The sequence below is a fragment of the Neolamprologus brichardi genome, chromosome 10 (assembly GCF_056152115.1).
Source record: "Neolamprologus brichardi isolate AB-2024 chromosome 10, ASM5615211v1, whole genome shotgun sequence".
Taxonomy (NCBI): domain Eukaryota; kingdom Metazoa; phylum Chordata; class Actinopteri; order Cichliformes; family Cichlidae; genus Neolamprologus; species Neolamprologus brichardi.
Window position 1 is genome coordinate 18847460 of NC_142113.1, and position 144179 is coordinate 18991638.

The 144179-nt window shown below is 40.0% G+C and overlaps 7 protein-coding genes and 1 non-coding gene across 16 annotated transcripts; 5 read left to right on the plus strand and 3 right to left on the minus strand.

Annotated features, from left to right (window-relative positions):
- Window positions 1-9446: 9446 nt before the first annotated feature.
- On the minus strand, window positions 9447-29791 carry b3glctb (beta 3-glucosyltransferase b). Of its 7 annotated transcripts, none has more exons than XR_437237.2 (17): window positions 29635-29791; window positions 28651-28688; window positions 28531-28558; window positions 28125-28234; window positions 21859-21935; window positions 21639-21750; window positions 21393-21529; window positions 20834-20897; window positions 20042-20158; window positions 19258-19327; window positions 16346-16459; window positions 13512-13611; window positions 11967-12086; window positions 11167-11311; window positions 10131-10281; window positions 9738-9838; window positions 9447-9620 (listed from the first exon to the last, which is right to left on the minus strand). XR_437237.2 is itself a non-coding variant. In XM_087847351.1 (17 exons), the coding sequence occupies exons 2-16, from the start codon at window positions 28800-28802 to the stop codon at window positions 10147-10149; spliced, it is 1389 nt and encodes a 462-aa protein (XP_087703477.1). In that variant the 5' UTR covers window positions 28803-29012; window positions 29635-29791; the 3' UTR covers window positions 9447-9838; window positions 10131-10146. The 7 variants fall into 7 exon arrangements, 6 of the variants coding, with proteins under 6 accessions (XP_087703477.1, XP_087703478.1, XP_006800202.2 ...); XM_087847351.1 differs by adding an exon at window positions 28781-29012 and having other exon boundaries at window positions 9447-9838; XM_087847352.1 differs by lacking the exon at window positions 29635-29791 and adding exons at window positions 28781-29012; window positions 29262-29394 and having other exon boundaries at window positions 9447-9838.
- A 4904-nt stretch (window positions 29792-34695) lies between these two features.
- Window positions 34696-36334, plus strand: LOC102776038 (mesenteric estrogen-dependent adipogenesis protein-like). Its single transcript, XM_006800141.3, has 5 exons — window positions 34696-34948; window positions 35055-35191; window positions 35449-35564; window positions 35647-35811; window positions 35923-36334. Exons 1-5 carry the CDS (start codon window positions 34749-34751, stop codon window positions 35935-35937), a joined length of 633 nt encoding a protein of 210 aa, XP_006800204.2. The 5' UTR covers window positions 34696-34748; the 3' UTR covers window positions 35938-36334.
- Window positions 36335-41232: 4898 nt separating this feature from the next.
- On the plus strand, window positions 41233-42781 carry LOC102776321 (mesenteric estrogen-dependent adipogenesis protein-like). The gene is made up of 5 exons (XM_006800142.3): window positions 41233-41512; window positions 41619-41755; window positions 42015-42130; window positions 42211-42378; window positions 42484-42781. The coding sequence occupies exons 1-5, from the start codon at window positions 41313-41315 to the stop codon at window positions 42496-42498; spliced, it is 636 nt and encodes a 211-aa protein (XP_006800205.2). The 5' UTR covers window positions 41233-41312; the 3' UTR covers window positions 42499-42781.
- A 205-nt stretch (window positions 42782-42986) lies between these two features.
- alox5ap (arachidonate 5-lipoxygenase activating protein) lies at window positions 42987-48374 on the minus strand. Its single transcript, XM_006800143.3, has 6 exons — window positions 47205-48374; window positions 46345-46455; window positions 46186-46267; window positions 44852-44922; window positions 43228-43309; window positions 42987-43149 (listed from the first exon to the last, which is right to left on the minus strand). Exons 1-6 carry the CDS (start codon window positions 47245-47247, stop codon window positions 42987-42989), a joined length of 552 nt encoding a protein of 183 aa, XP_006800206.1. The 5' UTR covers window positions 47248-48374.
- On the plus strand, window positions 48146-48217 carry trnae-uuc (transfer RNA glutamic acid (anticodon UUC)). Its single transcript has one exon. It is a non-coding gene; the product is annotated as a tRNA-Glu (tRNA).
- A 257-nt stretch (window positions 48375-48631) lies between the features above and the next one.
- On the minus strand, window positions 48632-63157 carry uspl1 (ubiquitin specific peptidase like 1). 2 transcript variants are annotated; one of them, XM_035911671.2, is made up of 10 exons: window positions 63000-63157; window positions 61951-62022; window positions 59799-59958; window positions 59072-59194; window positions 58105-58987; window positions 57733-57843; window positions 53711-53840; window positions 53131-53256; window positions 51684-51844; window positions 48632-50572 (listed from the first exon to the last, which is right to left on the minus strand). In XM_035911671.2, exons 3-10 carry the CDS (start codon window positions 59925-59927, stop codon window positions 48807-48809), a joined length of 3429 nt encoding a protein of 1142 aa, XP_035767564.2. In that variant the 5' UTR covers window positions 59928-59958; window positions 61951-62022; window positions 63000-63157; the 3' UTR covers window positions 48632-48806. The 2 variants fall into 2 exon arrangements, with proteins under 2 accessions (XP_035767564.2, XP_006800208.2); XM_006800145.3 differs by having other exon boundaries at window positions 61951-62025.
- Window positions 63158-66710: 3553 nt separating this feature from the next.
- hmgb1a (high mobility group box 1a) lies at window positions 66711-70757 on the plus strand. The gene is made up of 5 exons (XM_006800144.2): window positions 66711-66844; window positions 69119-69279; window positions 69531-69679; window positions 69765-69939; window positions 70039-70757. The coding sequence occupies exons 2-5, from the start codon at window positions 69133-69135 to the stop codon at window positions 70186-70188; spliced, it is 621 nt and encodes a 206-aa protein (XP_006800207.1). The 5' UTR covers window positions 66711-66844; window positions 69119-69132; the 3' UTR covers window positions 70189-70757.
- A 23729-nt stretch (window positions 70758-94486) lies between these two features.
- Window positions 94487-130838, plus strand: ubl3a (ubiquitin-like 3a). 2 transcript variants are annotated; one of them, XM_006800146.3, is made up of 5 exons: window positions 94487-95256; window positions 121870-121978; window positions 124829-124915; window positions 127216-127293; window positions 129002-130838. In XM_006800146.3, exons 1-5 carry the CDS (start codon window positions 95230-95232, stop codon window positions 129052-129054), a joined length of 354 nt encoding a protein of 117 aa, XP_006800209.1. In that variant the 5' UTR covers window positions 94487-95229; the 3' UTR covers window positions 129055-130838. The 2 variants fall into 2 exon arrangements, with proteins under 2 accessions (XP_006800209.1, XP_035767621.1); XM_035911728.2 differs by lacking the exon at window positions 94487-95256 and adding an exon at window positions 104114-104559.
- The last annotated feature ends 13341 nt before the right edge of the window (window positions 130839-144179 follow it).

Below are 144179 nucleotides of genomic sequence, written 5' to 3' on the forward strand. Positions count from 1 at the left end.
CTTATTCTGCTAGACTGACTCATGAAGAAAAACGATGGAGAGGAGGAAATGAACAACTTCCCTGTGTAGAGATTTGACACTGCCGTGAATGATCCAGAGCTCAGTATTTATCATCTGTGCTTATTAGAAACAGTAGCTCAAGACATCAATAGCTTCTACCAGGATAACCCAATCCAATATGCAAACTATACAAATTGATCATGTAATTATGACAGGATGTATTATCAGTTAAAAAAAAAAATCTGTACTGAATTGAATTTAAAATATCAATTGAATTCCCTGCAGTGGATGTGTGTGTGTGTGGTTTTTTTTTGTTAAACTTTAAATCCTTCAGAAACACAAACATGTTTTCTCACCTCTTATGTAATATCCTTCTTTTCTTCTCATCTTTTCTTCTCTTACTGCTTTCATGGAGTAAAGGCACCAGGCCCCAAACCTTACTTAGTAAATTATTTGCTAGCTTATATAAAACAAACTGCTAAGGAGACAAATTGGTAAATATAGTCAAAATAAATATGGTCAATTATGCATGTTTTTTCTGTTAATTATTACATATCTGAAGATATGGAATTGGGTAAATGTTACTGAAATTAAATTGTTTTGTTTAAGAATTATACTTGTGAATGTACAAATATATCAGATTTTTACAAGACTTTTATTGTGAAATCACTCCTGACAACCCCACACTCCACCCTCCACCCCAAATACAGACATGGAGACACTAAAATCACACATTGTACACAATGTTTTAGGAATATGGTATAAAGGAACTGCAAAAAGGCAAAGAAGACATGCACCTACTGTTGATTTATAGCAGTAAACCCCTTTTTCAAACTATCTATCAACAATTCCAGTTGTCAGAATAATTGTACATATCAAATATGTTTGGCCTACCTTCCTTGTCTGTCTAATCCCTTCCTGTTTTGCATTGGTAACATAAGACTAATACTACTATGTCCACTCATCCCGACTTCACAGCAGCAGGGTGTGGACACAGATGTTGAGAGAGGGTAAAGCGCCAAGCTGATGTCAACGAGAAACGTGCTGATTTATTCTGACAGTAAGCATCAAGCAACAAAAGTACATGATGAGTTTGGGATTTTGCACAAATGCAGGTCAATGAAAAAATAGCTTAGCGTTGAAGAGCTTGAGTGGAAGCCCAATCTCAACCCACAGCTGGGGACATCTGGAACATCACTTCACTTCACTGTCTGACCTCAGTAATCTCTTTTGACTTAATGGGAGCAAATCCTAATAGACAGGTTTCGAACCCTTGTAGAAAAAGTTTATTACACACCAATTTTTTGGGGTCAATGACAGAAAATGAAAATATTAAATCCGCTCCAACAAAAAAGGCTGATAAAGTTGCAGCAATGCTATACGCTCGAAGTCTTTCTGTGAAGATTTAACATCGAGGCTCGAAAAAAATGTCAGCATGACCTTAAGTGACAAAAACAGTGTTTCTAATCAAGTCTTTAGTATGGTTCAGCCACAAAAGAGTAAAAACAGGATAGCAACCTACTTGTCATTAGGAAAAATTTGTGAGTTTTGCATTGCAGTGATTGCACTGAATGTTTTCGCAATCTGTGATCAGATTGCAAGCAGTTGCAGCAACCAACTGGTCGGTTTAGAAATCCACTTCAATTGCAAAGTAGCCTATGTTTGGGACGTGTCTCCAAACACTGATGACCTGACTCAGAGTGAGACAGATTGGAAATGGTTTACAAATAACTGCTGCCTAATTTATAAATGTAATCAATCTGAGTCAGTCTGTCACAGTGAGCCCAGCTCAACGTGGAATAGAGGAGTCAAATCAGCTGGCTGTATTCTGATTATAATCCACACTAGTGCCTTTACTATTTTGTAGTACCAATGTCACTATTGGCACTAGAATTTTAGTATTACTTGTTCAGATCTGTGAGGTTGTGGCTAGATTACTGCGAAAGTAGATATGTAGGTAGATGGCAACAGATATTTTGATGACTTATCACATTTAATCACTGTATTATTGGAAAAAGATTTCACGCGATTGCCAGCTTGACCCGATTCAAGCATAAACCAGTAGCAGACTGATAGGAGACTGGCTCAGTTTTATTGCATTACATCACCGTCTTGGAGCACCAAAGTTGCGCTGAAGACAGCAATTAACTGCAAGTTGTTGCACACCCGTTTCACGTCTTCAAAGCGACCCTTTCAAAGTCAACAAGACAGCGAGATGATTGTAAATATCTCGCTGTAAATCGTTTTGGTCATGCTGTGTTTCCCAGCCACTCTTGTGTGACTGTAGCATTAGTGTAACCATGTGAAAAGAGGCAATGCGCAGGGATGCCCTGTTCTGAAGCACATCAATAGGAAATTACTAAACAGTGACAACAACTTGCAAGAAAATAACCAAAAAGTTGGTACGCTTTGTAGAATGAAAATAAAAACAGAATGCAATGATTTTCAAAACTCGATAAACTCATAAATCTCATATCTCAAACTCAAATCTCATTAAAATGTTTAAACTGAGAAGATGTGCCACTGTGAGAAAAAAAATGGAAGCAAAGCTCCTCCAAAAAGTTTACGCCTCTGCAGCATACTCTCCTCTTTTAACTACAGTCTGTAGTCCCCCATGCCATCAGAGATGTTTTAGAACTGAGCGCTGACAACAAGCTGGATGGTCCCTCTCCTCTCCTTTCTCCATCTTTTCTAATTCCAATTTCAAATGGTCGAACCAGAGAACAGCTTTTTCCATTTTGCCTAAGCCCATTTGAAATTAACTCTGGCCCAGAGAAGAGGGGACGTTTGTGGATCATGTTCACATGTGGCATGATAGAGAGGGTGATTTCTGGGAGCCTTCCTGAGCCCACACACTGATTTCCATCACAGAATCATGTTTTTAATGCAGTACTAACTGAGGGCCTGAACATCACAGGCATCCAACACTGAGTTTTGGCCTTGTTCTTTTCAGGCAGAGATTTCTGCAGATTCTCTGAAACTTTCGATGATATTATCTTTTGCAGAGAATGAGATATTCAAAATCTTTGCAATGTTAAGCTGAGGAACATTATTTTGAAACTGTTCCACAATTTGCAGACACATGTTTTCTGCAGATTGGCGAACCTCTTCCCATTTTCACTTCTGAGAAACTCTGCCTCTCCAAATTGATCTTGTTATACCCAATCATGTTACTGACCCTTTGCAAATAAATGTAATTACAAACAAAACGTTTCTACAGCTGTTTCTTTTTTGTGCCACTTACTTTTCGGTATTTTTCCCAGCATCCCAACTTTTTTGAGACCAATTGCAGTTATCAAATTTAAAATAACTTAAAATGTTTCTTTTTCTCAGTTTAAACATTTGATGTGTTCTATCATCTACATTTTACACAGCACTCCAGCTTCATGAAATTGGGGTTTATATTGAATTAGTTTGTAATTCACTGGCGCAAAACACTCAAAATACACAAGCCAAACGACAGACAAAGCTAATTGCCATTAGCAAGGCAAATATTCCTCAGAGAGGACACCACCCCAAAAGAACACGTGTAACACAACAACGTAAAATAGCTCGCAGTGTCTGCAGATCTTAAAGCAAACACAAAATGGCAAAATCCACCAGCATTAAAAGCAAAGTTTGTCATAGAGACTTGATTAGCTTTTGAAAAGGATGAGAGATGACTGTCTGGCAGGCAAGCGCAGAGAGAAAATGAGTCTTTTAAGCCTTCTGAAAGCAGATGTTGGCAGAAGAAGCACAACATGAGCATGATAACAGTGTTACGGCTTCTAAATAAATCAGAAGCTGCATGGAAACATTTTGCAACCCTGGATAGGATAATGTGCAGAAACTGTTTTGTAAAAACTATGATGACAAACTTGTGCACCATTAGCTCCAACCTAATCAGCTTAAATAATCCCTGTAGATCAAACAGCAGAACAGCAACTGTGTTTACATGGATCTTTCTTAAATTCACTCAATACCATCTGTTTGTTTTCTGGACCGAGCCATTCCACCTGATATTCCTGGGAATCGGCTTTTTCGGGGGAAAAAATGCCTTATAAGATTTTAAATGTTCTGGTTTTGGGGTGCAATTTGTTGTGTAGAAATTTTAAGCAGAAGGATTCCAGATGTGTAGTTGAAGAAAATCATAGCATAGAGAATCCTATCTAGTGATGTAAGATTTCATGGTGATACAGCTCAATGTCCCCACTTTATTTATGATGACTTCATCATGACAGAAAGGAAGGGAAGCCAAATATTAAATGTTGGATGTGTGTGCATTGCGTTATGCTACACTACATTAAAGGCCTAAACTGGTTAATAAAAAACAGGATGCAGAAAATGACGTGCTTTGAAGTTCAGATGTCCCCCTTAATGCGTCCTAACAAATCCTAATCAAATTAAACTCACATCCATGAGTGGTGAGGTTCTCTCAGTGCAAACACCCACCTCTGTCCCACCATCAGGACATTTACCTGCATAGTTTTGATGATTCTATTTGGTGTTATTCAGCAAAGTTTAGATGTGGGACAGGCAGACTTTCTTTTCTTTTCTTTTTTTCTCTCTTTAGAGATTTTCTTTTATGCATACTCTGTAGTTTGTACATGAGTATTGTTCTTTATCTGGATGGAGTTAGCTTAAATTGCAAAGACAGAAATATCTGTCTATATATTTCAGGTCGAGTCCAAATGCATGTAAGATGGAGACGTTGTTTAACTCGAAAGATGTTATTATGAAGGGTAAACTTGCAAAGGTTTACACTTTAATTTCATCTACATTTGGACTTTGGGTAACTTTTTGATACACGTGTTTACTTCTTTTCCTTTCTTTTTTTCTTCTAAGGGTCTAATGAGAATAAATAAAGTAGAAGCTACTGGCACAAACATGAGCAGTGTTCATAGGCTTTCTTTTTTTCCCTCTCTGCTACTTTTCTCTCTATGATGCCAGGTAAGACTGATACCTACTCTTTTTGTTTGGGTCTGTTGGGATCCTCAGCTCATATTAGCAACTGTTTTACTTGGCACACTAAGTGCAAAAAACAATAAGTGCAAAAAATAGTTCAAAAACAGTGAAAAGTCATAGATGGCTGGGCTGCAGGCATGGCTTCAGGGAAGCTTCTGGTGATATCTGTAAGTAACTGAATTCAAACTTCATGGATAAAGCAAAACTTTATTATTGTTCAGTTTGGTTCAACACACTGTAGCCAGTCCTGTCGGTTTTGTCCCACATTATACAACTTTACATCAGGAAAGACTGAAACACTGCATTTAACCTTAAATTATATGGAAAGAAGAAACACACTGCCAATTCTGAAAAAGTTAGAATAGTGTGCAAAATGGAAAGAAAATCCACATAATTTTAGTCATATTAGAACATAGAAAACATATCAAATGTTTATACAGAATGATTTTACTATTTCATGAAAATATGAGCTCATTTTGAATTTGATTAAAGCAAATCATCTCAGAGAAGTTGGGACAGGGGCAACAAAAGGCTGGAAAAGTAAGTGGTGCTAAAAAAAAAAACAGCTGCTGGGGCATTTTGCAACTAATTAGGTTACCTGGCAACAACTCAGCAAGATAGTTGGGTATAAAACGGTTTCACCAACCTGGAAAAATTATGTCTATGAATTGTAGATTTGTCTTAAAATAATAAATTGTCTGAGTTCGAAGATGTTAGGAAGCCTTCTGTTTTTACATTTTTCACAGCATCCTAACTATATTGATATGGGATGTAAAATACCATAAATACAAGAGGGAGAGGGAAAGGGCTGTACTAAAGCTTTTTATATGATGTTTTTAATACAACATGCTGACATCTGACCTTTGACTTATGACACTGAAACATTGCACATTAACATTGTCTGTTGAGATTTTGAGATCTTGAAATTTTAAGATATATTCATGCAGCGTGTGATTTTGTGTCTTTATGGTGTCCATACCAGTGGCAGATCTAGAACATTTTAATAGGGGAGGGGGGCATATACCTCTTCAGTGAAATAGGTGACAATCCCCTTCATGTAATTGGAGTCAACAAAATATCCAGAAAAAACACTTTAAAACTATTTATTGTACCATTATATCTTCAAAGAAAACATAGCCAATTTTTAGGTATAATTTATACCTAAATGTGTCTGTTGTTGGTAGATGACGTTTGATATAGGGGGATCCTAAGATTATTATTAATTTTATATGGTAAGTTAATATTTAATTTGAAGGCTATAAAAGGCTTTTGGGTGTGTTTTAAGGACATAAAAGTTGGGGGGCAGCTAGAGGACAGCCTCTACAGCAAGGGGGCAGTTGCCCCCCTGTAGAACCCTTCATACGCTATATTACTCAATATGGTTTCTTGACCTTTGTCCAAGGGTCAACTTGGACAAAGGTCAAGGTTAACGCTAACACAGTTTCCTGGGGTCATAAAATTGACATGGGGAGTAACTGCCTCAGTGCTTCAGTTGGTAAATAATCTTAAAACAATGATAATCAGTGCTTGCTTAATGAAAGTAATTTACTGTTTACTGATGGAAATTCCAAAAAAAAAAAAAAATAGTGAAGCACTGGACTACTTCCCGCATGCTTTTCTTTTTGAGCTGCCGAGCAGGCCGTGTCTCATCTGCACCACTGAACGTACCCAGGGGTTTATGAAATCTACATCAGTGTCTGCATGTGTGAAAGTGCAACGGGAACACAATGATCCATTTGTGAAGTTTGCCACGTGACACCTAGAAGTCAAAGACAAACGTAATGACAGGAAATGAGCTGTGTGACATTGTCGCAGCCGAATCCGGATATTAACGCTGGAAATGGAACTTCTGTGAGTCAAGGAGAGCAGAGGACTCCGAAACAGTGTCTAAATCAACCAATTTTCCCCGGATGAATAATGTCAATGTGATGAATTCATTACTTCTGCAAGAATTCATGCTGAATGTGAGTGCCTACCATGATACACAGCCCCCACTGTGGCCATTCAATACCCCTGTTCCAAAAAATTACTGTCACAGTGACATGACGCCAAGCTGCCTCTCAGGGGATTTTGGCCTCAAGGATGTGATGAGCCAGGAAAAAATAAACGGCACACAGCCCCAGGCAGAGAAAATGATGAGTTTGCTGTAATATCATCCAGGAGCGGTGCCCCCAGCGTGATACTCAAATACTTATATATGGCGAGACAGACAAAAGAAAGAAGAATTTCAGACGAGATACGAATTCGACACCGAACAAAAGTCACAAAAAGCTAGCGTGTCAGTCGGATATTTTATTAGTGACTTACCAACAAGCTTTGAAGGAATTTTTCCATCAGGCTTCTGAATCCACGTCCACACTATGAATAATAGCTTTGTTTGGGCGACTGCATTATTTATTCATTCATTCATGTATTATTTACACCTTTAGTTTCATTATATGACCTTGTGAGGAATAATTACTTCGAATCTTAAAACCAAATCTAGTTTTCCAGCAAATCTTACCAGCGGAAAAAAGAACTGTTCAATTCTGCACTTATCATAATGCCAGGTTTGGACTCTGGATTGAGTTCAACATTTTATTTCTGTTTATTGTTATGTGTTGTTTTTCCTTCTTGTTGGTTAGGGTTATTTTGTTTTCCATGATTTTCCTCTCTGGTTTGGTTGTTTTATTGATAATTTGTCATCACAGCTGATGTTAATTCCCTGAGTTTCAGATTTCCTGCCCTCCTGTGTTTCCAGTGTCTGTGTTTCTCTGTTAGATGTTAGTTACTGTTTTATTTTGATAGTCTCTCCTTTTGTGAGTTTCACTTGTGTTTTCCGTTTTTTTCGCATCTCCGATTAGTCATGTGTTTTTAAATCCTCTCTCTGTTGTGTTCTTTGTCGTGTTGTATTGTTGGTACTCGGTTCTTCTCCTCTCGTGTGTCTTCATGTTTGGATTTTTTTACTAGATTTCAAAAATAAAGATCTGTTTATTTCACGAGTCTACATCTGGATCTGCCGCCACACATAATACAACAATTCTTAATGTCAGCAACTCAACAAAAAATAAAAAGGTTTTGTTAAATGTTCCTGAATATTTATTTCAACAATACCTAAAAACCTCAAAAGTTAATTTAAAGACATGGCAGATTTTCAGTTAACACACCAACATTTCCGCACAACGGATGAAACATTACATTTTTATTCATCTCGTCACCTCTGATGGCAACTCTTTAACTGACCCACATTCACATAGTGCTGCTGTTCACACATCAAAAATGTGCTTACTCCTTTTTTAGATTTATTCACATTTATTCAAAGAAAATAGACAAAAATATGCACACGTGGAATTTACTGTACAGATAAATAGTCTTCACAGTGTGCATTTCAGTCTTTCTGTATAGTGATTAATGACATATGAAATGGTAATTAGTGTACTTTATGAGACGTCTCAAATCATCTTTTTTCAGGTTTTTTTAAAATAAATAAATAATCTCATTTTACAACACAAAGTTAACAATTTTTCACAATCCAGGTAACAGCTAGTCTTTAACCAGGAAATAGGAAAAAATTATCATGTCTTTTTGTCATGACTTTTGTCTATGCTGACCAGAAAATACGTCAAAACTGGACAAATTCACACAAATCGCTGTCCAATTTTGTGTTATAGTCTGTGGGATTTGTGGCTTTAATTTTGCCCTTCTGGACAGGTTTTCAGCTGTTCTGTGTTTGATTCCAGTTTTTCTTTGCTTTATTATTCCAAGTATATTAGTTTGACTTCTTGGTCCTTAAGCAGAAAAAGCTGATGACTGCTGTCGTCAGGCATTCTTTGGCTTTGTTGAACTTCCTCTGTTGATACCCTTCTGTTTGTTACCTGGAGTTTTTAGATGCTGAGTGTGTTTTGGACTTTTGCTTGTGACCAGAGATGGGCAGTAACATATTAACGAGTAAAGTAAGTAAAGTAAAGTAACGAGTAAAGAGGTGACAATAGAGTTGAGAGTTACGGGACTTTGATTTTATTCATTTTTTGCTGTTTTACTTGCATCTATCTGAAAAAGCGAGTGTAAACACAAAACATTATTTTTATTTTATATGTTGGAATACGCAGAAAATAGGTTTAAATGTTAAACAAATTTCTTCAAGTCAAAGACTGTTGCATATAATTTCATTTTTGTCTGATGCAATGTGCATAAAGTCAAAAGATTAAAACTAATAAAAAAGTTTTAAAATCAGACTTTTTCATTTGATTACATTTTATATGATGAATTATGCAGAAAAAATAGAATTGGGCTGAAAGGTCTAGTGCTTTATTACGTTTTTTTAAAAAGTAACTAAGTAATAAAGTAACTCATTACTTTTGAAAATAAGTAATCAGTAAAGTAACAGGATTACATTCCTGGAGAAGTTTTTTTTAACTAATTACTATTTTCAAGTAACTTGACCAACACTGCTTGTGACCTATTAATATTTTGTTTGTTTACTTTGTCTGACTCTGGGTCCTAATTCTACAAAATATCACATGTTGGGCAAATTCCTCCTCACTTTACCATCATCACAAAGTCATCAAACTATTAGTCTGAAGTCCATTACACACAGAGTGCGTTGCAAATAAACAATGGAAAAATGTTCAGATCCAAACGTGTGGCGTAATGTATATAGCATGTCGAATACGTTGCGTTTTTGCTGAAAATTTGTCCTACAAAAAAAAAAAAATGTACAGTGAAAAACAGAAGTCAACATCAAGCAATGATGAGCCGACCCTTTTCTAAAGAAGAAAAGGAAGAGACTCAATTTGGTTAAATCCATGTCTTACAAGAAGGCAGCAGCAGGGAGAATTTCATGGTTTGATCCAGGAGTTGAAGTTGTATCACCACCACTTTCGTACATTTCGAGCTCTTGTTGGCAGAGTTGAAACTGTGGAGGCAGAGAAATAATATCAATAAGCTGAATGACCCAGAGCAGCGACTAGCTTTGTGTCTGAGGTAAAATAGTATTATTTTACTGCTTGTGTATTCAGGACCAGTGTGTGTACTGAGCTACGGAGCATTTGTCGCCAAATGCAGCGGTGGGATTCGTCAGATCTGTTTATTGGGATCTGAAAAGTCTACACACCAATGTCAAAACAAATGTGGCAAATTCCCCACATTATCTGGATGTTACAGCAACCTTAACAGTGGTTACTGATTGTTGTCTATGACATACTTACTGCATAAACACAGTTTCTACAGTTCATCTCGTGGTCGCGTTTCCTGCAGCCAGTATCTGTAGACAGCCACGGGATCTACATTCCAATGCTTGTGGAAGGAGATGGCGTGCTGCGTGGAGATCATTTCCTCGGAGTAGTCATCTGGTCGGGCCTGGAATATCAAGGACAAGCGGTTTGTCTGTCTGTGCATGTGCCCCGCACGCCTATCCACAGAACAAGGATATCTGTATTACCTCAAAGAGCCAGCAGTAAACACATAATCACAAGATAAACTATAATTAACAGGCAGAAAACACAAGAATAAAATTCAAAAAGCTCCACCAGGTTAATTACAAAGCTGCAAGCTTCTGGGACAAAATGATTAATGTCTCAATTATTTTTCTATGTGGCAAACAGATTGTTTCTCTCGGGTTGCGAGGTTCAGCACTCTGTTAGGAAAGCAGAACCACATGGCATTCTCTGTGTCTCTCTAAATTACCTTCATTTAAAAAAGGCAGACAGGAAGCGAGTATCACACAGAGCATCATCTGGTCCTAAGTAAAGGTTAATGTCGCCATTAACACTTCGGGCAATTTGGGCTCATTTAAGTGGCGTCTCTGTGCATTTAATCAAGGTGTGAGTCACTTTGCAAAAGCAAGAAAACAGAAATGGTTTGAAAGGCTCTTCTTCTATTCCCCTACCCACACGTCTTAAACTTTAGCACTTTGGATTTATTTTTACTAAACAGCCTCATATTAAATTGGTGCTACAGTAAATGAAAACATTACAATAGATTTTAAGTTCATAAGCAGCTGCTCTTAAAAGAACGATTCCTATTTAAGTCAAGCAAATATTTACTGTTTAATTAAAACTTCATGCTTTACATCTGTCACACATTTTCTGTGTTCAGCTGACCTGCTTAAACAGACCAAATTAATTTATGCATTGCTTGTTTCCCAGGAAGTTTTTACAACTCTCATAAAAATAATAAAAACAACATCATCAAGAGAGCTGTTCACCGTGACAAGAACACGTGCGTGTGTGCGTTGCTCTCTACCTGGTGGAAAAGTGGACTGTGTGTAATGGGAACACCGAGCATAGTGAAGCACCTGCCCAGCACCATGTCATCAGGAGCATCATCGCTGTAGCAACCACAACTACTGGAAAGCAGCCTGGACACCGCCGTCCTGCTGAGCACCATCCTTCACACACACACACACAGAGATTCCTGTAGCGCTCCCTCTGTTGTGTTCTTACTATGTAGGCATATTAGGTATGTATACATTAACCCCTCCAAAAACTATTTTTATTTTAGTCATCAGTTAAAGATTTTCAACAAGAACAAATGTGCAAAAAACATTTGACTGGATTACATAATGCACCGAAGAATGTGGTTATATTATTATCAGTATTTAATTCAAAGCTGACATGAAAACTGCAAGGAAAGCCAAAGGTTTTGGGACAAACCCCGTGTAAGAAGCATAGAGTTTGTATTGCAACATTTATTTTTGCTTTATTGCAACACTGGTAAATCCTCACACAGCCTAACAGCTTTAACTCCCCTTTGCTATGGTCTGGCTCTTTTAATGCAAATTGAGACCAAAGCCAACGGAGAAGTACAATGTAACAGAAAAAAAAATTACTGGTTCCAGCTAATATGGGCCTTGATGTCTGTATTGCCATGCCTTGCTTGTATCTGATTGTAGCTATGTAATAGCTAAGGTACAACTATTGCCTCTAATGTTAAATAAAGAAAAATCAGTAATGTTCAAATTTTTACACAAGGTTTTGCATGTTTTGGCTCAACAATCAGTAGCACCGACAACCCAAAAATATTATCTGACCCAACAGCCTCACCCTCCTCCTCCGGTGGTGTAGCTGTATCCCTTCTGGATCAAGCCATAGCCATATCGTTCCCCCAGGCTCACTGCTTCCTTTGGGTCATAGCAACGCAGCAACTGTCTCAACCGGGGTAAACTGTTGGTGGACCAAGAGACAGAAAGTTTGCATAGCATACATAGTACCTACATGCCTACAATAAAATATTAGTTATGTCCATGTCTCATCTCCAGTCCCCTTTTCCCTCTCTATGTTTTTACAGTGTCCGTGTTCCTCGTCAGTCCGTCACGTTAAGTCCACATCTACGTCTGTCGTGTGTTTCATGTCTACGTGTTCTATGTCGTCAGGCTCGCATTGCCATGTCTGCGTCCCGTTATGTTTCCTGTTTTATTTTGAAGAGGTCTGTCCCATGTTCATTGAGTTTAGTTTCCCTCTCCCTGTCGCGTCATTATGTTCATTCCAATTAGCTGTGTTCCACGTGTGTTTCCTTTCTCCTCGTCTGCCTCGTATGTATTTATGTAGTCTGCTGTCATGCATTCATTGTCAGGTCGTCTGTTGTTTCAAGCCATGTTTCCGGGTTTCATGTATTCATGTCCTGGTTTGTTCATGTCAGAGTTTTTCATGTTCTATTTTAGTTTACCCAGTTTAGGTTAATGTTTAGTTTTGCATCGGTTTGCCTTGCCCTTTGTCTGTACCTTTTCATCAGCCTTATAAAACAGCTCGCCTTTTGTTAAATCAAATTACGTTCCATGTTCCATTGTGTCTGCGTTTGGGTCCACTATTCAAAGGCCACACAGTCTGCTTCAGCCAGATTGTGACATTGTGGAAGTTAATCTTAGTAACAACAAGTAACAACATTATGATATAAGGATCAATTGAAAGGCAGCAACCCGAACAGAAATGTTTTCTATGCTACAGTCTACATATACACTATAAATAGAAAAAAGTACTGGGCCAGTTTTTTGCTCACGCCAGAGGATGTTTGGAGCCCTGCAGTTATTGAGTGTCGGAAACCACAGCGTTCGATGAGTCTGCACTGTAACTTTACGTGGTTTCTGCTACTTCACGGCTGAGCTGCTGTGGTTCCTGATTACTTGCATTTTGCAATAATAGTATTTACAGTTGATTGTGGATTACCTAAGAGATTACCTTTTTCAACTGTGGCATCCTATTTTAAGGCGTGACGCTCAAATCCAGTGTGCATGGCTACATGTTTGATTTTATACAACAGTGTAAATTATACTAAAAACAGTTGAATTGAAACATTAGAAATTGTGGCCATATGTTCAGGATAGGAGGATATACAAGATTAGCATTGGAGACTTTTTTGCAAACTTCACTACAATACTTCTTCTTTTTTTGCATTTCATATTAAATATGCAGATTAGAATAAAAAAGTATATTATAAACCTTTTTATAAACAACTTTCATGATTATAGTTACTGGCTGTAGCTTTTTATTTTATTCATAACATTGTATTGTGATATATCAATGTGTGGTTAAACTTAAAACTATTAATTTTTGTGTGTGTTAAATAAAGAGAATAAATATTTTCCAGCTTACCTGATGAGAGTATCATCATCAACGATGAGCAGCCAATCGGCTTTCGGCACAGCTTTGCTTAAAAACCGCCTCAAGATTGCAAACGTCTTCCCACAGTGTCCTTTAGGGGAATAAAATATACAGAAGAAAATGTGAAAAAGATTCAACATCACATTCAATAACAGCTCGAGCTGATTTATTTTGGTTGATAATCATGTCAAGGTCATGACCTTTGGGGGAGCTGTCCTCTCTTAATGCACTTGTTAATGTTGTGTTTCAATAAAATGGAAGAAAATGTTTACAAAATGATAAACAATGGGGAGAACAACACTTTACTAGAAGGGAAAAAGGAAGAATGAGCAAAAGCTCCTGCATGTGTGAAATGACAAAGTACAGCCAAGAAAAGGTTGTGGATATGAGATATGAGGAATAGATGGATGTGCAACTCCCTTCCATGTGAATGGACTTCAAGTAAAGCACAAAGGGGAATCTCAGACAAGAGTGATATCATTACAGAGATAAAACTGGCGTCTGTGCCTTTTTCACAGAAGCTCTGTTTAGTATTTTTTGCTCGAGCGCCTATTATGACAAAGATTAGGTGACATACACACTTCTTTTCACCGCTAACAGCCAGTTAACTGATTAAATCAGACTGTCTTTTGATTTGTCTGCTCATACACTGACTGTGGTGAACTTCAAATGTGTAAGGACAGGAAATATGGAGCTCGACACTTCAGTCCTCAGGAAAGGAGCTATTACATCCTGTGATTAGAAAGCTGTGCAGAGGTGAGCCAGGGACCAAGAGCTTTAAATTCTCCTTCATTAACTTTAACACTTGCAGCTTTTATGCCTGCAGCTCAGGGCAACATTGTGCTCCAGTATTCCCAAATGTGTTCCATGTTTCACTGAGCATGATCAGACGACACTTGCATAAATGCCGATACAAATCAGGCACAATGTTAGCCATATTTCTCAGCATACCAGCATCTCCTAAATAGTACGAAACATAAAGTGCATTTTTGGCTTATGACCAACTCTGCCTTTCTTATTGTCATGTAGCTAGTTTCATGATGACTTTATTAATGCATATTCTGGAGTGTCTACACAATCTGACTAGTCTTCCCAACAATTTTAAGCTACAAATGATCTTCATCTGACCTCTGACAGTGGACACATCTCTGCTTGTTCTGTTAGACCTCAGCGCAGCATTCAATACCAATGACCCCAATATGTGACCACAGAGATTAGAACACAACATAGATTCATAGCTATCTGAAAGATTCCAATTTGTTCATGTAAATGGGGAGTTTTCCTAAAACCCAAAAGCCACTATACACTATATTGCTATTATTTATTTACTTGTCTGCTGTCACATGCATATGAACTTGACATCCCATTCTTAATCCATAGGGTTTACTATGATGCCGGCCCACCCTTTGCAGATATAACAGCTTTAACACTTCTGGGAAGGCTTTTCACAAAGTTTAAAAGTTTGTTTATTGGACTTTAAGTGATGTACAGTTGTGTTCAAAATAATAGCAGTCCAATGTGACTAACCAGAGTTGTGGTAAATGGCCTGTATTAGCGCTTTACTAGTCCCTAAGGACTCCAAAGCGCTTTACATGTTAGTCATCCACCCATTCACACACTGGTGATGGCAAGCTACATTGTAGCCACAGCCACCCTGGGGCGCACTGACAGAGGCGAGGCTGCCGGACACTGGCGCCACCAGGCCCTTTGACCACCACCAGTAGGCAACGGGTGAAGCGTCTTGCCCAAGGACACAACGACCAAGACTGTCAGTTCGAGCCGAGCCACGATCTTTTTGGTAGAAATCGTATTATTACATGGCAAATAATCTACCAGTAGGTGTAGTAGAGTCAGAGAGACCAACAGACCCAACATTCATGATATGAATGCACCTGAGTCTGTTTTAAGAGAAGTGAAAGGGGCATGTTCAAAATAATAGCAGTGTGGAGTCCAATCAGTAAGGTCATTCATTATGTGAAGAAACAGGTGTCATTCACATAGAACTTATTTAAGCATGAAACCAGCACGTGTTGTACGTGCAATTCTCTCTGAAAACCTGAGAAAGATGGGTCGTGCCAGACATTGTTCAGAAGAACACCATGCTTTAATCAAAACGTTGATTGTAGAGGGGAAAACATATAAAGAAGTGCAGAAAATGATAGGCTGCTCAGCTAAAATGATCTCCAATGCTTTAAAATGCAAAGCCAAACCAGAGAGACGTGGAAGAAAACTGAAGACTACCATCTGAAAGGAATGAACAATAGCCAGGAGGGCAAAGACTCAGTCAATGATCAGCTCCAGGAAGATCAGAGAAGAGCAGGGCGATACGACCAAAAATATTTATCACGATAAACATTTGAAAATTTGCGATAACGATAGAACTGACGGCATAATTGACACTAGACAAAATACTTCACAACTCCACAACTTTATTAGTGCAAAAAAAACAACCCATAAATGTATTTTCACTTAAACAAGCAGCTGTTTTCTATGTGCATTAAGATTACATAAAAATTTAACAGTGCAAATGCAAATTCCTTGCTGACAGTTTAACCAAAAGGCATTTCCAGTGGAAATTGGCCGACATATCCTCAGCATAACCATGTATAATAGCCACAAAACCTAAAAAGAGGTTATACACACACAATACGGTGCATCACATGATTATTGGGGTTTCATTCTAATATTGCAGGCTCTTTACTTTACAATATAAACCTCCTTGAGGTGACTGTTGTGAATTGATGCTTTATGAATAAAATGTAATTGAATATTCTGATCTGTATCCAGCAGTTATCAGTAAAAATTGCTGCTGCTAATAAACTTACCCCTCTCAGTATTGGGCACTCCAAAACTGACTGTTGGTATGGAGGCATCAGTAACATCGCTATAATACTCTAAAAACCCAGCATCTTTCTCCCAGGTCGCCTTCACCACTGGTACTGTGGAAATGAATGGGGAAAGATAACCAAACCTGCAACAACATTAAGCCTTTACCATTGAGCTGTAGACACATACAAACAGATATACATACAGTAGCTATGACTAGTGAAGCACTGGTTGATGGCAGGCAAAGCTTCTATTTAATTAATAGACTATAATTTATAGTCTTTAGACACGACACAAAAAACCTACAAAGTAATAACTACAAATTAAAATATAGACTTAAAAGTGATCCATGGTAAGTGGGACTCATCTTACCTTAATTTATTCTGAAACACATCCACTAATTATTCACTTGTACAGAGCATCAGTGCTTTGGATAATTGCACAAATTATTACAAATACAAAAACTGTAATATACTAAAATATATTGTTATATCTGAGTTGCATTGTTATTATTCCTGTGTGTCTCAATCACTTGTTTTTAAAATGATCACAGTGGACAAAATGTTGTAAAAGTATAATTATTAAAGGCAATGAAGTACAGTCATTAAAAAAAAGTATTCCCTCTTTTAATGTTTTAAATCTCAGAACACGATGAAAAAAATAAATAAATAAATAAATAATTCGATATTTGCGTGGTCTCAAAATTAATAAAAGAGAACCTCAGATGAATAAGACATAAACACAAAAACTAAATGTGGCGTGGGTGTGGTCTCTGGCCAGCTGCAGAGGAGGGGTGACACAGTGAGCTCCCGGGGCGGCGCAGGGGCGGGGTCGACAGGTGTGCTGGGTTCCGACATTGATTGTGTGTCTTCTTATGTTGACAGTGACAGTCGGAGGGGAGCGGACGTGACAGCTGCAGAGAGCGGGAGTGGCTGCGAATAAACCCACGTCTCTAAATAAAACGTTGTGCTGTCAAAATAATCGCCCCAGCGTGTATTTATCGGGTCAAACGCTACACTAAACTAAAAGAGAAACTATGTACAAATCGTGATTCTATGACTCGCAGAACCACTTTTAGTAACTATAATTTAAATTTTGCTGTATGACTTTAAAAGATTCTGAGAATGTTGTGGGTGATTTTTGCTCCACTGTTCCCACTTATTTAATTTTCAGGCAGTAAAACTTTATTTGTTGGACACACCATCTGACTCTAGAGTGTTTGGGTATACAGAGAAGTTCACTGTCAGCTCAGTGGGCCTAATTTATAACCAGTGCATACACACAAACCTGTGCGTAAATGTGTGTAAACATTTCACACAAAAAGATCAGTGATTCATCAATTTATTGGTTACCTGAAACTGTTCGTACTTTACGAGCCACATATTACCACAGCGAGTGTATCGATATTCAGCCAGAGCGTCGCTCAGGTTTTTTTCCTCCTTCATTTACTTGTTTGTTTAAACCTGTCATAACTCCTGTTGATTCCTGCGCTTCCTTCTCCGACACTTTTATTTAAGTTTTGTCAGGAAACTTTCTCATGTTTCTTTTTTACATTAGTTTGGCAAACCAGTCTCTTTACTTACACTTCAGTCTCTATTGTCTCGATGCATGCTCAATTATCCAGGTGAGCAAATCCCAAAAGGCTGATTCGTAGTTGATGACGTAGCGTTTTCAGTGGGAGAAACGTTTCGTCACTCATCCAAGTGAGTTCTTCAGTCTCAGCTGACTGCAGGTATCCCCAACTTTATAAACAGTAAATTTGCACAATAACTGAATGAACGATGGGCTGTTATGTGAAAAGTGAAAGACCATCCCTGAATCGAGGAGGAGGCCTAAGGCTAAATCTGTCATTGCAGCCATGCCCCAACTCTTTGTGAATGGTACTCGTGGCCATTGATCAGTGGCTATTGACCAATGTTCATGACAATTTCCATATTAATGTTCAAGGAACTCCCAGCCCATTGTTCATTCAGTGGCTGAGTGACGAAACGTTTCTCCCACTGAAAATGCTACGTCCAGATGAACAGAATCAACCTTTTTGGGACTCAATCTCTATTACATAATGTAAGCATACGGTATGCAAATTGCGGGCGACAAACAGAAGCCTGCAGTTGCAGCCTTCAACACGTGTAGTGTGGTAAGAACAAAATTGGCCATTGCGCACATGTAATGAATCTGTTAGTGAATGTTCATGCAACCACGTTTCTTGTGAACAAGGTAAGAATAAGAACGATTCCATGCACATTAATGAATGAGGCCTACTGTTCTATAAGTCTTGTGGTTTGTTCAGATGCCACGTTGCAAACGTAAGTCATAGCACCATGTTCTTTTTAGAGAAAAGAGCAATTCTGCACAAGCCGTGCTTGTTAAATGTTAAAGTTAACAGCAGTACAATTATAAAAAGAGTGAACATGTTAACTGAAGCCATGTTATAGAGTCGCTCATACTTCAGTTAATCAAGTGCATTTGATTATCAGCACTTTACCCTTTTAATTTGATGGAAGCATTAAATAAATAAATGATAAATACATAAAGACACAGAGAGCAACATGCAGAACCTATAAAAGACCAGATGTTTTCTTTAGTTTCACTGATATGTAAATCCTTAAAATTGAAACACAATGTGCTTTTTTACATGACAATTTGCTGACAGGCACATTTACGCCAGAGGTATATTTAAGTATACTTTAAGGTACTTTCTATTATTTGAGATAGCTAGAGCTGTAGCTAGAAGATATATTTTAGATAACCAAATGTATTGAATGTTAAATAATTAATTTAGATTAACAAATTTTGAATTAGTATCGATGTGCTTACTGAAATGATGGATCTTGTTACCTACTTACACCTCAAGTAAGTAGGTAACAAGTAGGTACAAGTATTGTTAATTTGTCCGAAATTGTACACACACCTCGATCTGAGTGGAACTTTTGGCAAGTTTTCACAGCAACAAATACATCATTCTTTGACACTGGATGCCCCTAAAATAAGAGAGAAAGAGAAAAAGTGTCTGCCTTCATTGGGGAAAAAAAACAGTGTAGCCATCAATGGGTAAAAAATGTGTTTCATATCAGCAATACATGTAATGTCTACATAATATCGCATATGCTCAACTCGTCTTATGTTTCAGATGTATAAAAATCATGTAGCAGAGATTTATACTCGATCTGTTCAAATAGTTTTAAAGCATTCAATGCAGGTATCTGTGCACTTGATTTCCATTGAACCTTCAGATTAAATAAGCTCACTTTCTCACAGAACTTTTCTGTTTGCATTCCCGTACAGCAGACTTTGGCAGTGGCATAAAGGGCTGACTTCAGTCTAACTAGTATGGACAGTTCAGCTGTAATTTGTTGTGACTTAAAGTGATGGATTACTGCACACTGGAAAAATGTCTAACGCGTTTAGCCAGTTTTTCCTGTGCTAATATTCGACAATTTAAACTAAATAAGAGGAATATCTCAAGATTTCATTGAGTTTGGTGGGTAAAGTATTATTGCCAAGATGTTAGCGATAATAAAACACAGTCTTGCCGCATACGTGAGTCAAAAATAACTATTGTTGACTTAGAAAAAAGAAATCTACAGGTAGCTGTCATAACAGATTTGGTTTTACACCAAAGTTCACACAAAATGAGAAGAACTGAAATGCAAGTTATATCTAGAATAACTAGACAGAGTGAAGCTGTTACATACGCAGTCGGGCAGGTAGGTTGTAAACGCGGTAGCACAGCCGTCTCTCGGCTCTGTGCAAAACTCTGGAACTGCTGTCAGCTTTGGGCCATGTCCTTCCTCCCAAATAAACAAAGCAATCTAGAAAAACAGAACATGCATGAAGACAAATTCAAAGGTTAAAGTGTTTTGTCACTATATTCAAATTACCGGTAGTAATGGTAAACTTGACAAAAAAGTAAAAAGGCGCAAAAAAAATGTTAAATAAGGAAACAGTAAAGATAAATTCCAGTCTGGTCTCAGAAATTAACAACAGCTAATCCAGGTCCTTTAAACTTTAAACGTGTTTTTACTTCCATTACTTTCTCTGTCAGCATTGTTTGGTCTGACCTGGAAGACTGTGACATTGTGTTAACACACACCTGAATGCTCAGAGCAGCAAACTACCAAAACTTCTGCTTTTTTAAAGGTGCTCAAACTTGCTGATGATTATAGAATAAAGTGCATTTCAGCTGCACCTGGTTGCTACTTACCCTCTTAATTCCTATGGAAGCAGTAGGGGTGTACTTAAGTTTTTCACAGGACTGTAAATGCTAACTGCTCCAGTGATGTGTTAAAAAATAATGAACGATCTACCAAAGCTGCAGATCAAAAGCTATGGGGAGGAAATGCTGTTATAATGTACTTTAGCTCAGCTCGTAGACTGAAAGACACTGATTTCAATTTTCACAGAAGTTGTAAAAGCACAAAGTTGAACTGAACCAGTTTTTGTTTGGTTATAATTGATTTAAATGCTCCAAGAAAGTGACAAAGTACCTCATGCTTCAGGTCGATTGTAAAATCTGACTTAAGATTCTCCGACTGTATCCGCTCTGTGAGTCTGAAACACATGAAGGTTGAAGAAAGAAGGTAACAAAGCACAGCAGAAACGAGCAGGTTCCCATATTTTTTAATGAAATTAACAACAATGACTGAAAGTTACACAGTTATTAAGGGCCTGCAACAAATCCTAATATAAAATCTATAAGATGTATTTTACACTGTGAGTGAAGCAACAGGTAATGGTTAAGATTGCAGCTGACAACTTTTTTCTTAGTGGGATAAAAATAAGTGCTACATTAAAAGTCATTCTGGGAACATTTCTTTTTTAAAAGATTTATTTTTAGCAGAGCCTTTTCTTTCTCATCTTTTCTTTTTTGTTTTTGTTACTGTAAACTGTCTCCCTCACTCTTGTAGGTCCTTATTTTTATTGGCTGAATTTAGCTTAGTCTTTACAATTAACTGATGTCTTATTAGAAAGCTTATAAAGGTCTGCTAAATGTGTAAAAGAAGAGAGGGGAGCAACACGGGGACTCACTTTAATCTTTATGCTCACCTCTTGAGCAGCGGTGCACTGAGAGCCCAGCCTGCTGTGGTGTCAGGGTAACTGAAGGAACTGGGGTCCTCAGAGAAGGCATAGTGGTGAATGATGGAGGCCTCGTTGTCATGGAGACGCTTACCCAAAAACCACTCCTGTATTGCAAAAAGATTATGCATAGCAATCGAGTGGACAGTCACTACTGTTATTGAGGTGCTTGTGTATGTTTGTGTGTGTGTGTGTGTGTGTGTGTGTGTGTCTCACCTCTTGAGCTGGATATCTGTTGAGGACCTCCAGCAGAACAGACAGCGTCACTTTGGTTTCCTCCTCTATGAAGAACAACCAGGAAGCTGAATGTCCATATTTGACAAAGAGCCTGAGAAGATTGACAACTTAACAACGCCAAACCATCAAGGTTAAATAAACTGGCATGCAAGTTAATTTTAATAAGTTACTCATCTTCATTTGAGTGCTCAACACTCACCGAGGAAGTGCAGGGAGGATACTCCAGTCCCCTTCATACTGTGACAGCTCATGGAGAAGAACAACCACTGGAACTCCCTGCATGACACATAAGAGCTGAATCATCCTGCAGTCACATGAAAAACACAGAGCTGAACCCCTACAGAAGCATTTTAATGATTCATTTATGATGATTTCAGTTTCTCTGCATAAGCATCTGTTTGCCTGAGTATTTGTTATGTCCATACTATGTCCCATAGTTTACTAGTACGGATAGTACCAATACATCATATAACATGTTTCACATACATATGATGACCGTAGTCTTACAACAGACAAACACACAAAACACCAGAACTACAAAGGTGTTAATAAATGCAAATGTGGACTAAATTTCTATTTCAAACACCTACACTTTAATGAATGCAGATTTAAATCAATCAAGAACAATACGTTGAAGCCCATTGCTTTGTTATATTAGTTAGCATTTTTCTTCATCAGTACTGTATGTCAACTTCAAACTTATGTTACAGAATGGATATTTAAACTTTTTATTTATTTATTGGAAAAGTTCTAGTGACCTACCCTGCAGTTCTGTTGGAGTCGTTTTTGGATGTTTCTCTGATATATTTACCTTAAATGTTATTTTTTGAGTTTTTTTCCTGAGTTCAAGATTTGCTTTTGTTTTGTGTCTCATTTGTTTCTTACTTTGGCTCTTTTGTAATGTTTGTAAGATTCCTATTTTTCCTTTGTATATCCTCCAGCAGTCTGTTTGTATTCTACGTTCTTCTTCTCTGGTTGAGTCTTATCTTTGTCTTTTGTTATCCCTTTCTGTTTCCAGAGCTGTGTCCTTGTGTCGGTCTGGTCTCTGCATCCTGCGTCTGTATTTGTGTCAAGCTGGTGTTTCTGTTCCCACGTTCTGTTTCTTCTTCTTGTATCTTGTGCCTAATTCTACTTCCTCTGTCTTGTCATCTGTAATTAGTCCCAGCTGGGCTCTCACCTGTTCCCTCGCCTCTCGTTATCCTGTGTGTATCTTGCTAATTTAGAGTTTTTTGCATCTTGCGCACAGTTTTCACAAGCTCAGTAATAAAGCTGCCTTTTATTTTATCCCTCATTCCTGAGTCCTGCCTGCCAAAATGTTTCATGACATTAAAATGTAACTCAAATTCCACCATCTGGGAACACAGACATCTGAAATATGACAAGAGGCACAACTTGACCTGAACAGAGGTAACAGCAAGTTCCATTTATAGGTTTCGACAGGATTTGAGTGCAATAAAATGGCTTTCCAAAAGTGTTTGGGACATCCCAGTCACTTTATGGGATTTGCCAGTTTTATTCCATGCTTCAAAAGAGCCATAGTAGAGAATGTGGGGGAGCTACCATGTGATGTCAGTCAATTTCAACAACCAAAAGAAGCTGCTTCTTATTCAAATTCATAAACTGGTTCTGGTTTTGATTTTACTGAACTCCTAACATCTGTTGTAGCTTTGGTAGAGTGCCATCAAGACTACATTATGTAGTAAATCCTTAAGTATTTCATCTGCATCCATTTTTCAAATTAAAAAAAGTTAGTATGGTTTCAATTAAAATCAGACATATAATCAACACTTTATTTCTGATAATTAAAACAATTTCAGACAAAAAAAAAATGCTTTTTTCTCCCTAAATCACAGTTACGTCAAGTGTGCAAATTGATTTATGCAAGTAGAACGGCTGCTACAAAACATGACCTATGACCAAAATAAAATGCTTCACTCTGTTGTAAATTTATGTTCGACCACACGGATGTTCTTTGCCAGTATATTGAATAAAGCCATTATCTGATGTTCCATTTACAAAGCTTGGTTTGATGATTCCCCCTCTCCTTCATTTTGAACAATCACACGATGCTGGCTTCAGACTGAAAGAGCATATGACAGCGCTAACCACCTCCTCATTTCACTCTTGACTAAAACAGGACACAACACTTTTCCAAAACTGTTATAAAGGTCACTCAGACATGTTGCTCTACGTACAAGTGGGCTGTGTGTTTTAGTAAAGAACCTTCTCACTTGTAAGTTGAAGCGCTGTTTTCTGGTGAATTAAAACCTGAGATGCTATTGATGATATTTCAGTGACATTATGACCACCACCATTAATTACTGCAGAAAAAAAGCCTGCAAGAGAGTTAAACAACAAGCTGGCAGGACATCAGAGTCAGCATTTAAACCGTGCCGTCAGTGAAAATCAACATCAGCAGAAAAGTCACCTTAAACAAGGATTACGCAACAGCTTTAAGGTCTTTATGCTGCAATAAGCATCAAATCAAAAGCTTTCAGTTCCAATCACACCCTTCCAGCTTTTGTGAAGAAATGACATTATATCCATGAAAATTCATCAGATTAACAAGATTCCTACAAGCATGGTGCTGCACCCATATCCGTCAAACAGTCTCATTTCCAACTACTTTCACCGAAACCTTAGACGAAACATTATAGAGATGCACAAAGCTTGAAAAGCCTTTCTAAGGACCTGTGTGTTCTCCCACCTACGAAACAAAACTGTCTACAAAAGGCAGATGGTTTTTGTAGACAGCACATGGAGACAAAGAATAGGTAGAGCTAGTTTGGACCTGCGCAGCTGAGGGATAGCGCATATATACTGGACAAAGACATTAAAGATAGAGGTGCCAAGCAGTAGGAAAAGAGGAAGGCCAGAAAGAAGATTCATTGATGTAGTGAAGGAGGCCAGAGATAGAGACTTTATTAATGCCGCACTGAGGAAATTCACTTGTTAAAGCAGCACAAAGGCCAAATGTCTTACAGCCAATTTAGAATCACCAATCAACCTGGGAGGAAGCCAGAGTACCAGGAGCGAGGGAAAGGATAACATGTTTAAATGTTACATAGAATGGCTCCAGCCAATCACAGTGCTGGAACTCTTTAGTTGTTTTTGCCAAAAACTAAAAGTAAAGCATATTTTTCTGGGGTTTTTAAACATCGATTTAATTAGTAACTCACCAACATTCATCGCCCTTTTCTATTTTACGCCTTCACTACAGTTTTCGATCACCACCTGCTCTTTAAAAAAAGGGTGAAAGTGAAGATTTTACGATTTAGCTTTGGAAATCTTTTCACAGAGCCCCTGCTGCTTGAATTTTTTGCCATTTCCTGCAATCAGGCAGTTTTTCCTCCATTTAAACTGCAGGTAAAGAGAAAACATCAGACTCATTTTTCACAGTACCAATTCATCTCAAAGGAAGATAAACATCTACATCTACTGCACACCATCACATCCATAAACCTGTCATCTCATTTCACTGGTAACAAATTACTTTTAAGAGATACCCTGCAGGCAGGTACCATTAAACGCTTACTGCATGAAAACAGTGAGCCTGGCTTCCTTCAGAGGCTCTGTGGAAAGGAGGACATCTATTGGTGCCATCTTAATACCACAACAAAGCATAAATCAGTTTTAACATTTTTTGACACGTAATAAAAGCTAAAGTACTTAAAGGATTGCTGTCCTGTCCTGCTGGCACAGTAAAGTGCAATCATAAAACAGGCTTAAGAATCAGCCATAAAAATCCACCATAGAAACTAAAATAGCTCACTTATGGGCTTTAAACTAAGCAAGCGTGGAGGTGGCTTTATGTTTTTGTCCATTAACATCAGTGATGCTTATCAATACAAAAACAAACTGAGAAATAAATTGTATTCTAATTAGACAAAATTCACCCATCAAAGCTTTAAAATTATGGTGTAAAGAGTAAATGACTGCCTATGGCAGCAATAACCTCCAAATTGTGTTTCAATTATCTGCGGATTAGACCTGCACGATGCTCAGGAGGACTGTTGCGTTTTACAGAACTGCTTAAGCTCACCCATAATGGAGTCGATACATCAGCATCTGCAGTTGAATGAGGTCTGTGTGTGTTTAGGTTTACTTTGTTTGGAGTAATTGTCCACCCGAATCACCAAGGCCCAGAAACAGCAAAGCAGCCCTAAATGATGATGCTCTCTCTGCTGTACTACATCAACGTGACGGTGTTTTCATGCTGGTATGCTGGCGTCTCTTTATGCCATATGCGGTAATGTGTTTTTTCCACCTTGTTTGCCTTTTTTGTTAAAATACACTATTGCAATTTTTAATTAGAGGTTGACCTGGAGATTTTCAAGACAAGTTTATGTAAGAACCTGCCCCCAAATTTCAAAACAAGCATCTAACTAGGAGAAAACTCTTGTAATCTTTTAAACTGACTTGAGTAATAGTTCTCCAGCTTTTCTTTCTTTGGACATTGGCTGCTTTTTCACACATTTTCAATGCAGACCTTGTACCTGACCATTTTCACAGGAATGTTTGTTTCTTCTTGTCGAGTCATTCAATACTGCACACAAGCATAAAAAAGCACCTAAGTGAAGGGATGTAACAGTTTTGTGTCTATACGTAACAAACAACTTTTGACAATTTGATCCATCCACTGTTCACTGAAGCCTCTACAGAAATGGTCTGAGTGGAAGGGTGGCTGCCAAGAAGCCATTTTTAAAGAAAGGAAACAGGGAGAAAAGGCTGAGCCAAATTATGCAAACCTGACCTGAAAATCAGTGGCGACAGATCTGATGGGGTGATGAGTCCAAATTTTAAAATCACTTAATTAATTAATTCATTAGGTTAATGATTTAATGAATCACCAAACATCCAAAAAACAGCTTTCTATGTCCTTTAAGAAGCCTGGAGAACTATTCCTGTAGACTACTTAAAGAAATTACAAGAAAGCTTGGCTGAGACAGTTCAGGCTGGAGTTTTTTTTTAGCCTGTCTTGATGTCTGGCAGCTTTTGCAATCAGAATCAGGATCTAAATGAACTGTTGTGCCAAACATATTTGCTTTTCCAAGACGAGCTCTGGAGTCTTTAGGCCCCCTTTTGTTTGTGTTTGTCTTTTCTTTCTTTCTTTATTAATTTCTACTATTACTCACATGAGTGCATGTCTAATACAGCATTGCCAGAGTTGACAGGCACAAGAAAAAGAGCAAGAAAAAAAGGGAGGGGAAATAGATGAAATGAAAAGGACAAGAGGACAGAGCACAAGTGAAAAAGCATGATGGGCCTCCAAGTGCTGCACCTGTAAGAATAAACATACAAAAAAATAGCACCTGGATGGATGGATACACAAACTAACAATTTTGGTAATAATGGCCCCATCAGACAGAGAAAGACCCAGGAGACCCAGGCATCTGCTGCTCCCACAGAGTACTGAAGAGCCGAGACCACATCTCGATGACAACTGTGTGCACATAGCAGCAGAGGAAGGAAGTGGGCCCCAGTTGGAGCCCTTAGAGCCAAAGAGTATGGCCCCCAGAGACCCAGAGATGGCAGGCAGCCCATGCCACCAAAGACAAAAACAGGGCCTCAGATGCCTGAGAACTGCCCAACTCTCAGCAGAGCCCCCAACTGCACTGAAGAGGCCACCCTGGACCACAACCTCCAAAGGAGTGGGCCAACAAGTACACCAAAACATCAAGCCATGCACCCTGGAACCAAAAGTACTTACATCTCGGGGGAGGGGCAAGGCCACCCTCCTCAACCATGTCCCACAGGGGCCAAGGGTCACCCAGGCTGAGCCATACATAAACACACCTACACATATACACAGACACACACAGACCACTCACACACACACACAATGACACAAGGACACACAACCATCACTATCAACCCCCCTGTGAACAGATGTGACCCCGAACCAATCGGGCTGTGTTAAAGAATAAAAATGGTCGTATCAAATATTGACTTTCAAGCTCATTAGAATCATACAATCTCATCTCATCAATCTGATACCAGCTCAAGATGGCTGATGGTTGATGAGAGCTTTTGTAACGGGAGATAGCCTTTGTCTTCACTGCCCCTCTTAGACACTCATCCAAGAGGCTTCTTCTGTAGTTCTAAGACCTGCAGAAACCTCTTGGATGAGCAGTGACATCTTCACAAGCTTAAAGTCTTCTTTTTAATCTTCTAAGAGGTTCCAATCAAAGCGAGCACTCTGACCATCACACTGTCACGAGTAGAGCCTGCTTGTAGCGCCTCATTACTTCACCTTATGTTCGCAAATGACTTCAAATGGTTAACTTCCTTTATTCATTTTCAATGTAAATGAATTTGCATAAACAATTATAGCAGATTTTTATAACATAAGAAGAATGTTGATATTTTCTTATGGAGACTATACTCAGCGTGCCTTCTGTACAATACATGTATGAGCGTGTACAGGAAAATAGGAAGATTATAACAAAGCATGGCAGATGTTACCTGCCCAAGTCGGGCTGCCTGCTGCAGAATCTCCACTTTCCTTTGACCACTGCGACGGGCATGGTAGGAGTTCCTCTGGCTCTGGATCACTATCACTACGTCCTCCAGCTCTGTGAAAAGACATGCATGGAATATGTATCCTGATGACTGGTTAAGAAAACAAAGAGGAAGCACCAATCTGATCCTTTCATGTTCGAATTTAAACTCATCTACAATATTTCAAAGTAAGCTCTTAGCCCTCCTTAAATTAGATTTCATTATTGTAATGAGTTTCTCATTCCTCTGAAAATTTCAGGCCACACATAAAAAAAGAGTGATATGACAGACACATTATTATAAGATGCGCTATAGAACTTGTTTATTTCCCAAATAGTTGTACAAAATGTTAGATCGCCCTCTCACTCACCGACAGAGTGTTTCCTGCGCTCTGCTGCCTGTGGACAGTCAGAGAGATCGACAAAAACACATTGCTGAGACACGTGGCGAAGCATTAATTTACAACAAGAAACTAAAAAGCAGCACTTACATGATCAGACCCCATGTGTTTGTCTCTGGCAAAGACGTCTTGGTATGGAAAGAAAAGACAACTGAACAATTATTTGTGAGCAGACAAAAAATATCTTTTTTTGATTTTTCAGTTTAAATCAAACCAGTACCTACACTCAATGGCCACTTCATTAGGTGCACCTGTTTAACTGTTTATCCAGTCAGCAAGTCATGTCAGAGGTCAGAGGAGAATGGCAAGACTGCTTTGAGCTGATAGAAAGGTAACAGTAACTTACGTAACCTGTTACTATCGAGGTATGCACAAGAGCTTTTCTGAACACACAACCTTGAAGCAGATGGGCGGCAGCAGCAGAAGACCGCACCGAGTGACACTGTTGTCAGCTAAGAACAAGAAACACGGGCTCAGTAAAACTAGACAAGAGAAGATTAGAAAACTGTTGCCTAGTTTGACGGGTCTTGATTTTTACTATGACATTTGGATGGTAGTTGTATACAACTAAACTAAAACGACTTAATTTCTTAATTTTCTTAATCCTCTACCTGTCCTACACAGGGAAGACGATTTAATTTTTTTTAACAAAAGAGAACAATTATAAAGTGTAGAAATTATCAGCATGTTTTTTAAGACACCTTCAGCTTCATTTGCAGCCCCCCACGTTTCGGCAGACCTGTCAGCAACCACAGCGGATGATAACGATACCTGCTCATTAGTACCATTTCCTCTTTTGATTTTAAAAATAAAATCATGCGCTATATCTCTCACTTTCTTTGGAAAGAGAAAAACAGAACAAATGTCATTATGACTTTACGTTAAAATTTGACAAGGTTAAAAATGACCTTGGTTCATAATTTTTAATGCAGAGTTAAACAACGTTATATTTCACTAATTTCAAAGAACAACTGAAAGCCACTTCCGGCTGCTGACACAGTGTGTCCAGCTTTATGTGGCGGGTAAGCTAACTGCACCCCTGCCTCGGATCTGCAGACGTTTCACTTCACTTACCGAGACAGATGAGAAGCACAGCGACCAGTCTGCATCCGTAAAAAACATCACGGTGTGACATGACTCCTAGTGCTACTGGTTCAATCACCGTGTTTCCATGGCGAACTGGAGAAATCGGTTTGCTACATCTCTGTACCGGAAGCGTGAGCTTTCATGTAGTGGCAGTTAGTGCGGAGCTGTAGCGACCTCTAGCGGACAGCAAATGAGTAGTTTGGTTTTCGAAGTCCGGTATTGGATCGGTTTCTTACAGAAACGGGATATAAATCATATAAATAATTTTCTCTGGTCACAGTAAATAGGAATTCAACCTAAATTCTTGTACTATTCATGCCAATAAAGATATCTTCTAGATTCACGAAAAAAAAGGTATGCCCTCCTAAAATGTAGGGTTTACTTAAAAAAAAATCAGCAGGTTTTAAAATTAGGTAAATACACATTCAGATTAACAACAGCAGATGGTATATTACACTGTATTATTATTTTTATTATTACCATTATTATTATTATCATCATCCTAGGACATCACATTTTGGGGTATTTAGACCAAAATACTACATTTTGCTCTACAAGGGCCTGATATCCACTTACGAGGACGTTATACTGCTACTATCAAAATTTTAAATGAATATCCTCATTTGTGGCTCTTTTTTTTTTTTTAGAAACAAAAATCAGGTAAAAAAAAAATAAAAATCTGGTAATTCTTTGTTTTTACACTCATCGGGCCCCGGTATGCCCAAACATCAAATAGAAATTAAAAATGCATGCTGAGGAAGAGTTCAGGTCCTAGGAGGTTAATATTATTATTATTATTCACGTGGAAAATATTCAAGAAATTTGGCAGTCTTCTCAGGAGTGGACAACCCAGTCAGTTCCCCCCAAGGTGAATGAAAGGAAAGGAAACTGCGAGGAAACCACAATATACACCTCTGACTTCACAGGCCTCAGTTAGCATGTTAAATAATAAAGGTCATGACAGTACAGTTAAGAAAAGACTGAACAGGTATGGCTTGTTTGGAAGTGCTACCAGGAAAAAGTCTCTTATGTATCTCTAAAAAAAAGAACATGGCAGCACAGCTTAGATTTGCAAAGGTGCATCTGAACAATTCACAGGATCTCTGGAATAATGTTACACAAGCCAAAGAGGAGATGTGTGGCCAAAATAGACAGCATGTCGTTTGGAAAAAACAAACAAACACAGCATATCAGCACAAATCTCATACCAGCTGTGAGCACGGTGGTGGAGGGGTGATGATTTTGGCTTGTTTTGCAGCTGCGGTCGACAATGCACTCCTCTGTATACCAAAGAATCCTTGAGCTAAATGTGAGCCCGTCTGTCTGAGAGTGCAAGTTGGCTAAAACTGCTTCTTATGGCAGGACAATGATCCCAAACACAGCAGCAAATCTAAAACAGAATGACTGAGAAAGTGTACCGAATGAGTTTAGTTTTAATTTTAATTAATACCATTGCCATTATGGCTTCTCGTGTTTGTAAATAAGCAGATCGACCCTGTTTGGGGTTTTTTGTTTGTTTGTTTGTTTGTTTTTAGCATTAGCAAAGTTATTTTTATTACTCTGAGTCAGAGGAGCATAAAATAGGATAAGGTGCACAACAAATGCCTCTGCACTGAGTTTGCTGACATTATTTTGCAACCACCAACTGTCAAAAAAACATGCCAGCATTGATGGTAAAAAGTGATACGCTTCAAGGCATTTATGATGGGCAATTATGAACAGTTTCTGCACTGGGACTGTAAATCCTGCCCCATTTAATAATGCCAGTGTAGTTTTGCTCGAATTGAGTTTCTATGTCTCATCAACAGTAGATGAGCAAGACATATGAGCTGCATGATTAAATTATATAAAAGATTACACCACAATCTTTCTATTACTTGCTGTATGCCACAAAATTATGCACTCAAAATCAATAATTTAAAAAAAATGCTCATAGAGGAAGTCATACCTTCTGTTTTCAGAGCTCAGAGTTGTACCTGCTGCACATTGATATATTGATATTTCTGAGCTAATGTGAGAACCACCACATGTTATAAAATATAGTAAAAATTCATGTTTTATATTCACTCACCGACCATTTTGTTAAATACAGCACCACCACTGGCCTGAACTGTTAATGCAAGGTAGGATGGATCCATGATTTGATTTCTCGAGGCAGAAATTGAGACTAATCACTTGTTTTGGGTGATCCTGTGTGACTTTGCCTTTGTTTCCTATTCTTAGCTGGCAGGAGTGACACTGGTGTGGTCTTCTGCTGGTGTAGCTCACATCTTTTTCAAGGTTCCACATGTTGTGCATTCAGAGATGCTTATCTGCATACCTTGGTTGTAATGAGTGGTCATTTGAGTTACTGTTGCCTTCTTATGAGCTCACATGATTGGCTGATTAGATATCTGCCATTATAAGAATGAAGTATGAATAAATAAGACTGAAGATTCTCACACTTGTAATGGGCAATGCCTCTACCTGTGCTACACAGGGAAGACAAAGTTTAGCTGCACATAGATAATAAATAGATACAATCTAAAACAAAAGGAAGGTTCAGTGAGAATTACAACTGGAATCTAGGTCAAACCACTTTTATTTTCCAGAGTATGATAGGCTTGTTTAAAGTCTCGTCTGAGGACGTGTGGAGAAAACAGGCTGACAGTAGTTTTTCTGTGGAAGCACAATCAGACTGGTGGAGACATCCAGAACAAATGAGTCAACAGGCTCCTGACCACAAAGGCTAAAAGTGAACTGCTGAGCCACGAACATTAAAGTAGGCTGGTTCTGTTGTGAAACAGCACTTCAGAGTGCTCACATTGTTTTGCAGATGGAGTGAACTGTAAAAAAGAAAAAGAAAGAAATCCAAAATTGGAGAAAGCTTTAAAGAATCCAGGAACTGCAGGCCTAAGTATTGTTTATTCACAGGGATAGGCTGTATAATATGTCACATTGTTACTCACAGACAGCAATAAAGCATGAACTATGTCATGTGTGAGTGTGTTTGAAGTAAAGAAAAGTAATACTAAGCCCTTTTGTTCACAAAGTACACCACAGCACACATTAGGCCTGTTGATGAGAAAACATGGCAACGTGATCAGAAATTCCTGTAAGAGGAACAACAATGCTGCACAGTAATGGTGTTCGTGTGCAGCAAAGGCTTGTATGTGACTAGCGTCAAGTGTTTATAGCTTCTTTCTCAGTTCAATAGTCCACCTGAGGTTAATTTCAAACAGAACAAATGTTGTTTTACATGCCCTCGTGCATTTATAGAGGTCAACATAAGTAACAGCTCTGTGACATCCCTCATTCTCACCTGTATTTATTATGTACAGTATTGTGCAAAGGTTTTGGTCCACTGTCTCTTTATATTTTGCAAAGAAAATGGGAAAATAGCGCAGTGGTTTATTGAAACATGTGCCAGCATACATGGAAATAAGATACTATATGAACCAAAAACAGGCCTTGAAACACAATATTTTGTATAATCACCTTTATTCTTCAGCACAGGCTGAACTGTCTTAGCCAAGCTTTCTTGTAATTTCTTTAATTAGCCTTCAGGAATAGTTCTGCAGGTTTCTTAAAGTACATTCAAAACTCTACTACGAATGTTGGATGCCTTTTGTTGTGTTATCTGTCCAGATGATCCCACACTGCTTCAATAATGTTGAAGTCCGGGCTCTGGGGAGGCCAATCTATGACTGGCACTGTTAAATTGTGTTTCTCTATCCCGGTATGCTTTTACTGCATTGGCAGTGTCTTTGGGATCATTGTGATGGTGAAAAAATGACCTTGTTGCCATTCAGATGCTTCCCAGCTGGTACTACCTGGTAGATCAAAATCTGATGACACAGAGCAAAGGGCCCAGGTCAGCCCCAAACCATGACAGAACCTCCTCTGTGTTTTACAGATGATTGTAGAGTCTTACAGTTTACCTCTCTCCTGATCTTTTCAATACGTGTTGATGACGGTTTGATCCAAAAATGTTAAATGTCAAGTTTAATCACTTCATAAGACCTTTTGCCTCTGGTTTGCAGTCTAGTTCTTGCGTAATTTGGCACACCTTTCTCACTGTTTCAGTTCCTTAAGAATGGCTTTTTGACAGGACACTAAACTGAGATATGCCAAGTTTCCAGCTAATAGCTCTTTAGCAGTCACATTGTCAAACTATGTTATGTTTTGAATTTTTCATACATTCAACTCAATACATCGGGAATAGACACCTGAGACAAAGTGTCAAAAGATACCAGTTAAAAGTTGCCAATTTTTGTGCTTTAACAATCTCCTTATAACCATAAAGCCCAGAGAAGGACTGCTCAAGACGACTTTTAAAAAAATGACGTTAAGAAATAAAGAGTTAAAATAAAATAAATTAACGAACGTCTGGCTCCTTGGAAGCAAATTAAAAGCAAATGCTGAGCGGCTCCAGACTGTTGCACAGTACTTTAGATAGGAGGGTTAGATTTCTGTCACCGTCAGATGGTCACCGCCACCTTTTCTGGGAAGACGAGCTTATATCTAATGTCTGCTTGTGACTCACATTGTCAGAGGCTTAGTCTCTTTTATGGGTGTGAGCAGGTCAGCTGATAAAGTTTGGCTTTGAAATGATCTCATATCAAGCAAAATTAAAGAGAAGAGGCGTTCCTTCAAAATAATAGCATTTGTGGAAGAGGGAAGTTTCTGCTGTTTTCTTGTTCTTTATGTATTTATTTACATAAATGTAATGTGATTTAATATATAAATTAATTACATTTGCATAACATTACATTTTAATTTAATTTAGGTTTTAATATATTGACTTGTGTAAGCTCAAATTGATTATTACGACGATATAAATGAGGAAAAAGCGGTTCTTTCCTTTTGAAAAGGTAGCACAGTTTGAGGGTTTTAAAAAAAAAAAAAATTGCATTTCTTATTTCTCCATTTCATCAACTAACAGCTGCAGCTATGGATCACCATAAAAACGCGGTAACTAAAGGCTTTTATTCTGGCTCAAAGGGAGCGGAAATCATATCAGTTCATCTCTTCAAACTTGGCGGTCGGTGGGCGTTACTAAAGGCTCAGAAGTCCATCAACTAGACCACATAAACGTCGGTGAGAGAAGAAAACGTGACAGCATGCCGGTAAACAAGCAGTCGGGCAGCAGGATGAGAGTGACAGAAGTGGAGGAGTTTGTGAGAAATCCACCTCCAGGTTTCTCTGTGGAGACTCTCGGATCGGGTTACCGAGTCCGCTGCAACGAGGAGAAGAGCCTGGTGCTCATCGACGACTTCCAGTCCTGCGGGAAGAAGATCGTTTTCCACAACTCGCTGGGAAGGTGAGAACAGACAGAAATGCACACCCAAATGTATATTCATTTATTTATGCGTTCATATGCACAAGCAATGCATATGAAACTCTTTGTGTTTTGCTTTTGACCACAGAAAAGTGAAAATGCACAACTTGTGGGAATACAGCAGCATGAGGAAGAGTCTGCTGTCCAAGGAGATCTATCTGCTGATTTCAGCCTGCGAAGAACAATCCTCAGTGAGCAACAAAAAGGCAGCCAGAGAACTCAGCGGTAAGTGTTTCCCTACACACAAGCTGTCGTCTAACAGTAATTACACACAGTACAAAGAGCTGACAGTGGTGAAAACAACTCAGTATGTTACAGCTGTGGGCTGCTCGCTGGCACAGCTGACTCATGCAGGCCTCCAGATTTGGGTGGAGTTCACATTACAGTGAAAGCATGCTTCTTACACCATGTTTCTGCGCAAACTCTCTCCTTTTCTGACTTTTTTACTGCTTTCCTCATGAACTTTCCCAACTGCGTTTCAGTGGTGAAGCAGTATGTGGTGTGCATCGACGGCAACGAGCCGTTCACCAAGTGGCAGCTGGAGAGAGGCATGGATGGGACCATCTCTTCTGTTGCTGGAGAAAGCTACAGAGTGGATGTGAGCAGGACTTCATGGTGCTTCTGTTGCATGAGCCTCTTTTATTCAGAATCACTATATGTTACCTTTCCCTTCATTTCAGATTGACCTGACTGAAGAAATGGAGAGCTGGGCAGCAAAAAACCTCATATCTGACCTCATGAAGGTCAAGCCCGTGTGGAGAGACGCCTCCTTCACCCTCAAATATTATTCTGATGCTCTGTTTGACTTTCCACACTGGCTTGGCTTCAGCAAAAGAACATTTAAGGTGCATCTCAAATTGTTCTTATCAGATTTTAAACTAAATCCACGTTTTTGAGTCTCTTTAGATGCAGGTTTTTGTCTAACTTTGCTTTTCTTGCATCTGTTCTTATTACAGTTGAGAATGACATGAGCCAGCTGAGGATGAAGAACGATGCAACGATGCAGTTTAACTGTTCACTTTAACTGGAGCTTGTTTTTGCATCTTCAGTAAAATAGATGAATGGTTAAAATATCCTCCTGCCAGACCCACGGCTCTCCTACCTCTGGAGATTTTAGGATCTGAGTCCAGATTTTCTGTCTGTTCAGTGGGTGGAAGCTACTGACAAGGACTGAAAAAGACTTTCTGAATGTCATAAAGATTGTTTTAACACAATATGTGTTTAAAACTTCTTTTGTGTGCCTGTAAATATTAATTTTTTACATGATTTTTAACTACTGTATGTACTGTAAGAAGGGTTTAAAGTAGTCAAATCTGTGCTGCTGCAAAAAGAAATGCTCGTACTTTTACACTAAGAAAATATATTTGTTCATGACAATTGCTTGTTTGTTTTTCTTTAAAAAAGCAATAAATGCTTTAAAAACAAAGAATCTCGTATTTCAGTGCATAATGAAGAATTCACTTTGGGTCTGTATTTTATGGTTCGGGTCTATGAACAATGATATTCCAGGTAATGGTGTGCTTCTTGTGACAATGGGACCCAAACGAAATGTAGTTGTATTTTACATTTTCTTGGCAGAGAGTTGACGTAAACAGGAATGTGTTTGATGTGGTATTTTAATGTTGTAAGACTCAGACTTATTGCTTTGTCTCTAAAGCTCTCTCGCGACAGTCAGTTGCTTTTTCCACCGCAAAAGTTGCAGCTGCTAAAAATTAACATTTTGATCTCTAAAAACACAAAATTCTCTGCAGCGGGAAAGCATTTTCTAATCACCCCCTCTAATATCAGTACAAATTTAGATTGCATCTAGTGTGACCTGACTCCAACGCAATCGTAAGTGTTGCAGCTTTACATTAGTGAATTCTTCCGACATCCACCTGAACTTATTGTTCTGCCATGTTGGACCTGCGATATCAACATTATAGGAGGGGCTCAGGTTTTTGCTGAAGACTAAAAAAGTTGTACAACTAATTTCACCTAAAGCGTGATAAGGTACCAACAGGATGAGTGAGAGGTCCAGGTCAGAGGGGCTAAGTGAGGCCTAGGAGGCACCGATCAGCTACAGCAGCTTATGAAACAAAGCTACGCTTAAGGCTTCAATTGATCTCCACCCATAATTCCTGAATAGGGGAAAACTACCCTTAGAGATAAAACTCTTTGTATCAGGTTGTAAACATGTGCGATAAGGTTGTTTAGTTTAGTTGGGAAGCGTATCTGTAACCGGAAGGTCGCCGGTTCGGTCCTCGGGCTCTCTGTCCTGGTCGTTGTGTCCTTGGGCAAGACACTACACCCTACCGCCTACTGGTGTTGGCCAGAGGGGCCGATGGCGCGATATGGCAGCCTCGCTTCTGTCAGTCTGCCCCAGGGCAGCTGTGGCTACAACTGTAGCTGCCTCCACCAGTGTGTGAATGTGAGAGTGAATGAATAGTGGCATTGTAAAGCGCTTTGGGTGCCTTGAAAAGCGCTATATAAATCCAATCCATTATTAGTTCAATGCAATTTGAATTATGTCACTAAATCACAACAATAGTCGTTGATATATTGGTTTACATATTCTCTTGCATCGGGAAGTGAATCCAGTGTAAAGTATCTGCCAGATTAAAGATGTAGATCTAAACAATGTGGTGACCCCTGGTGAATAAAGGAGCAGCCAAAAATAGCCAATTGAGGCTTTTGAGATGGGAGCCTATGGGTATTGACTCCACTCCAGGAGCTACAGGTTTTTGCACTTCTTTGCTGGCTTTGCTTTTCAGCCACAGGTTGTAGTAACATATTTGTCTCGTTTATCGTTTTGAAATAACTTCTCTAACCTTTTTACATATGAATATAATTTGTGTCCACACACCTTTGGACATATAATGTAAGCACCACTAAATTCAGAAGCAGGTGTGATTTTGTTCTTCTCAGAAACATACTGTGATCTACAAGCAGAGAGCAAACGCTGCTCTTATCTGTTTGCCTTTATATCATAAATTAAATTCTCTGTGTGGGTGTGCAGGGTGTGCAATGTTTGCACTCTCCTTTACATTCATTTATGAGTCAGACATGACATTAATACTAAGTGTGATAAGCATCCATGCAAATGTGACCGGAACAAGCGTAAACACAAGCTGTTATTAGCACATTTTGAGGTCACCTGCGACGAGAGCCTAGGAAACAATCACAGATCATTTACAGACAGCAGAGCTGAAACGGCTGTGACAACAACAAAGCATGCAGATTTCTGAGTGCCTGAAACGTTTTAAGTGTTTGAGGAGCAAAGATGAGAAGGAAAGTCAGGAAATGCTGACAACACTCTCTTAATACATTGCAGTAAACAATAAAGCACGTTTGACAAAGTCGGTCTCGTGTAAAAAACACATACTTCACAAGATGCGTTATTTATGTTTTACTTATAGTTTCCTTCAGTACACTCATTTCTTTTTAAAAATAATAAAACAAAACCAAAAAGATAGCAGGGATATTATACCATCAGAGATGAGCATATCCCTGTATGGCTGACGCTGTACTTCAGAGAATTTCACAAACCTTTTTCTGTGTTTGCCTTTGCTACTCAGAGAGACACAGGAACCGTGGGAACAGAGCAGGAAATGGCATGCAGTAAAAGGATGGCCAAGGAGGAACGGTGACCGGCAGTAGTTGGAAAATGATTAATGACGGAAGTGTGTAAAAGTATGAATTTAGCTAAAGTAGTGCAAATGTTGTTCGCTTATCCCCAACAATACGTGCACTGTAGCCTGTGATATGTACTCAAACCAACTGGTCACCAGGTCACTTGATCCATAGCCTTTAAAAAGAGGTTATGAAGGGAGTAGCACCATTTAGGGTTCTTATCAGTGATTATTTAGATGCAGTTAGTTGCAATCATTTAACAAAATATACATTTCTTGCTTGTGAAACATGAGATCTGTTGGCTTTTCTGTCTACATGATAGAAAATGTTCGGGCAAATGAAATAAAGTGTAGATGACAGGCTGATTTTTCCCCCCTATTTTTTGTCTTTTCATTCAAGATTGAGCCATTATCCATCCATTCCCTCTATTTATCCTCATTAGGCTTGCAGGGGACGGGGCTGGAGCCTATCCCAGCTACCACAGGGCAATACTGGACAGGTGTGACTCTCATGTCTGCCTCTGTGACGCAGAAAGCAGGCATGAGCCATTAGGTGAGTTAGAAATATTAGAGGTAACTTTGTGTCTGCTGTAGCGTACCTGTGAAAACTCATGTAATGGATGATGTGTGAAACATCAGGTATTATTGTCATACTGTAACTATTCACTGTGTTCATTACAGATGAATTTGATAACTATACCTGCTGTCTCAGAGACTTCACATTTTCTGCATGATGATGGAGACTCCTTATTTCTTCTACCAGCACTGTATGTGCTGTATGTGTTTATTTTTTGCTTTTATGGAGAATTATAACATTTTTGTGTGTTTCTTGTCTCTGATCATATATTTTTACTTTGATTTTGGTGTTTCTTTTTCCATTTCCTCTTTTATTAGATTTCTTTTATAAGCCTCTGGCGTGTTAAAGTCTCTCCTACAGAACCACATTTGATCATTTAATGCACTGAACTAACTGAGCTCTCACTTTGCTGGGTAAATGTTTTGTTTACAGAATGCAATGGAAAACATAAAAAATAATGAAAACCTATTTCCAAACCACTGCTGTCAGATATTCTGCTTTTTTTAATGAACAGTTTAATACAAATAATCAGTTAACAGAAATAAAAAAAAAAAAAAAAGATGAACCAATTTCTGCTTCCTTTCAAACAGAGACAAAAAAATCACTTGCCAAAATTGCTTTAAACTCCTGAATTTATAAAGATCAAGTGAGTGCTCTGATCCACGGAAGATATTGTCCAGTCTGCCTCACACTGTCCCCCAGTAGGTGCATTTGACCCCAGCAGTGAGAGTCCGCTCAGAGTTCGCCTCCCCACCTTACCGGGTAAATCAAAATCGATATGCTGCTCCATTGGCAGCATAGCGGTGAGGTGGTTAGCACTGTGACTCTCTCAATGCATGTTAGTGTAACTAGTTATTTCTAAAGTGGCTCAAGTTTGAACAGAGACTGGAGCCTGTGCAGGAATGGCAAAACATGAGCGATATGTGATTTGTAAATGTGATCTGAAGTTAAATAAAGCAACAATATAACCACTTGCTCCTAGAGACAAACAAAGCTTGAGCACAGGGCCTGCAACGTGATAAGAAATTCCCATAAGTGGGGCAGGCTGTTGGAATGAAGCAGAAACACAGGTTGCAGGTTATTCATTAACCACCAATGTTTTAAAATGATCTGCGTTGTCATTGACTCTGTTTGTGCAGGCCTACTCGTGCATATATATGTAGGTCATTTGATAAAAGCTGATCCATCATATGCTCTACTCTACTAAATGGAAAGTAAACAAAAGTGAATTCAAAATAACAGCACCAAGGACTCATATTTTCTCAGTTAACCTGTATATGATGGCCAGACCACAATGAAACTCCCGTTTCTGACAGTGTACCGAAGTTTAACTACACACTGAATCCCCCAGATATCTTTTAATAATTTAAAAAGTACAACTTCAACACTAAGTTTCAGTTTTTCGACACGCTGAAAAAATGCTGCTGTAGTAAATGTAATAAATGTGTCCACATGACTGTCATTAAGTATAAATAATAGGTCTGTAAAATACAGGAGAGATTGCACACTGATCAGAATGTCCTGTAATAAAAATAATAATAATAATTTTTGTTACTGTGGGCCCACTATGAAAAAATCACACGCACCCACACACGCGCATTTTTAGTTTAGATAGTGAAAAACCAGAAATACATTTTCCAAAGCTTCAGTGGGCCAGATTCAATTCTAGCCCCAGTGCTCTATGTTTGACACTCCTTGCCTATAGGCTATGATTAATTGCTTGACCTATTTTACAAAACACAATTAGACCTCAAGCGCGACGTCTTCACCATGTTTTATTTCGCCAACAGTTCAAACCACGTTATTCCCTCTAAACGTTCACAGATAGACGTAGAATCATATTTAATTAATCGTGTACAGACACATTTCAGCTGCAATTATGCAAAATTTTCCTTCTTCTTCGGTCTTTCCTTCTGAGAAGCTGGAATCGGCCGCTGGCGTCTTTAAACAGGATGAGCTAAAAGGTTGAATCACCTGATCAAGCAGCTATGGATCACCCCCATAGCGCGGTAACTAAAGGCTTTTATTTTGGCTCAAAGGGAGTGGAAATCATATCAGTTCATCTCTTCAGACTTGGCGGTCGGTGGGCGTTACTAAAGGCTCAGAAGTCCATCAACTAGACCACATAAACGTCGGTGAGAGAAGAAAACGTGACAGCATGCCGGTAAACAAGCAGTCGGGCAGCAGGATGAGAGTGACAGAAGTGGAGGAGTTTGTGAGAAATCCACCGCCAGGTTTCTCTGTGGAGACTCTCGGATCGGGTTACCGAGTCCGCTGCAACGAGGAGAAGAGCCTGGTGCTCATCGACGACTTCCAGTCCTGCGGGAAGAAGATCGTTTTCCACAACTCGCTGGGAAGGTGAGAACAGACAGAAATGCACACCCAAATGTATATTCATTTATTTATGCGTTCATATGCACAAGCAATGCATATGAAACTCTTTCTGTTTTGCTTTTGACCACAGAAAAGTGAAAATGCACAACTTGTGGGAATACAGCAGCATGAGGAAGAGTCTGCTGTCCAAGGAGATCTATCTGCTGATTTTAGCCTGCGAAGAACAATCCTCAGTGAGCAACAAAAAGGCAGCCAGAGAACTCAGCGGTAAGTGTTTCCCTACACACAAGCTGTCGTCTAACAGTAATTACACACAGTACAAAGAGCTGACAGTGGTGAAAACAACTCAGTATGTTACAGCTGTGGGCTGCTCGCTGGCACAGCTGACTCATGCAGGCCTCCAGATTTGGGTGGAGTTCACATTACAGTGAAAGCATGCTTCTTACACCATGTTTTTGCGCAAACTCTCTCCTTTTCTGACTTTTTTTACTGCTTTCCTCATGAATTTCTCCCAACTGCGTTTCAGTGGTGAAGCAGTATGTGGTGTGCATCGACGGCAACGAGCCGTTCACCAAGTGGCAGCTGGAGAGAGGCATGGATGGGACCATCTCTTCTGTTGCTGGAGAAAGCTACAGAGTGGATGTGAGCAGGACTTCATGGTGCTTCTGTTGCATGCTTCTGTTATTCAGAATCACTATATGTTACCTTTCCCTTCATTTCAGATTGACCTGACTGAAGAAATGGAGAGCTGGGCAGCAAAAAACCTCATATCTGACGACCTCATGAAGGTCAAGCCCGTGTGGAGAGACGCCTCCTTCACCCTCAAATATTATTCTGATGCTCTGTTTGACTTTCCACACTGGCTTGGCTTCAGCAAGAGAACATTTAAGGTGCATCTCTAATTGTTCTTATCAGATCTTAAACTAAATCCATGTTTTTGAGTCTCTTTAGGTTTTTTTCTAACTTTGCTTTTCTTGCATCTGTTCTTATTACAGTTGAGAATGACATGAGCCAGCTGAGGATGAAGAACGATGCAAACTTGAGTTTAACTGTTCACTTTAACTGGAGCTTGTTTTTGCATCTTCAGTAAAATAGATGAATGGTTAAAATATTATCCTGCCAGACCCACGGCTCTCCTACCTCTGGAGATTTTAGGATCTGAGTCCAGATTTTCTGTCTGTTCAGTGGGTGGAAGCTACTGACAAGGACTGAAAAAGACTTTCTGAATGTCATAAAGATTGTTTTGTGTGTGTAAATATTTGTTTTTACATGATTTTTAATTGTTGTACTGTTTGAGGGGTTTTATAGTGATCAAATTTGTGCTGCTGCACAATAAAATGTTTACAGATTTTGTAATGTCAAATCAATATTTGTTTGTGAGAATTATTTTATTATTTTTCCAAAAAATGCAATGAATCTTTTAAACAGTGTTTTTTAATGCAACAGAAATCCAGGAGCTAAATTATTCATGTGGAAAGGTTACATGACACAAACTCATTTAAGGGATAAGCAGAAGAGCAGTTGCAGCGTTAGTGATGGTTTCCACATATTCCTTATAGTCACTGCCGTAGAAGCGCACCAGCAGGTAGTTGCCAATGCCAATGACACACATCAGGGAAAGGAAGGTGATGACCCGTTTTCCAAACAGGTAACCTGGGGTGCTGCACAGATGTGAAAAATTAATGCGATACTGCTTCTAAACACATAGAATACATGCTACTGGGTCTGTAGGAATTTACCTTTGAGAGGTTTGTCCCAAGTATCCAACAAAGTACTTCTGCCTGACGACGAGATAGATGATCCCAGCGAAAGCAGCGGGAGCTTCAAACAGAGGACAGAAAAAGATTCTGTATCTGGTTTCATAATACGCTGTGGCTCTTATATGGTTTAGGTCTTTTTCCACTTAGTCTATCTTAACTCTGTGGCACAAACAGTAATATTTCAGCTAATAATGTGCTTCATTCTTGTGACATCTGCACCGAAACAGAGCCTAGGCCTCATAAGAGCTCATGAGAGCTCATAAGTACAAAACACCCTGACCAACTCACACTGCACGCACTGTTTTTGAGGAAAAATCCAGTTATCCAATCCTATACTATTGAATGTTGTAACTGTTATGTAAAGTTTATTACATAAGTGTTTATATACCGTTGTGGTCAGAAGTCGAATATAATCATGTATTCACGATTTGCGATCCGCAATAACTCGCTAACGGAGATTTCCCGTGTTAATGCGGTTATGGCGTTAACGTCATTTTAACACGATTAATGCTGACAGCACTAATGATAAGGTATTTTAGGTAAGGTCAGGTAATACAGAGAAACAGGCTAACAAGTAAAGAGAAAAGTTTAGTGGTCAGACAAGAGATAAAATAAGCTATTTGCTCGCAATGGCAAAAGATCAAACATGGTGGTGGTAGCATCACGCTCTGAGGGTGTTTTGCCTCCAGCCGTACTGGTATATTTCACAAAGTGGATGGAATAATGAAAAAGAAGGATTACATCCAAATTCTTGAACATCATCTCGAAACTGATTTCGATGTGTGTTTGCTATCAGGCTAACATTGAACAGGCTAACATCCCAAAGCCCTGACCTCAACCCTATACGCTAAGCCAGGACGGTGCCAGGACATCGGCCAATTTAAATGCAATCTGCCAATCCTTCCAACAAGACTTGTCAAATATCCAACCAGAGTTATTCCAGAAGGTTCTTGATGGCTACCAAAAGCATCTGGTTGAGGTCCAAATTACTAAGGGACATTTAGCTAAATTTTAGTGGGGTATATATTGGAGCTTGTATCTAAACTTTTGATCATGTGTGGATTACAAAGAATCCAAAATAAATTCAAACAAATCACTACACACAGAAAAAAGAACAGTTGAAAGAAATCATTAAAAGCCCCAAATTAGCATGACATTCATTCCCATAATGAGTTGATGTAAACTCTGGACCACAACTCTGGCTTGAAGCACAGGTTGGTATTTTAAGCTCCCAGTCTGCTGACATGGGAATATATGGAGACTAACTTGCTGTTGGATCCAGCCTCAAGTAGGCACTAGAGGAACTGCATTTTATGTCAGCACTTGTGCTTGTGTTTTATTTTATTTTATTGATTTGGCCTAAAGCTTGTCCTTAAATTGTAGCAACATGATCCACACTCTTGTGGCTACAGAAGGTTAATGTCAGTAAAGTAATGTGCAGATCTGACTTTCTACCTTTGAAAAACAGCAGCGTTTCAGGCATATTGGCTTGTGTTGTGTTGTATTGTACAAGGAGAGAACAAACACTTTTCTAAATGTTTGCTTTTGTTTCCTGTGTGGGTGTGCACTGTTTACAGCCTCCTTTACATTCATGAATGATTACCTTGACTGAGACACAGACCAGCACACCACATTACTGCCAAGAAAGTGGGGTAAGCATCCATGCAGTTGCGACTAGAGAAGAAGTTTAAACAAAAGCTGTTATTAGCACATTTCAAGGCAAGTGTGAAGAAACTATGAAGCAATGGCAGATTAGTTAAAGGCAGAAGAACTGGAACGCCTGAGTCACAAAATCTAGCATTTTGTGAGTTTTTTGTTGTAATTGTTGTGGAAGACACTTTGAAATGATAGTTTCCAAATTACCAAGTACTTCACAAAGGTTGAAGCATAGTTTATTAAAAACAACAATTTGCTTTACTATTCTTCTGCTTCTTTGTGAAGGAATGAATTAGCATGTTGAAGATCAATTAAACAAACTTCTTGACATGTCATTGCAACTGTATAGATCAGGGGTGGGCAATCTCAGTCCACGAGGGCCGGTGTCCCTGCAGGTTTTAGATGTGTCCTCGAACCAACACAGCTGATTTAAATGGTAAATGGTAAATGGCCTGTATTTATATATAGCGCTTTACTAGTCCCTAAGGACCCCAAAGCGCTTTACATATCCAGTCATCTACGCACCCATTCACACACTGGTGATGGTAAGCTACAATGTAACCACAGCCACCCTGGGGCGCACTGACAGAGGCGAGGCTGCCGGACACTGGCGCCACCGGGCCCTCTGACCACCACCAGTAGGTAACAGGTGAAGTGTCTTGCCCAAGGACACAATGACCGAGACTGTCCAAGCCGGGGCTCGAACCGGCAACCTTCCAATTAGTTCTCCAGAGGCCTGGTAACGAACTAATCATGTGATTCAGGTGTGTTGACCTAAGGTGAGATCTAAAACCTGCAGGGACACCGGCCATTGTGGACTGAGATTGCCCACCCCTGGTATAGATGGAACAGATATATGAGAGGTTGGCCTTAAATCAGGGGTGTCAAACTCCAGGCCTCGAGGGCCGGTGTCCTGCAGGTTTTAGATCTCACCCTGGGTCAACACACCTGAATCAAGTGATCAGTTCATTACCAGGCCTCTGGAGAACTTCAGGACATATTGAGGAGGTAATTTAGCCATTTAAATCAGCTGTGTTGGATCAAGGAAGCATCACATCCTTGTTATTTCACCATCATGTATTCAAATAAGGTCAGCGCCAGCCAGCTCTTTCCCCAACCGGGGTGGGTTCAAGCAAATGAGGACTGCCTCTGGATAGAGTTAACATTTGGTGGATTATGAGGCCGAATGGAAAGCCTATTAGGAAACAAATGTGATATTGTTTCAGTTCGCTGGTATTGATGTTGCAATAGAGAACTAATTGTTGAAGAAAGAGCACTCACTTGGCACAAGACACTCGCTCAAAAGCTGATGTGCGGGTATTATGGTTCTTGCATTCCCTCTCCACCTTCTGTGCGAAAAAAGCTTAAAAACAGAGAGTCAAGATTAAGCATTTGTGATGTGAGCGGTACATTTTCAGTCACTGGGTTAGAGTTTCTCACCATTCTGAAGCACGCTGAGAAGAGTGACGATGACCAGGAGGTAGATATTTTCCACCACTTTGTTGGAGTCCATGATTATCCTGTGAGCTTTAGGAGCAGGTGTTTGCTGGGCTGAAAGAGACAAAGATTGTCTTTCACATCCAAACAGGCGTATTTAAAGTCAGTAGCAAATCATAAACCTGATCTCTCTCTTTGTGACATCATGTTGTCCCATCCCACCTCCATCCCACATACACACTTGTTTGTGGCTTCCCCTTTATGTAAATGATGCTCTGGTTTAATACAGAGGGCTGCAAACAACTTTGCTGCTACTTCCTCTGTGTGCTTGTGTAAGACCGGATTGCATGTAAAGGCCTGGCTTGATGTTTTGCAAAATTATTTGCATCACTATTACGGTATGTGTCACCTCTCATTACTCCCAGTAATTATATACATGAGTAGTGTTATGAACAGACACTTGAAGTATTTCTGGCAATAAATAATCAAGACCATGCATGGAGAATGTGTCAACATATACAACACAGTGCAAAAGGTTTGATTTAACCCTCATTTCTTTATATTTTGCCTCAAAAGAAACAGACTTTCTATATACATTTGTTGTTATTTATATTATTTTAAAATAGTATATTTTGGTACTTTGTCATTTGTTCCAGTTTCTTTAGTTAAATGTATGAAACATGTCAAAGATAACACAGTTTGGCATACATAACATTTTATTTTTGTACAAAGAAGGTGATTCCCAAGGAGCTGTTAGTTGAAAACTTAGCATTTTACAGCACAGTGTGCAAGTAGAGGACAAAAGATTTACAACAGGTGAACAGTATGTGAAACTTTGTCAAAAAAAAAGAAGAAAAATCCACCTGACACAGCACCGAGAGATGCATTTAGCCCTTCATGATCCATTCACGACCCATTGTCTTCAATGAAGTTTCATCCGAAATGGTTTCAGTGGAAGGGAGGCTGTCAAGACATGGCAATAACAACACACAAGAACTTTGAATGTCCTTCAGGAAGACTCTGAGTTATTCCTGAAGGCGACTTTACGAAAGTTTGTCGAAAAGAGTTCAGGATGTGTTGAAGAATAAAGTTTGTTGGAATTGTACAAACTCTTTTTTGCCTTATATATAGTAATTCCGAGTATGTTTGCAGATGTTTCAATTAATTGCTGACCTATTTTCTAGTTTCCTAGAAAAACGTAAATTACAGCATACTGTATAACACATGCATTTAAAAAGAAGGTACCACCCCCCCGAAACAATGTAATCATTTTTTATTCTACAAGAGTAAAAGTAGAGTAAAAATAGAGCTGGCTTATTCTTATTCTGATTTGACCCACTTACAGTCAAATAGCACCTGCGTGCGCCTTTCAAAGGAAATGCAACGTCCTCGCTGATTTTTTTAAAATCTCTTTTCAAAACTTTATATTGAATGACTTTGATGCACTCTCGTATAGACTAAATCCAAATAAAGACGTCCTCCGCCCTACAAAACCCAAACCCGAAGATATCCAGAGACTAATGTCGTTCTTAATTTAAAAAAATGTTTTTGCACACCTCTTCCTAACACCTACAGTGTAACACCGAACATGTTTATAATGCCTTTGGTTTACAAACACCAGTGAAGATGAACTGGACTAAGGAGCTAGCTTAAAACGTGCTGTACTGTGTCAGCTTTCGGGGAACGAATCGCTAACGTTAAAGTTATTTTAGGAACGTCATGGCGTCAGGAACAAAACACATCTCCTGATTCGTTTGCTATCCATTTATGTCATATACATATGATGATGACTTTTGGCCGCAAATCCCATATGGTCTAGCGGTTAGGATTCCTGGTTTTCACCCAGGCGGCCCGGGTTCGACTCCCGGTATGGGAACGCCCTTTTCCCTGGAGTTCATTCTTTTTACATGTCGTCACCTTAGCAGACTCAGGGTGCTTTATATAAAAACTTCACCCTACAAAACGATGGGATCCACAGGAGCCCATTTTACATTTAATACTAAAGTTTTAAGTAACTAAAGTTGAAAAATCTGAACATAAATATTTTATTTCTCAAACAGGAACCTAGTTGGAGGTTATAGTTATGTCCTGCCCCTTCCTTTTCATAATAACTGACATTTTGACAAGTACAAGAATCATATAAAGAATTTATTATTTACACTAAAAGACAGTTATAACTAAGTAATACATCAACACAAACAGAAACACAAAATTTAATTGGCTTCAAATGGCCAGTTCCTTAATTCAAAGTGACAAAATTGAAAAGAAACCCCCCCCCCCAAAAAAAAAAAAAAAAAAAAAAAAATCTGTTATTTAACATGCCTCCAACATGACTGACACACCTACAAACCTTCATTAACAGAAACATAAATACACATTGAGGAGTTCGTCCTTCATTAATCTGAACTAAAAAAAATACAAGGTATAGCTGTTAAAGAACTCCACATAATGGTAAACATCACAGCTTAAATGAAAAGGTCAAGTGCGCTGAGTGCCTCGGTTTCCATGTCGGTCGGGGTATGACTCACAGCCTGAGAGAGGAACTCGTCAAGGAAGTTTACGTCATGTTGCCCGTTTGTTCCGCCATTCATCTCTGATGGTCTCCCAGCAGCCTCGACCACACGCTCGGCTCCGTCAGGTCCATTGGCGAACATCTCGAAGAAGCCCGTGCTGTCTGGTGAAAGGTTGCTGGCTGTTGTTGCCGGCGAGAGCAAGTCCGACAGGAAGTCGTCACTGGTGGCTCCATCGTAGGTGCTTGAGGTGACGGTGCTGGGAGAGTCCAAGTCAGTGCTGTCCGGTCGGAGCTGTTTATCCAACATCTTATTGATTCTAGCAAGCTGCTTCTTCCTTGATTTGAGTTGCTTAAGCAGTTTGTATCTGAGGGCTTCTGTGCTGCCGAGGCCTACAGGAACCTCTGAGGAATGGCTGCCATGTCTCTTTAGAGAGGCTTTAAGGAATGCCTTTGCTCCAGGAGTAATTAGGGACATACTAGACATCACTGTAGGGGTGGCAAGGTGGTTAGAAGTGACTGGTTGTGACTGCACAGTAGGTGATAGGAGGGGTCTCTGGTTGTTTAAGCTCTTAGCACGAAATGCCCCGTACATGTCTGCAGCTTTCACTGGCAGATCTTCGCTGTCCTCTGTCCGGAGTTGTGGTTTTGGGTAGAGCGCCATTGGAAGATGCGGTCTCTTCACAGGGTTGGGGGTAGAGTGAACAGGAGGAGGAGGAGGAGGGGGCTTTAATTGTGTGTCTGAGGCAGGGGCAAACTTAGCAGTGGACTTCTGAACTTGGTTTAGTGGATGTTTGCTAAGCAGGAAGGACCAGCGAGCATTCTGATCTAGTACTGATGCTGATGTGAGATCGCTCTCATTGGCAGAGAGGGGTGGGTTATCAGTAGAAGACATGAGGGAACCCTGTTGTGTAATTTCAGTAGATGGACTCTTATCCTCAGTATCAGGGACCACAGGCTGTTCACAGTTTACTCCACAGGGCTCTGAAGATGTCGATGGTGAAGTATGCAAAGCTGCTTTTGATGAAGCTACCTTTTTACCTTTTGCTCTGCTAACGGTTTTCCCCCTGCTGATTCCTTTCCCTCGTCCTCTCCTGGCACCGGGCACAAATGTCGGATCGCTGGACGAGCCGTCCCCTGAGTCGGGATCACTTGAGGTGGAGGGAAGGTCAACACTGGGACAGTGATGCAGTTCATTACCTTCGGCAGCAGAAGAGCTGTCTGGTGTGGAGTCAAGCGTTTTATTCTTACCAGCGGTGTTCAGATCTAGAGTTTTGTGGTTGTTGTTTAAAGACTGCATTTCTACATCGGGTTTTACTTCAACCAGTGTGAGCGTAATGATTTCACTGTGGGTTAGGCCCTCAAAAGTGTCGAGCAAAGTGGTGGCACCTATGGAAGTATCAAAGCCTGCCGTGACTGTTGTGTCCATGATGCTGCTGGTGTCTTCAGTGAGAGCGCAGATGATGTCGGTGTCGTTATGAGGAATAAGAAGAGACTGATCTGGACTGTGAACCAACACCCCATCCGCTACCGAACCTTCATTTAAACTGTTGTTTCTCTCATTGTCAGAGAGGGCAGATGTGGAGGAGGAAGAACAGATGTGAAGCTCTTTGTCGTCTTCCACCTCCCAGAAGACGATATGCATCTCATTAGCAGGGACCTGAAGCTTCTGGTGGGTCTTACAGTCAGGGTATTTTAAATCATCATATTCCAGCCACGAGCCTGCAAATTTAATAAAAAAAAAGAAAAAGAAAAAGAAAGCACAACAAATGGTTACAGCAAAATGCTGCAGGTTCAACTTTGTCGTCTATGTCAAGGGTTTGTTTTATGTGACCAATGAATAAGAAAAACTGAAATAACATTTCACAACAAAATAAATAATGCAGAATTCCAGTCTCTTCCAAGAACAACTCTGCGCAACACAGTCTGCCATATGTCTAATCTATTCAAAGCATACTGCAGACTAGTTAATTATCTAACTTGTGAAAGAAATAGCTACACATCACAATAACATTACATTTGCAAAATCGGTAAGCTAGATACAAAATAAAATCTAATTATTCAGTATAATTATTCAATAAATCTAATTATTAAATGACAGTGAAATAGACAGTAAATAGGGTTCTTCTCTTGCATGAACTGTCCAGCAGAATGTGCTGTTGGCAAACTATGGCAGAGTCAAATCAGACTCAACCATTAAGTGATTCAACCACAAAGAAAAGCACTTAAATGTAACTTCCAGTTTAATAAAAAACAAAAAACCTAATTTGACCTCATTTATTTGTGTAAAAATACTGCACTAACAACTTCAAAATATCTACTTAATCAAATTCAACTTGTATAAGGAAAAAATGCATTACAAAGATGACATATCAAATGTTTAAAGTGAGAATTGCTTTGTTTTGAAATGCTTATTTATGATTTTATAAAAAAAAAAATTATGCATCAAAGAGTTGGGACAGGGGCAACAAAAGCCTGAAAAGGTTGCGTAACAATAAAGAAACCATTTATCCCACAGAAACTGCTTCAGACACAAAGAGAGATGATGTTGAGCACTCTTAGAAGAAGACTACAAGTCTGTACACAGCATCTACTGAACATCTAAAATCAAGCGAGAATGGGAAAAACAACTGTCGTTAAAAGGAGAGCTGATGCAACATAGTGGTAAACATTCCCCGTCCTACCGTTTTTGAAATGCTTCTGATTCATTTGAAATTGGCATATTTTTAAATAAATAAATATATATTTCTCAGTTTCAACATTCGATACTCTCTTATTTGCACAACATTAAATAACTCTGTCGTCTGTTCACATTTCACACACAAATACGTACCATCAGCGCTGCAAGTCCAGGTGACAAAGTGCTTCAGGTAACTCTTGTACTGTATGACAGTGGTGACGGAGTAGTTTTTGCCCTTGAAGTTGAAGGTGTACGTACTGACATCGTTGTTAGGGAGCCCCTCCACAAAGTGCAGTGCAAACACTGGAGGCAGACTATAAAACACACAGCAAGGCAAAAAAAAGGAAAAAGTGGTTATAGGTATAAAAAAGTGAAAATCCAGACAGACTTTAACAATGTATTTGTTTTGTTTTTAAAAAAAAAATCATATTTATTTTAACCACTCCGTGCATTAGTTTTGCAAAGAAAAACATACCCTGCAATAACTCAAGTCTGAGCTGCACTCTCTTTATTACTCTCACAGTATATTCATAAGGATACCACTGCTACAGTTTTTTGCCAAATTGTATTTCCATTTATATTTAAGCAGAAAAAAAATCTGCATAACATATACACTCACTGGACAATTAACTGCTCGTTAAAGGAAATATCCAATCAGCCAATCACATGACAAAAAGTCACTGCATTTAAGACCATGATATCAGGTGGTGCAGATGCTGGTACGAACTGAGCATCTGCTGAAGTTCAAAGTAAGCATTAGAATGAGGAAGAAAGCAGACTTAAGTGACTTTCAACTGGCATAACTGTCAGCGTCAGACAGGTTGGTCTGTTTTTCAAAACCTGCTCATTTACTCTCCATGTTTCAGAGAGAATGGTCTGAAAGAGAGAAAATATCCAGCGAGCAGCAGTTTTCTGGGTTAAAATGTCTTTTTGATGGCAGGGGTCACAGAGGAATAGCCAGACTGCTTTAAGCTTATAGTAGGGCAACTGTAGCTCAAATAACTACTTGTTAGAAGCAAGGTATGAAGAAAAAGAACTCTGAATGAAGAGCAGTTTGAACCTTGATGCCTAATAAGACTTCACTGGGTCATGCTCCTGTCAGCTAAGCAAAACAAACGGGTCCTACAATTCACACGAGCTTAACAAAATTGAGTAACAGATGATTGGATAAACTGATGAGTTTTAATATCTTCAGTAAAATTCAGACTGAAGGGTCAGAATTTGGTGTAAAAAACATGGCAGCACAGATCTACAATCTGTGGTGTGTCAACAGTTCAGACTGATGATGGGGTAATGGTGTGGGGATTTATGCTAGCAAGGTAGTTAATAAGGTGTCCAGTGAGTTTATTGGTAAAAGTGATGATTAGATTTATTGATCTTTTACTTCTATTAATGTGTTCATTAAGTAGTTATTAATCCCTTCCATGACTGGATACAGTAATTTCCACCAACCTCTGTGGTTTGAAGACACTGGACTAAAACAATTCAACAAGACGCTAATTTATGTTCATAAACCCAAAATCCAAAAAAACAACAACCAAAAAAACAAACAAACAAACAAAAAAACAACCCACAACACTTTGATTCTCTTGATTCCTACCTTTCCAGCACCATAGTCCTCATCTCATTCTTCTTACAACACACATTGCAGGTGCCTAAGTGTGCTGCTTTTAGTGGGTGCCAATCAGGTAAAATATTTGTTAAAGTAGGAAGAGTCTTCATATCCCTGAAAAATTACAGCATAAAATGTATTTAGGATTCAGACACAAAACAATACAGTGATGATGAGAAGTGCAACTAACTAGTTAAAAAAAAAAAAAAACATGCCACTACCAAGTTTTTTTGTAATGTATTGCTGGCATCACATTTATTTGAGATGCTGATTTTCATCAGCTAAGCTTTCAACTCTTATGTATCTGATAACATTTCTGGCAGAAATGCAGCTGAGGAATTTGTACAAATTTGCCTTCAATTACTTAATATTTCATATTTTCCCTTTGCCCTCTTGAGAGACGCCCAAAGCAGAGTAGGGCCTCTTCCAATTCGTATAATAAACAATGCATCTGCTCCCAGCAGTATAGTTATTCTGTGCTGTGCTTACACTAAAGATCAAGTTTTATGGAATAAAGTGTAATGCAGTATTTTGTACACCTCAGCTGGTTAAAAATAAATGAACCTACCTTTTTCTCACAGGTGTTTTACATTTGCTGCACTTCATCTCCCAGTAAAAAGTTGCCTGGAAAAGACACTCGACCCAAGAATCCATCACAAGCAGCAGTGGCATAGCAAATACCGGAGTTTCCCTCTGACCTGAAAAGTAAAAACATGTCAGAGTTCGAACACTGTTACACGCTCAGATGCATGCTCCTATTCCAGTTGATTTTTAAAAACATAATCTTTGGATGGGGATTAAGATAAACTTTAGATATCACATCAGGATAGCCATCGCCTGCTTGGCTTTCATCTTCATTATTCCCATCCATCCCTTTGCACTTACATCATGCATTTTCCAGATTTTATATATTGTAATAATTTGGCTCCAACAAGCTGAGCAAAATCCAAGGTTTGCCTGCCCAGACCCGTGTCTTTCTGATACCATCAGGTGATAATGACGGTTTTGAAGGGTTTAAGATTAAGTCTACACAAAAGAGTGACTGGTACTCAATACCGCATTGTGGTATGTGGTATTTTCTTGTGAAACGCCAAATATATAAAAGAATTTTACACATAACAAAGTAAAAATAAAAAACATTTTAAATTTTAAGGTAAGTATTTTATTTTTTGAAGTTCTCAGATGGGGCGTTTCAAATACTGTGTAAACTACTGTACGTGTTTACATTTTACAGAAAGAACTTGCCAGAACAGGACCAACTGCTTCTTTAAATACTTCTTTTGTCACTGATCTGCTGGAAAAAACTGTAGCACTAAGCTATGTTGAAAATTAATATTCAAGAACAGAGGGTTTGAGGGGCCCCACGAGCCTTGTGCGGTTGAGTTTGCATTCGCTCAGACATCTCTTCCTTGCTCACAGTAGCGTGGCAAGATTTGCATATCGTTTCTGACCTAACACTGGTTTACTATAACTGCTGGTGGATTCAGAAATGCAGTCCAGAAAACATTTGACTTTTTTATTAATACTTTAAAATAAACAAGTTAAGATTATATCAGTTGTCAATGTTAGGAATCTTGGTCTTCTTTACCCTGCATGTGGTCCAACTAAACCTTCTGAATTAGGGGAGTATGTGGGAAGAAATTACTTGGCAAATGTACAGGAAAAGCTATGGCAAATATGGCTAGCAAAAAACCCTTAAAAAGCCAAGGAAAAAGTGTTTATCAACTGCTCCCCCCCCTTTTTTCCCCAAAGATCTTTAGAGATTTCCCCCCCCCCCCGTTTTTTTTCTTTAAACATATATATTTGAGCAATTCTATCATCTCCTAATGCAAATGTTTAGTCTTTGTCAGCTAAAATGTGCTGCAACAAGCTAAATCCTGGACAAACAAGAACCAGACATGCAGAACTGGGCAGCAAGACCTGTCTGGTATATGACCTATTAAGACATGAATGGCTGAAGACTAAAGGCTGAGTCACACTAAGGACTTTACTTGTTGCAGCAAAGAGGCTGAAAAATGCTTTAATGATCAGCATTTTCTTAAATAATAATGTAAAGGCAACATTTCCTGGACACGTTGGTAGTTGGAGCCCTTCTCCATTACCTAATGCATGCTTTGAGCTCAATGTATATATTTAAAACTACACTTAAAGAAAACACCCCTGGTCATAAAATACATGTATTTATAAACAAACATGCAGCTTTTCTTCTGCCAGTTCATGTTCAGTGTCATGTCTGTCAGCAAGATCATGAAACCTTGTGGAGAGGTGGAGAAGGGAAAAAATAAAATAAAATCAAAAAACAGCAACCCTCCCCCCCCCAACAATGGCAGATGATGTTTATATGCTATAAATGGGTAATTTTAGCCTGTTGCTAGGTGGTTGCTAGGCAAAATAACAACATCATTTTATCTGATATAGATAAGAACCTTCAGGGACCCAAGATCCAGCTGTCCTTCAAGTTTGGCTGGAAACTTGAAGCAAATTATTAAGGAAATAATTTGGCGCTGAGAAATCACATTTAATGCAATAATTCTAAACTAATAACTATTACAACAACAATAAAAGCATATTGCAAAATCTGACAATAAATAAATAAACACATTCCAATAATACTGTATTGTGGGTGAAGTACTGCAATAATAACATATGGTAGGATGTCCAGTGATTCCCACCTCTAGTAAAAAGACCTTTCAGATGCTACAAGTTGTTTTGAACGGCCGATGTAAGGGTATTGCTTCAGAGTATCTAAACAAGACACTAATGAGCTGTAACTTAGGTCTGAGGCATGCGACAGGACATGTAATTTTGATTTAAGAGGTTTACTTTATATTATTATAATTAATAATAATAATATTATTATTATTAAAATAGTGTCACACGGTATAAAAACTACACCCACCGATACCTAATGAAGCTCCCTGTCTGACTCCACTGTACGCTGTCACTCATTATTATAAAGACAGCAACATTAACAATCAAATGCACATGCACTTATCTTTATACATTACGCTTTTCTTATGCAAAAATTAGAAACTAACTTTGTAGTCTGCGCAAAATTTAAACTAAATCTTCTTAAGACTGTGGCTCTTACAGGCCCTCTTCCCAAATGGTGATATGAACCTTTTAAGTTTACCCAAAATACACTCTTATCTGTTCACAAAAACAAACACACACACAAAAAGATAAACATTGAGGATAACACTGACTGTTTCGCTTACTCTACATAACAGACATTAAATTGGGCCAGTGAAGCAATGATATGTTGACCTTGATATTTGTGCTCAAAATTGATCACAGATTGTGCTGAACAAAATATTTTGGCTTTAGATTGTGACGCTTGGACTGGGCATAAAATAGATTACGTTTTAATTATAGATTACGTTTGAATGCGTTTATCAGCCCAGGAACAATGTAAATTATAAATGCTAAATATCAAGCAACACCTGTGCATTTTAAAATTCTGCAAATAGCACAGTTTTCATATTATGAAGGCACATTTTTGCATGCATTCACTGAAAACAAATGCAGATTTTTATGGAATGACCTTCTCACCAGGCTGCTCAATTATGACAAAAACTATTACAATGACTATTTTGGTCAATATTAAGAACACAAGTCTGACATCAGAGACAAGACACATTTACTGAACTTTTTCTTGGCTGAACTGAACAAAATATAATACACAGTGGCAGAGGGTGGTCTTATTAAGGAAAGAGAAAAATCTGTCATCACTTCCACTTATCCAATTCAGGGGCAGGAAGCACATCCCAGCTGCCATAAGGTGTGAGACAGGGTACATACTGGACAGGTTGCCAGTCTGTCGAAGGATTAACAGACATTCATACTCACTTTCACACCTATGGTGTAATTTAGAATCACCAATTAACCAAATCCAACTAATCCAACTAAATGCATATCATTGGACTGTGGGAGAAAGCCGGAGAGAAGCCACACGGAAACAGGGAGAACTCTGCACAGAAATGCTTGGCCAGTTGGTAGATTCAGTCCCAGGACCTTCTTGTTGTAAGGCAACAGCACTAACCAGGAAAATGTGGCATTGTTAATGAATGTTGGATTTTATAACACCAGACAAAAAGAAGCAGTGAAAGTGAAACAAATACAATAATTGCTTTATCTCTATTATCTTGTTTACATAATCTCTAAATGTCAAACTCATAAATGAAAAGAAAATCTGGTTAGTTGCCCCACCCTACTTCCTGTATTGTTTGGGCAAACGTGACCCCTCCAGCACTAGTTGCCTTATAATTAAGGCTTTGAGTGGTTTTAGTGTGACTGAGCTGATAATGTGTGTGGATTAAACCAGTAGCAGTAATACACAGAAACAGGACAACATTCCTTAGAGACAGAAATTCCTCATGGGGATCTCAGCACAGCTACACCTTTATTTTCAATGTTCTCATTGAACATAGACATGCTGATAAATGCTTCAACAGGAGAACACCACTCTGCTTACGCTTTTAAATAGCATTCCCTGAAAAACTTGTCTCTTAAAGACATGACTTAAGACTGCCTGAAAACACTTACCAACCTGTCATGAAGCTTCATTAAGTGTAAAACTCTTGAGCTTACCGAGTTTGCAGTGCAGTTTGGGTTGCAGTAGTCTGAAGACTGACATTCTTAGACTCTGAAGGTCTGCAGTGGCCTTTTGCAGCACATGACTTGGAACCCGCACAATGCCATCTAGTCAGAAAAAATTTCCACAGAAGCAAAACAAATACAACAAATGCTGGGTTTCCACAAGTCTATTCATGGAGGTCTATGGGGCTAAAGTCACAGCCACTTTCTGTAAAGAACGTTGTTTTCCTTAGACAACAGCTATAACTACTAATGCATCTTATTAGCCTGCTTGTTCACTGTAACAATCAACAGATGAAAACAGACATTAACGAATAAAAGTTAGACATCACACTCGTGCATAGATTGAAATTCACTTCAACTTACCACTGCCAGTCTGTTGGTGGACTTGAATGGCCGCACATATGTCTTCATATCCTTTTAGGAGCTGCCACAGAGATGACTGCTGAGGTTCGTCTTTAGGTTTACACCTTTGCAAACTCTTACAGTTGAACAGAGCAGCAAGCAGCGAGTCCAGCCAACACAGGTTGTCACTGTTCCTCCAGAGAAGCTGATCTGGAATAGGTACAAGATCTTCTGACTCCTTTAATGGTGAACCAGACAGATCCTCACTCTCTGACTTAACGCCCTCTGTATTCTTACAGATTTCAGTCCGTGATATTTCTGTACACATTGTCTGCTCACTTTGAGAACTCTGTGAAATATCGATTTCATTTAAATGAATGTCCTGTTCAAAGCCGTTTTGGATCCCAGGAAGACTCCTCTCGTGGTTTAACTCAATCCCTGATATACCATGGGCACTGCAATGAGAACTGAGCACAGCCTCATTTTCATCAGTAGTCAAAGAAAGTTGCAGGGAGCTTTCAGCTGAGAGCATAGAGGAGGCAAGACCATCTGCATAAGCAGCACAGTCTGGATCATTTTCATTCACAGATTCCCTATTTGTCACTTCTGCAACTCGATAATCCCCGTGGTATCCATTCAGCTTTTCCTCATCTGTCGTGGGTTCTGCATATTGGTCATTTCTGACAGCATTTACAGCACCATCCTCTGCTGGGCTAACAGGTTTGGCAGTTACACCTTGTGGCTCGCCAAGTTCACTTGATCGAAGACGTTTGAATGAAGGTTTAATCAACTCTTCCTTTTCCTGTGTGGAGGCATTTTTTCTTTTGTTCCCAACAACTGGCTCCACGGCATCCAAGCTAGCCAAAACATCCTCCAAGGAGCGGCTGACCAGTGGGAAAAGGCACTGTGAGAGAATGGATACAAAGAGGTTACCAAAGATGACGGCAAAACAAATACATGAAACTGTGACTTGAGTGGTTGGACTTACCTGTGGGTTTGTGCAGACAGTGATCGAATCCTGGAGGCTGATTCGGTACGAGCGTAAAGCATAGCTCAGCCCCTTCGATGTACACCAAGGGCAATAGTCCAGTGAAGCAGCTCTTCCCTGCACCTGGGGAACAACATGGTGTATGTTAAAGCCCCAGACATCTACCAAGTTCACAGGTGAACTGAAGACAACAGCTTAAAAGAAAACACAAATCTAGAAAAAGATCTAACTGATGACATTCATTAACATTTTAGACTGCATATATTTTCAACTGATTACTTTTTTTTTTTTTTTTAAATCAACCATTTCTTTTATCTGTCAGTAGCCTTACTTTTATATATTTACACATTATGTACACATGAATCGAAACTTGAAATACTTTACTTGATTTACCTTACAAGACCGATCAAGATTTATGTTTTAAATGCTTGTAGTGAGGAGCAGTTCAAGTGAGCCAGGACAGGGGGAGTCAAGTACTTGAAAGCAGATGCATACTTGTAATAAAATTATAAGTAGTACACAGTTTCCCATGTCACAGTATGACAGATTTGCCAATTTCAAGCCTGTCAAGACAAGTAACGTACCAACTTTCGCCTTTTACAACCAAAGATTTCCGTTTTTGTTTGTTTTTTGAATTTGCTTTGGTACTGTCCAGTCACAGTCCAGTTTCAAATACAATTCAGCTTTGCGCAAGTGACAATGAGAGGAGAACAAGAGCTCTACTGACTTTTCCCAAATACCCCGCCAGTGGTGAGGCCAAAGCCTCCAAACCAGTGTCTTCACCAGTTATTGGCAAACAGCTGCTGCGGCTATTCGGGTCCATGGCTGTACGGTGCCATCCACAATATATAACCATGTCACCACAAACTCTCTCACCTCCGAGCACGCTAAGGAAGAAAAAGAAAACAGGTATGTTATGAAGTTATCAAGGTACAGGTTGCTTTGAAAGTGGTTTTGTTCCTTTTAATAAATTTGGTTGTGTTGCAAAAAAAAGAAAGAAAAAAAGATCACTTTATATCTCATAGGCTTGAAACAGTGATGGTAATGCATAACATTAGAGGTACATTAATCTGTGTTTAATCAGGAATTTGCTCCTCATCAGTACAATACTATGCTATTTATTTATTCTTACAGTGGGGCAAAAAAGTATTTAGTCAGCCACCGATTGTGCAAGTTCCCCCACTTAAAATGATGACAGAGGTCAGTAATTTGCACCAGAGGTACACTTCAACTGTGAGAGACAGAATGTGAAAAAAAAATCCATGAATTCACATGGTAGGATTTGTAAAGAATTTATTCGTAAATCAGGGTGGAAAATAAGTATTTGGTCACCTCAAACAAGGAAAATCCCTGGCTCTCACAGACCTGTAACGTCTTCTGTAAGAAGCTTTTCTGTCCCCCACTCGTTACCTGTATGAATGGCACCTGTTTGACCTCATCATCTGTATAAAAGACACCTGTCCACAGCCTCAACCAGTCAGACTCCAAACTCCGCCATGGCCAAGACCAAAGAGCTTTCGAAGGACACCAGGAAAAGAATTGTAGACCTGCACCAGACTGGGAAGAGTGAATCTACAATAGGCAAGCAGCTTGGTGTGAAAAAATCAACTGTGGGAGCAATCATCAGAAAATGGAAGACATACAAGACCACTGATAATCTCCCTCGATCTGGGGCTCCACGCAAGATCTCATCCCGTGGGGTCAAAATGATCATGAGAACGGTGAGCAAAGATCCCAGAACCACACGGGGGGACCTGGTGAATGACCTGCAGAGAGCTGGGACCAAAGTAACAAAGGTCACCATCAGTAACACACTACAACGGCAGGGAATCAAATCCCGCAGTGCCAGACGTGTTCCGCTGCTGAAGCCAGTGCATATCCAGGCCCATCTGAAGTTTGCCAGAGAGCACATGGATGATACAGCAGAGGATTGGGAGAATGTCATGTGGTCAGATGAAACCAAAGTAGACCTTTTTGGTATAAACTCAACTCGTCGTGTTTGGAGGAAGAAGAATACTGAGTTGCATCCCAAGAACACCATACCTACTGTGAAGCATGGGGGTGGAAACATCATGCTATGGGGCTGTTTTTCTGCCAAGGGGACAGGACGACTGATCCGTGTTAAGGACAGAATGAATGGGGCCAAGTATCGTGAGATTTTGAGCCAAAACCTCCTTCCATCAGTGAGAACTTTGAAGATGAAACGAGGCTGGGTCTTCCAACATGACAATGATCCAAAACACACCGCCCGGGCAACAAAGGAGTGGCTCCGTAAGAAGCATTTGAAAGTCCTGGAGTGGCCTAGCCAGTCTCCAGACCTCAACCCCATAGAAAATCTGTGGCGGGAGTTGAAAGTCCGTGTTGCTCGGCGACAGCCCCAAAACATCACTGCTCTTGAGAAGATCTGCATGGAGGAATGGGCCAAAATACCAGCTACTGTGTGTGCAAACCTGGTAAAGACCTATAGTAAACATTTGACCTCTGTTATTGCCAACAAAGGTTATGTTACAAAGTATTGAGTTGTATTTTTGTTATTGACCAAATACTTATTTTCCACCCTGATTTACGAATAAATTCTTTACAAATCCTACCATGTGAATTCATGGATTTTTTTTTTTTTTTTTTTTCACATTCTGTCTCTCACAGTTGAAGTGTACCTCTGGTGCAAATTACTGACCTCTGTCATCATTTTAAGTGGGGGAACTTGCACAATCGGTGGTTGACTAAATACTTTTTTGCCCCACTGTATGCAGGGAAATAGCGTACTCATAAAAAATATAGTTCAGCTATTTTACGTTATTTCAACCATATTTAAACATTTAGCTGAAACAAAATGATTTGACAAAGGATAAACATCAACTATTGCCATCTGTATTTACCAATAGGACGATGGCAGTCAACAAGGATGATATTAGCAGATAACGATGTTCAGGCACGATACTGCAGCATCCCTACTAAAGGAATAAATGTACACAATAAATACATTAAAACACCCCCAAAAAAGAAAAATCTTGCAAATGCTCAAAGGTGACTCTTTAATGTTTTCGCTGGTGTAATGTTTACGCTTAATCTTTGTCAATCTACAGCCAGCCTGAAGGCAGAACAATAGACTCTCAGCACAGATGATGATCACTGAGTGGAATTTAAATATATTCAGAACTTATCTTTCAAACAGATTAGAAAGCTGCCCTTCTTTCCTATAAGTTCTTACAGATGGTTTGGATACATTTTTAAATATATACTTCACATTTAATTGACCAAAACAACAGTGTATAGAGATTGATCTTCTCTGAAATTTATAAAAGAACCCCCACAAGGTTCTAACTACAATAAAGGACTCTACTTTTCCCGGCATGACTGTAGCATGCTTGTGTTTACCGCTAAAGTCAATCTATTAGTTTCCAAATTAGTTAAATTTATTTATTATGAGCGTCTCATTCATTTTTCTAGAACATTCACAGGGTACAGTATATAAAGTATACACTTTAATTGGCAAGGCTTTACCCATATTGCCCACATGTTTTCTCCGCATTTTTCTCCAAAGGTATTTAGATCAATAACAGTACACGACACAAACCAGGAACCAATTGGTTTCCCAGCAAAACTAGCTTTGATAGCTATTTAACACTAACATAAGCAAGCAAGCCAAAAAAAAAAAAAAAGAAACCTCATTTAAAAAACACTTCTATAATAAAATGCTTAGTTAACATTACCCTGTTAATGCTGTAAGGATATAGTGATTTCATTTGGGAAATTAAAAAAAATACGTTAAAATCAGTTCCGTTAACCAGTCTGCATGCCCTGACTGAACTATCAGACAGCTTGAACCTGGAAGCTAGCATGCTAAACGCTTAGCCTAAGGCCGGGCAACCGCTTAACTCGCGGGTAAAAATGATTCTTAGTAAAAAAATAAATAAATCATACGTACCCAAACAAATGTTAAATTATATTTGCTGTTACACTGAAGTCGGTGCACATTAAGCTGTAGTTTTTAAGTCCCGCCGGTGTAATGGGTACATGTGCATCTTTCTATCGATTCGTGTCACAAACGTTTTCCCAACCGCCGGTTTGTGCAGCGGCCTTTGTCTTCCCCCCCTCTATTACTGATGGTTCCGCCGGCCGCCACTCGGCTGTTCAAGTGAACTGCAATAACGTGGGCTGAAGTTATATTGACACAATACTATCACCAACACTGCGCGACTAAGGATACTAATAATATTTTATTCATGTATATTATTTTTGTAGGATGAGATAGGGGATGTCTATTGCACAGTTTATTAATTTATTTATTGTTATTACTGTTCATTGTAATTATTATTATTATCACAGTAATCAATACAATGATAACAGTGATATCTTCTCTTTCTTTTCTATTATTATGTTACTATTATTTATATATTTGTTTTCAATTGTTACCCCCTAAAATACTGAAATACTTACTGAGCAAGTAACCAGGCCTCAGTAGCCAGGGACGCCCAGGATAGGATAAAGACACACCGAGAGCCCCGTTTGCTCACCTCCAAAAAAAGTTGCCTAGCTATTATCAAGGAAGAATGTGTGCTGTTGTTTTAGTTGTTCTTAAACAGCAGTTTTGTTATTTTTATTATTTTATTCGGTCATTCCCCTTCACTCTATCTGAACACACACACAAAGTGAGTTTTTCTTGTCTGAATTAACCATAACCAACAGAACTGAATATTTTAGGCAGATATTTTAACAAACTTGTTAAAAATCTGCTGATTTGAAAAAGCAGCCTTTATTTACCCCTCTTTTTTCACGTAGCATATTTTGTAAATGAATGATAAGGGCGACTATTTCTCTGGTGATTTGTTGTTTTGCCAGCCCACTGTATGCTTAATTTTGCTGATTGGGTGGGGGTGGGATGGATTTTACATATGTCCCCCATTTCAGTTCATAATACCAGCCCTTGCAGGCTCCTGTACCCCCCCATACACACACACGCCCAACCCACCCACACACACATATGCACACACACCTCCCTCCACCCAATCCCGCCTCTTGCATGGCATGTGCCCCCCCCCCCCCCCCCCTTAAGCCCCTCCTGTATCTGCTGCTCTCCTGTCCTCTATTTTCCTCTTGATGACAAAATGAATTTGCATATTTTTCCCAGGGAGCGTTCATTAGAATGCATAAACCGGCCGCCTCCTAGCCTCACGAGCAGGCTATAGCTTTCCGCCGTGGCATCTCCTGATGCAAAATGAGACACAGACAGGCAGCATCACTGGCAGACATGTGGCCTGAGTCTGGGTTGTGATTGGCATTTGGAATCACTTCACCCTTCCCGTTCTTAATTCAAGGATAAGAATAAACTCTGTCAGCCATTTTTCTTTGTTTCTATGTTAGCTGCTAAGAAGAAGAGCCGTTTATTTATTCTCTTTAAACATATAAAGAAACAATTCATTCATTTTTAAACATGCGCAATTAAAGGAATATTTACTGTAGGGATGTGGTTATATTTGAAATCATGAGAGACTGTGGGCACTTTCTTTATTTAAGCACCCCACCCCCCTTCACCAGCCACATGCAAACACACAGACAAACCTTTCAAGTCAAATTACATTACTGGCTTGAATCCACTCAGTGCAAAACAAGTCGTTTTAGGAAGGGCCTCTGTCACAGACTAAAATCACACTCCTGGAATGTCTTTTCTACTCTGTGGAGGCTCTTTTTGCCTTTATTTCCATATAACTTTCCATATAACTCTGTCTAATGGTGGCGCTAGAGCTGAGGTCCCAAAGTGGCAAAATGTGCATTTTATAGACTGATGATCTGAATCTATACAGCTCATTCTTCTGCACAGTTATTCTGTGCTGGTAGTGTAATGGGTAATTATTTATAACTCTAAGTTACACACTGTTATACTGAATATAATGCAGTATAACTGCATATTATGCTGTATTATCAAGGATAATAGCAATTTTCATGTCTGTATATGTTATAAGGTAGGCCATGCTAAACAGGCACACTCAATAAATTAATCTACTCCCTATCTGATGGTAGTGGTAGAGCAACGCCACTTGGCACTAAAGCTCATTAGGTTACCCCATGCGCACTGCGTTCAGAATCTAATATTTCCCAGTCTGTTAATCAGACATACAAGAAAATGTATTTGTGTCACCTCTTGGCTGTACTAATCAGACACATTATTCAGCTGCATAAGAGTAATACAAAGAAAATGTGTAACAGATGCATATTGTACAGGGAAAAGTGACAAAATCCTTTAAAACCTCATATACAATAAGTTATATGCTATATTTTGTAAGACAATCGGTAATAAATGATAAATTAGGAATGTACTGTTAGTACAATATTGGATAATCTTGAACAAAACAGCTTGCAAAATTAATATAGAAAATATATATACACTGTACATGCATATGCACTATATGTACTATACCTGCTGTGTAGAGTGGGTTAGATTGAAAAGCACTCATTAATAGACAAATCAAACAGACTCCTGGGTTTGTTTGTTTCCCCCCATTTTGGATGTATTGGAATTTGAGTCTATGACAATTGTATTATGTTTATTATAACAACGTGCCAGGTGTTGGGAGTAAGAAGCCCTCTGCCCACTCGGCTCATCATACAGACCTGTTGGACTATATCTAAAATTCCAAGTAAAAACTCACTATCTTTTAGGGCAAAAATAAATAAATAATTGAATGAATAAAGTCAGTCAAAATGCTCATTTACTGCCTTTGCTTTAAACTTAGCAGCCGCCCTTTGATCTTCATAAGTCTTAATTAACAATGAGCACATGACCATTTCCTAATCAGGTAATGTATATGAGACCTCAAAATATTAGGATAAAAAACATACTGTGTAGAAAAACATTAACTGACAGATCTGCATATTAATTTCCCATTAAATATATTTACCATAATTTATTATCTCCAGCTCCATTTTATCCTACTATTAATATTGGGTCTTAAGCAAACATAGTCAAAAGCACAGAATGAGTGCTTAAAAAACTAATAATTATCGATACTTGTCAGAGAGAATAAGAAAACACGGTTTAGTAGTGTCAATGCAGGGACTTTCTGTCGATTATGGGCATAAATGACAATTATGGTTAATACACTGATCACAAGGGAGGCCATTCATTGAATTCCTATGGTTTTCATTCATACTAAGAGCTAAATCTTTTTTTCTAAATTTCATATCTGGACGTAACTATCACGCGTGGGACGGGTAATCGCTCTTTATGGCCTTTACACGGGAATTTGCAATGTCCTCCCTATACATTTTTAAAGACATAATTTGCAAATAAGCTCACGTGTATTGTGCAGAATGCACAATGGAGCCTGTTGATAAGGAGACGTACAACCCATCCAACACAATCTGACAACATTTTACGGCCGCCTCGTTCGCTGGCTACAAGCGCTCCTCGATGTCTCATTCATTTAGCTTGCCTACTGTACACTGAGCTCAACGTAGTGAATTCAATACTATGGCAAACACACTACACTACTACCAGCTCCAGCATGCTCGGACAGAAATGTTTTTGTATCCACGCGCCTCACAAAACTTCGGTGACGTTTCACAAAAGACAACCAATGGAACCTCGTCTTCTATTAGGACAATGAAAAGCCTTCGACCAATCGCAGGGACGCCAGACTGGGCGCTGTCCAATGGCGTGCGAGCCCCGCCGAGAGTAATGTTAGAGAGCTGAAGACTGAAGACACTGCGTATCGCCTGTGCTCCCTCATACACAGCCATTGCAGACCATTGAGATCCAGCGATAGTCACTGGGTAAGTATCACACACACGAACATTTTAAGTGTCCGTAAGGATGAAAATGACGGTAACATTCAAAAATATCTTACTTATATGTCTGCCACGGTTACACGCGAAACCTTTTACTGTTTGCAAATAATTTTATTGCGGGGAACCCTTAAAAAAACAACAAAATTGCCGGCGCTAAGCAGGTATCGTTACATTACTCTGCCTGGGAGTGAGGACCAGACGCTCAGTAAAAAAGAAGAATTGAAAATTAACCTTGACGAAATTCGACGCAAAGCGTCGATTTCGTTAAATAAGAATAATTTTGTATAATACAATCGTGTCGTTTTCGCAAAATGGAGTCGAATCAAATGGTAGTTATCGCGAAAAAAATCAGGAATGTCTAGCGGACAACACGGTTAGCGACAATGGTAGAAGACTCACCGTTAGCTAGCCATTGGCATTGCAGTGCATTGCAAAGCTGAACGGCTGTCATGCGAAGACCGGAGGAGCGTGCGGAGTCTGGAGACGAGCATCAAAATTTATAAAAACCTAAGAAAAAGAGAGAGCATCTCAAAATATACCCGTGCAAATGTTTGTTTGCCACACTTCACCCGAGAAGACAGCGAAAAAAAATACCTCACGATCTGCGCTTTACTGTAATGGCTGACTGTATTCGCATAGGAAACAAGGCAGCGAGGCAAATGGGAAGCCAGTGACAGAGGCGCAGTTCAGTTCAACTTTTTCTAACCGTGTTTTCTCGAGAAACAAACTCGTAACTATGAGATGTGACGACGGCAAAAGAAAATTCAATCTTTCGTGATTCGAACGAGACCAAGGGGAGATTTTTCCGATGCTCGGAAAAGGTTTAAATCGGGGCTTGAAATGAAGTGGTGGCCGCGGTCGCTCTGCCCTCTATTGCGTGCAGTGCAATGGCTGAGCGTTGACACAAAGAGAAGGAGCCATATTCTCCATGTTAGTGGATGAAGACGAGCGGCCATTAGGAGCTCATAGAAACCAAGTCAGTAGCACAGCCCGCTCATAGACACAGTACAGACCCAATGTATTACTATACAAGGCGGCTAGTGCAATAGGAATCAATCGGGGAAATATTTAGTCAAGATCGCCGGCTTTCTAGACATATTTGTCGCGTAGCAAAGCGAACTGGGAGGCGGGAGGAGACATTTGAGGGGGACTTTCTTTCATGAAGAAGGCATTCTCACAAAATGGAAGAAGAAATATTGCTGTCGTTGTTGACCTCCTTTTCCTCAACGAGAGCCTTTGCGCCATTACTACTTCGCTCGACGCAGCTTACTTGGGACTTACAGTAGCATTTAATAGGAAAATGTAAAGGGGAGGGGGAGAAAAATAACAGTTTTTTAAACATTTTTCGAAAGCTTTTCACATTATTTCCCGAATAAGAGACAAAGAAGAGTTACGAGAGATGATTGTTTATGTCACGGAAGCGCAGTTTGGAGTGTTTTATTTGCAATAAATACGTGTTTGTCTCCAATTTGTGTCTCTTTGTGTCAAAGTTATTTCTTTCGATTAAAAACACGAACACGAGTAAAACGAAGGGTTTTCAGGTGATTTATTACTGCTGCGGGTTAGGTTTGAGGATATTTATGTTGCAAAAGAAAAAAAAAGACGGGGGACAAGGAAAATATTGTTTGTTTGTTTTTAACGCCCAATCCACTCATATAGCACCGCGGATGGTTCAGGTTTATACCATGCAGTTGAACTTTTGCAGTTCGGTGTTTGAGAGCTATTCCGGGACATTTATCGCTGCAAACCAAACGCACATTAATGATCGCTGCTGGCTGCGATGATGGGATTTCCTTCTTTAATACGCAGCGGTGTTTAGTCATTTGGTAAAACACCATAATGAGGAGCTGACCGCGGATTTTATGTTAAGACCACTGTAATAAATAAATAAATGGTATCAATATCAATAAAACATTTTTTTTTTCTTTTTTTTTTTTTTTTTTACATCAGCTCCGTCCGTCTTGGGCGGTGTTATTTCACAGGACTGCCTTAAGTGATATTAACTTAGTGCAGTTTGACAGCGGGGAGGGCGGGTGACTTATATAGTGCGTGCGGTCAGTAGAGAGACATGATTGTGTGGGTTGGACAAACATTGTAGGTCACTTTTATTTATGATTTTCTTATTATAGATAATATAGTTAATAATTTAAATGACACATAGCATTATTTATTACATTTTAATATTATATTGCAACTGAATACTGCATCATTAAATAGTTGATGTACTTTATTTTATTATTATTTTTTAATTGTTTTTAGATACTGTCACCAGGATGGGGAAGGATCCAACCAAGCCGAGGGGGAAGATGTCCTCCTATGCATATTTTGTGCAGACCTGTCGGGAGGAGCACAAGAAGAAACACCCCGAGGCTTCGGTTAACTTTGCCGAGTTTTCCAAGAAGTGCTCCGAGCGATGGAAGGTAGTAGAGTTTAGCTTGAGGTTTTGTTTTGGGTTGTCCTTTTTTTTTTTTTTTTTTTTTTTGAAAGTGAAATTTGTAGTCCTGCTGAGGGGTCAAGGATATATGACAAGCAGGATGTTGTTGGTTACACCTCTTGACTTTAGCTGAAAAGGTGCAGGTGTTGTGTAATGAGTTAACACAAAACAAGAAATAAATAAGCTTGGGTACGCCTCAGAAGGTGCAGTCGGTGAGATGCCTGTTTTTGCTCTCAGACAATGTCGGCCAAGGAGAAGGGCAAATTTGAGGACATGGCCAGGCAGGACAAGGCGCGATATGAAAGGGAGATGATGAACTACGTTCCGGCGAGGGGGGGAAAGAAGAAGAAGAAGTACAAGGACCCTAATGCCCCCAAGAGACCTCCGTAAGTACTGCAAAACCACATTTGAGGATTTGTGAGATGTATGGCGAGTGAGTTGTGTAAATAAATGTTTTTCTGTCCCCCCCAGATCTGCCTTCTTCATCTTCTGCTCAGAGTTCCGCCCTAAGGTGAAAGGCGAGAGCCCCGGCCTGTCAATCGGGGATGTTGCCAAGAGGCTGGGCGAGATGTGGAACAGCACTGCAGCCGAGGACAAGCAGCCCTTCGAGAAGAAGGCGGCCAAACTGAAGGAGAAGTATGAGAAGGTAAGAGTAAAATATGAACGCCGACTGAGCTCTTCGGTGACAGCTGTCTGTTTTTGTGTCTCGACACTGGTTCACCGCGTTTTCGCTCTTCCCTTGCAGGACATCGCGGCGTATCGCGCAAAGGGCAAACCAGGCAGCGGTGCGCCAGCGAAAGCCCCGGCCAAGGCAGAGAAGAAAGACGATGATGATGATGACGACGACGAAGATGAGGAAGAGGAAGAGGATGATGACGATGAGGATGATGATTAGTAGGTGGCAGGTGAAATAAAGTGGTCATTTTCTTGTTTATAAAGCATTTAACCCCCTTGTACACACTTCACTTACTGAAAGAAAATTCATTAGTATCCAAGGGGTAAAAAATAAAAAAAAAATAAATAAAACGACAAAAAAGGCTGTGTATATCAGTTGTTTTTATGCTGTACAGTTTTTTTTTCTCCTTTTTGTATAGTTAACACTACACAAGTATCGTGTCTGTATCTTTCTGCCAGTCTTATTTTTTTTTCCCCAGTGGTAGTTACTAGACCACTATCCTACCTGGTACAGTGTAAAGGGGTGGGCTTTACAGTATTTACCTTAGCTAGAGGTGCACAGCACATAAAAATGTTCTGAGTTAGATCTGAGTGTTTCTTCTTCGCCTCCTTTTTTTTCCTCCTTCACCTGTGTGTTTTTATTTTAAATTACATGTTATCAAAATTGACGTATCACAGTTGTTTTACTGATCTTTATGTACCACTGTAATAGCAAAATAAGACAAAAAACCTTGTTTATTGTTGAAAATTAAATTGCTTCTGATGTCAATAAACATTTTTTTTAATAAATTGGTTTTGTATTGTGTACAGGTTGTGTGTTTAAAAAAACAAACAAACAACAAAACGTGTGTAAGATTTAAGCTGGTAGAGCAGGAGTAAGATGAGTTGGATTAAATGGCAGCTCTATGTGGGGGAAAAAGAATCAATATGAGCAATTAAAACAAATTATTTAAATTTAATTAATTTAATTTAATTAAAACTAACACCATAACAGATCATTCTCTTTCTAGACCTGAGGATCAATAGTTATCTTTCTGGAAGGTGAGACGTATATTAACTCGCACTGCTGCCTCGGTTAAGTTAAAGTGACTCCACATTATGAGACCTGGACGCAATTAAAGAGAGCGGGAAAGCGTCTAATGACTCAGGCCTTGATAAGCTGTTCCTATGAAGTATGACTCATCACCACAACTGTTTGTATCCTGTGTTTTTAAGTCTACTGTGGCCGCGTGCAAAAAAGCTGCTAGGCTCCTTGCCACACTAGGAGGTCCACTGAAAGTTGTAGCTTTACTGCTTTCTCTTCATGCCAACATGCATCACTGACTCTTCCTGTTTTATTTAGATCCAGCTGCTTCATCTCCTGTACTCTCTTGGTCTCATCTAGGGTATAAAAAAAGAGGGGCATTTATATAAGAAGGATTATGTGCTTTGAAAAACCCAGTGACATAAGAATATGGCTGGTGCAGTCGAACCTAAAAGCCACACTTGAGCTGTGCATCGAGGCCTCGGCAGCACTCCCTTTCCCCGTGGGAGAGTGCTCATTGACGAAGAAGGGGCTTACCAACTCCCAGTCTGAGAGTATACACAAGTCTGCACAGAGCAGGAGCAGGGCTGTGGTGTAAATTACTAGGATATGTCTTCCACTGGGCTATATCAGTCCTCAGTCTATGCACTAAGGTCAGCCTTGGCCTACTGTATGAGCTTTGGTATGAAGTGGGCCAGAAGACAGGCAGCAGCTGACCTCTGCACTGCTTTGATAAAGCCCAGTCACCTCTCTACTCTGAAACCTAGAGATGACTGCCTTAATTCTGAATCCAGCTGCTAAAAAAATAAAAAAATCTTTCCTGTTTTGTTTTTATTTCCCATTGTTCCTCAAAACTGCACAAAGCTGACTCGAGGCAAACCCGCTTACCAAATATTTGACAGCTGCACACTCCTCGCGCTGCTGGGTATTTCCCCGCTGTCTCTGTGCTCACTGTGCCACTATGGTCTGCTCTCAGTGTACAGCAGACTGTGGGAAGCGGTTAAAACGGTGAATGTTTACACTCAACATCCACTGAACGGGCCAACTGGAGCGGATTGTGTGGTGGTGAGTGGCAGGAAGAAGGAAACTATGCAGAAACAGTTGCAGTTGCACTCAGCTGTTGATCAGTTTCTGTGTGGGCCTTTTTTTCGTTTCTTTCTTTTCTGTTTTTTCCAGGCCTGAAGTGCGCATACAGTACTGCAGGCTTTAGCCACACAGCGCCACTGCTGGATCTTAAAAGCCCGCTAATCCCAGCCACCTGGTGTTCTCTGGGCACGCTCTGGGCTCCATCAGCGGGCTCCGGGCGACACCTAGTGGTCACGTTGTGCGCTTGCATCCAAACTGGTGATGAAATCTCATAGTTTAAGATATAGTTTAAACCAGTCAATAAATACTTAACTTTGGGGTAAACATTAAAAGTCCTTGGGTTACATATTGATTTAAAGCTGAAAGCCGCTGGTTCAATGTTAATGTGGACTTTATTATCGGATATGAACTTAAAGCCTTAGCTGGAAGAAATCTAAAACAGCTCACGCCTTCCTTATGTCCTATAATGAGCTTGATCGTGACAGATTATGCAGCTGGGTTGGCATCCATCCATCCATTCGCTTCCGCTTATCCTTTTTCAGGGTCGCAGTAGGGCTGGAGCCTGACCCAGGTGTCTTAGGGCGAAAAGCGGGGTACACCCTGGACAGGTCGCCAGTCAGTCACAGGGCTAACACACAGAGACAAACAACCATTCGCACTCACATTCACTCCTAATGCTCAATTTAGACTGATTAACTAACCTATCCCCACTAAGTGCATGTGGGAGGAAGCCGAAGTCTCGGAGACAACCCACGCAAACATGGGGAGAACATGCAAACTCCACACAAAGACCCCAGCCTGATACAGTGGCTTGCAAAAGTATTCAGCCCCCTTGAACTTTTCCACATTTTGTCACATTACAGCCACAAACATGAATCAATTTTATTGGAATTCCACGTGAAAGACCAATACAAAGTGGTGTACACGTGAGAAGTGGAACGAAACTCATACATGATTCCAAACATTTTCTCACAAATAAATAACTGAAAAGTTGGGTGTGCGTAATTATTCAGCCCCCTGAGTCAATACTTTGTAAAACCACCTTTGCTGCAATTACAGCTGCCAGTCTTTTAGGGTATGTCTCTACCAGCTTTGCACATCTACAGACTGAAATCCTTGCCCATTCTTCTTTGCAAAACAGCTCCAGCTCAGTCAGATCAGATGGACAGCATTTGTGAACAGCAGTTTTCAGATCTTGCCACAGATTCTCGATTGGATTTAGATCTGGACTTTGACTGGGCCATTCTAACACATTGATATGTTTTGTTTTGAACCATTCCATTGTTGCCCTGGCTTTATGTTTAGGGACGTTGAACGCATACCCAACTTTTCAGTTATTTATTTGTAAAAAATGTTTGAAATCATGTATGATTTTCGTTTCACTTCTCAAGTGTACACCACTTTGTATTGGTCTTTCACGTGGAATTCCAATAAAATTGATTCATGTTTGTGGCTGTAATGTGACAAAATTCAAGGGGGGCAAATACTTTTGCAAGCCACTGTAGTGTGAGTGTAGGCAGGGTGTATGAGTGACAAGAGGAGTGTCAAGATGAGTGACAGGAGGATAGCAGCAAGTGTGGTGGTGATTTTAAGTCCATTCATGGACTGGCCTCCCCAGAGTCCGTACCTCAACATTATTGAAGCAGTGTGGGGTCATCAAGATGAAAACGAGACAAAAGGCAGCTGCCATCCAACAATAACCAACAAGAAAAGCTTTGAATGTCCTTCAAGGAGCCTGGAGAACTATTCCTAAAGATTACTTAAAGACATTACAAGAAAGCTTGCCAAAGAGAGTTTTAGGCTATGGTGAAGAACAAAGGTGGTCGTACCAAATCATGACATTCAAGCTTCCTAGAATTCCTGTTGTTCCTTTGTGTACTGCATTAGCATGTATGTTTGCACATTATATAGTTTATATATTGGTACTTTGCCACAGTACAGTACAGATATACTATCACATGAAAAGGCCTGCAGCTGGCTGCCTGGTCACTCCAATTTGAAGATGCACAGAAGAGCATTGGGGATTTTTACAGAGTGACACCAGAAATATTGCTCATCACTGTTTTGGGAGGGGAATAGTTTAGTTTACCTAGAGCAGTGCATAATTGCCAATACTTTTAATTCCACAAGTTAGTAGCACTGTGGCTGGATTCTTCACAGTCATCATTTTTGTCCACAGTGAGTTTACATTTTAGGTTTCAGTCCCAGAGCCATATCATATACTGATTATCAGCAAGCCCCTGACTGCCAGGATCTACTGAACACCAATATTAAAGCCACATACACCTGCTAATCTCTCTGCCTGTTGCATTTTCTTGTTGTCGTCATGGGGGCGAGTATAAATCTACCGTATATAGGAAGTCTAGGCATAGACAAGCTGCTTCAATAGTAATTGCAATGTAAGATAAGCTTAATTTCTGTTTCTCTTCCATCTCAGGAGAAGATAACCCGAAAATAATGTGATTACGGATTTTATTTTTTCTCTGTAATTACAAGTGAAGTAAAGTCATAACTGGCACATTCCCTTCAAAACGACTTCACCTGTTCCCAGCTTTGTGTCATGCATTATGATTGTCGTAACCTCTGAGTTTGTTATTTTGTGTTGTTTTCAACCCCATTTCTGTGCTTCTTTGTCAAGTTTGAATATGTTACTCTGGGTTCCCGTTTTATTTTGACAGCTGGTTATCGTCTGTGTTTCATGTCTAGTTTGAATTCCTTTGCCTCATTGTCGGGATTGTTGTCAGCTGTGCTATGCTACGCGGGTGTTTCCATTCCCCTGATTATCCCTCACAGTATGTGTGTGTATTGCTGTCTTTCCTTTGGCACAACATTTGTTATACTCTCAGTGTAACAGATTTATGTCCTTCTGTGTATTCTGTTAAATGTGTGTTTTGTGTTTCCTTCCTCAGCTTGTCCTCGTTTGGATCCTCAATCCTGTATTTTGTGGCAGTATTATAAAAACTGAAGCATAGCCATCATTCGTCACTGCAGATGAAGCTGTTGGATTTCAAAGCTGTTTATTTTCCAGTCTGTATGTGTGAACCGCCTTTCCTTTTCACTTATTGAACCTATCCTATAAATAAAAGTATTTATTACTACCATTACTTATTTTGCATTGCTTCTGTTTTGATCCCTCGTGTGTGTATTTAGAAGACTTTGATTGCCTCATTTCAGACCTTTACATCCAAATCAGACTTCAATCAGACATCAACCAGGCTTCCAGCGATGAGGAATGTTGCAACAAAAATCACAAAAGCATCACTTTTAAGTAGGAAGTAGCAGCCATCCGCTGATGTGAGATCTGGTCCTAATAACGGTTTTTCCTCGACAGTAACACTGTTCTCTGCAGTCACTCTGCACAGCCAGAAACCTGAAGTTTACTTATGGAGCTCTGCAGAAGATTAGCACAACAGTTTCAAAAACTGCTTCTTCCTCTGGGTAAAAGAAGAGACCACCTAAATATTATGATCAGGCTACTTTTTCTTGCTTTCTTAAAAAAATCATTTTTCTTTTTCCATTACTGGGACGGTCTCATAACACTGTGTACTTTTTATCACAGAATACCATGGTTGATAGATTAGATGCTGTGTTGTAAGAGCAAATTAAAACAGTGAATTTGTGTGTTATTAGAATTATTAATATTATCAATGTGTAAAGTTCAGAATGTAACTGAGGGGAAACTTTGTAGAAGGACATTGCCGTGGTAGGATTCAGCACGCATGCATTCATTGATGTTTCCTTAGAAACCAGCTGTACTTATTAGTTTAGTTTGCGTGTTATGTACACACACACACACACCGGTTGCTTTATTAGGTACGCTTTGCAAGTATCAGGTTGAACCATTTTTGCCTTCAGAACTACCTTAATTCCTTCATATCCAAAAGCTGCTCTGGTCTGGTGACTGTAGAGGTCGTTTGTCTACAGTGAACTCATTGTCATGTTCATGAAACCAGCTTGAGATCATTCGAAATTTGTGACATGGTTTGTTTTTGTGTGTTGACTTTAAATGATGCTCATTGTGGTACTCAGTTTCCTAATCTTTGCTGACAGGAGTGTAGTCTTCTGCTGCTATAGCACTGCTTTAAGGTGACGTTCTTCTGCATAACTCGGTTGTAACAAGTGGTTATTTGAGTTACTTCTTATTCAACTCAAAATAGTCTGGCTGTTCTCCTCTGATCGCTGACAAAAACAAGACATTTTTCACTCAGATAACTGCTGGACCATTCTCTGGGGGAAAATCCCTGTAGATCTGCAGTTTGTGAAATACTCACCACCCTGTCTGGCACTAATAACCATACCAAATTCCCTGTCACCTTTTTCCCATTCTAATGCTTGGTTTGAACTTCAGCAGGCTGTCTTGACCATGTCTACATGCTTATATGAGTTGCTGTGCAAAAGGATTAAAAGGATGGCTAAGATGCATCTCCAAAATATGACAGAACCTCCACCTTGTTTTGTAGAAACTGTAGAAACTCACTCTTGCACCTCTCTCCTGACCTCCTCCATATTTCAGATTTGGATTCATCAATCAATCAGACTCGTTGTTCTTGTGCCATTTTGAATACCTAAGCCTTTTCTTTTGATTTCTTTTTCTTATGAATGGCTTCTTGGCAGCCACCCTTCAACTGAACATTCTTGATGAGGCTCCAGTGAACAGTAGATGGATCATCTGAAGAGCCAGATGCATCTCTCAGGTCCTGTGTCAGATGTTTTCTTGACTTTTTTTTAACTATTCCATAAAGAGCAGATTTTTAATAGATATTTTCTGGCCTGTCATTTATTCTTGTGTACTCCACTTGTCCAGTTTTGTCAGATTTCTAAGGACACACTGGACACCGTGTACTTAATCTGCGTGCTGGAGTGGCTGTAGCTCAGGAGGTAGGGCAAGTCATCTATTAACCCATGAAGGTTGATGGTTTGATCCCTGGCTGGAAACTATCCTTGGTCAAGATATTGACTCTAAGTTGCTCTCTGATGCACCAGAGAATGAATGTGTGTGAATGTTAGATAAAAAAAACACAGAAATATATATATATATATAGAGAGAGAAAAAAGTGCTTGTATAAATGAGTGAATGAGCCAAGTTGTATAAAATGCTTTGAGTACTCAGAGTAGAAAAATGCTATATAAAAACGAGTCCATGTACCATGCTGATTTATAGAGTCTTCAGTAAATGGCTTGTTTGGAATCACCTTGTTGGCACGAAAATGCTATTTTATGTCTGTCAAATTGTTTCTTTGCTAAGTTTACTGTTATGTGTGATTAATGTTTAGAATTAGGTGCCTTTTTATGCTTGAATGAGTCATAGGTCAGTGTTAAGTGACTTAACAAATAAACAAAATAAAAGTAAACAAAAAAGCCCATTCTTCTGAAAATAGTCAGGCACACTGGACTGAAAAGTGAGTGAGAAAGCAGCGAATGTCCAAACACCTTCAGAAGGCCTGGAGAACTATTGCTCAAGAGCATGTTAAAACATTTCAAGTGTGGCTCCTTGAAAGCAAAATATAAGCAAAGGAGGGCTGAAGACATTTGGATATTGTGGTATATTCCAGTATATCTGTAGTGATCTATTTAAAAGGAACTAACTTTGATTCTGTCACGATCTTCTCACTCAAACAGTGTCTAGTTATAAACTCTATCTCCACTTGGTGGAGCTATTGCAAAGGTGTGTAATTGTTGAATTTCCTTTCGTCCCAGCCTTCCTGTTTTCTGTATGAATAACACATCAGAAGAATAAAAGATCTCAGTGTAAATTCTCACTCTATGGTTTTCTTTTTAGTCTTCTTTCCCCTCTGAATCCTTTGTCACTGTAGGCTACAGCGCTGCCAGTTTCACATCTATCCCATGAAATCACTTGCGATACATCCCTGCACTGCCTCCACAAAGTGAGAAAACCAAAGTTATGATCAAAGCATTCCCCAGACACGTTTTTGCTCTATAGTTTTTTCCCCCTGAAATGATCCGATAGCACAATGGCAGGAAATTACAACTGGGCGATGATGTGGCGGTTACAGCAAGCATTAGAGGCACACAAACATCTAAACAAAGAAACTAACGTTTGGTAGCAAATGTTTTAATTTTAGAACCCTATTGAAAAAAAACCCAAAACATTATTCTCATCTGATTTTTCCCCCTTTTTTTGAGAAAGAGTTTCCAGAAAAATAAAAGATCAGCCATTAATTTTGTGTTAAATGTTTTATTTTCTTTATTTCTATAGTTCAGACTGAGATAAAACTGCTTAAAATGTGTGTCATTCCACTGAACCCCAAAGAAAAGAACTATGTGAGTATGTGAAGGCTTTTCACAGTGGGAGAAGAATCTATCAGTACTGCTCTAAAACACACATGTATGTGTGTATGAAATTGTCTTTGTGACAGCAGTTACATGTGTGTTGGCATGTCCTTTTGTTTTTAAGCGTGGAAAGTGTTGCCAACGATCAAGTAGGCGGTGACACAAATGTTGAGTTCTTGTGAAACAGAATTTGTCATCCTGCACTCGTGGTTGTATCGAGTGAATCATCTCATATGTCTTTTCTCCCTGTGTGTGTGTGCGCCCAAGTCTTTTGTGTGGAACAATATTGGCATTTTGGCCGTGAGAACACGAGTGAAGAAATGCATTTCTTTGTGTTTATGTGAACAATGTGCACAAGCAATGTTTACCTGTAGCCAGTGCACAGGAGAAGATGGAAGAGGTGAAATACAGAGAAAACAGAATTTATAAACAGTTTTGTAATGAAAACACAATTTTTCCCACTGATTTCCTTTAAAGTCCTGTTGAAGACGTAACACCTCCAGGAACTCCAAAATCTGATGGAGGTGTTACGTCATGTAGATTTCCGAAAACTGATCCAACACGCCACAGTCATTATGGGAAAAATTATGAACTCATGGCATGAGCAACAGTTACAGATTAAAATTTGTGGTTTTCAGTGAGATGTCTTAACAACATTTGAATTGTTTATCATCTATCAGGTTATGGTGTAGAGCAGGAATGTCAAATATACAGACCGGGGCCTCGAATCGTTCCGCCAAAGACTTCAATCTGGCCCACTAGACTGCTTTGTAAAATGTGGAGAGCAAAGATTTTTGACTTTTAACTGTATTGTCATATGTTTTACAGCTTTTCCTGAAAACCTCCCCTGTGGCCAATCATACTAAAGTGGAGAAATTAAGTAACAGATAAACGGTTAAATGACAGAAAGTTGATGTTTTTCACTACGATAGAAATTAAAATTTAAAAAGCGAGCTTCAGTAACTGTTGAAAACTTAAATAGAGTCCAATAACAAAGAGAACCAGATAAAACCGGAGGACTCGGTGTCACGGTTTGCCAGGGCAAGCCGTGGGGAATGTTGGAGAAAGGACCCAAACGCTGGACTTAGTGCAATGAACAGTGCATTTATTTACAGTGGGGGTAAATATACACCACACAATAAGTCTCCCGAGTGCTCCCTCAACTCCTGTGTCGTGCCTTCTCCCAAGTGCTGGTATTCCGTGCTCCCTGCTCCTGTGCCTACGCACACCCCGTGCGTCCTGCAGTCCCGTGTTCCGCTCTCCTGAGGAAAAACCAACAGACGCAGCCGTTAAGGCACCACTACAGCAGGCATACACTTAACAGTCCTTGAGACACTGACATGGAGTCTAACTCAACGATCCTGCGTCGGAGGAAGCTCCATCGCTCTGTTAAGTAGCTCCCCCGACGAGCCTGATCAGAAGCAGGTGTGTGGGAACCTAGGCGTGACCAGCAGCTGGCAGGGCCACACCCATCAGGCCTGCAGGTGGCTGTCCTTCATCCTCCAGCCACACCCGCAGACACACACGTACACACACCAGCATGGAACACAAGAGCACAGTGCAGCAAACATACACCCAATAATAATAACAATAATAATAATAATAAAGGTTCACACCGTTCACGGACCCCGAGTCCCCGGAACCGGGTCCGTGACACTCGGAGCATAAATATTGCAAGGAACCACATTCAGCAACATACGCAGGTGCTTTGACAAAGACAAGCTGGGCTATTTATACACTGAGAACTGATTGGGTAGTAATCGATGGGACACGTTTGAAAATCAACACAAACAAGGAGGAAGTAAAACTAATGCAAACCATGAAAGAAAAATAAGTCTTTATTCACACGAGCATGAGTATTTTTCAAAAGCGGGATTTTCCACATTCATAAAAAGGTCCCATATGCAAAGCAATGTTTTTAAAAATATCTCTGTCCACATGAAAACGCCAAAAAATTATGTCAAGAGCATCCTAAAAATAGCAACTGCAGATATAACCCCGCTGACCAATCACAAGTGTCGTTGTAACAACAACAAACAGTGACATGGAGCACAGTCTGATGTCAAAATAGGGGTTAAAGGTGCACACCTTTGATGTTCCAAGACACAATCGTTGATATCCTTGTCCAAATGTAAACACTGACAATGAGTTTCTGCTACCCTTCTGTCACAAACAGTGTTGGGGAGTAACGGAATTGACTATGTGCACGTTAGCATATGCTACTTCCGGTGCGGAAACTCCTGTGGGGAGCTTTGTTTCCGGTGTCCTATTCGCGCCCTGTTTAAGGTCCAAAACAAGTTGAGCAAATAAATAAATAAAGCAGCGATTTACATTTCTATAGATGTCTCGGGCATTTACCCAATATATCTGTAAATGATGTTCATCGACTTGTCGATATTTTTCCCCTGCGCCTCAGGGCAAAAGAGAAAATGGATTCAAATGTTATATTTCTCAGCTGTCCCTCGTTTATCGCGGGTGTTATGTTCTAAAAATAACCAGCGATAGGTGAAATCAAGTAGCCAATTTAATTTTTTGACGGTGCAAAACATTTTGTCGACATACAGTACTGCACTTCAGAGTCACACTGCTAGCGATCAATGCAGCGATTCTGTACTGTACAGGAGAGACATCACGGAGGAGATCGTCTGCAGCGATCAGGACAGGACGTAAAAAAAAAGCATGCAAACTTGCACTAAAAAATCTGCGAAACAGCGAGGTGAAAGGTGAACCGCGCTATAGCGAGGGACCGCTGTAATTTTGAAGGTAAGTCACAACATACCCTTCGTAAATACTAATGTATAGAAACCCTTACCAGCAATCGTTCATTTTTTGTGTGGCTTTTTTCACGGTTTGTTAACATGCTGTGTACGTATGTACTTGACTAGCTGATATCGACATAACGGGAAACATCTGGTTTGACTATTCTTCACCTGTAGTTTGAATGCTGAACATTTGCTTATTTAAATCATAATAATTGTCACTATACAGAGATGTGCTTCTGAATGTGGACGATGTGTCTTCTGCATGCAGTGATGCAGTTCTGCTTGTGTTGAGTGATGTAAACTACTGATCGATTTAAACTCTTTAAACGTCAAAATTGATCATTAGATTTTTATGACACAACAGTGGTGAGTGTTCCCACCTTCTCCTCTTTGTAACTTAACGCGATCTTTCCGTTTTTGAGTTTTGGACATAAATTTTGGAGTATATCTTCGCACTAGCGATTGACTGCAAAGTAAAGCTACCGGAAATGTACAACCCCACATCCGGTCTCAAACCAGGAAGTTAGCATTTTCTCGTGCACAGGGTCCATACATGTACCGCCGTTACGTATTTAAAATACAAAATATGAGTAACTGTATTCCGTTACAGTTACCGTTTAAAAAGGTGGTATTTAGAATACAGTTACTTTGTTGAAATAAATGGATTACACAGCGGTACTTCCCTGTTTCATATTATCGCAGGTCAGGACTGTTTGGGTTTTGTTTGACAGCTACGTTCTGTTGTTCCAGGCGGCAGCTTTATGGTTGCCATGGTTACAGGGTGACGCTCTCTCTCTGCGTGTTTCCTGGGTGAGAGAGCGCCTGTTGTTGTTGTGCTAAGCTAATAGGCAGAATGCTACAGGTATAGCTCTAAAGAATGTAGCATCATAGGCAGTGTAGTCCGTGCTGCAGGGAGAATGGACTGCTGTACACGTTATGTGTCTGTGAGCGAGGGAGGGAGAAAAAGGAAAAGTACGAGCTGTCATCGAGCAAAAACGGGAGCTGGAAGCATGTAAATATAATAATAACCACTGCAGCCAAGAAGAGTGCCTGACGAGCCCAGTTGTAAGTAAGCTATTAAGACTCGACTGTACACCGTGTTCGTGTTTTCCTCCAAAAACAATAAGTTCTGTTGGAGCAGCCTTTCAACGCCTCTCTCTGTCTCTGCTAGCAAAGTTGACCCAGACAACAAAGTAAAGCTAGTTTTCAGCTACGAGCCCGACACAGAACCCACCGTATTAGCCAGAGGTCCCTTTACTACGGTTCGGAGCCGCGGACCTTCAGTAACAGTAATAAATCACAGCAAAAGTACATTCATGTAGTTGTAAACAGCATGATAATATATTAAGTAATCCAAAGTATTCAGAATACGTTACTCTCATTGAGTAACGTAACGGAATACGTTACAGAATACATTTTGGGGCATGTATTCTGTATTCTGTAATGGAATACATTTTAAAAGTAACCTTCCCAACACTGGTCACAAATGACCCATCACTCATCTCCACCTGCTCCATCCCCCCTGGACTCTCTTCTTTAGCTCTCTTGTGCTGTCTTTCTTTGAATTGTTGGTATTTAAACTCATCCACCTTACACCTGTTTCCCTCTCGTTTGCAAAGACAGTGCAGCTCCTACACATCACCCTGTGTTAAACAGTCTGATTCAAAACTTCACTGCCCTCTCCCCTAGATATCTCCATACCAGGTATGCCACCTGGCCTTTCCACTCTTCAGTCTCTTCATAGCTGCCCTCACTTCCTCCTTATTAATCCTCTGCACTTCCTGATTTGCCAACTGTCCTCCATCTGTCTTCAGTGATGGAAGAAAACCACACACACAGACACGCGTGCAAGGCAGCCAGCAGAAGTTAAACCTGTATCACCTGTATCACTAGTCAAGGTGCTGCATTTCCTCTTTAATTACGTGCAGGCATTGTTTCCACAATAACATTTAGAGAGTTAAACATTAAACACCCCTGTCCTGCTGTACTGTAAACCTCTATGGATTCCTTTGGTTAGACTTTGAACAACAAGTAAAACCCGTTAAAAAAAAAAACACTGAGTACTTATCAAGCATGAAGTGATGACGTTTGTAATGAGACACTGTGGTGAGTGTCCAAATCATGGATTTTGTGATGATGCATTTGTGCAAAGATTCATAAGATAACTTTAAAGGCCTCAGTGTCTATGTAACATCCGCCTATCCTCTCTTGCTGAAGACCTAGTGACCTGGGAGCAGAGATTGAGAAGTAGGACGCTATCAGAAACCCAATAAGTGTGCTTTTTCAAAGCGTTTGCCAGCGGTTTACAGCGTCGAAATCTCTTAAATGAAGGTCTTCACTGTAGAATTGGGATGCAGATTTAGTGCATTCATTAACAGAATGGTTATCAGCTTAAATCATCACACTGATTAAATTTTAGAACTTGATTGGATGTTAGGGAAAAGCCAAGATGATTACAGTGCACTCATATTAAGGACGGAGCAATGATGCAATTTCACTACAGGCCTGAATAATGAAATTTGTCTATCACAATATACATAGTATTAAATCAAAGAGATGCTGGCTTTTCTTTGCTTGGCATGTGGTGTTGTTTATTCAACTAATTAAAAGCTGCTTTATTCTTCTTTGTTTAATCACGGGGAAATGATAATATGCAATATTATTCCATTTAATACCGAACTAAATAACTCAGTTACTTTTAGACATTGTTGCCAAATCAGCCTCGTGTTTTGTTGTGTGCCTTTATCGCTTTATGTCAATAAAAGTAAGCTGATGGAAACCAAAGCAGGAAGTTGCCTCTCTCCATGAAGAAACTGTCTTACTGAATGGGATTTATTGCGGACAGTAATACGCTGACCAGGCATCACCTGCCTAATATTGTGTTGGTCCCTGTCAATAGAAAATTGTATTTGTTTAGTCAGCATAAGCTTTTAATGATATAAGTTTATTTGTGATAGAATGCTGCATGATGATCTTTTCCTTGCTTAGAACTGATTGTTCTTTTCATTGCTCAGAACTGATTGTTCTTTTCATTGCTCAGAACTGATTGTTCTTTATGAAAACGTGTTCTGATATTTGTATCTGAATCTTCCCACAAGCGATAGTAAGAAGTTGAACAAGCAGTTCTGACCTTACACACACACACAATCACATATCCACATGCTTATGTCACTGAACGAATGTTTTCATTTCTCTTGTATAAATAAAGAAAGCAGGACGGTGACAGACCACAAGTCCGTGAGTGTCTCTTACGTGTACGAGCGCTCTGTCACTTGTCCTCGCGAGTAAAGACAACTGCAGTGTTTGTGTTTTCTAACTCAAGTGTCTCAGCTGAAGAATTGTGGGGTGATTTTAAGAAATCCCCTCACAGTCCCCTTTTTGCTACTAAAACAGCCCTGACCCGCAGAAGCATTGACTCCAATAGCCCCCCGAAGCTGTGCTGTTGTTTCTGGTACCAAGCTGTTAACAAGAGATCCTTTAAGTCCTGTAAGTTGTGAGGTGGGGGCTCCAAAGACTTGTTTGTCCAGCACATCCCACCAATGCTAGATTGGATTTAGATCTGGGGAATTTGGAGGCCAAGTCAATATTCAAACTCATTTGAGTGTGTGCTCCTCAAACCATTCCCAGCAGAACATTACCCAAAGCATCACACTGCCTCCATGTGATTCCTGGTGCCAGGTGTTCACCAGGTAACCAATGCACACCCACCCAACCATCACGTTATGCAGAAGAAAAAAAAAAACGTGATTCATCAGACCAGGCCACCTTCTTTCATTGCTCATGTGCCCATAGTTGGTGCTTTCAGTGGTGCACAGGGGTCAGCATGGGCACCCTGACTGCTCCCTAACAACAAACTGTCATACACTGTGTAGTCTGGCAGCCTTTTATCAGAACCAGTGTTACTTTCTTTTGTCAATTACAGTAGCTCGTCTATTGAATTGGACCCCACGGTCCAGACTTTGCTCAAAGTGTGTATCAGTGAGCCTTGGCCTCCCATGACCATGTCGCTGTTTCATCACTTTTCCTTCCTTAGATGACTTTTGGTAGATATTGAGCACTGCAGACTGGAAACACCCCATAAGAGCTGCAGTTTTGGAGATGCTCTGATCTGGCCATCTAGCAATTACACTTTGGCTCTTGTCAAACTCGCTCAAATCCGTACGCTTGCCTATTTTTATTGCTTCTAGCACATCAACTTGAGGATAAAGTGTTCACTTGCTCCCTAATATATCCTGCCCGCTAACAGGTGCTATGATGAAGAGATAATCAGTGTTATTCACTCCACCTGTCAGTGGTCATAACGTTCTGCCTGATCGTTGTAGATATAGTGTTGTACTTACGGTAGCTGCTGTTTCATGGTCTATAAGACACACTATTGAGAAAACTTGGCCAGAAAGAAAGCGTTAAAAATAAATGTGGCACACGGCTTGTCGTCTTGATGTTGTCCGTAGTATTTCAGCGTGTGAAATACTGAATGGAGCCAGAAGGTTTCAGAACTACTGTAGCCCCCTCCCTCCTGTATCCTCAAACAAACCCATCAGATTATGTTCTTGGCGAGTCAGGCTGTCTTTGTCTGTTTGTTTTTTCCTTCTTCTTCTTTTAAGCTCTGCAAACACTCAGCGTTGATTAATCTGTTATCCTGTCTCTGTCAAAAAATAAACCCTGCATCAGCACAGCACTCCCACCAGCTGACTCACAGAGCAAATAAACAAGTGAACACCTGAAAAACAGCGGCTACTTGCAGACTGAGCTCAGTAAAAATAACACATAATCCTATTATTTGCTTGTTGTTACATGTGTTTGTTGGATGAAGACTGAATAAAGCAGATGACATGATCCCTTTTTTTGTGTGACATAAGCTACTTTTCTGTTATGTGACCAAAGAATCCTCCCTGGACTTGTCTTCCAGCTGCTTTTGTTCTCTGTGGAGGGCCACAGCTCATCTGATCGCTGCTGTTTTGTTCCGTAGCAATTTTATCGCACAGTGGCCATAACGTTATTCAAGTGATACTGATAACAGCACCTCACCTTTCTACTTTAGTCACCGTGAGAGAGAGCAGAGTGAAACGTGGAAAAACTGGAGAGGGTGGAGGTTTAGGTGGAGGCTGGTACTGCCTGTGGTTTGCTCTAAAAGCGGTGCGGCCACACCTTGGTGAAACATTGCTGTGCCGGTGTTTCATGATCCCAGAGGGGACTGACCCACGGGGACTCATGCCAATGTTAGACATTAAAGTGTGTGTGTTTCTGCATATCTATCTATCTATCTATATATATCTATATCTATATCTATCTCTCTCTTTCTCTCTCTCGCTCTCTCTCTCTCTCTCTATATATATATATAACCCCGTGAGGCTGCACTGTTTATTGTGACGAAAACACTCATTGTAAATAGGATGAATGCATAAACTGGTCAGACGGTGGTGTCAGAAGAGAGATTTTGTAACATACTTAAGCAGTTTGCAAATGACGTGAATTTGTGAACGTTTTTTTGTGCAACAATTTGTGACATTTGTCCTCAGAGTTGAAATTTTGGGTGTCACATTTGGGGAAAATTGAGACATCAGATGATCACAAAAATCATCATAACGATAACTAAAACTTTTGGTTGTGATGCACATATGACGTAGATTTAACTCGTCAGTATAAATCTCCTCTATCATGAATGTTTAATCTACGTGGTGTTGCATATACTCCCCAGAAAGCTGATTCTGTTCATTTGACGTAGCGTTTTCAGTCTCAGCTGACGGTATGTTTGTCCACCCTTATAAACAGTACAGTTGCACAACGGCAGAAACTTGCACTATTTCCTAATATTGAACAAGCTCAGTTTCATGATTGTTAACATTCAGACTCTAATGATTGTTGATCAATGGCTACTCTTCATTTTAGTGGTAGCATTGTAAGTTGGTGAAAGATGTACCTTTAGGCTCTTTCTTCGGGTCAGCATTGGCTATTTCATTTCCACATAAATGGCCTCCCTTGACTCCCCCCTCAAACAAGTGTACATCCTCAGAAAGAGTGTCCCATGGCCTCAGGTGTAACTAGACTGTGAAATCCTGTCCTGACCAGACGGCTTTTCTGTGTTGAGCCAATCGCTTAGCCAGGTTGTTTGGTTTTCCCAATGGCACCATTGTGGCATTTAACTGTGTACACTATATCAGTGTCAATGTCAACAGCAAGTTTTACCGGTGTTTACCGGTGACAGTTGCGCCACAGTTTATAAAGCTTTTTAATATTGAATGCAAAATGTGTCCTTATGTCTTCTTTTCTCTTGGTCCTGAGCTTTGACATTTTGTCAATGAGAAACAAAGAGCATGACAGCTAGTTGTATTGTTGTATTGGAAGATCACGTGTGTGCATCTAATGTTACTACATAAGGTTTCTTCTGATTGGATGACTTCCAAATTTGTCCTGCTTTTCAAACTTTTTAGAATTTTAATTTGTTCTGATTAGAGCTCGTGTATTATATTTTCATCATATATTCACAGTTTTTGTCCTCGTGCATTAGTTTTTATTTAGTTATCGTCATGTTTTTTTGTCAGAAAACAAATATTCAGAAAACTATATTCTGCAGTTTTGGTTGGCCAATCTTTGGCGTAGCATGTTTTGGGGTTTTAGAGCCACACAGGTGCAATGTTTTGATAAAATATGTCTCAGCTGTTCCTATACGCCTGACACCTAAGGTACCATCAGTGTATTTTTTGTTTGTCAGTGGCTGTCGTTTTTCTTCCCTGGATTGCCTGGATCATGTTTTAAGGGTTTTGCAGGTTTGGCGAATACCGCGCTGGGGTAACCATGCTGGCAGTTTGCGTAACAACGATGATGAAACTGAGCTCATGGCTCATTGTTAGGCAGTGGGGCTAGTTTCGGTCTTTATGCAACTGTTTATAAGGCTGGGAAACATGCAGTCAGTTTAGACTAAACAAGATACTTGGATAAATGATGAAAAGTTTCCCCACTAAAAACACAACAGAACCAACCTTCCTTACCCTGGATTATCGAGCATGTACCATGACAACATACAGCAGCATCAGAGGACATCACATTCTTGCTCACCTATTCACAGGATTTCACCACAGCAGGTAGCTGTGGCAGTTTTACATCCGGTGCTCTTCCTCTTACAACCTCTAGGGTATCTGTGCCTCCGCCTGAACTCAAACCTGTTAGGCAAACATGCTACTGGCTCTTATTTAACACTGCCTTGTTTTAATTGTCCTAGCCGAAACCTTACTCCGATCCTACTCAGACCAAGGCTGAACTCAGGTCTAATTCAAATCTTCCAGGACACACGTCTTCAGGTGAGATACTAAAGTCCAGGTGAAACCAAATGTGTGAATGTGTTTGTTGCCAGTCAAGCACTGTGTGAATGTGGCTTCTAGGGTAAAGTGCATTGCGTGATCAGGTTGCATGAAAAACACTGTATGTGGAAATACCTGTCCATTCTTTTCCCAAAGGATGGCAGATTTACGTCCTCATAGCGTGAGTAATGCAAAACACATCCAACATCAAGGACATTTTTTTTTGCTTGATGAGTAAACCTGTTACGCCTAATTCCGGCAGGCAGTGCCTGACATGCCTACTTTCATGCAGCACTACAGACTTACTGTGTTGAACAAGCTGAACAGGCAGTGAAGAAAGGGAAGAGCACAAAGCCAGCCGATGGACTGAACAGTGCCTCTCTGGGACGTTTCTTACAAGCACAGAGAATAAATGCTAAATAACTCACATTCACAGGTAAACAGAGAGTGTGGAAATAAGGCTCCACACTCCCTGCAGCAGGTGCACGTCGATACAAAATACAAGTGCCGAGTGTTTATTTTACTCCCCTTCTGTGGTAGACAGATGGCAAAAATGTGCGGTGATGACAAATGCTTTCATAGCCATGGAGGGGGGAGGTTTTAACTGTGACAAGCATGTACCGCTTAACTCCAGAGAAACCACCGACTGCACTCGACAGCGATTCAAAACAAACAGATAAATGAAGTAACTTGAAATCACAGACACGACTAGATTTAGCCTTCAGCAAAGGTCTGTCAGGGGGATGTCAGGCCAGATGCCTGTGCAGATTTAACACTAAGTGTGTTAGACAGGTGGACAGATTAGAGGTGTACCCACCTCTGCTTGATCCGCACAACAATAGTTTGCTGTAAATAAGCTCAGGCTTAGGGTGTCTCCTGGTAAGTCTGAGCCTAATCCAACTCAGGTTTAGACTACGGCTTTTGAGGGGGACCTGATCCTGCATAATAATGGCAGCTCTTTTGGGATTGGTGATATTTGTAGCAGAGTTGTCAGTCTGGGAAAAGATTCACTGGAGATTTTCACACACACAAAAAAAACAACAACAAAAATGACAGGGGGATTATTTAAAATGAAAGAACTTGTTGAATTCAGTGGCTTTTTGTTCTTATAAAACACTCCTTGTACTGGCTGGTTGTTGGTTTTGCTCATTATTTGGATAAACACATGTTTTTTGGAAAAAAAAAACGCAATTATTTAGGTTGTTGATCTCTCTCAGTGAGGGACTGATGAGCATGAAAGCATATTAGCAGGAAGGAGATGTTACTCCGTGTCCGTGGTAGGGAAATAATTGCTCATACCTCCATTGGGAGAGACAAACTGGATTGTCCTCTCAGTCTGAGGGCGTGAAGCGTCACACTGTGTGTTGTGTTGCGTTGGTAGCTTCCAGAGGAAAAAACAAAACAACCCCCCCCAATCTTTGAGCCACAGTCTAAGCTCAAAGTCTACTTCAGGATCTAAGAATAGCTGATGACACACGGCGCATGTTAATATTCTGAGGGAAACATGGAGAGGCAGAGGGCACTGGTAGAGGACTATCCCAGCGCTGCTAGGCTGACAGTTAGTGCTTATATATGGAGCAGTGTTAACCGCTGAGTGCTGCCCTTCAAAGCTGAAATGCGACAACTGTTTTGTAGCGTCACTGGAAGTGGAAAGAGATCTTCTCTGAAAGTGGACACACTGTGCTGCTTAATCTCTAATCAAGCCCTTTGACCTATGAAGCAACCAAGGATTTGTTTCCTTGTCGTGGCCAAGCATTGTAGTTCCATAAATGTGTCGTTGTATGTGTGTGGCCTGAGTGAGACAGCAGAACAGTCTAGAGCCCAGGCAGAGGCTTACAGAGGTGTACTGTCTTTAAACTGAATGTAACATTTCTATTTGATCAGCAGACTTTGAATAGAGGAAGTAAAGGACTGCAGAGGTGACCGGGCAGTTTATATTACACAGACCTGCACTGTCAAACAAGCAAAGACAAGTGCTGAGCAGGGAAACACATGCTGCACAGGCACACTGAGACTCTGAACGCTCACCAATGCTTGGATTTATTTATGGTAAATGGTAAATGGCCTGCTCGCCTAGCGCTTTACTAGTCCCTAAGGACTCCAAAGCGCTTTACACGTCCAGTCATCCACCCATTCACACACTGGCGCAGTGACGAGGCGAGGCTGCCGGACACTGGCACCACCTCTGACCACCACCAGCCCAAGGACACCGAGACTGTCCAAGCTGGGGCTCGAACCGGCAACCTTCCGATTACAAGGCGAACTCCCAACTCTTGAGCCACGATCGTCCGTGGCCAGATATGAGACATTTCGGTTGGAGCACATCTGCAGAAGACCGCGGAAAGTCTGTCTTGCATCCAGGCTTGGATACAGAAGGCATAGATCAAATACCATGTGACATTAGGCTTATGTACAGCTTTAATATAATGCAAATAACCTCAACCTTTAACCACAATGCAACAATAATAAAATGTCACCCCATGAAAGTCCTACATACAGTGATATAATAGCATAATCAGTGAACTGATAACTTGTGCAGAATTCACCTGCTTGCTGCTACTACTGCACATTCACCTAATGTATATACTATATATATAATGTTCTTCCTCTACCCCCCCCCCCCCCCCCCCCCCCATTTTTTTTGCACATGTCGAGGAGGGTGTCAGGTTACGTTTCACTGTGTGTTATACTTGTATAACTATGCATGTGACAAATAAAGAACCTTGAACCTTGAACTTGGCTGCACGCAAGCCAAGTATGTGGACCTTTTACAACCAGATGTTTCTTTTATGGATCATAATGGAAAATATCTGCATTTCAGCTTCACTTAATAAGCTTACTACTACCAGGATGGACAACTTTCCCTTCAGGTCACTCTTAATTCTTTGTGGCATAGAATCAAGAAGGTGCTGGACACATCCCTCAGAGATCTTTGTCCATAGTGACATGATAGCATCTAAGAGTTGCAGTAGATAAGTCAGCTGCACATCCATGATGTGCATCTCCCGTACATCCCAAAGGTGCTCGACTGGATTGAGATCTGGTGTCTTGGGAGGCCATTTGAGTACACTGAACTCATTGTCATGTTCAAGAAACCAGTTTGAGATTATTTGAGCTTTGTGACATGGCATGTTAGAACAATACTAGGCTGTGGTGTTTCAGTGATATTCTGCTGGTGCTAAGAAGCCCTAAGTGTGCCAAGAAAATATAAAGCAGGCAACATTCTTCCAATCTTCTGTTGTGAAATTATTGTGACAGTTTCCTTTTCAGAGTTGACACAAGTGGCACTCGGTGTGGTCTTCTGCTGGTATAGGCCATCCACTTCAAGGTTCAACATGTTGTCCTTTCATAAATGCTTGTCTTTGATGTAACAAGTGTTTTCTTTTGCGTTACTGTTGGCTTCCTATCAGCTGAAGTCAGTCTGGCCATTCTCCTCTGATCTCTGGCATCAACAAAGCATTTTCACCCAGAGGTGCTGCTCACTGGATATTTTGGCTTTTCTGGCCTGTCTCTGGAAACCCTAGAGATGGTTGTGTGGGAATATCTGATTCTGAACTCTGAAATACTCAGACCAGCATTTGTGGCACCGACAATCACGCCACATTCACAGTCACCTTTCTTCCCCGTTCTCATGCTCAGTTTAAACTTCAGCAGGCTGTCCTGACCAAATCATGATGAGTTGCTGCCATATGATTGGCTGATTAGATACTTGTGTCAGGTATACCTAACGTGTACTTAATAAGATGGCTGTGAGTGTACGTGTGCCATGTATCTAACATATATTCAACATTAAAATGACACAGCAATTAGAAGCAATCGTCTTGAGTTTGCAATCAGTTCTTCTAACATTTTATCATTTTATATAGTGGATAATTATCAAGCAGGTAGAAAATAATTAAGAGATGACTTGGTCATGGCAGTACTATTCAATCGATGCCCTCCTTTGCTTGGCGAAAATCACACACTGACCGTAATTTGGAAAACAAAGCCAACAAAACCACTTCCACACTTTACTACGCTTGTACAGGCATGCCGATGGTTGTGTGTGTGTGTGTGTGTGAGTGTGCGTAACTCACTTGCCCTCTTCACTCTCCCTTTATAGTGGGGAGATTAGGTAGTTAATCCAGTAGATCTCTGAGAAAAAGCCTCTCCTGATGCCACAATGGATTTCATTCACTCCACCAGAGAGATGACAGACCTGCTGCCGATGCATATCTCGACCCCTGATGGAAACAAGGCCACACAAGTGCACACACACATGCACACGCACCCACACAAGGCAGAGCACTCCATGAAGGACAGGATATTATATTACATGTATTAGATGTATGCTATAAATAACCTGACAGCTATATTGAATTCATATTATAAAGCTGTCATGTTTTTTCACTTCTTAATCAGATTACTTGTTAAGTAGTCCATTTATTGTATACAATACTAACGATGTTAAATGTAAAATATACAGTACTGTTTTATTGCTGCTCTTTACTCTTCCCTGTGTACTGAATGTCTGATTTATTGATTAAGGAGGATTACAGGAGGATCCTTGTTGCCTTGTCTCATTGTCTAAGTCACAGCTCACTAATGGAAGTGATGTCACACAGTCCTGTTTGCAAGTGCAGCTGTACAACTTTGAGTCCCCTACCTTTAACCTTTCCAGAGGGACGAAGAAGGGTATCAATCAACACGATATATTAATTTCATTTAGTCACAAATGATTAAGAAAGGCTTTATTAACTGAGATTTTGTAAATAAAGACAAAAGAAGAATAAGATTACAGCAATCTGTGCAAGACTGGATATGCCCTATTAGATTTCCACCTTTGTCCCTCCTGTGTGTTCTCTGCCCTTCTTGCTGCTGTGGAAGTGTGATTGGTTATTCTTCCACCAAACTGCACTGCGCTGTCTTCCAATCCACAGTCCAACTACTTTTATTAAATATGTTCAACACTCCCTTTCCTGATCCACCCTCCAAATCTGGCTACTGACGCCATGTTAAATAAAAAAAAAAACGGCGCCGACATCCGGATATAAGCTAATTCTTACTTCAAAATAAAACAAAAATGAACCCTGAGACATTGGTTGAAAATTTCTGAAGAATTTGTGGTTTTCATAATATATATATATTTTATTGCCAATCAGTTCAACCAAAATGTTAACCCTGTAGCAGCCCACTCTTCCATTATTATTGCTCTATTATTTATAGATAGGTAATAGAGCAATAATAATAATAATAATAATAATAATAATAATAATAATAATAATAATAATAATAATAAGGTCTGGGTTCAAATCCACCAGTCCGTGAGGAGGTTGCACATGCATGGGGAAAACTGTTTTTTCCCACAGTCCAAAGACATGCATGGGTCAGGTAAATTGGCCACAGGTGAGTGTGACTGTGTCTTTGCGTTGGCCCAGCAATAGACTGGTCAAAGAAATCAGATAAATAGAATAACTACGAATGATAACATGAGGCCACTTGTGCCCTACAAGTAAGATAATTTTTCATTTGGGATTTTCAGGTCACGGTGCACTGCCACAGCTCATTAAGGATAATGAAATATTTGATGAATGTTTAATAGGCTATTGTATAGATGTTCTTCAATAAAATAGCTGTGCAGCTTACATGAGTAGTTTTCTGGAGTAATCAGACAAATTACCAGTGAACAACTAAAACAATAGTATAATACTATACTACTATAATACTATAATAATAGAAAATAGGATTAGTAGTGATGGATAGATAGATACTTTTATTTTTTTTTATTATTGTTCATGAATTAATATGTTTTATATTTATTAATATTATTACTTACTTTAGTGGGAGGAGACAACCGCATAATGTTTCAGAATTATAATTTAAGTGGGAAGTTCTATGATATAAAAAAAAATGAAATGATAGCTAGATAAATAGATAGATAAACAGATAGAAACCCCAGCATGCTAGACTAATGTCATGATTTGTACATTTTTTTCCCCAATTTTTTCAAAGAAAAACTTTCACACAAAAAGCCTTTAAGCGGTTACATTCTTTTATTTCGAAAAGCCACACCGGAAGTTCTGAATCGTTGGCTAGCTTTACTCTGACTCGAGGCAGCGGAATGACAGCTGAACGGGTCCTAAAGGTGCAGCAGTGCAGTCTGAAACGCTAACAGCGGTCATTCCCCGTGGTATAAAGAGCAGGACCGGCTCATATCACCGTTTCGCCTTTTCACGCCGACCGGCGGACGTGCCCGAGTTTATCAGAGGACGGCAGCCGTTAACCTTGCGGATGTTTTTTTGTTCTTTTTCCACCCCGAGAGAACAAGGTCCGCGTCCGGATGTGCCAGCACTATTGGTTTTTTCGCATGTCGTAGGCACCTCTGTTTTTTCTGAATCGGGATATTGTTGATGTTTGAGGGTCAAAGGAGGCCCTCGGGTCGACAGTTTGCCCCTCTAATCTTAAATATATTTCCCCAAATCAGTGATTTGTGAGGGAGAGAAATTAACGAAATGATTGTGCAATAGAGAGGAAGAGGCATTTTCACACGTCTCGGCTACCTCAGTGTTGTGACTGTGGGAAAAAAAAAAGAAAGACAGACAGAGATAGAAAGAGCGAGTCGCCGGGAAAAAAAAATTATTTCCTGCTTTTAAAACACCACAAGGACGCGTTTGTCAGAGCTGCGGGGAGCTTTTTTACAAGTGCGAGAAAAAGGAAGAAAAAAAAAGAGAAGGAATATTGGCATCTGCCCTGCGAGGGAGAGTTGTGAGTGTGTGTGTATGTGCGTTTGAACACCTCCGAGTACCGGGAGAAGCTTCACGATGACGGGCAGCACCCCAGCGGACATGGTAAGAGAAATGCCTGTCAGCTCCTCCGCTGTTTTAACATTCACACCCATTCATTTCCTCAGGCTTTGGACTTGAAAGCAGACGCGTCTGAGTGTGTCCTGCCCACGACCGCTACTTCTGCTTTTATTAATTCAGCTGTATGTGTGACCCTTTATGGCTGATCAAATTTTGGTCTCCAGAGGTTCCCTGGAAATAAAATGTGGAAGTTTAACTTTTTTTTTTTCTTCTTGCTGACTGTTTAAAGGTAAATGTTGTAAAAAGTTTTAGGCTGCCATTGACTAAGTGTGAAGCTCCATTAGCAAGCTCTGGAAGCTTTATACTCCATTTACAATCTATCATCAAGTGTACCTTCATTTTTATGCATCATATTATCTTGTTGTGGTGAGGCAGTTGCATTCAGAGAGAACTTAAAAAGTTAGGAAATGTGAAGAAAGAAGTTGATTGTGGACGTTAACAGGCAGTTTTGATCATGACATAAAGCTTAACATTACCTGGGTCCAGCTTTTGGAAGAAATCAGAACCTCAGACCTGAATTGAACATATTTAGATTGCAAACCGCTGGACCGATCATTTGCTCCACTTGAGCTCCGGTCGGAACCCTTTCGTAAATCCTGAGGCTAAAGAAAAGTTGAGTTAATTGCACATGCATTACTCAAGAAAGTTACAAGGGTTTAGAAATTCATCTTCATGCTGCAGAGGGAGCCATGGAAGACAATGGCATCCTGGAAACGTTAGATGAAGTTTAAAAAGATCAGTACATTTTAAAACACACACAAACACATGAAAAAAGAAGGCAGTGCATGCACAAACATTTGTAAAACATGAGCAGAAACTGCAATAACCAGCAGCACGATCCTGTGGGAACACATACTTTTAATTATGTTGCTGTGATTTATTCTATTGCGATTACTCTGCATTTCCCAGTTTGATGATACTTCCTGCTCAGATCTGTTCCTCATGCCTTTATCAGATTGGAGCCTTGTACCATTGCAGAAAGCCTGAAAGCACCCTGGAGTTTATAAAATCAGCATCATACAGCGACATGTCACACCTACTGATGTAGACCTTAAAACAAAGGCAGTAAAAAGTGGTCATCAGCAGGCAACTCTTTCAGTCACTATGACATCTTAACTTGTTTTACACTAGCTTACTGGCTGTCATGTGTATTATGAGCTCTCCTCATAAGGATTTACGTCAGCTTCCTGTCTCCCCACTGTCACAAATTAAAAGCATCACAAAGTGCATTTAGCTGGGTTTGGGTCTTTGACGTAGTGCTTCCCTTCCCGTGGGCATGACAGTTTTATGGCTGTTATCTTTGCTGCCAGCGTGTGGTGGCACTAAGAATACTTACAGGTCTATGTATAGAAAGGATAAACCGTGTAATATGGCCCCTCCGGGAGATCAGCTATCCCAGCTGTGGCCCTGCTCCGGCCTGTCCAAGTTCAGCTGATCCCCTTAGCTGCAGGTCCATAATGTTGTCGGGATATTTGGATAATGCTATGAGGAAGTAAATGAGACGTCCACTGTGTATATGTGTGTTAGAGCATCTCAAAGTGTAGCTCATGGCGAGGGATTCTCACAGATTACAGACATAATTATGAGCCGGATCTTTCATCTTTTGACCTGTAAAGTACTGGAAGCTGAATACTAAAATATTATGTCACCTTGGCTGTGGGTGTGGATATTATTATTTAAATTTTTTTATGGTAGCACAAGAGCATCGTTCAGCCAGTGAACTTTGGTTTTGAGCCACAAGCCTCCTGCTAAATTGTCTTCAAGCAACTCAGTGAATCCCTGCCAGCTGGTTTATGGCTCTGCCTGATTTGTTCTCTGAGAATTTCCCCCGTTGGGGAAGTATCACATTATTATTACATCATTTATCGGCAGTGCCGGCCATAAAGTTCATTTCTTAAGAGGTAGAGTAATAATATTCTTTTCACTTCTCCAAAGTAGTAATCCTTTCCCCCTTTTTTAAATCGTTTTTTTTATGCCTGCTCCAGGCTTACGCTATTAAAATGCCTGCAGAAGAAACATAAAGGTCAGATTCGCCACATGAGTAAGACACTTCAGGTTTTCTAATCTTCCCTTTTGTGGTGTGGCTCAGTCGATACATCAAACTGGCCCCTTGTGTTCCCCACGGAAATTTGGGGGGAAAATCTCAGCTCTCAGCACTTAGCTGATCCTGTGTGGCTGAAATCAGCAGCAGATGCACATTCTCCCCAAGCCCCCCCCCCCCCCCCCACCTCCCCCCCCCCCCCCCCCCCCCCCCCCACCTCAATGTTCACTCAGCCTGAGGAAGAAGCAAGTGTATACACACAGCCTCATAAAGGCTGTATAGAGTGGGAGTGAGAGTAGGAGGAGAGGAGATTGCTGGTGCCAAACACTGTGGGTGAATGAATCTGACAGAAAGAATAGGAGAAGCAATAGTCATGCCTCTCGAGAATGGAGGATGGAATTTTTTTTCCCCATCTTCGAATGGGAGAAGAAGAAGAAGAAGAGGAGGAGGAGCAGGAGCAGGAGGAGGGGAGGATGGGTAGATAGAAAGACTGCGAATCATGGGAAGAGGGGCAAATTACCTCTCTCCGGGCAGATCTTAGAAGTGCTGACAGGGTTGAAATAGTCCCCATGGCAACAGGGAGACGCTTGGATCTGAGTCTGGGTGTGTGTCTGCGTGAAAGTATGTAGAAGGATAGGTCTTTGTGCACTGCAGGTATGTGTTGTGGCAACAAGACGAGACGAGAGACGGAGAGAGTAGCGGGAAGAGGAGAAGATAGCAGCGCCCTTTTTCAGATAAGCTCAGCTGAATGAATACGCCACAGACGAGACTGAAAGGCCCACAGAGCAGAGAGTGAATTTCAGACATCGCTGCTTTCGATATGTCCCAGCTTAACAGGCAAGACAGGGAGCTTCAGCTTACATAGACTTGTAACAGACCATGAAACAGCAGCATTTGTATGCTAATGCTTGTTTTAAACCATTAACAACAGCAAGTTTTGGTTTAACCTGTTTGCAGACCTCTTAATCATATCGACACATCTCAGATTTTTGTCAGTGATACAGAGGAGTTTTGGTGACTGCGTCAGTGAAGGGTGCTTCCACAAGTCAGCGAATTAGCCGTTTAGCTAGCTGCTATTTTAAAGCAAAAATGCAGCTTTTTGAAATCCTCCGCTTGGTCCTTAAGAACTTGCGGACATTTTCCAGCTATTTTATCAAATAAGCAGTCATTTAGGAATTAGCTGTTTGATTGACACAAAAAGAAATAGTTTGTATCCAGTTTTGTATCAACTGCTCCTGCAAATTTCAAATGAATTTAACTGTTTGGTCCTTCTTCCCGGTTGGATGAGGTTACTACTACAGGAACACATGCGATCCTGCTATGAGATGATATGAAGAAATAAAGACTGTGATCACACATACTCACTCACACACAACGAGTGTAGTATTCAGACACCCCGTCATTTGTGGACTGGCGAGAACATGTTAATTTATGTTGGAGGAGGTGATCGCAGCTCTGACTCAAAACAAACCAGGTGGTACAGTACAGTTCTAACTCTCGGGAGTTGGACTGAGGTGGCAGTAGGCTAAGCAGCATTTTCCGGTTCCTCTTGAGTCTTCCCCTGGGTTTCCTCCCGGCTGGGCATTCCCAGAAAGCATTCTGAGGAAGCCACCCACCCGGGAGGGATTCTTATTAAATGCCAAACCACCCAAATTGGCTTGTTTTGGCGTGGAGGACCTAGCTTCATTACAACTTGATCATTGAAACAAACAAAAAAAACCAACAACATCAGTCTGAGCTCCTAGTCAATAATTACTGTTATTAAGTCAATGAAGTCTTCTGTCTTTTGCCTGGAAATGCTGCTGATGTGGTTTGATGGAGACATTGAAGTTGGTACAGCAGTGTGTGGATGTCATTGAGCAAATCTCAACTTAAAGCAGACTTTTTTTTCACTTATTGTTAATTTTTTTCTTTGTTCTGTCTATTGACTTATGATGACTTGATTAATTGATTCATGGCTAAATCCTTATTGTTGATCCAGTTGTTTTAATTGCGCCACTGTGACTATGTTTAAAGCAAAAGAAATGCTGTATAGCAGATTTGTTTAGTGGTATTAGGACTGGATAAATCTACTCTGTGTGTGGTTTCGAAAACAGCGCAGTGACTTGTTTGGGTACACACACACGCACGCACGCACACACACAAAAGAAGTCAAAGGTCAGGGTCAGAGGCCACTGTGTGTCAGTGGCAGATGAGGAATGAAAGAAACAATGGGTGGGGAATCCTTGCTGCAGAAAACAACGCTACCGGTTCTGATGTTCTGATTCCAGCTAGAGCTTAGCTCAGCACGTATGCCACAGTGACAGATCTGCAGTCGTTGTCAGCTTCAGGCTGGAGATGCTAACAAGGCTTTGATTGACACTTTCAGAGGGAGCGAGAACATGACTGAAGCCTGACAGCGCCAGTTGGAGAAAGCATGTCGTTGGATATGTGTGTGCTACCAATGCCATGTACTGCCGGTCTTGAGTCACAGATCAGGATTACGTCATCTAGCCCCCGTGTAGCAGTTGACATATTGACTCTAGCATTGTCACATGCAGGCCTCGCAGAGCCATGGAAAGTTCTAATGGTAGTTCTGAAGGTGCAGGAGCTGTGTGCCTGATTCCTATTAATTTCAAGCCAGTCAGGAGATTCGAATAGATACAGCATCTAAAATATATATAAATATTTTAACAAAGATAAATGAGCCAAATACATTTAGTCGATATTTTGATTGATGGGATTGGAAAAGAAAAACAGTTGTCAAGTTTTTTGATGATCTGTTTGTGGACTGTGTTGCTGTATTTATAGTTAATTTGTGAGGGGATGCTTTGTCGCTGCAAAATGGACTGTATCGCTCTTCAAAGCTGTATTTACAGTTAATGATATTAGAAAAGCTCTTGTCAATGTATATCGCCAGCAGTCCTCTGTATAGAGGTAATTTAATTGCATTGATGCATGTCCACAACACCAACAGGAAGTCCAACTGAGAAGCTGTCATCTATCGATTGGTTATGTAACTGTTTTTTGCTTACGTTTGCCTGCATGTTCTTCATTGTGGTATGTGTCTGGGCATGTGCATCCTGTGAGTGTGCTGCAAATATGTAGTGCTACGTACTTGTTAGTACTCCCTGATCTCTTTCTCCCAGCTTGTCTGCTTCCTTTGACGTGTTGTTCTATTTTTTTTTTTTGGGGGGGGGGGGGGGGGGGGGCTGTTGACGCCGGACGTTATCTTATGGGTGGAATGATAAAGGTGACAAGCTTTGGTTAGCAAGCTGCATTGATAAACTGTAACTGTCCAGTGCAGATATGCACATATCAGCTAATTAGTGCTAAGGGACAGACTAATAAATACTGAATATCAGTCACCAAAATGAAAGCATAAACGTATAGGCTGGTCTGTAGTAGAAATAAGGAAGAAAATTAGACAGATAATACTTTAAAAATGCTCCAACAGCACAGCACACACACAGAGTGAACAGGTTCAGTTTAGTTGCTGGAAGGATGTGGATGAAGCCTAGCAGACGCTAATCCGGTGCCATTGTTGGGATACCTGTCAAAACAATTTAGCCATGCCCCGAATTTATCCAGGGAGTTGACTTGTCCATAAACTGTCCATAAAGGTTCAAACTGTGTTTTGTACCAGGCCATAACCATGCTTTCTAATGCTGTTAAGTTATTCATTTTGGGGATTGGTTGTCTTTTGGAGCCAGCCTCAAGTGACACCTAGAGGACCTGCAGTTTTTGTCACTTCCATGTTGGCTTTATTTTGTTGGACATTGCCCACCCATCCTTTATAATCAGTTATTCTCTCTGTGGCAAAATAATTGACAAACTGAACATAAAAAAGGACTGGCCTTTGGAAAGAATGCAGACTTTTCTGACCTGGAAGCTGGGGGCCATCTTTTATTTACAGTTGATGAGTAACCTGCTTTTTTGTTTCTTTTTTCTTGGCTGCTCCGAACCAAAGTAAAACATTATGGTTGAAGAATGAGTAACATATGGAGCAGCTGTGGAGGAATAAAAAAAAACCTCCACTTATAAAAAAGCAATCTCATTGATATTTAAGTTCCCCAAAGCAAAAACAATAAACATCAACTACGATGATCAATTTGTTTTCTGCAGAATTTAGGTTTCCCTTCAGCCTCTGTGCTGTTTTTTCCTATTTTTGAATTCAGGATTGGCACAGATTTTATTAAAAGAGGGAATAGTTGTTTAAGTCACCCCAAGGAATTACAAGGAAAAAGCCAGATTGGGCTTGTGGTGGGATAAGGACTTATTACGTTAGAAAACCCTCCCCTTTTCAGCAGTTGGTGTTGGCAGGTATGGCTTTGCACAGCTTCATCATTTTGGGGGCGAGTGGGGGCTGGTAATTCAAGATGAAACTGGTCTTATCGTCTGATTCTGATCCTCTTAATAGTCTTAATAGTAGACAGGCAGCTGTTGCATGCAGTTACTAACTAACACTGAAACTAAAACACAACATTTTTAAATGATAAAAGCTAAAGTGAATTTAAACGGCTATGACTACACTCAATTGAAAATACAAAACTGTATAAAATTCAGGTTGTAGCTGTAAATGTTTGTGTCCTTGGAGCAATAATAGTGATGTGACAACTGTGATTTCTTGGCATTGAGCTCTTCCAAAACAGAAATGTTCTTAGTAGTAGATGCTGGACACAAAACACCTCAGGACAAAAGTAAACCGAGGACACTCATAGGCTTTTGTGCCAAATGGTTCAGTCCAAGCATGACTTAAATGAGGGGGTATGAACGTAAGTCGTACACAAGTGCTCGCACACTCAACAAATGAATCCCCGTGTGCTTGCAGCTGCTTTTGATGTCAATGTGCATGTTTATTTTTTAACAAATGTGTGCATGTGCATATTTGCATGAAGGAAGCAGCGAACGCACAACCTGTTCTTGTTGTTAAATGTGACGTATTTGCTGTTGGTGTTGCCGGTGGAGTAACACCCACGCCAGCTCACTTTTGCTCCAGATCCCAGGACAAACTGGACTGGCTTCAAAAAGCCGCTGTTTGCATGTAATGATGCTGCTACTGTGCTGCTGGCACTGCATCATTTAATGCCTTATGTCACTGGCTAGCCATACAAAAAGACACTGTGAGTCTATAATCATGCAAATGTCATCAATACATTCAATTATGTTTCCTGTAAATTGTAAATCCCCCAACTTGACGTAGCTGAAGGCCCATCCCACGATGGCGCAAATATAACTCTGGCAGAAAAACACCCAAATGCACAATCCCACCACTGTTCTTCATCTGTTTTAAATCGCCATAAACCCAGAAATATAATCAAAGACAGGACCACAATGTATTTTAAGTTAACGTCTAAGAAAACAGCAGCTTAACTGTAAAAGAGAGATAAGGAGAAGCTGAGCTGCCACCTAATACTAAAGGAATTAAATTCATGCTTCAGCCGGCTGAATTAAGAAGATGAAAAGAGGAAGAGAAACACGAGTTGAGAAAGGGCCACAGAGTTAGACGGGAAAAGGAAGATGAGCAGTCTAACAAAAGCTCATTATAATGTCCTTTACATAGAAAGTCTTGTTTTCCAAAAGGAGACCGAGTGAAAACCTTTTGTTCATTTATATCGTTTTCTCAACCACCCGAGGCAGTTGTGCAAAGGGGGCATGATAGCGTCATTAAATATTCTACTCATTGTCATTTTTTCCCCAACCGGCAATGTGAACTAATGTGAATCATTAATGCAAACTGGACGCTTTTGTATTTTTCCATCCCCCCCCCCTGCTGATGAAAATTCTGCACAAACATGTTCATTCTAAATGAGTAATGCATTTATTTCAGGTTTACACCAGGCATTAACTACATTTGCAGACTTTTGGGTCCTCTTATAATGTCATGCTTTATATTTAATGTCATTCAAACGACATTACACAATGAGGACTTTACTTAAAACTGTGACACTGTTGTTTTTTCGGTGTATAATTTAAGTAAATCTAAAAAAAAGGCTTATAAATGCAGAAAAATACCTTGTGTTTCTTTAGAAGTATTATGTTGAGTATAAAGAGGGAGCGTGTGTGCTGGTTGTGTGTAGGAGAAAAGGGGGATGGGGTGGGGGTGTTTAACTAGCTCAATAAAAGCGGTCTTTCAGCTGCGCTGGAAACAATTTCCAGCTGAGGGGACATTTATATTAAAGCTTCGCTGTGCCAGGACAGGCTCTATGTATATGTGTGTGTCTGCGCTGTTCATGTTATGGAACAACACAATGACTGGATCAGAGACTGCCATGCTCTGCCTCTTTATCAGTAATAACAGGTTACTAATAAACTCGTTAATCTGCTGTTTATCTTACCCTATACTCCCATGCATGTTATCGTATGGTAATTCTATGGAGAACATTGTATTGATCTTCCTTCTATTTGAGCCAGCGAAGGTCTCGGTCTGTGCACTTGTCGTGTCGCTGTGCTGCCCTGATTGATGCTGCAAATTTCATTGCACTGGCTCTGCTTTGCGTGATGACAATAAATTGAATTGAATAGAACCGGGCATGAATCAAATAGCCCTCTTTCTCATACATTTCTGGACAGGCTGCCGTTTCTACATCGGTGCTTAAATCTGTCCTGATATTCAGACACCCTGTGCCAGAGCACTCAGACAGACAGCACGTACCGAGAGAATTAGAGGGTCAGTGTTGAAACTCTTTGGGCCCCAAACAGGGGGAGGTGTGAGCCATGGAGCAGTCATCCAAAGGTTAAGCCTCATTGACTGGATGTTCCAAAAGGATCCGCTGACCTCAGGTCATCAAACACATGTCTTTTAAACCAGACTTGTACTCCGTAGTATTGTCAGTCATAGATTTTCCTCTCTGTGTTTTCAAAATGTAAAAAGTCTGACACAGCTTCTTGTTCTTTTTAAAAAAAAAAATCAACCCAGCCTAGTGTCATTCAGAAGCAGCTTGGGGAGGGCAGTTTGGCCACATGATGATTATGACGATGAAGATGATTTTATGTGGTATGACCAAGATCCAAGATATGAGTCACGATTCACCCAACAGATTTAGGTCTCATGATTAGCTGTGAGTTTAGATGTGGACTTTAGCATCATCATCTTTTACTGCAGCTGTAGTGGCTGTTTGGCAGTCACCTAGTTCACGGTGTCGTGGAGGTGCTGGTTAGAGTGGTCCTCCAGGTTGTAGGGTATCCCCTGGAGAGCAGACCCATCCCATCACCAGCTTCTGAAAAACACAGAGATCTGGCACAACAGTGACATGGTCAGCCTGCTGGTAGGTAGAGAACAGGGTTGGATAGTTACATATAGCACAGTTAATGATAAGGTAATGGCTTTCTCTGAAAAGGAGATGATATCATGTTTATTGCCTGCATTCATTAGATGATGAGCACCTTGCCATGCTTTGACTTGTCTTAATTGTATCATAGCTAGAAGAGGCAACAGCTGATAATTGTTTCTGTAAGCGTTTCTGCTGCTGTGATTGTTTGATAATTGATTCAGTTATTAAACAGTCACTTTGTTATGTTATTTGAAAATGCTAAGCTCAGAAGAGTTTCAGAACATGATATTTGTGTGATTATAAACACAGGAGAGAAAAAATTGAGCGGCTGAAGCTAGAAGAAAATATTTGGCCAGAATCGAATCCAACTTTATTTCCGTTTTGCCACTTTGAGAACGGTCACACCAGCATTCCGTTTTTTTTTGCCTCAGACGCTGAAAATCCCCTCCGTGCAACTTCAGTTTGCTGTGTGAGTCCTCGCACCGAGCCTACTAAGAAACTCCTGTGTGTTTGTGTACGGGATGTGTTCTTAATACTGAAGTAATGTCAAGCTTATGCCGAACAGGATGTAACAGAAAATTGGCAGGGCGTGTTTTTGGCTCGTTTTGGGTTGTCATGATGTCAAATTAAAGAGTAACATAATCAGAGTCTTTCTCTTTCCTTTCTGGTTTTAATATATTCACATAGACACAGGTGGTGGAAATGGGCAATGAGGAATCCAGAGGCAGAGGTCATAGAGTTAAAAAGGGAGAGAGTGTGTGTGTGTGTGTGTGTGTGTGTGTGTGCGTGCATGCATGCTGGTTGATATGGGGAATAGAGAGAGGGTATGTTTGGCCTTTATGGTGTCTTGCACAAATTTGTCATTGCGTGTTAGATGCTATGGAGCACTCGATGAAGATCTCTAATGATCCTGGCAGGGGTTTTGTGTGTGCACACTTGTGTGTGTTTGTGTGTGTGTGTGTGTGTTCTTATCTAAACTAGCTAGCAGCAATGAAGCATTAGACCTTGAACTGACGTGACTGAAGGCTTTTGAACTGTTTTTCTCAGTTTCTGGTAATAAGGAACAACCGTTTATGTCGGGGGGAAATGGCAGAACTTTGACTTACATAGAAGACATCAGATATCAACCATGATTTAGGCTAATTGCACATCTCTGAGAAGTGGCTCCCGTGTGCCAGATATACAGTTACAGAACCAGTCAGTGGGCCCTAAATTAGTGTTTGAGGCTAGTGGCATTTGGAAGCTCAGATGCTTGTGTGTGTCTGTATATATAAAGCTGGCACATTTCAGCTAAGTTTAGCTGACTTTCATTTAGCACAGACTCCTCAGTCAGCTGATGTTGGTACAGTGGAGTTTAAAGCTCAGACGAACCATTAAGGCTGAGAGGCACAGTAATCCTGTTTAATTTTTAATCTAAAGGTCACAGCATTGTATAAAAAGCACCCTTGTTTGCGAAAGCGTGCTGTGCTTCGCTCTGAAATGGTTAACCAAACTTCTGCATCTTCAGCCACTTCTGTCATCTCAGGTGGTTATGTGTGACGCAGATTCCTTTATTGTGACACGTGTGTGCCATCATCTCAATTCTGCTTACATTACAGAAGCAGCACAACATCCCTTAACCTCACTCGGGCGTCTGTATCGTATTGGAACAATATGAAACCTCATGAATCCCCTCCCCCCTCTGTCGCTATCCTGTGTCTTCCTGTTGTTGCTTGTGTAACTGCTTGCCTCCACTGTCTCCCCACAGAGGCTTCCTTTTTCCTGTTGTGTACAAACGAGCATAATCGGAGGCTAAAAGCCTTAACCAGAACAATGAAAAAATAAATAAACAATGATGAAAACTGCCGGTGCATGTCTTATATTCTGTAGACACAAAGACGCGCAAAATTTATGTTTGTTTCGATCAGATAACTAATACATTTTTTATTATCACTTAATTGAAGTTGTAGGAGATTTCTGTTGAGGTTTTTGGAAGTTTGGAATGTTTAGGCTATTGTGTGGGTGATGCAAGTAAATGCATCATGTTAATGGGCGGGAAGGGGGGGGGGACTTTTAGTCTTTATTATGACAGGGCATTTGAGAGTGGCGAGGAAAGCTGGGAGTCAGAGCCAGGGAAGAGACGCCTCTGCAATAGCCTTATGGCCTCTGGGCCCCCCTTCTCAACCCGGTGAGCTAGTGTAACATCCGCTGCAGTGTTATCTAACACAACAACACCACGGCCCTTCTCAAGAAATGAAACAAGACATAAATGTAGATATTTCCCCAAACAGCAAATGAGCATCATGGAGATAACATTCATCGCAGAGCCATTGATTTGTTGTAAGGCCATTTCATTAGATTGCATTATGTTATACAGGATTGTATGGTATGGAGAAATCTCTTATGTGCCTACTCTTGCAATCCTCTGTCTGTTGTCTCGCTTTATGAGGCTTAGTGCTAGTTGCATTGTTAATATTGTGATTGCCTAATAGTCTGTTTTTAATTGCAAACAGCCGGATGACCTAAAGTTAAATTTTGCTTTAGGCTCATTTTAATAATTCTTTGGTTTCTTACTGCATAATCTTGTGTCAGAATTTAATAACTTGCTTTAAATCTCATTCTCAAATAGGCTCAGATAATGTACTGTGTGTGTGCGTGTGTGTGTGTCATAGCCCTGGTTTCTGTCCAGTACCATCTGGTGAATTCCTGCACAGAGGGCATTTTAGCTTGCCAGCTATGTGTGTGCCTCCCTCTCTTCCCCTCCAACACACAGACCCACACACATACACAGACATACACACAGACACATCCACACAGACAGTTTCTCCTCTGCACACACTCGGCATCACGTGAGTCGTGACTACAGGGCAGTGCTTGTTTCTGAAGGAGAAAAGAAAATGCAGTGTCGTGGATATAACTGCTGTCTCCGGGCCGTTTCTACTCTCGACTCTGTTGTCCCCCCCTCACATGTTACATCAGTTGGTCTTTAACACTCCCGCTAAGCTTTTACTTCATAAACATGCACTTTTAATTTCAAGACAAGACTGATTTGCATTAATCTGCTGCCTGCAAATACCGCCAAAAAGATTTTTGCAAGGAGGAATGCCAATAAATCTGTTGATGGCCATTTCCTTTTATTTTGTTCACTTAATCCTCCAAATTTTCACACTCTAGAAGCGATTAACAGGGGAGGGATTGCCCTCTTTTCTTAATTAATTGCTGGCTATGAATCTGAAAATGCATGTGATCAATTAATTATAGAGGCACTGATGTAGTACAGGGGAAAGCTTGTTCTTTGGGGGCGGGGGCAACCTGAAAGTTACAAATTGACTACCTGGAGTGCTGGACTGCACACCTCTTGGGAGATAGGGGGGCTGACACAGTAGGGAGGATGAAGAGGAGACAGGGGAAGGCAGAGGTCACATCAGAGCATGCAGCTCTCTTGGGAGGCAGGGAGGTGGGGAGGGGAAGAGCAGCATGGGGATGCTTTACATGTCTCCAGGGTTTTTTACATAGCAATAGGCAGGGGAAAGCACACGGGAGGAAGTCACATTGGTGAGACACTGTGTGATGGAAGCAAAGGACAAAGAGAGGAGGAGGCGTGAGCAGGCTGAGCAAATGGTAGGACGAACGAGGTAAAGCACAGGATGTCCCTACTTTAGTGCCATCACCAGCAATCATCAAGTCTGTGTGTGTGTGTGTGTGTGTGTGTGTGTGTGTGTGTGTGTGTGTGTGTGTGTGTGTGTGTGTGTGTCTGGTCACTTTACCAGCATCACGCCTGCATGTGGCATGCTGACCTTTTGGCTTTGTGTCTGATGATGGCTGCCTAAGCAGACAAAATATAGAAAATTAGAGTGAAAGAAAGACAAAATCCAAACAGAATCCAGTGCTGATTCAAAACAAGACAACCATGTATACACACGCATTATAGTATACATGTAAAAGATAATGTAAGTCATATATGTCCCTAGAGTCTGTTGTTCCAGGCAGTTTCAATACCTGTAGCTTTCAGTTACACTGAATGCAAAAAAAGGGAAACACACACACACACAAATGTTGGTTTTGTTCTTTAAGCACACCTTGAGAGTTGTTGACTGATAACAAAACCCTGAAAAACCTTAATGGGAGCCAAAACAAGGAGACAACACCCAGTGTTTTCCGTGCTGTTTTCCGTGCTATGGTGTCAGTGTTTCCTAATGTACTTAAATTGTGACCATTTACTCATTACCTGCACCAGTTTAGGTTACAGTAGAGCACAAAAGGCAAATAGTAACCCACACACAGCTCATATCTGAGACCTCTCTTAAAGTTTTAGTTTAACACTATACTTAAAACATAGCTTCAACCTTTTATTTTTTGACTGCGATGTAAACAAGAGTCGTTAGCTTAGTCGACAGTTACCGTCAGTTACGACGTGACATAGCTGCACTGACAAACAAACAAATAAGGGTCTAGGTGGGCTGCGCTGTAGTTTAATGTGACTGTGTAGTTGTGATATTGCATAATCACTTCTGCAGCAATGTGTTGCTTGTCTTGAATTCTGTGCATTTCAATGTGAACTGAGTGTGATACTATAACACTGTGACCTGCTGGGGAATAAAAAAGACAGAAATCTCAGTTTCCAATAAAATTTACAGTTAATAGAGGCTAGATAAGTTACTTTCTTGCTCACTAAGCCATTTATTATATTATTTTTATTACTGCTGTTTTGTTTTTTGTAATTCTGTACCTTAAAATCTTTATACTGCTGTTCATGGTGTTTATTACAAACACTAACCTTGAATTTTTTTTTCTGTCAGCATTATTTGGTGAAGAAGTTGATAGTTTTTGTCGTTGTTGTTGCTTTTTTTGAGCCTCTTCAGCAAAGTTTTCCAAGAAAAAGACAATAAGGCAGTACACTGTAACTTTTAGAGGAATACACTTGACATTCAGAGGATAGGAAACTGTGCGTATACCTGTTAAGAGGGTTATGGTTGTGGTTTCTTTGGGTAAGATAAGACTGAAGTTAGAGGTGTTTAGTTGTTCCAAAAGCCCACATTTCAAGAAAGAAATAAGTTGTGCAAATTGAATGCAGTTCATGTAGGGGAGAAAAAAGATGCATGTTTTTATAGATACAGGTTTCCTAGAAATGCATTCCTTTATACAAGGAGAGTAACAGAGACAGTATTTAAAAAAAAAACCAATAAGAGCAAGATTTATGAAGAGAGGTTTCTGAGGTTTCGTGATGAAGTATGCATCGCACCTACCGTATAGCCTTTTTCCGGAGGAAAGTTATAAATAGCTCTCAGTTTCTTTTTGCTTTCATGCAGAAGCACTTCAGAAACAGGTGATGTGTATTAACCCAACAGGCAGGAGCGAGTCGTACACGTGGGCAAACAAATGTCTTGGTGAACTCTTTATCAGTTCTGGACGCATCATTTTCAACTTCTTTCTCAGCCACGCAAATCATAATTTCATCACAGCTTTGCGCAACCAGTGATATATATTTTTTAATCACTTTATCAAACGTTGTACCTCGTAATCTCTTTTTTTTCTGTCACACTTTGCCTCGAATTTACCCGCAAAGTGAGAAATGGATAGTCGAGAGGTTCACAGGTGGATCAGAGAAGAATTGATTGAAGTGTACAAGAGCAATTTGACATCTCTGCCCACATTTTTAAAACCGGAGCGTCACCAGCTCCCACAGCAGTCATTTTGAATGTGCACACAAATATTTGTATGTTCATGTGTGTGCATATGCTTTGGATACATGAAAGTCCTTTTATCTCATTGTTCACCATCATGCTTCCTCTTCTTACTGCCTCTATTTGACCTTTGTTGATCCTGCTTTGGGCCTCTCTGTCTTTCCTGTGACACTGTCTCATTTCCTCAGTACTATAAGCGTCAGGGGTTCCTATGTATGCTGTGGCTTCAGACTTGTCATTGTCATCACTGCATCGGACCTGCATAATGGTAATGTTATGGGATACAGGACTCTGCAAACCTCTTTTTCTCTGTTGTAGCTTTAAAATTTCTTCCAGTTGACAACTTGTTTGTGTTTTTTGTCTTTTTTTCCTACAAGTATTTAGTGGAGTTTTGTTTTCCCTGTTGAGATGATGACAGTGAAGCCTCTCCTGGATGAAGGGTGAGGATAGGGCTGTTACAGAGCCCTAAACTGTTACAGATGCTTACAGACACTGGGAAGTTACACTGAAAGTACTGTTCGGATATTTCTGTGAAACCGTCATCGTTTTTCTCTTATTAATGTTTCTGCGTACCGCCCTTCACAGTCTCCTCCGTTCTTCTGTTTATTAAATGCGTAAAAATTTTCCACGCAGTTTTCTAACCCCGAGGTGTGTTGTGCACTTTTAATTAAAACACTTTTATTATTGTTTTTAAAAAAATTGACATGGTGTATTTCATTGTGGAAAGAGCATGAAGTGACCTTTGACCTGCATATAACAGCCATCCTGTACCCTCAGCCTCTCTACAGTAGAAACCATGTTGTCTTTATAATCAGTTGATACAGCTGGTTATGAAGTAGTTTTCTTTTAATCTTTTTACCAAAAGTAAACTATAAACAGGAAAATTTTGAACCCTGGCTGATAAATCGGGTGCATGGTCCTGTCTGTCAGCTCTTACACCATCACCATAACATTTTCTGACTCTTATATCATTGTTGGATAAAGATCTCTTTGACCTCTCTGCTTCACATTCAGCATACAGTATCCTGTTAGAGTGTGGGCTATCTGCAGGTAACTCACTGCCTTTCGGTTATAGCTTCGTGCACATTTGTCATGCTAATTCATTTGTTCCCGATGTGTTGAACAGCCATTTTTAAAGTGTGAAGTCCTTAACAGTCACAAGGGAAGCAGGAGAAAGCCGCAAGAAGTAAACCTTTGTGTGACAGCTCCGAACACATAGAGAAAACATAGAAGGAATGTGTGAACAAAGGCACCTACCTGGTGCCTATAAGAGAGAGAGGAATGTAGCGTGTGTGTGTGTGTGTGTGTGCGTGTGTGTGTGTTTGTTTGTGTGTGTGTGTGTCAAGCAAAGCAGGTTTTCAGAGAAGAAGGCTGGGAGGAGTATGATGACAGCATGAAAAGAAGGCCCTGCCTGTTTCTGGAGAGAAGAGAAGCAGCTGATGGATTAAAGGTTTATCTGTATATAGAGGAGAAGGATGAAGAGAGAGGACAGACAGCAGAGAGCTGTCAGGTACAGCACAGGAAACGGCTGATCTTGCTTGTGACAGGAAGGAGAGGGAGAGAGGAAAAAAAGAAAGAGGAGCAGAGCAGATTCTGGCTATGATGAGGATGTCGTCATATCAAAGGATGGGTCTTTTTGAATGACACTACAAAGGGACAAGGGCTTGGAGAGAGATGCGAGGCATGATGGGGCAACTGTGTAATCAGACATGTGACTGGTAGTAGTGGGAGCTGCCGAAAAAGCGAGTTTTCGTCTGTCTTGGATCGGATTACCCTTGGATTCAAAACCTGGAGGTGTAGTGAAGCTCCATAGATGCAAATCCAAACCACAAGGTCAGCGCTAAAGTCAGGGAAGAAAGGCCTTCAGTGTTTTACAATGATCATAGAATAACCTTTATGAATTTTTAGCCTTTGCAGATGATCTCTAAGCGGAGGGTGTCTTAGTTTGCCCAATCAAACTGCTGTAGAAAGTTTGAGGATGCTGCGAAGGAAAGAAAGCACACTATTACAATGCTATTAGTACTGTAATGCAGCCATTAGCTGCCTATACTACAGGAAGTTAGGAAGCAGCCTAAGAAAGGGCATCTGAGAAAGGTCTGTGGTGCTTTTAAAATCGCTCTTACAGTAGATACTCTATTTAATGATTAATGTCCCCTAATAGAGTCCAACAGGAAATAGGGCGGTGTTTTATGGTCACTGAACAAGCTTCTGCCTATATTGAGGCAGGGAGATATATGATTTTCTAAACACTTAATTATCAGCTTGTTATCATGTAGGGCTGCTCGATTATGGCAAAAATGATAATCACGATTATTTTCACTGAAATTGAGATCTCGATTATTTGACGATATTTATTTAACAATAACAATGTATTGAATAATGACTTTAAAGATTGTCAAAAAATAATATAAAACAGTGTGCAAATACTGATAACAGTGCAAATGTTTGCAATATAAACAATAAATGAAAAATGTAAACATCTATGTTTAGTGAACTTTGCAGTGTTGCTCTGTGGTGCAGCTACGACACTGTAGCAAAGTTTACACACTATGTCTACTTGATCCACGTCTGACTCCACGAACCCATAATATTTCCACACCACTGAAGTTTTTTTTTTTACCTCTCTTTTCAACCAATGGCAGTCACTCTCCTCTCCAAATAACTTCTGCTTAGCTTTCCGAGCTTCCCTCGGGTCCTCTTAATCAGCGGTCCCCTACCCCCGGGCCTCGGACCGGTACCGATCCGTGAGTCGTTTGGTACCGGGCCACGAGAGTTGAGGCTCAGGTGTGAAATGTATAGTTTTCTGGGTTTTTATCGGTTTTCAGCGTTATTTTGTTATCGTTTTTATCATTTACTCGGTTTTCCTTGGTCTTTTCACGTGTGTTATGAATAAATTTAATTTTTTTCGGTACCGGTACTAGTTTTGTTGTATTTATCCGCGACACCTTAAAGGCCGGTCCATGAAAAGATTGTCGGGCATAAACCGGTCCGTGGCGCAAAAAAGGTTGGGGACTGCTGCTCTTAATTGTTGTGACACTTGTTCGAAATGCAGAGAGGTGCGCTCGATTTGCCACACGGAGCAGCGCGAGAGTAAAGCACGAGGGAGGGGCTAATAATCGTCTCAGTCATTTTTAATGATCGTTGAAAGAGCAGATCGTAATCGAGATTAAAATTCGATTAATTGAGCAGCCCTATTATCATGTTCATTTATGTTAAGATTTGAGAACATATATGATGCTTTTTAAAAATGGCATAGCTGTTCATGGCTCCGGATGTCCTAAAATACTTTCCTTAAGGGAACTCTTCACATTTAGTACATGGATTCATAAAGTAACTCTTTAGACTTTGACTGTTAAAGGTCAAGGTCTTTGTGAGACCTCACTTCAATCTCATTCTTTTAAACACAATGTATCAAAAATACCTGAAGGGTATTTCTGTGCATCTGGCACACAGTTTGAGTCAAGGATGAAGAGATTCGATTGTGTTGTTCAGAGGTGAAGGATAATAAAATTTCTTGTCCATATGTTTGGATTTTATATGTTAATTATGGAAAGATGGGGGCAGCACTGGAAGGTCCTGGGTTTGAATCCAGTCAAATGGGGTTCTTCTGTGGGGAGTTTCCATGTTCTCCAGGTGTCTGTGTGGGCATACTCCCACAGTCCAAAACATGCACAGGGTTAAGTTACCTGGTAATTTTAAATTGTCCATAAGTGAAGCGTATGAGTATGAATGGTTGTCTGTCTCCCTCTGCTAGTCCTGTGATAAGCTGGTGTCTTGTCACTGGGTTAGACTCCAGCCCTTCCCACATTGTCTTGAGGAAAACAAAATGGGTGGGATTATGACAAGATAGCTCCCTTTTCATACCCAAGACACCATAATTTTCAGTGGAAACACCTCTTTTATTACATTCAACAACGTAACTCGGAAACTGAGTTTATTTTTGAAACAAGCAAGGTTGGGTACTGATTGGTCCACAATAATCTTTGGTGTACACCTTGAAATTGTGTTGAAAGTACAGATCAGGATTGGGGGTCACATGAGAAACCAGGGCTGTTGTGGAACCGTTCTTTTTTATTTTCCCACATTAAATTTGTTCAAAAACACAGAAGACACAAAGCAAAACAAGAACAAGTCAAATGATTTTTTAAATATATTTTTAATATATTTTGCATCTATATCAGAAATCAGAAGTGTGGCTGACGGGACTTTACAGCACAGCTGCACAGCTAACAAAATCTACGACCCATAGTTCCTATAGTGAGATGAGGAACAGCTACATTAAACTGTCAAATGTAACACAGAGTTAAACTGCATCTTGACTGGTCTGTGGAGGCATATAACAGGGGAGGGGAAATGCTAGTTGCTGTTTGAAAAACTGTGAGGATAAGAGTCTCTGAAAGGATAAATAACAGCTGGTCACAAGTCCCCTGTTCATCAAAAGATGAATTTATTTCACAGGAGCAGTGCTAAACATGTGTTCTTGCAAAATGTAGCTAAAGGAGCAATCAGGACACAAAAGGAAAAAATAACCGAAATGATTCTATTCTAACTAATAACAGCAAAATAAAAGTCAGCACCGTCAGGGTCATTATGTAAAAATAAACACCCGTTGCCCTGTTGTTTCCTTCCTGTGGTTGTGCTACAGTGGAAAAAAATAAAAACAAAGTGAGGTCTGAAAATTCCATTTAAAACAGGAAATGCAAGCAAGGCTGAACACTGTCAAGGTTTCTTTCTCTGTTCTTGCTGCATTCAGTATTCAAGACCACAAATATGCAAATTACCTAAACAAATGTGAGAAAGGAAACAGAGCAAGCTTTAAGAACCATAAAGCATGAGCTTCGAGTACACTAAAAGGGCGAAAGGTTTAGGACACTGATCTTAAACTCTGAATTCAGGTAGGTAGCACCTGTCCATGCAGCGTGCCTTTGCAAACATTTGTGAAAGAATGGGTCGTTCTAAAGCGCTCCCTGGTATTGTGATACTGTAACAGGATGCAGCTGCTGCAGCATGTCGGTTTGTGAAATTTCTTCTGTCCTAGATATTCAGATATTCGATCAGCTGTAAGTGGTGTTATTGCAAAGAGGAAGCCACAACAACTCAGCTTCAAAGTGGCAGACCACAAAAAGTTACAAGATCGCTTAGCATCTGTAAAAGTCACTGATGCGCTCCTGACTAACTGCAGAGCCCCAAACCTCCTCTGGCATTAACATCAGGACAGAAATTGTGCACCAGGAGCGTCTATTGGTATGGATATGGGCCGAGCAGCTCCTGTAGGTGTAGTGTCCATATACTTTTGTCAATACAACGTGAGAAAAGAAACAGAGCAAGCTTCAAGAACCATAGAGAACCAACTCTCCTATGTATTAAATTGGTACAAACTTGACTGCGTTTTGTAGCTTGCGTGCATCCTGGTCAGTATTTTTGTCGTTCGGACACAGAAGACGAGCACCACAAAACTAAGTGCATGTGCCACATTTAACTTCCAGCTTCGAGTCTGCAAGGACTTCAGTCAGATGGTGTTTTTATTATTCTGCACACTGATTACATGATCACAGAGAGGAGCTCACATATATCCAGAAAAACAGAACAAAATAGCACAGATGACTAACTAGGCCCCTGTTTACCACAAGTGTTGACATAGCAGCCATCATAGCATGGCTGTAGGCACAATCAGCAGTGTTGGAATAAATTTTGACCAGCCAGACTGCTTTGCTGGAGCTTTCTTGTTGCAAGAGCAAAGATGACAATTTCTCTTAACATTAAAAGTTTGGAGGAAGATTAGGTTTCCTCTCAGTCTGGCAACTGCTTGAAAGATTCTCACTCGGCCCCTTTCTGCCAGTTTGTTTGCATCTTGTTGGCATGATGTAAACATGTAACAATAATGACTTTTTCTTGGCTTAATTTATTTTCAAAGTTTATATATTTGTCAAATTATCTTTATTTAACCTTAGCACCACTGTCTTTCGTCTGGCCTCTCTCTGTTTCATGGAAACAATACCTATCTAGTGTTTGTTGGAAAGCCATGTCAAAACAAAGCATGACACACCAGCAATTGTAGATATGTGGTCTATAAAGATAGCAAAGTTAATAATAAACATTTCAACTGGGTAAAGGTCCTTCTGCTCTATCTTTTCCTACAGTGAACATGCTGATATCCAAATTTATCATCTGCACAGTCATGTCTGTATGAATATGCATGAGTGTTGCACTGTTTCTTAAAAATGTTTCTTAAAAATTATGTTAATCCATATTTCTTCTCTGTCCCTGAGCTTAATTATTTCACTTTTTCACTTAAACACATCATCATTGCTTTGCCAGGGAAACATTTTGTTAAAATGCAGTGTATTTAAACAACAATGGAGAGCTCAGAGCTTCATCAAGGCTGATTCTCTGATCAGGCGCGCTCGTGTATATGAAAAATAGAAGAAAAGCAGTCAGTTAGTCAATTAAATATCCAGTCACGATTACGCCACAGTTTTTATTGTTTTTATCGCATCACTAGCAAAGAAGTTCATTGACACTGGTTAATGCAAAACACAAAAGACGCCCACATCTCCTGCTGTTTCACATATTATTTTTATTTTTAATAAAGTCACATTTGTTTATTGCAATTTGTCCATCTCCCTTAGTGGGGAGAAGTCATTGTATGTCACCCATTCATTAAAAGATAAAGAAGTAAAGTTGGCCTGGCTATTGGTGCACCTAACAAGCTGGTTCACCAATCTGTTGCCTGGCACACCCTTTCAGCATAATTTCAAGGATCCTGCTTGAAACTGCTAAACTTCAGTTTGCAATGTTTCAGGTCTGAAAAGAAAGATTAGAGGTAGCACATTTTAGGGAGGAAAGAAAGATAAGCTTGCAAAAGCTAACATTTAATGTGATTAGAGCATTGCCCCCCCCGAATGCTGCTAGACACACACATGCTCACAGAGACTCAAAGATTACAAATCTTTGCCTTGGGCTTTGCTTTTTTGTATCACACGTTTATAAGTCAGCCACTGTTACGTAACGACTGCATTTGTGTGTATGTGCGAACGTAAGAGAGGGAACTCGTGCAAGCGATAAAATACCTCTGTGTAGAATATTGAATTATGTCAAACTCAAAATGAGGCTCTCTGACAAATCGAAAGAGTTTGCTTTCCCATGCGCTCGCTTACAGTTTGCACATGGGCGCAGATGAAGCTCGCGGCTTTTAATACACGCATTTAACCAGCACTTCCAATATGCACAGTGATTTTCTAAAAGCGCTATCCCTTTTCAGCGTGTTTTTAATTAAAGAAAATAAAGGCCCCCGCGCATAATTTATACGCTAATGGAGACTAACATTGTGGTTCTTTTTTGTGTCTTTGGAAAATTACTGAGAGCTTGCAAAGCTGTTTCTTTTTCACACTCTTTTTAAGTCATTTTAAAAAATGCAACAAATGTGTGACAGGTTACCAGAACATGGCCTTTTCTGTAGCATTTAATATTTACAGCCAGAGAGCAGTGGCAGAAAGAAAAGCGACCTGTCCGCAATTGTCTGTAAAATCACTGACGTAGAATTCATTAGTATTTAAAGTGCTGTGCAGCTACATTTCTCAGGTTTACAGCCGAATTTTCTCCAGATTTAACGGGCAAGTCAAAGCGAGCTGGCTGCTAGATCCAGCTGCCTCGCTTTAAACAGACCACAGCCGGGTTAATCACCCATGTCCTCTCTTAAATTCATTCATGCAGTTATGAATCCGCTCTGACAGCAGCAGCTAACCTTATTGCGCAGACTACATATAAAGCTGCTCTAATATATTCCCACAGGATGGCTTCCCACTCTGTAATTTGTTGACTGCTGCAGAGGGTCTAAAGAGCAGCAATACTCTTTAATGCACTTGTAAACATACACACAGACACATGCGTGCATATGCACACACAACAGTGCCTTGAGAAAGAGTTGAGAGCGGCGCTCAGGGAGGAATAATTATAGATGGCATTGAGTTTCCTGCTCTCCTCCGTGTGCAAACGGTGTTTAGCTAAGAGGGCTTGCTTGCTCACATGTTTACGGCATGGCATTTGTTGGCAGCCGGGTCACATTAGTGTTAGACTTTGTGAATGTCTGGTCTGCAGTGGAGCAGAGAGGCTCGACAGGCAAAAAGCTGTGTCACCAATTTTCCACATAAGTAACCTGTTTCTTTATTGTGTTATTTTCAGAAGCAGCCAGGAATAGGAGCAAGGATGCTTCCGCATTCTGTTACCGGAGCTTGCACACTTTCGCGTCTCCAACGCGAGTACGTGAAAGTGTTTGCAAGCTCTGCAAACACTTGCTAAGTGACTTCTTCTTCTTCTTCTTCTTCTCGCAGCTCTACAAGCTCTGCAAGCTAGTGAAATGTTCACAGTGCTAATTTCTGGCATTTCAGAGTGCGTCTGGCAGTGGGTTAGGATGTAGTATTTGTATGCATGAGTAACTAGCAGTCTGCCTGGAGATATGTGTTTGTACTGTGATTACGCATGAATTGTTTTCCTCCCCTTACCTGGAGCAATTGTATTTGTTAGAGAGAATAGACTGTAATTGAATATACTTCCCTGAGCTGGCTGTGCAACCTCATTACCTTGCCCTTTTACGGAAGAGAGAAAGGCGCAGTGAGCCTCTGGGAAAAGGGGGCAGTGAAGGGAAAAATGGCAAGGGAGAGCTGAGATCTCGACTCAGGTGAAATCAGAATTAGAACAGAGAGGGAAACGGGGAGAAATTCATCTGTAGCAGCATAGCTCAATGTAAGGTCTTACACCACCATGAGCCACCAGAACACAAGGACTGTTACTTTTCATTGCCCTGTCCCTGAAGTGCACACGAGTCTTTTGTAAAGATTTTTTCTTCTAATTTTATGCTCTGATGTTCCAGGTGGCTTGCACATTGTTCACAAGTCCTGCAGGAATTTCAGTTCTGTGGAAATCTGGCGGCTGCACTGGCCATAGCATGAGATTTGCATAATTTTGATACGCAAACCATTTCAAACATTCTCAGTTGGAGTGGAAACATCTGCATCTGTCATGCATTTATTTTTTCTAATAATTTGCATTTTCCAGGAAGTACACTGAGAGAACGAGACTTGGAAGAATAGAGAAAGCAAAGAAAAAGAGACAGAGACGAGAGGCAAAGGCAGAAATTCACCCTTGTGCTGACATATATAAGACGAAAGGCTTAGTTTGCCTTGTTTAACCCAGCCTAGCTCAATTCTTCTTGTTATTCCGGCCTTGTACATTTCTCCACTGTACGCTGTACAGAGCCAGAGATTGATGGAGTCAGTGAAAGAGACAGAGTGAGTGAGGTGATGCAGAGACTGCAGCAAGCATGGGAAGATGGTTTGATGTGACACAGCAATGGAAAATGGGCAGGGGTTGGGGGTGGGAGGTTGAAGCGAAGCTATCCTGTAGGTGTTATCAGGTTAAGCCGTTCACCACTGGCTGTCGCCATGGTGACACCATGGTAACTACCAGGTGTTCTACTAGGAAGGAGCAAAACCTCTCATATGCATAGGGGATTCCTTTGAATCTCACTTTGTGCTCATTTCTGCTTCTTTTCTGCATTTGCCTGTAACGTTCAGGTTTTTGTGTTTATAACAATCAAACAGATGGAACAGTGTGCATGTTTACCTTCAAGCATCCGCTCAAAAACTTGATGCAAATTCATGCTTTTATGATCTGTGTCATCAAAGTTGTTAAAGGTATATTTTGTGAATCACAGCCGGAAGCAGCAGTGAATTATTTCTAGCGTTTCCCAGTCGTTAAAGGCGTGTTTGTGTGAGTCTGTTTGCCTGGATGCATGTGTTTGTACACAGTGCACCTGCAAATACATGAAAAAAACACACACACACACACACACACACAAAACTGAAGCTTGAAATTATCTTATCTCATTATTAAGTTGATTTAATCTCTTAGAGGCACATTTACCATGTGCTCATTATGTTTATTGTACGTGGTATTTTGTGTATGTCATATATATATACATGCTTCTGTATGGCTCGTCCATGCTTAAACCTATAAGCTGATTTGGTTACGTACTTAAAGAGATCTCAGTTTCAATCCTTTGGTGTTAGCTCTGTTACATCACTCCACCCGGCTGTGTGTGTGTGTGTGTGTGTGTGTGCGCGCGTGTGCGTGTGTGTGTGTGTGTGGCGCTCAGCAGAGTGGGTTTGGTAGGACACGGGGTGTGGTGTAGAAGGCTAACAGATACTTGGCGCATGGAAACACACTGACAACAATGACACACGTGCTTGTGCCATGCGCACACAGGGGCCCAGCCACACAAATACAGTAAGCAAAGGCAAGCACACACCACTGAGTTCTGCTCTTAAAGGCACACTGTACCACTGCTAAACACATATCAGGCCTCTCATCTGCATCCTAGTGCTCGGCAGTTTAATTGCTCTGCAAATTAACGGTTCTAAATGTACACCCCCACGATTTGTTCAGTTCACTTGTGTATATTTTCTCGCTGGGAGCTGGTGATCTAAGGTGAGAGAAACAAAATCATGTGGCTGGAAGCAAAACACGTGTGTCCCTCTCATTTATGTGGTTATTTTTAGTTGCACAATCACATTGGTGAATAATGACCTTGTCTCTATGCGGGGCAGAGATCACCACTGAGGGTTTTTTTTCTCTCTCTGTTAAACTCCAAGTATGTACTTTATTCAGTACAGAAGAATTCAGTGGATGTACTTTTGTAATGTGTCAGCTGAATTATCCAGTACACATAATGAGAGTTTGTATTCAGTAATAGTGAAGTTAGGTAGTCTAGGTCAAAGTCAAGTTTATTTATATAGCGCATTTTCAAACAGTCCATGCTGCTTGCAGTGCTTAACAATGTAAAATGCCACTAAAATAAATAAAATGCACCGCAATGATGCAGTAAAATATAGAGAAAAAACAAATAAATAAATAAGTCAATAAAAACAACTAAAACAACAACAACAATAACTAAGACTGTTAAAACCAAAATGTTTAGGTCAACATGTGCTGTGGTAGTGTTTAAGTTGCTAAGGTGCTTCACAATCTGATTTATAAATAGTATCAATCTAAAGTTACTCAGTGATCGCACATTGGAGGGGTTAAATTCTACACACAAATCCAGGAAATTAGCCTAAAAAATACATACATGACATGACTGTGGAAACGTAATTAAAAACACAGGTGACTAATTACTGTATTACATAAACTACAGTACAAAACAAACATGGATACAGCATTTCTAATTTCAAGTAAAGGTTTAAGAAAATCTTTAATTTTAGTTGCCTGAAAAATTTCTTGCTCAAACACCTACAGGGACAAAAAAATGAGGAATGGTAAGCGAGAGACAAACTTCCATTCAATTTCAGACTTGGGAACCAAAGACAAAGAAATACAGTTTGAGGGAATTGAGAAAGCTGAAGAGGAAGTTGGAGAGACTGGTGGGAGTTCATCCAACGGAAGGATGTTCCTCAGGGTCTTCCTATCCTTCTTCTGTTTCCTATTAAATTACTAACTTGAAACCGTGTGCTTCCTGACCCAGCTCTATAATCTGACATATGGGACAGCTGTTTGTTTGAATGTGCATTTTTCTCTGTCTTCATTTTTTATTTCTCACAGTCACTAATGCTTTTTCTTTTTTTTTTGGCTTTTACCTGTGTTGCAGATAAACCTGCGGCTGATTTTGGTCAGTGGAAAGACGAAAGAATTCCTCTTCTCTCCCAACGACTCTGCAGCAGATATCGCCAAACACGTTTATGACAACTGGCCAATGGGTGAGTAGCTCAATTATGTATTGCTATTCACATCAGATACATGTGCATCGGTATGCAGAGGTATGAGTCTGCTATAAATGTATGTGCAATATAAATATGAAAGCAATAACAAGTTCCTACGTTATGAATAAAATCATTGTGTTCTAAGGCAGTCGCTTACAGTACGGTGAAAAAGTTTTCACTGTACTAAGCATACCCCAAGATTCAGTAGCTTGTAGAGCCACGTTTAGCAGCAATAACACAAATCATTTTTCTGTTTGACTGTATCTGTATTTCTGCTTGACTAACTTTCTCTCGTTGTGGAGAAATTTAGTCCCATTCTTCTTTACAGCATTGCCTCAGTACGTTGAGCTTTAAAGGTATTCGTGCACATCTCTCTTTAAGGTTGTCAACATTTTAATTAGTTTGAGGTCTGGACTTTGACTAGGCCATTGCAGCACCTTGATTATTTCCTTTTTCAGCCATTCTGTTACAGATTGGCTGCTGTGCTTGGAATCATTGTCCTGTTGCATGACCCAATTTCAGCTAAGGTGCAGCTTTCAGACAGACCTAACATTTGACTCTAGAATACTTTGGTATAGAGACGAGTGGATGGTCGACTCAGTGACTCAATGACCTGATACCTGGGTTCTGTGGCTACAGAATAAGCCTACCTCTTAAGCCCTCCACCACTGTGCTTGATAGAGGGTATGGGGTATTTGTGCTGATATAGTGTTTTTCACCAAACACGGAGCATTCTATTGTAGACAAACATCTACACTCATTTAGAGGCAGCTTAGCTTTGCACAGCTTCTAGTCTGTGCTGCCCTGTTCTTTTTAGTGAGAAGAGGCTTTTTCCTGTTTACCCTTTCAAACAAAACCATACTTGTTCGGCCTTTTTAAACTGTACTATTGTGAACTTTGACATTTAAAATGCTATCTGAGGCCTGTAGAGTATGAGATTTAGCTCTCGGGTTCTGTACAGTTTTTTTTTGCATGGTCTGACGTTGGGGTGAACCTTCTGGGACATCTCCTCCTGGGAAGATTGTGGCTTTGTCTTAATACACACCTGACCAACAAACTGCCAAGACTTTTGTTTTTATGGACGTGGCAATGCACTCATGATCCGTACAGCAGTACGAGGGTACTCCTGGAAGCAGTCAGGGCACACTTGTCTTTTCTCTCTTTCCTCTTTAAGATATAGCTTTTCATATATTTGATTAATACTTACAGACATCTACAAACTTATTTTTACAGTAACCACATTTTCAAAGCTGATTGACTTTTTTTAAAAGTGAAAAAGCAGGTTAAATATATATTCTTATAATAGTAATCTGTAGCAAAAGAAAAATATCATTGTTTACCTGCCCAGCCTGCAGTTGTACTTTTTCAGTTCACTTTTTTCAGTATTGGAAGTTTTTTTTCATGTTTGACATTTAAAAACTAAAAAATAACACATGGAAAATGTACCTGCTCGACACCTAACAGTCAGCAACGAGCTAGCGAAGACGGTGGATGATTGTGGAGCTGCTCTAGCTTGTAATGTGCAAACAAGATTAACGCACAGTTCAAGGTTTAGGTTAACAGCAAAATTAGCATTAGAGTTGACTTTCTTTCTTACCTCATTACAAAGGTGCTTATAACACGGTTGTATTATTTATTTGATTTACATGAGAAAGATCTGGGTTTTCACATCTGCTTTACACATGTCAGATTTTAGCATCAGCTTTGGTTTTACTTACAGTTCTATATTCTTTAACATTTTTGCATTTAATATGTGGCGTTTAATAAATATCATCATTACGCAGGCACAGCTACCGAATCTCTGTAAAAGCTCTAATTAAACTATTTAACTGTAAACAAATAGAAACTACTTGATCAGACTTATTGCTGTCAGACCAACTGCTAATTGCTTACATGCAGGTCTATATAGCAGTGTGGGGAATGTGCATATCTTTGGTGTAGGGTAATTAGAATGAACTCCTTTCAGCCTGATTATCATTGCATACAGGAATGTGGGATCACAGTGCAGCCGCTTCCTTTCTGTAATACACCCACTTGCCTCGCTGCTGCTGTGCACCAGGGTTAGAATTCATTTGATACTGCCCACCTTACGTCACCTTCAAAACTCTAGCTTTTTCCCACGGTGCCGCTAATGTACTCCAGTTTAAGAGAACTCCACGATGCATGAAAAACTACAAATTACACAGTTGGACTCGAATTCTCCTCGACAACAGAAGTTTTCCGTTCAATCCCGTCAGTGTTGGGAGCACCCTGTGTTCCTCCCAGACAACCCATCTGAACCCTGAGAGACCCAGAGCAGGCTCTCAGTCAGCAACAACACCCTGCGCTTAGCTAGAGACAAACATCTGGTGGCCAGACTCTGTTGCTGCGCAACTCCGCACTCTCGTTTCTCTCTCATTTAATGCGTTCACTTTTGTCCTTAGCTCTTCCCGAGCCACACCTCGTCTTCTTCTTTTGCCTCGGCTCTTTCTCACGTTCTGTAGGGCATCCCGCAAAGACCAAATATTATACATTCTGCCTTTAAGGATTTAAAATAAAGGCCCTAAATGTCTTAAAATAGCTTCAGTGTGGTTGTCTGTGGTTCTTCTTTTTTTTTCTTTACCAGGCAGCAACTGATTTCTTTTCACTACACTGTGTTCAGCATTTTCATCACGCCGACACGACAGCTTTTTATACACAGCTTTAGGTTTCTTGGATATTGTGGGTTTTGAAGTACATTAAATTGTACTTGTGAAATGTCAAATTAATACTTCATGGAAAACGAGTAAAATAAGAGGTAAAAATGAAAGAACCAGCAGGGCTCCTTTCTCTTTAACTGTCTCCTCCTTTCTCTCTGCTTTCCTACAGACTGGGAGGAAGAGCAGGTCAGCAGTCCTAACATCCTGAGGCTCATCTACCAGGGACGTTTTCTACACGGCAACGTAACACTAGGAGGTGAGAAAACACTGAAGCTACACCACCCAGAGAAAATGGCTCATTCGCTCATAGACATGCACACAAAATCACAGCCATGCGCTGCTGGAAAGTTCTTTGCTGTTCTCATCCTTTTCCTGAGTCACAGAACAGAGGTACCTCAGTGCTCTGGACAAGCTGGCTTTGACAGGGAAAGAGGGAGGAGAGAGGAAATAGAGAAAAAGAAGGGAAAGAGGCTGGTCAGGAAAGAGGGAAGACTGGCGTTTAAAGGAGACCTCAAGTGGTACAAAGGAGAGAGAGAAAGGAAGCGAGAGTGAAAGGCAGAAAAGGACGTCTTCTGTTGTGGAAGGCCAGTTCACTCTCTCTGGCTTTTAGGCTTTTTTATCTGCCTAACCCAATTTAGATTTGACTGGTGCTTTGTGGTTAACGGTGTTACAGTGCACCCTAACCCTTTTGCAGTCTTCTATCTGCTATCCATCTGATAATTCCCTTATCTTTTAGCATGTTTGCACATTAACACAGAATCCTTGTTGAGTACAGACACACGCATTTTAAGCACACAAGTCGTCAACTATTACATGTTAACAGCAGTGTGCAGTTTTAAAAGTTATAACTATATATGAACTTATGCGAAGCGGTGAGAGATCCTGCAAATTTTCCTTCTTATTTTGTGTATTCACGACATTTCTGGGCTCCAGCCTTTAGGCAGTGGTTGTTTAACCCCATGCCAATTACAGCTGTGTGTGTAGTCTGAGGACTCTGTAAAAACCTACTGAAATAGACTGTGCCCAGTTCCAACAACGAGGTAGCAAAACTCTTATTTAAACAGAAGCAGGGTTGCACTGAACAACCTGTTATGTTATGCATCTATGGCAGCTGGTCTGTTGTGAGCGCTACCTTTTCAACTTGCTACTGCTGACGAGCATTTCTGACACACCCACCAAAGGCGAGGGCATACCACAGCGTCTCATGGAAACATTTAGATGAACCTGGAGGCACCATTTCAGACTGAATGTGCTCCTTTTCCATCTCTCTCCTCTGGTGTCTGTGTCATGGACTTTAAAAAGAGCAGCAGGTCTGTGTGTTTGTGTGGCCAAGGGCGAGGCTGTGCTACACACACACACACGCACACACACACACACACACATGCAGGGCCGAGTGGCGTCAGTGGACAGGATGAAGCGTGCATTTATGCTGCATTCATACAAAATCCGGTGGTGCCTCACCTTCCTGCAGGGTTGTTCCGAGGCGTGTGGGTGGGTTGTTTTTTTTGTTTTTTAGGTTCGTTAGAGTGCTGTGAGACAATAATAAAATAATATTTTACAATCTTATTGGCTGCTTTTTCCTTGCTGATGTTGCTGATTTACTTTCAAGCGCACTGATCGACTTCTGATTTTGCTCCTTTTGGCTTCTTGACCCAGGTTGCAGGCGCCAAGTTGTAATAGTAGACAAATATTATCTCTTTAAGGGGTATCCAGCAGCTCATGTATTGGTTTTGGTCTATTCGGTATTACAACGTTGTTGTTTTTTTTTATTGATATTTTACCTGCCTTCCTCATAGCCATTGCTTTCCATTATTTTTCAGACTAACATGAATGCCTACCAATAAAGCTCAACTGATATGTTGGCAGGGCAGATATGTTGGCTTATAGTAGCTGATATATCAGTATTGGTAAATTAAAATTTAAAAACTAAAGAAGAAATGGGAAAAACACCCTTCAAACATGTTACATAGCATGTCTACCAGAGGGTGCTCTGCAACCTCCACATTGGTGTTTTCTCACTTTTGTCTGCTAACTAATCCCGTTGAACTTGAATCCACTGTATACATGTGCATGTACATACTACGCTCTCCAGGTGTGTCAAATATTTTGTGCATTTCTTTTTTTAATGAATCCTTTTTAGTGTTAAGTATCGTTTCATTTGCACCTTTATTACTGGTAATTATGTTGCAATATTATCTGCAAATAACAATAAAACTTGGAACCGAGTCGTCTTATTCAAGAGCAAGAAACTAGCCGATCCTTCAGCCACTTGTGAACAGTATTTTAAATGATTCGGTTACATATGGATTCAGATTGTTGGCAATTTCCTCATGTTCAAGTGATTATTATTCTGCAATCCCACTTTAATCGCATAATTTGACAGTTTAATTTTCTCTATGTGTAGCTCAGCATTATCCAATCTATAATTTACACTCAGTTTCAGAAAGCTGTTAAAAAGTCATGTTATACTTCTGCTGGGTGACACTGTGCAGGCAAATATAATGTAGCTCACTGAATAACCTTTTCATCCTCTCCCTCCTTCTCTCTCTCTCTCAGCTCTCAAACTGCCCTTGGGGAAGACCACAGTGATGCATTTAGTTGCCAGAGAGACTTTGCCTGAGCCAAATTCCCAAGGTAACCAGCTCCCCGTCTCCCCTTTTTCCTTTCAGGAGGCTTTTCACACGCTGAACAACGTTAAATGTTCCGCTCCCAGCCATTATTTATTTCTGCACATGGCTTCTGTTTTAGGAGCAGCCACTAGTGCAAATAATTGGCTCCTTGAAGTGTATCCCCAAGATACAACACACTGTGTAGAATATACAGCTAATATAAATCATGCCAGAAGATTTGCTCCATTTTTTTATGACTATGACAAGCGAATAGAGTTCAAATGGACATCAAGTTCTCATACTGGGTATCTGTGAGCCCATGTGAGGAAGAATGAATCTGAATGAACTTTTGTTATGTGGAGAAACAGTTACAAAGTTAGATTTGAAGTACTCTTTATGTGAATTGTACAAAAGACCTGAGTCGCCCCTCTTTTTTAATTTCTGGTCTTGTATGTTTTTATAGTGCTCTTGAGCAGCAGTTCTCCAGGCTTTTAAAAGTTTGGTTGCTTTTTCAATCCAGTCCTTGTACCTGACCATTTTCAGAGAAATGTTTTTTATGTTTATCAAGCCACCTTACACTGACCTGTGAATCATTTAAGCATAAAAAATGGAATCTAACTTAAGGAATGAGCCAGCGTTTCTTTAGTTGAATCTATGAAAAATCTCAATGACAACACAGTCTGACAGACATAAAATAACATGTTTGCACCAACAAGTTGATTCCCAAAGAGCTGTTGGGCAGATGTTTTTAAGGAAGTGAAACAGGGAGAAAAGGCTGAGATATGCTAAACTGCACAAGATCTTGACTGAAAACCAGTGGCAATGGGTCTTATGGAGTGATGAATACAAATGTGACATTTTGTAGTTCAAATTGGTATTAATATGTACGTTGGAGGTCAGGAGAGAAGTATAACAGTGACTGTCTCCAAGCATCTGTAGAATTAGATGACTGTGGAGGCTGTGTCATGGTTTGGGGCTATATTTCAGACAGTGGTGTTGGAGATCTTAGAAAAGTGCCATCAGATTTTGATCCACTATGAAGTACCAACTGGAAAGCATCTGACTTACTACATTTAATACATTTTCAGCATGGCAATGATCCCAAACACACTGCCACAGCAGGAAAAGCATTAAAACACAAAGTCAGGAGCACTATCACTCATGAATTGGCCTTCCCAACCTTATTAAAGCAGTGTTGGATCATCCTGCCTAAGAAAGTTAAGCCTGTGGTCATACCAAATCTCGATTTTCAAGCTTTTATGCTGTATTTCCACATTTCAGTAAATTGCAGCACTGATTTCCCATTTTAACAAAATGTAAAGAAATGAGAGATGGGTTAAGACTTTTACACAACACTGTAAGTATAGATTTCAAGAGTCTATTTTTTTTTTTTTAAAATGAGGCTATGTTGCTTCAGGTACCACTAGGAAATGTAACGAACTCAAATGCTGAGTTTGAGCAACAGATCCAGTCTCATGAAATCCCAAAATGCTGCTCAGCTGTAGGAGATGGAGATTTAGACCTTCTTTAGAACATTTATGAAGTACATATGTTATATGGTTGTAGTATATCAAAAGTATTTCCATGCAGTGTTGCAGTATCTGAACTTGGCCTACCAGTATGTTTCTAAATCTGTCCTTTTGAGGTGATGTCTGACTATTGAGCTGAGTAACTCTGTGACAGTGCTGTGTGGGTGTTTGTTTAATCATGACGTTTGTGTGCTGTGTGTCCAGGTCAGAGGAACAGAGAGAAGACCGGGGAGAGTAACTGCTGTGTCATTCTGTAAATACACACCTCCACCGCCACCCCCTTTCATCCTTTGCATCCGTTCTCGCCCTCCATGTCCTGGACCTAATGAGCTTGTACCTTGTCCTGTAGCCTGTCTACACTGCGAATACTCATAGAGACATTTAACGAAACAAACAAACTCGCACTTTCTCTGTTTTTCCCCTTCTCCCTCATACACATGCATAGAAGGACAGCAGGCTCAGGCTGATCCAGGACAGACTTGGAGAGCAGTAAATTGATTAAAGATAGAGTTGATTCCTTTGTTGTACTTGATTTGCTGTCATAACTGAAAATGAGAAGGAACTGGATTTGCATGTTTTTTTCTTTCTTTCTTAATGAAATCCTTTTGAAGCCTTCTGCCATACACATGCATGCACACACACATTTGCAGTAAACACACACACACACCTTGTCGAGCCATCCTCAGGCGGTCTCTTACAAGTCACCTTTCTAACTGGCTCTTTACTCTGGCCAGTTGTCATTGTAATGCAGTGCCCAAATTTGTGCGTGTGGCCTTGTTTTCTCATACAGACCGCTGAGAATTTTAACCACTAACAGCTCATCAGCATACCAACAAACGCGCACGCTCCGACTTCCTGTCCTCACATCGAGCCGCGCGTGCTTGCGTGATACCCCTTAGTGCGGCAGACAAAGCGCAGACGTGCCTGATCAGAGAACTCAAAACATGACACGCACACACACACACATAATAACACACACGTGTGTGCCCTCTTTACTGCCCTCCTCTGCATGTGCCCTTAAAGGTCGCAAGAGAGAAACGATTCCCTTTTTTTATGTCGAGAGCGACACATCCCACTCCTTTGAGTCCGCTGTATTTTAGCCAAACGAAGCCTAAAAAGCAAACAAATAGAAAACAACCATTTTTTTAAGGTCTTGTTTTTCGATATTTGTTTGTTCATGATTTTTTTTTTTTTTGGTGACTGTGTTTTGACAGTCCACTCATATTATCGACCGACTAGTGTTGTGATTAATGAAACATGCCAATTTTCTTTCCTCCGTGACACGCCGTCGCTGTCTCACTGTGCCCCCCTCCCTTTATTTTTATAGCAGTATTGTGAAGGATCTCTCAGACAGTTGCTTTGTAAGCACCGACATTAACTCAGAAGGAAAAGGGTCCTTATTTGTCTTAATTTGCCTCTTAAATCTGCATTAATAAGTCCAGTTTGCACAACTAAAGCATGTGCTCCTTCATTAGATTATTAAAACAAATGTATAAAAAGCTTTGTTTTATTTTATATTTTTCCAGTGGAAGTAATGTTCCAAACTAAGGTAACATGTGTAGAATATATTTAATATGAATCTTATATAGAAAATGACGACTTTAGATCTTGGTGATATACATTATATTGGTGTTTAGTCTATGATTGTGTATACGGTTAGCTTCTAGCCAGTTCACAGTCACTCTCTGACAATGTCTTGTGCTTAACAGCAGCAAATCCTCCCTAATCATTTATGGACTGATGGATTTTTGTTTTCTTTCTTTTGTTCTTTCTCTTTTATTATTCATTTCTTTTTCATTTGTTTATAAAGTAATATAATCCTGTTTCTTTGTGGGGTTTTGTTGTTTTTGCTTTAAAGAATCGCTTTGTAACAGCACTAGGTCTTAAAAAAATATTGTTTATATTGATCAGGGTTCAAATCTGTACAGAGATACACGTTTTCAAACCAATTGTAAATAGCACTAATGCTCTCCCCTCCCCCCCTGCAAACTTCAAAATGGAATACATCTGTAAACTAAATAAAAGTTATTGAAGTGCGCCACCTCATTGTCATGATTTATTGCACGTGAACTGTAATGTTTTAAGCGCCACTGACTAATCATTCTAACAGTATCTTAGCTCGCAGTCTGTGGGACTTGAACCAGAGGGCTGAACAAGACTCCAATCTTCATCTTAACAAGTTCAGCAAATTATTCTAAAAAGAGTTTTTCTTGTTACAGTGACTCTGGTATGTTGAATTTCACCTTGAAACTGTCACTCACAGGTTAGTGTTGTAAATAGAGGTGGGCTTAAATCTTGATTCTTCAACTTCTTGGAACAAGTAAAACACATTTAGTCTCTTTTGAGCATCAATATCACAATAATTTAACAAAACTGTAAAATTTGGGATGATGGTGCTGTTAACAGAAAAGCTGCAGAGTATCCAGGTCCTGTGGCTACAAACATAAGCCCAAATCATGACTGCTCCACCACCATGCTGAAAGTTTGTACGAGGTGTTTGTGCTGATATGCTGTTTGATTTTCATCGAAGAACATTGCTCCAAAAGTCTTTTGGTTTGTCCAGATGCGGCTTTGCAAACCTAAACCATCTTGCTGTGTTTTTTGTTTTGTTTTTGTTTTTTGAGAGAAAAGCATTTCTACTGGCAAAAAAAAACAAGCCCGTAGTATTCTTCTAATTGTACTGCCATGAAATTTAGTGTTTAACGTGCTAACTGAATCCTTTAGACACAGCTAAATGTTCCAGATCTGCAAACTGTCCAAACCTCTGTTTTTATAGGTGTGCTCACACTTGCTGATGATCAATTAAACAAGTCAATTTAATTAGAAGCAGCTGGCTGCTACTTATCATTATGGAAGCAGTAGGAGTGTACTTCAGATGACTCCATAGAGCGCTATGAAAACTTTTTCACATGACTGTGTGATGTAGAATAGTAGAAACCAGTATCGGGAGCCTGAATGATTTTATCTGTTTTCTGAGTCATATCAAGATATCACTTTAGACCTCCTGAAGCTGAAAGCTCCTTATTTTCATGTCTCTGTAGAAAAGATGAATGTGTACCAAGATTACACATCATCACAATCTGATGGTGGAATCAGACAGGCGATACAAACTAACAAGAAAGCAACACTATCCCAGAACAAATTGGAAAAAAATGTAAGTGAGTATGTGGGAAACATCTTGCGGTATGCTGTGATGCACAGAATCTGCACGGCTTCATTAAATATACAAAAACACATCAGGTGGGAGGTTAATACAATTTTAGCAGTGGTAGAGATGTTTTAAGTGTTTAAGGCTGTGCTACACAAATAAGAAAAAAACTCAATAGATTTTACTTAAATTTGTAAAAACACTCTTGTAATAACAAAGCTGATTATTCAAAATGATGCAAAAAGTCTAATAATATAATAGCAGTGCCGCTGACACTAGAATGTTATTGTTTTACTGAAAGTTGTTGTTTCAGTAAATGATCCAAAGACTTTTTCAACCGATGTGTGAGATTGCTGCATAAATTATTGATGCACTTTATAAAGCAATATTTTCAAATTCAACATTATTGTCAAGTCTGCAATTTGTTCAGGACACACACACAGGATCGAAATGTTGTTTCCTCCTTTACTTGTTTTAGTTACACACCGCAGTAACACATGAATAATAACATATTTATAGTTGATACACGCAATAATGATGCGCAATTATTGCTGCGTATAAAAATCTCAGGTGTTTAAAAATGTGAGGGGTACTGCAGTTTTTTGTGTACAAAATATTAAGTATTATTAAGTATTGCAGTACATCTTATGACGCTTCAAAAATGAGTATGGGTACACTGAAAGAAAAACACTACAGATGCAACAACTAAGCATGTCTGTGTGCAGGAGTATGCTTCCTGTGAGGTGACAGTCAACAGTTTCTCACTGGATAAAGACCCCTGATTAATGCTTGTGTTGTTTCTCGTGTTCAACACGTCAAGTAAGTCAGAATGTTGACTCATTCAAAGTTACAGATCCAGTCGTACACAGCGAGAAAGAATAAACTCTGACTTGTAAAACAAAAAAAACAAAAAAAAAAACAACAACGTGATGGCATTGAGTCACTTGTCGAGTTTGCTCAACATTGAGTAGACCAAAGTGCAGCAGGAGGAGCAGCACAGAGAACAACCAAGCCTGCTGCCCTGGGAGAGTTTTGCAAACGTGTTAAACGTCATGTACTCGTCTACTAACGACACACTGAGCAAACAAAATATGTTACATGTGTTGTTTGCTCAGTGGTTAAAGAAATAAAAGATATCTGTCTGAGAATATCACTAGGTGTAAAGCAGTGCAGTGTAAGAGAAGCATAAAGAGCTATTCAAACTGAAGATGCTGACTGTTTCTGTGTTACCAGTGGAGTCCTGTGTAGTTTTTGTCCTTCCTCTCCTCCCTGCAGCCATGCTGTGTCACAGTAACGCGGGCCACATTTAACATGAATACAGCTATTCTTTCTCAAAGAGACTGGGTACAGACAGAGTGGGCTGTGGTTACAGTAGTGAAAAGCACCACTCTCTGTGTGTTTGTGTGTGTGTGCGTGAGGCATTAACCATGCCAGCATCACTTCTGCTTTGCTTCCAAACAATACACCAACAGTATTTATACAAATCAGTGTTCCCATGGAAATCTGAGTCTCCGTATGAACTCCTTATAGTTTGCAGTATGAGCTAAATATCTGTGATCTATACAAATCCACATTTAAGTGTTGAGCTTGGCTAACATTAATAAAACAGGTATCTTTCATGCTTACTTCAGACCACAACAACAGGGTTAAAACCCTGGTGCAGTGATATCTTCTCATGAAGCTTCTCTCAGCATTCCTGCTTACATCAATTATAATGGAAAAAATATAATTATGGAAAAAGATCTTTCAAACAGAGTTGCAAGGCAGGAGTTGCCTGAATTCAGCGGGTGAATTCTGTTTGCAGTAAAGATTGAGGATGATGCCATCTTCTGGCAGAATACTTCTATGACAGCTCATCGTTCCACACTATAAATGAACATGTCGTCTGATAGCTTTGAGTATTTATTTATTGTGTGTGTGCGTGTGTGTGTGTTTATATATATAAATAACTATAGGTTCTGTTACCATCGTATCAATATAGTTATTAAATATAGCCTTATCTCACTATGAGGAATAAAATATGCAAATAGCTTATTCTTGAGTGTCAACTTCATGAGTGTGGATGAGTTTTAAGATCAGCTCTGATGAACATGCTGCACCACTTTGGTAACTTCTTTTTTTCTCACTATTCTCCATAAATAGCTGAAAGTCAATCATTTGCTTTAAATTTATACACTCACCTTATGTTGTTTAACAATAAAACTCAACTGCATCTATACCATCTATGAATGAATGAATTTAATACATAATTAAATAATTAATTAAGTGGGTCACCAATTAATTAAAACTGGAATTAATTCATGAATTAAATATATAAATAATTAATTAAATGTCAAATCATTTAAAACATTTAAGAAATTATTTATTTATTTACAATTGTAAGAAATAATGACATATTTGATTCATCATTTATATAATGAATGCATTAATTATTGACACATTTAATTAATAGATAATTTGTCACGGCTGGGGCAGCAGTCGTGTGGAATTATTTAATGACCCAAAACGCAGGCACTTCAGAAGTGAGGAGGCTTTATTGAAGGAGGTGGAACTAATGCACAAGGCCAGGGAGGCGAGAAACAGAACAGAGTAACCTAAACTGGGAAAACTAAAAAGCAAACCTGAAATGATAACCGAACGGGGAGAGGGACGGCAAGGGACAGAGAGACGCAGGGAAACCACTCAGGGTGACGGAGGTCATGAACGCAGACGAACCGGCAACAGGCAGGAGAACACACAGGGCTTAAATGCACACAGCAGTGATCATAGGATGGGAGACAGGAAGGGAACACACCTGGAAAAAATCACAGCTGACGAGACAGGGGAAACGTAAACTGAACACACTCACATGAGACAAGGACCTTCAGAATAAAACAGGAAACTAACAGACACAGAAGACCTGACAAGTAGGGGTGGGTTTTTATAATCGATTTATCGATTAAAATCGATTCTGGCTTGGATTACGTAAAATCGATTCATTAAAATCCTGAATCGATTTTTTTAATATAAATTTATTTTGCCCGAAATGCCAGAATCTCAGGTGAAATCTCACAAAATTTCAACAACCACCAAACAGCTAAAACAGTAAATGAGAGCAGGAACACGGATTCTGCACAAAGACTTAAACACACAGCGCAGCCCGCGGATCAGAATCAGTTAGATGTCGAATTTCTCACAGTCGGGTCTGAAAGCCGACAGCCCGCTGATTCTGATCTGTCCGCGGGTCTGCGCTTTGTGTTCACGCCCTTTATGCCCTGATTCTAAAGCTGTTAGTTTGATGTCTCTCCAAACAATATTGACCGAACCAGCAGCAAAAGAGGATCCAAACTACGCTTCACAAAAACATCGTCATGTATTCACTCTGACTTTTACTGTTTTGCTTCGACCACGATGCACAGCTCTCTGTCTCTCTCTCTCTCTCTCTCTCTCTCCCCCCCTCTCTCTCTGTATGGTTTTCTGCATTATTCGCTTGCTTGTTACGCACAAGTCTACCGTTGTTTACAGCGCTATCGGCCGACTTTTTTTTTTTTTCTGTTTTATATACTTCCGAAAAGAAAACCTAATTTCTGCCATTCAATGCTGAACAAATTTAAACTTTTTAAAATTATGCAAAATGCAAAATGCTTAGCCGTGTCTCTAATAAAACCGCTGTAACTTCAGAGGTAATGTTCATATGTTGATTAATGGTTTTCTTTCGTTTTTGATGTACTGCAGAATATTTTTATAAAATCCCAGGCCAGGAAAAATCACCTTCATGTGTTTCTGTGTTTTATCTTCAGCTACTTTGACACAAAGGCATCTGCTGTGATGCTCACACCTTTGATAAAGTCTTGCGTGTGTCAGCTTCCTTTTTATAGATACAAAAATATGTAAACGTACTAATCTGAATTATAATATTTCTGACTGTCAAAATTTCCCATATTCAAATCTAAGTGAATCGAATCGAATCGAATTAAATCGAATCGTGGATCGAATCGATTCTGGACCTTGTGAATCGGAATTGAATCGATTCTAAAAATCAGTGACGATACCCAGCCCTACTGACAAGACACTGAACTTAACAGACTTACAAACAGACACCGTGGACAGACAGAGGGAACACAGGCAGGCATAAAACAAAACCCAAACACATAGCAAGCCTAAACAAAAGACATAACAGAATAAACAAGAACATAGGATGATATAAAGAAACACAAAACACTGAGTCGTCAGACTATGGACCATGACATAATTATTTATTTTATTCATTCATTTTGACATTCAAAGCCCTCCATACCCATATATCACAAAGATAAAATTCATGCAATAAAGAGAAAGCTATTTTCAGTTACTCCCTTTCCTCACAAGAGGTCGCCACAGTAGCATTCATGTCATGTATTTTTCATGTTAATGTTTCAATGTGTTTCAATGGAAGTGAACAATCAATAATAATGTTGCTTTTGATGTTTGATTTTGTAATTGCAAAAGGCTGGACATACTTTATAGACATGTTGCCCTTTTAGCTCAAATATTGATCCATTTATCTGACTCATTTGGAAACACTGGAAAAGAGACTGGTGGCTATACAATATTTAGGGTTATTATCAGGTAAGAAGAAATTTGGAAGAATAATGTAAAGCAGAAAGGAAAGTGGTCGACGACAGATGGCACTTCTGTGGCAGCTAAAGATCTTCTTTCTGCCCAGGGGGGAAAAGACTTTTATAGTTAAAAGTTCATGAATAATATAAAAGACGTGAATGCAAAGAGCCTGTAATATTCTGATATACAAGCTGTAAATATCAAAGACCACCTTAGGTTAAGTGAAACTTTCCAAAGGTCATGGTTACGATTGTGGTCAAAAGTTTACATCCACTCACCATGGAGCTGAATGTCATGGTAATTGTGGTGTTTTATTATTTCTTTGAACAGTTATTTTTCCAGGGTGGAATGATTAAAAATGATTTTGGATTTCCGCTAATCTACGCAGGCCTAAAAGTACACAAACAGACTGAAAATTATACATGCACCCTCACTAATATTTGATGTCCTTCAACAACTTGTGCATCGCCCTGTCTTGGTCAATATAAGCAGCTGGGAGTATCCTGTGTGGATCCCTGCCTCCTCTACTTGTCTCGGGTCGAGCCTGCCATTCTCTCACCTGGGCAGCTCACCTGGAGTTAATTTGTGGCAATCAGCGGAGGGTATTTAGGGCCAGTTTCACCATTATTTCACTGCCAGTTCATCAACCCACCTAGGTTGGTAACAGGCTCACACTCTTAGCTCGAGAGCCACGTTCTTATTTGCTTACCTTATCTCCTTTGCTCCTAGCACCATTGGCTCGCTACGTCACGACAACACCACTAAAACTCACCTCTTGGATTCTCATCACAACCCTCATAGTATTTCAGCCACACTCCAGAAAGTAATTACCAATCACACTAACCTGCCTGCCCTCCTGCCATCACCACTCACGCAGATCCTTAAAAACTCAGGTCAGAACATCTAATGCTCCTCTGCCAGTCACTCAGACCTCCCCCTCCAAGCCTTAGCCTTCACCTGCTAAAGTGAGCCACTCCATCTCAGTATCCACTGTACCTCTGGCCCAATCCGTGCACCCACTAACTCTTTCTCTTACTCGTGCCCCCTGAGCACCACTCCACCAGTCACCCATTATGTAACATACCTCAAGCCACCACGCTAGTATTCCCTTACTAGTATCATATTAGGTATCAAGCCAAGGTTCTAGGTTTTGTTTCGCCTTTTCAATCCAATGTCATTTTAAATAAAAGCTTCTTTTTAGTTAAATTGTTATTCTTCCGCACCTCAATCCTGCACTTGAGTCCAGTTCTGGTACAGGCCTCTGCCCCCCTCTCTCACACAACCAGACACTTTGGTAGCTTCTGGCATGATTCTAACTGGATATCTGATGACTTTTGTCACGGTCCTGAGTCTGTTGACTTAGTGATTTTGATTCTGAATACTATTATTTTATGTTTCAGATTAATTCTTAAAATTGTCTTGTTCTTAGAGTTTGGTTTCTGTTTTGTGTTCTGACCGCCTTCTGTTCTGTGTCTTTGTCCCCTCCCTGTTGCCATGTTTGATGTGTTAACACACTCCATATTATCCATTGTTGATCCACAAACATCTGTTACTGCTCATACATCACTGTCATCAGACACTTTCACAAACGAAATCACGGTTTAGTAACGCAGTAACGCAGCCTTCTTACAGGAAAGTAACAGTAATCTAATTGCTTTTTTGCAATAGTAATCCCTTACTTTACTTGTTACTTAGAAAAAGTAATTGGATTACAGTAACACGTTACTTTTAACACGTTACTGCCCATTAGGGCTGGGTATCGTCACTGATTTTTAGAATCGATTCAATTCCGATTCACAAGGTCCAGAATCGATTCGATCCACGATTCGATTTAATTCGATTCGATTCGATTCACTTAGATTTGAATATGGGAAATTTTGACAGTCAGAAATATTATAATTCAGATTAGTACGTTTACATATTTTTGTATCTATAAAAAGGAAGCTGACACACGCAAGACTTTATCAAAGGTGTGAGCATCACAGCAGATGCCTTTGTGTCAAAGTAGCTGAAGATAAAACACAGAAACACATGAAGGTGATTTTTCCTGGCCTGGGATTTTATAAAAATATTCTGCAGTACATCAAAAACGAAAGAAAACCATTAATCAACATATGAACATTACCTCTGAAGTTACAGCGGTTTTATTAGAGACACGGCTAAGCATTTTGCATTTTGCATAATTTTAAAAAGTTTAAATTTGTTCAGCATTGAATGGCAGAAATTAGGTTTTCTTTTCGGAAGTATATAAAACAGAAAAAAAAAAAAAGTCGGCCGATAGCGCTGTAAACAACGGTAGACTTGTGCGTAACAAGCAAGCGAATAATGCAGAAAACCATACAGAGAGAGAGGGGGGGAGAGAGAGAGAGAGAGAGAGAGAGACAGAGAGCTGTGCATCGTGGTCGAAGCAAAACAGTAAAAGTCAGAGTGAATACATGACGATGTTTTTGTGAAGCGTAGTTTGGATCCTCTTTTGCTGCTGGTTCGGTCAATATTGTTTGGAGAGACATCAAACTAACAGCTTTAGAATCAGGGCATAAAGGGCGTGAACACAAAGCGCAGACCCGCGGACAGATCAGAATCAGCGGGCTGTCGGCTTTCAGACCCGACTGTGAGAAATTCGACATCTAACTGATTCTGATCCGCGGGCTGCGCTGTGTGTTTAAGTCTTTGTGCAGAATCCGTGTTCCTGCTCTCATTTACTGTTTTAGCTGTTTGGTGGTTGTTGAAATTTTGTGAGATTTCACCTGAGATTCTGGCATTTCGGGCAAAATAAATTTATATTAAAAAAATCGATTCAGGATTTTAATGAATCGATTTTACGTAATCCAAGCCAGAATCGATTTTAATCGATAAATCGATTATAAAAACCCACCCCTACTGCCCATCTCTGGTGTCAAAATCCACTATATAAGATTATTATTAGGCCTATTGTGGGTTTTTTTGTTATTAAAAGGAGAATAACGTGTTCTGATTCTGTGAATCTTAGAGAAAGAATTTCCCACAGCCTTTCTTTTAAGTTGTATGGAAAGCAAATCTTAGCAGGGCAAGATCTGGGAGTTCAAGGAACTGGACGAGTGGATTATGTGGATGAGGAAGAGGCAAAGGCTCTTTTCATTCCACCAGTAGTTTGGATAGACATTATAGACATGGTAGTGAACAATCAGCTCATGCAAAGCCAGTGTGATGAGGCCTAGAGGAAAATGGAGATGAAAAGTAACTAGAGAAGATGGAGTTAGATAATTCATATGTGGGCCCTGAATAGGGCTGCCACAAACGATTATTTTGATAGTCGACTAGTCACCGATTATTTTTACAATTAGTCGACTAATCAGATCATGCATCCATTGGACGTAAAACGTACAGCTTATTGCACCAGCATGCACCTGCTCTTATATAACTATCATTAGCTTACAGCTTTAAGTGTTTAAGGTATGTGCTAACTAAAAATAAAGACAAGATGATAGTTTGTTAAATTTTAATGAAATTTGAAGATTGTTTCGGTGAAGTTTAATAAAGTTGCCTTGCTATCTAAAATACAACGGGACACCGGAGTATATTCTCGAGCATCTCACACTTTTGATAATCAGTTGTCTGCTTGACGTTTATTCAGCTGTGTAAAAACTGTAACTTTAATCTCAGCCAAACCGATTTACTCAGGAACAAATAAAATACTAAAAAAAAGCCAAACAATAACATTTTAAGTTATCTAAATGACTTATATATCATGTTTAACCTGAGTAGCGAAAGACGGCAGTGGGTTTGAAAACGATTTCCCGGGAGTCCGGTGTTCTCACGGGCTCTAGTGAGCCTTGCCCCCGGCTAGCTATCGAGCTAGTGGGTAACAGACGTCTCCCAAAACGTCGGAGCGCTTTTGAAAATATGTGGTGTCTTGATAAACTGAGCGGATATTTGAGGTTTATACAGCTACATTCTCGCCTGAAAATATGTTAAACGTTTATTTTGTGACCCAGAAAGAATAATAAGAGTAATATTAAACTAACTAGCTGCCGCCATTGTTGGAAACTGAGCTGGACTGCGCTATGAATTCTGGGACAGAGCTACTATTAAATCAGTCGTCGACGATTTTGATAGTCGACGTAATCGTGACTAGTCGACTAATCATGGCAGCCCTAGCCCTGAACTTCTGAGATTTAGGTTACCATAGGTATTAATCCTAATACGTGAATTATCCTTCTCCATAAAAATAGAGTTTGGGTTAGCACTGGGCTTGTCACTAATGTTGGCTTAAATAGCAGAGGTTTAACCATTTCATTAAATTGAAAACAACACATAGACTACCTTAAGATTATGGACATGGTTGATATTATACTATAGATGTTATTATGATGGACACTGTGTTGATGTAAATCTTTGACTTAAACATGTTTTTCAAACATCAAAGTATCTGTATGAAGAGAAAATCAACCAAATAAAAAAAAAAAACTGGAAAACAAAACTGGAAAACAAAACAAATGGTTAAAACATATCCTGGCATTTTTCCCCAATATTTTAACAGCCAGAGACAATTAGATCACATTTCTAGACCAAATAAATCCACTATTGTGGCTCTGAGGTTTGTTGCCAGTTTTTGTTTCTGAGATTTGAGTTTTGTTGTTTCTATTTTCCTGTCTCCACTATCCTACGTCGTCTTGTCAGTGTCCTGACAATCAATCTCCAAAATGCATCTAGAGGATGGAGGAAAGAGCTTTAACTGAGGGTGTCCAGGTGTATCATTTATTGAAGCGCATGAAAGCTGTGCACATTTAAGTTGTTCTTTACCGTCTGTGTTTGTGGAAAAAGAGATGTTTCATGTTTAAAAATGTAATTAACAGCACCCTTAATATGCATATGATAAAACAACTGTGCGTGCACACTGTGCTGTACACAAGAGGTCAATGTGGGCCCTGTTCATTTTTTAAATAAATAATTAAGCTCAACAATCCGCAGTGGTCATTAGAGCAGGGCGATATGGCCAAAAATATTTCTCACAATATATATTTGAAAATTTGCGATAACATTATAGCTGACGATATAACTGATGCGAGACAAAATACAAAATACAACTCCACAACTTTACTAGCGCAAAAAACCAATCCATTTATTTTCGCTTAAAGAAGCAGTTGTTTTTTATGTGCATTAAAGCTATATAAAAATGTAACAGTGCAAATGCAATTTCTTGCTGAAAGTTTAACCAAAAGGCATTTCCAGTAGAAATGGGCTGACATATCCTGAGCATAACCATGTATAATATCCACTGAAGTTAAAAAGAGGTGCTTTGCCACATTAAACTGCAGTGTGCCAAAGAAAAAAGTCAAGTGCATATGTTTTGGACCATAAGGTGCACGGGATTATAAGGCACATTATCTGACTGCTTTGTTTAGCTTAAATCAAACTTTATTCAACTCATTCTTCTTGCTTCCTCCACTTCTGTACCATTGATTCATTAATGCTGTATTCTGTCACAGCTGCTCTATTCTCATGTTGTTGCAGTATATTAATGACTAACTTCGTACTATGAATGGATTATCTCAGTTGTTCTTCTGACTGAAGTTTGGTCCGTTTACAGCATCCTGCCATGCGATTGCATTTGTCTCTAACCATCAGGAACCCTCACACTAACTTTTATCAAGTGGAAAAGTGTTAGCGTTCATCCTGCAGCTTCACTGTTTATGTCATACTAACATAGCTGTGTCGCTAGCGTTCACGTTGCTCATCATTATATACCACCTAGCCCAACTTCAGTAACCCTACAAATGTCACTGCTGTTTAGTTTCCTGTCTTCATTTATGTTGGAAGTGATAGCAGAGCTGTACGTTTGAATTTTTTTCAGAAATCTCTCAGTCAGAACATGGTATATCATGCTTAGGTAACTAGCGAAACTAGCGAGCTAACTTCCTACTAACTTCTAACTCCGTTAAATGTAATGAATTCTGTTTTCACAGATGCCTGGATGTTAAACTTACGTGTTACACCTGGTAAAGCAGGTTGTTTTGTTAAAGTTGAAAGAATTTAGACAGTTTTGGGGCGATCGTGGCGAAGGAGTTGGCAGTTCATCTTGTAATCGGTTTGAGCCCTGGCTCCGACAGTCTCGGTCATTCTGTCCTTGGGCAAGGCACTTCACCCGTTGCCTACTGGTGGTGGTCAGAGGGCCGGGTGGCGCCAGTGTCCGGCAGCCTCGCCTCTGTCAGTGTGCCCCAGGGCGGCTGTGGCTACAATGTAGCTTGCCATCACCACTGTGTGAATGTGTGTGTGAATCGGTGGATGACTGAATGCGTAAAGTGCTTTGGGGTCCTTAGGGACTAAGTAAAGCGGTATACAAATACAGGCCATTTACATTTACCATTTTCAGACCTGAAGTGGACGGCGTTTTGGACCCAGATTACTCCCAGATTTACGAGCACCTTAGTCCGACAAATACGGCAATAATGACGGCCCGCTTGCATCTTCCACAAAAAAATGTGCTTTGGTGGGTATCTGACGGACAAACACCAAAGCAGTTCCACATCACTGAAGTTGCACCATTTTTACAAACCAATTCTGGTTCATCCGTTTCACCCAGGACAGCACCCCTTCTCATTCTCCGTTGCCGCCTTGCTTTTTTGGCCATGTGCGTATGAAAACAAAGGCACTGCGCATGCGCGTTTTTCCCCATATTCTATCGTAATATTTTATTTTCTTATCGTTGCCAAACATTGTACCGGTATTACCATGAACGTTATAATATGGGCCAGCCCTAGTGGTCATAAACTGAGCAATTACACCACATTTTATAAATATGCTTATAAGTCTGCACAATTCAATTTAATTTTCAACATACTGTAGTCTACAATTACTTTCATGGTTTAAAAGAGTTCAGCTATCAGCCTTAAATGTTCATCAGTTTCTTCATTTTTATTTAAGAATTTATGATTTCCATGGTATTTAAAACAAAAACTTTACATTGTGATATTATCTCAGTTTTCTACCACACTCTGTCCTCATCCCTCCCACTACCCTCAGGGCAACCTTTATTTTCCTTTTTTCTTTACTTCATCATCTTTAACACATCTTCCATTTCTTGTATGCCACACAGACAGGCCCTCTACAAAAATCAAGCACACAAGTCTGTTATGAGTGTAGGCTTCTTACAGCTGTTTTTCAACATGTTTGGTTCAAGGGACAATTACAGCACCAGCAGCCTGAACCATTTGCTTTCCATTGGAGGTCAAACCAGGTCATCATCACACCATAATTGCAAATTATGCAATGATCCTGATAAGTGTGAAAGTTGAAATAAATGTCCTTATGCACTTGTGTTTATAAAACATCTCAATTTCGCAGTGTCTCAATTTCTGCTCTGACATGTGGATTGTAGGGTCAGAATTTTTTGTAAACAACATAAAAGCATGAATCTATTCTGCCTTGTATCAATGGTTCAGGCTGCTAGTGCTGCAATTGTGCCGGGATATTTTCTTGTCACACTTTGGGGCCCTCTGTACCACCCAAAGCTCCCAAAGCTCAAATCATCTCAAACTGTTTTCTTGAACATGCCAAAGAGTCATGTTCAAGAAACCAGATTTCACCAGATGACAGTCCAATAAGCATCTCTGGCAAGTGCGCAGGACATGCACACCTGACAAATCTGCAGCAACTGCAAATGATGTGTCCAAAATC

Bases quoted from the DNA above. Each gene is read 5' to 3' on its own strand.
- hmgb1a (XM_006800144.2), top strand. From the start codon at position 69,133: ATGGGGAAGGATCCAACCAAGCCGAGGGGGAAGATGTCCTCCTATGCA. The intron at 69,280-69,530 runs GTAGTAGAGTTT...TTTTGCTCTCAG, and splicing joins AGTGCTCCGAGCGATGGAAG to ACAATGTCGGCCAAGGAGAA. The intron at 69,680-69,764 runs GTAAGTACTGCA...TGTCCCCCCCAG, and splicing joins AATGCCCCCAAGAGACCTCC to ATCTGCCTTCTTCATCTTCT.
- LOC102776321 (XM_006800142.3), top strand. From the start codon at position 41,313: ATGCCGGTAAACAAGCAGTCGGGCAGCAGGATGAGAGTGACAGAAGTG. The intron at 41,756-42,014 runs GTAAGTGTTTCC...ACTGCGTTTCAG, and splicing joins GGCAGCCAGAGAACTCAGCG to TGGTGAAGCAGTATGTGGTG. The intron at 42,131-42,210 runs GTGAGCAGGACT...CCTTCATTTCAG, and splicing joins GAGAAAGCTACAGAGTGGAT to ATTGACCTGACTGAAGAAAT.
- uspl1 (XM_035911671.2), bottom strand. From the start codon at position 59,927: ATGGTTATATATTGTGGATGGCACCGTACAGCCATGGACCCGAATAGC. The intron at 53,257-53,710 runs GTAGGTTCATTT...GTAATTTTTCAG, and splicing joins AAAACACCTGTGAGAAAAAG to GGATATGAAGACTCTTCCTA. The intron at 51,845-53,130 runs GTAGGAATCAAG...TGTGTTTTATAG, and splicing joins AGGACTATGGTGCTGGAAAG to TCTGCCTCCAGTGTTTGCAC.
- ubl3a (XM_006800146.3), top strand. From the start codon at position 95,230: ATGACGGGCAGCACCCCAGCGGACATG. The intron at 124,916-127,215 runs GTGAGAAAACAC...TCTCTCTCTCAG, and splicing joins CGGCAACGTAACACTAGGAG to CTCTCAAACTGCCCTTGGGG. The intron at 127,294-129,001 runs GTAACCAGCTCC...CTGTGTGTCCAG, and splicing joins GCCTGAGCCAAATTCCCAAG to GTCAGAGGAACAGAGAGAAG.
- alox5ap (XM_006800143.3), bottom strand. From the start codon at position 47,247: ATGGATCATGAAGGGCTAAATGCATCTCTCGGTGCTGTGTCAG. The intron at 46,456-47,204 runs GTGGATTTTTCT...TGTCTCTTTCAG, and splicing joins ATCTCTCGGTGCTGTGTCAG to CCCAGCAAACACCTGCTCCT. The intron at 44,923-46,185 runs GTGAGTGCTCTT...CTTCTTCTCTAG, and splicing joins GAGCGAGTGTCTTGTGCCAA to TCGCAACTGCATGGATGCTT.
- b3glctb (XM_006800137.2), bottom strand. From the start codon at position 29,695: ATGTCACACCGTGATGTTTTTTACGGATGCAGACTGGTCGCTGTGCTT. The intron at 20,159-20,833 runs GTACTTTGTCAC...CTGTTTTTCTAG, and splicing joins CAATCGACCTGAAGCATGAG to ATTGCTTTGTTTATTTGGGA. The intron at 19,328-20,041 runs GTATGTAACAGC...CTCTTATTTTAG, and splicing joins CAACCTACCTGCCCGACTGC to GGGCATCCAGTGTCAAAGAA.
- LOC102776038 (XM_006800141.3), top strand. From the start codon at position 34,749: ATGCCGGTAAACAAGCAGTCGGGCAGCAGGATGAGAGTGACAGAAGTG. The intron at 34,949-35,054 runs GTGAGAACAGAC...TTTTGACCACAG, and splicing joins TTCCACAACTCGCTGGGAAG to AAAAGTGAAAATGCACAACT. The intron at 35,192-35,448 runs GTAAGTGTTTCC...ACTGCGTTTCAG, and splicing joins GGCAGCCAGAGAACTCAGCG to TGGTGAAGCAGTATGTGGTG.